The 144179-nt window shown below is 35.2% G+C and overlaps 2 protein-coding genes across 3 annotated transcripts; both read right to left on the minus strand.

Moving 5' to 3' along the window:
* Positions 1–17267: 17267 nt before the first annotated feature.
* On the minus strand, positions 17268–18179 carry LOC115442156. The gene has a single exon (XM_030167143.2). It carries the CDS (start codon positions 18177–18179, stop codon positions 17268–17270), a length of 912 nt encoding a protein of 303 aa, XP_030023003.1.
* A 5956-nt stretch (positions 18180–24135) lies between these two features.
* Positions 24136–76716, minus strand: LOC115442163 (protein sax-3). Of its 2 annotated transcripts, none has more exons than XM_030167150.2 (11): positions 59623–59786; positions 37287–37419; positions 30154–30483; positions 29670–29823; positions 28530–28660; positions 28069–28341; positions 26590–27906; positions 26180–26513; positions 25925–26097; positions 24997–25340; positions 24136–24870 (listed from the first exon to the last, which is right to left on the minus strand). In XM_030167150.2, the coding sequence occupies exons 2-11, from the start codon at positions 37342–37344 to the stop codon at positions 24283–24285; spliced, it is 3702 nt and encodes a 1233-aa protein (XP_030023010.1). In that variant the 5' UTR covers positions 37345–37419; positions 59623–59786; the 3' UTR covers positions 24136–24282. The 2 variants fall into 2 exon arrangements, with proteins under 2 accessions (XP_030023010.1, XP_030023011.1); XM_030167151.2 differs by lacking the exon at positions 59623–59786 and adding an exon at positions 76575–76716 and having other exon boundaries at positions 24283–24870.
* Between the last annotated feature and the right edge of the window lie 67463 nt (positions 76717–144179).

Genomic DNA, 144179 nt, shown 5'->3' on the forward strand with positions numbered 1-144179 from the left:
AATATACGTACAGGAGTGGATGAAAGGGAACACCGGCTACCGCGCTAATCGGCGTACTTCCGACCACTCGGACGTCGGTCACAATGCATTGGTACCGACTCAATCCTATATTGAAATTGGAGCTGAACTAACGTCGCTTTTACAAACTTGCTTTGGTTTAGCACAAATAAAGCCAACATCAAATAACCAGTGGTATTTCTTTTAGGATTTTATTACTACCAGAAGCGGCGATAGCCTAGTTGGGTATGAAACGGACTGCCGAGACGAATCCCAAGGGCACACACCTCTGACTTTTCTAAAAAATTATGTGTGTATTTTTGTGAATTATCGCCAGCTTTAACGGTGAAGGAAAACATCGTGAGGAAACCTGGACATCTCAGAAGTTCTCTATAGGAATTTCTAAGGTGTGCGAAGTCTACCAAATCGCAATAGGGCAGCGTGGTGGACTAAGGCCTAATCCCTCTCAGTAGTAGAGGAGGCCCGTGCTCAGTAGTGGGCAAGTATATAATACAGGGCTGATATTATTATTATTACTACCAAAGGAAATGAGTGTGTGTAGGAAAGGAGGATACACAAAACCGTAGCCAACTCTGGTAATATTTTAAGACTGATTCTTCAGAGTGTGTATGATTTCATAATATTAATGATATACATATTTAGCATCTGTTTAACTCAAATTAAATTTACAGAATTCTACTCATGTCTAATCAGAAGAAATCGATCAGGGACAAGTCAACAAAACATTGCCTATCAAAATCGCTGACACAAGGAGTTGTCAATGCATTCAGAGTCACGGAGGGTCGTTGCCGCCCCAATCATGACCCTCGCGTTGATCATTAATGATGCCATCCCTCATACGAAGCTGTAATGTAGGTTACTGTGCAAACATATCGGGGGTTGTTGGCCTTTGGGAGAATCCAAGACGTGCATGGATAAAGTTTTATGTCTATTTTAATTAGAGGCTTAAAGGTTTATGGTATCAAATGGGATGTGTGATTTGGAACGGTTTTGGGGTTTTGCATCTAATTTTATGTATATCTATAATAGTAGATGTAGCTATATATAGAGCATTTTTTTAAGATTTTAAAATTATCAAGTAATGTCTGTATATAGAGAACGTAAGAGTGTCTGTAAAATATCAATATGTCATTATCTTACCTTGACCTATTAGAGATTTTCACCATTTTGCAACCGTACTAGTCATTGTAATTTATAATTTTGTATAAATCGTATTATTCCATAATATAAATCGTTTAAAATATTTATCTCGTATTCATGTATAGAAAATATATATTCTTGATTCCGAGAACAAAAAATATGATAAAGGGTCTCCCTGCCCTTGCGACCTCAAACTCGGATATCGTAAAACTTGATATAATTTATTGCTTCCAAAATAAAAATTCTACTTAATTGAGCATAAAATATGTAAGATAATGTTGACAATAGATAATCCTGCACCCTTTCTTACGACCATAAATTAAGTACACTCATGTACTTAACAGACGCATGTCGCTACCATTAGAGGATTTCTCTTTGCAATGGGTGCAGCAAATATTTAGTCTTCCTTGATGCATTTTTCGTTTAATCCCACCAAAGGATTTTCGACTTTATATAACGTTGGATAAAGTCTTAAATTGATTGAAGTTCGAAATACTACATCTGAAGAGGTGGATTTTGAACTTTATGCCTGACGGGATAAAACTAAAAGTGGTAAATTGTCAAAATTGCATGGATAACTTACTGACCTACATCTCTAGAGAGAGAGTAAGTCGCATTAGGCACACGCGTCCATGGGGACCGATATTTATAGGGTGCATTATGCACATGACACTTTTATGTTTTTGGCATTGCGTTGATAGTAAACTGTTGCTTTGGCTCCATTTTATTACGAAATACTTTTTGCGTAAATTATGAATTATGCTCGGTTGTCCCGGAAGGCGCTCGATTGCTGCGAGGAAGATGTTATCGTTGTGTGCAAAATCGATTATAGTGCAGTATTACAGTATGAAAATTATGTGTTGATCATAGTCGGGATAACAGGCCAGTGAACTTGGATTCGAACTTAGATAACCAAGGTTTATTGGACTATTTTTAACATTGCAAAAACCAATTAGGAACGCCACTTTGCCCTTTATTTTGTCATTTCGTAAATTAATTTCAATCAAGAATGTTATATAGTGAAATTTAAGGTAACACCTTTATTTCCGAACGATTGGGAAATAACTACTGCAACCTATATTTTGCTCAGCTTATATCATGGCGTGATAACAAGCGAGGCTCCATATTAATACAGGTATTGGTTTTGTGACCAAATCCAACTTCTCAACTCACCCAATCCTTTCCTGCAGAGTTCGGTCATAGCTACTGTTGGAGATTGTAACCTTCGTCGTGACTTATTATTTTTTATATGTTCTATTTTTAGAACTAATTGTATTTTGTTTGCCATAGTTACTTCTCTTTAGTCCGAAATAAACACTCATGTCAATAACATCATTTTACTAACTTTATTTAATTACTAAGAACATATACCATATTTACAACACGTTATCAGCACGAACGCTTAGTTCTTAGTTTTTTCACGTTATTTAGTAAAATAAAGTTGTATATATTTTTTGTGTGACTAGGAAATAGTAATAGTCTGAAAATGTCACATGAATCTGGAGATGTTTCGAGTGTGAAAAATTCCCTGCGTCGATCACATCTTTTCCATTTCCTTGTTTGAGGATAAAAGATGGATATCCGACTTGGAAGTTCAAGATGCGAAATTACCTTATCCATGAGGATTTATGGGAAACAATTAGTGGATACCGAGATGGAGACACAACCCCTGCCTCTACAAAGGTACGCAAAGACGCAAAGGCATTAGCAAAGATATGCTTATCAGTAGAAGGTGCAGCGATAACCCATATAAGATGTGCGAAAACTGCATCTGAGGCATGGACTTGTTTGCAAAAAGCCTTTGAAGATAAGGGAATAGGACGAAGATTATTTTTGGAGCGTAGACTGTACAGGTTGAGTCTATCAGAGTTCAAAAATATTGAACTATATATTAACGCAGTTATGTCAACCGCACAGGATCTTGCGGATATTGATGTAGTCATAGAGGACAAGTCTATTGCTGCAATACTTTTGGGAGGTCTAACTCCAAGGTATGAACCTCTCATTATGGCTTTAGAAAATTGCAATGTAGACGTGACTACAGAGTTGGTGAAAACAAAACTGCTTAATGAAATGTCCAAAGATGTGGCTACGTCATTAGACTCTGTTTTTCATGCGAAGAAGAAGCCTAAGTCAATGAAGAAGAATATAGTTTGTTATGAGTGCAAGACACCTGGACATAAGAGACCAGACTGTCCACAGAGAAACAAGAAGGAGAAAGGCAATGCGGTAAATACCAATGATACGATATTTACAAGTCTTAATACTCCTGGAAACCCAAGAAAGGACATAATTTATGTAGATTCAGGTTGTACTAGACACATGACTTCTAGACGGGACTGGTTTCAGAATATCTCGATACAGAATCAAGGTACTGTTACTGTCGCAAATGGAGAACAGATTAAGTGCTGCGGAATTGGAAATATTTCAATAAACACGCCCGAGAACGTGGTCAACAATATTAGTGATGTTGCTTATATACCAGATTTGAAAGCTAGTTTGTTATCTGTATATAAAACTTGTTGAAAAGGGGTTTTTATTTGTGTTTTTGATAAAAATGGATGTAACTTTTATAAATCTGATACTTTTAATTTTACAGGTGAATCTGTTGCTCATGCCTCGCCCTGTGGTGGACTGTACGTTTTAGATGGTACTGTAAATGTTTCCGAGAATGTGGCGGATAATTTTTGACACAAGATGTGCACTCTGGGCTGTCAGGATAGTTATCAAATTTGGCATAAGAGGTTAGGACATTTGTGTCGTATAGGCATGAACCAACTGAAAAATCACAAGGTAGGTATAAAGTATACAGGAGTAGATAAAACTAGTTGTATCGCTTCTTGCGTGGAAGGTAAACAAGCAAGAAAACCTTTCAAAAGGTTAGCGTTTAATAGGGCTACTTCCCTTTGGAACTGATCCATATGGATTTGATGGGACCGGTGTCCACAACTTCTTTCAAGGAAATAGATATATGTTGACAATAGTAGACGATTATACGCGAAAAGTGTTTGCTTATTTTATTTCTTCTAAAACAGAAGTCAAAGATATATTTTGTGTGTTTCAATGTTTTGTTGAAAATCAGTTAGATAAAACAATTAAAGCAATTAGGACTGATGGAGGTAAGGAGTTCGTGAATAAAGAGTTTGTTGATTATCTTGCTTCAAAAGGTATAGAACATCAAACAACGACGCCTTATAGTCCTCAGCAAGTTGGAGTAGCGGAACGCACCCATCGTTCGGTTACAGAAAAGGCAAGAACGTTGCTAGCTGAAAGTTCACTACCGAAAGCATTCTGGGAAGATGCATTCCAAGTTGCCATTTACCTTAAGAATAGGTCTCCTCATCGAGCCTTAGGTGGACAAATTCCTTATGACAAATGATATGGACGAAAAAGGTGATCTTAGCCATCTAAAAGTATTTGGTTGTAGAGCTCTAGTCCATATACCTTCGTGTCACAGGAAGAAATTAGATGTCAAGGCACAGGAAGCAATTTTCGTCGGTTATTCTGAAAATCCAGGCACTTATATTTTTAGGGACCCTGCTAACCCACGAAAAGTTATTATATCCAGAGATGCAACCTTTTTTGAAAATTGCTTTACAGCGCTAAAGCAGAAGCAATCTGTCGCAGAGTCAGAATCTATATTGTTATTTGATGAGCAAAAAGAGATTGATTCTGAGTTTGATCATGACTGTCAATTCTATGACTGTGATGAGAATATCAGCCCGGCGGCTGAAGCAACTTTACCAGTAAATCTAGAAAGTACAAAAGAGTCAGTGACTCTGGAAGAGCGAGAGTCTCTCATTGACTTAAGGCTGCTTAGTGTGGAAGAAGAGACAGCGAATTTGGAACAGGAATCGCACCCTGAGCGCAGATACCCTTCCAGAGACAGAAAAGCAACAAATTTTTATAAAGCTTACAATACGTCAATGGTAGATTCTAATGAACCTACGACATATTACGAAGCTACTCATGCCGATGATGCTCATAAGTGGCAACATGCTATGGTTGATGAGTATAGTTCCTTAAGGAAACTCCATACATGGAATTTAGTAGATAGACCTAACAAAAGGTTATACCATGTAAATGGATTTACAAAATTAAAAGGGATGCTTATGGTAATATTATCAAGTATAAAGCGAGACTCGTCGTCAAAGGTTTTCATCAAGTTGAAAGTGTAGACTACAAGGAGACGTTCGCACCAGCGATTCGTCATTCTTCCCTCCGCACGTTGTTTGCGATAGCTGCAGATATGAAGTTGAGAATGAAGCACTTAGATGTCGATACAGCTTTCCTTAACGGAGATTTAGAAGAAGAAGTTTTCATGGAGCAACCTCTTGGTTTTATTGAAAAGGGTAAAGAAAACAAAGTTTGTTTATTGAAGAAATCTCTTTACGGTCTTAAACAGGCACCGCGAGCTTGGAATAAAAAGTTAAATGAAAAGCTTTCTAAAATAGGTTTCATAGGAACTCCTTCCGAACCTTGTGTGTATACTAAACTTTTGGTAAAGAACTTGTAATATTAGGAATCTTTGTTGATGACATAATAGTCTACTTTAATTCTGATTTGACATTTGACACTGTCAAGAATGATTTGTCGAAATATTTTTCATTAAAAGATCTCGGAATACTGAAATGTTATTTTGGGGACTACTAGTTGAAAGTGATTCCGAGAGTATAAGGTTGAACCAGCGAAATTATATTCTTTCTATATTAGAAAAATTTAATATGAAGGATTGTAAGGCCGTGGATACTCCATTAATTAAAAAGAATATGGAAAAAGAATGGATGGTCAAGTCGGTGAGTCTTATCCTTATCAAAACTTAATAGGATGCCTCATGTATCTAGCGGTAAACACACGACCAGACATCGCTTACGCCACGAGCTATTTAAGTCAATTTAATACGTGTTTTACTAAAGAACACTGGAATGCTGCTAAAAGGATTCTGCAATACCTAAAAGGTACCCTAAACTATTCATTGGTTTACAGGAAGAATAGAGAACCTTTAAAGGGTTTTTGTGACGCAGACTGGGCAAACTGTCCAATCGACAGAAGGTCATACACCGGTTATGTTTACAAGTTAAGTGGAGGTCCAGTATCATGGGAATCCAAGAAGCAACCTACTGTTGCGTTAAGTTCGGCCGAGTCAGAATATATGGCATTAGCGTCTGCCACGAAGGAAGCGTGTTACTTACGTCGGTTTATATACGAGATAACAGGTATACTTTGTTCAGTTAACTTAGCTTCTGACAGCCAAAGTGCCATTAATCTTGTTCGAAATCCTGTACACCACAGCAGGACGAAGCATATAGATACTAGGTTTCACTTTATTAGGGAAAAGGTATCTAATAATATTGTTAAGTTAGAATATATAAAAAGTAACGATATGCCTGCTGATGTACTAACGAAGGCCCTCGGACCTCTAGCACACAAACGATGTGTAGTTAACTTAGGTTTAGAAACTTAATTATTTTATTTGTTTTGTTTCTGTCACAACTGCGATTAAGGGCGGCTGTTGGAGATTGTAACCTTCGTCGTGACTTATTATTTTTATATGTTCGATTTTTAGAACTAATTGTATTTTGTTTGCCATAGTTACTTCTCTTTAGTCCGAAATAAACACTCATGTCAATAACATCATTTTACTAACTTTATTTAATTACTAAGAACATATACCATATTTACAACAGCTACAACTCCAAAAACAATTATGCATGAAATTTTAATAACCAACCGCTGTCTACACGACATGTCAAAACAAAACACACCCTTTCTGATATATTGCAGCAAAAACGACAAGAAATTATTGTTTAATTCTTGGACCCATCTTGAGTGGGGACAACAGCTGACTCTCAATTGTCTACTTAATTGCTGTTTTGATTTCACTACACCGTTATTTGCACATGCAAATCAGCATTTTGTTTTCATCGTGCGTTGAGTGAACACTCGTATTTAGAAGCAGTTTGACAAAGATTTGCATAAACTATTAAGTGTTAGCAGCTGAATTTGGGTATGGGAATTTAATTACAATTTCGCAATTGTAAATCTGCATTCCAGATGAGGTGTTAAGGTTTTTATATTGATTTTGAGGCTCAGTATTTCATTTTATTCTCATAGCTTATGTGGTGTATGTACTACCTACGTAGTGTAGTTATGTGTCTACGTCCCGCTCCTAATGTCATGGATTAAACAGTTTGTCAGAAACAAGAAATCGTTTCACTTGTCTCTCCGTTCGGCTACGCAAAACATTATACTGCTATTTGCTAGTGGTAGAATATATGTAATATCCACCCGGATAGCGACCACCGTACACACGGTGTTAAAACCCGCAGTAGTAACCCACGTAAGTGTATCGCATGCCAAGATCAACCTGTGCATATCCGACTCCAACAGGCCGGCATAATTGTGTCGACTATCGAGGGTTAATCATTTCCCGTCAATCAACATTCTATTGGCCCTATTAGGATATTTTATGTGGATATGGAGTAGGGACTCCACTTACCATCAGGTACAACGGGATTACTTTGTCGTGCTTGTATACAAAAAATCGAGGTTAGGTTAATCAGATAATATTTCTAATTTTTAAACAATACATTTATCTAGCTAACTATTGGGTTGAAGATATGTAATTTTGAAAGTCATATTTATAAAAAAAAATATAATAATGTACACAACTTTCTACAATATGACTAAAGTATACGATAAAATGATACACAAACGATTAAATATTTGATTTCTATTTTTCAAAATAATCTCCCTAAGCTTTGCAATATTTAGAACCCGGTAGAGTCGGATTTAATTTCGTGACGACACGTGCGGCCGAATCGTTTTATATTTCCCGTTAATGATATATGACGGCATTAATTAGGTGTTACGTGAATTCTTGTGAATCTCTATGATTTATGGTTGTAGACGTTGTGAAATCCAAGTTTTAATTCGATTTAATTTTGTTTTCAAAGATGTTCATAAGCCGTTCAGCGAAGGATAAAAATACTCTGATTAATTTTAAATGTATGGTAAAAACAATTACATCATTCAAAACATTATAAATCAGTATTTGTATTTGCATCTTAAATTCTTACCACACATGCTTATCGATATCATTATAACTAAAAATACAAAAGAATAAAAGTATTCTCATATTGATTTGGTGATTATATACTGAACTATTGCTATAAAAAGCAATAAAAATAAACACGACAAAACTTAAAAAGCTCAACCAAACTTGGCACTTAAATCAACTCACCGTGCACGGAATTGTAAAGAAAAAACCAACGCTAGCGGCGTTGCGTCGGGCCAGACGAACTGAAAATCGGTGAAAAATCAATATAAATATTACGTCCCTCTAATGCAATGATGGATCGTGCCACACTTATCTGCCGGCGACATCGCTGACCAGTGTAAACAGGGTACTTTTGTTGTGTTCTATAAAGTGTTTTATGAGCTTGACATGTGGATTAAATTGCATTGGGAAATGTACGAAAATATTAATGACTACAAGACCAGAAGTATTTAAGTATTTTTATACATCTATATATTTATTTATGCGAGTATGTCGTTATTACATTTGTTTATTAATATTCTTATAATATAATATCAGCCCTGTATTATATACTGTCCCAGTATTGGGCACGGGCCTCCTCTACTACTGAGAGGGATTAGGCCTTAGTCCACCACGCTGGCCCAGTCCGGACTGGTTGACTTCACACACCCTCGAAAATTCCTATAAATAATTTCTCAGGTATGCACGTTTCCTCACGATGTTTTCCTTCACCGTTAAAACAAGCGATAATTCACAAAAAATTATAATAAGAGTATATTTATTAATACTCTTATTATGCGTTTTTCACTTTCTTTTATTATAAACCTACCTCCATCCTCTCTACAGCACCCTAAGGTTGGCTGGGAGAGAGTGCCCATGGCATTAAGTCCGCCTGTATACAGAGTGTAAAATAAAAATAAATAATAAAAATATTAGTTCTTCAAGTAGCGTTAGTTTGTTTGATTGAAGTTAGAACCACCTGGATTCAAGTATCTCTGTTTAATTTACTTCAGTATTTCATTTAACACCGATAGGCTATCACTCTCAAGTAATACTACTAATCGTAGTTACTGAGCACGTGTACTGTCCAACTGCTGGGCACGGACCTCCTCTACTATCAAAAAGATTTAGGCTTTAGTCCACGCTGTCCTAGTACGGTGCGGATTGGCAGACTTCACATACTCTCAAAATTGTCATATATTATACAGTACTTCGCAGGTATACAGGTTTCCTCAGAATGTTTTCATTGACCGTTAAAGCAAGCAATAATTCACAAAGAATACACACAGAACTTCAGAAATTTGTCTCAACACCGTTTTACACCCATCAAGGATATAGCCGCTTTTATTCGTTCCGACTGTAGTGATTAAATCATCATTTTTATCTAAAGGCAGATGAAGCCAAAGTAAGTATATGAAACTTTTATTTAAAGATTCTATTACTGAGATTAAAGCTACTTCGTATATTTTTAAATGAGTTGTGAGTTGTAAGTCGAGACAGACCGCAGGTTTAAGTCAAATCTTATTTTCTAATTAGACAACAAAAAGGAAAATCAGGATATAAATTGAAATAAAAACTTAAGATCTAAATAGGTTATTTATTACGGAACGGTTGTTCTAATTCTTGTAAATATTCAAATCTTTTTGAAAACTATATAAAATTCCAGTAAATACAACGATTATATCTGCATGTAGAATTGCTGGTTAATGTTTAAAAAACGACAATAAACCCTCAAAATATTCTGCAACACAAAAATCCCACGTAATATCGTAGAGCCTTTATTGCCAGCTCAAAGAAGGAATAAATTCCCCCAACAAAATTATCACACAACTTATTACCGTAATTTCTGAAGAGCTTAGTTAGAAACTGTCACAATAACGGTTAGGTTTTGTTGTGGATCCGTCGCCAACAAGCCTCTATTACTCACAAACTTGATAGCATTAAAGTTTTGCGACGCTGCGAGTGAAATATTACGGTCTCTGTGATGAAATTTAACTTCGTTCTAGATCAATCTAGAGACAAATGAATAATGCTTGTTAGGTGGCTAAACTTATATTAACGGCTCGCAGATGGTAGTATGCTAGTTGAGGCAATGTGGTTTTGATTTTAATAACGTTTACTGTAGCTATTGTTATTATACTACAAACTGGGTTCAGTTTTGGGTTCCAGTGTGCAGGACATTGTAGCCAATGTGACTACTGGACATAATAAGACTTAACATCTCATGTTTAAGGATGGCGAGCGCATTGGAATACCAAACAATACTTTGTAATTCAAGGTGTTGGATGGTGTTTCTACTGTTTATGGGCGGTCGTATCGCTTACCATTAGGCGAACGGCAATCTCGTCTCGTCATTCAAAGCAATAAAAAACATCTGGAAATTAATAATCTTACTTGGTAAATTCAGTAGATCGAACAGGAAACATCACAATTCATAGAACATTCACAGTTGAATAAAGACGGTGATTTCATGAGTATATATCACTGACAAGTGCAATTTATCTATATTTCTAATAAAATTTTATTTTTCTTCCAATAAAGTATGCCTGACGATCTTCAAATTTATAACAGAAAAAAAAAATTAATTACTAGTCCAATACTATCACCTTTACCATACACCGATGTCGATTTTAACAATGGTTTCAACTTTTAAAATACAGTCGAATCCCCCGAAGTGATTCAAACACATTCCATAACTCCAAACTACACGATTAACATTTTTACGCTTTTCCAACAGAATGCGTGTGTGCATGCGATCTAAAACGAAGCTATACATTTTACGTGTAGAAGTTACGGGACAAGTTTGACGCTAGTCTCCCCTCCGACAGTTAAGTTATATGTTACTGCCCATAATTTCGAAGTAGTTTTCTTCAATATCTTCGCTGTTGTAAACGGTAAAGCGTAAACGATAAAGATATCGCGTTTTAAAAATATATATATATATATATATAAAAAATATGTATATATATATACACATAATATCAGCCCTGTATTATATACTGCCCCACTGTTGGGCACGGTCCTCTACTACTGAGAGGGATTAGGCCTTAGTCGACTACGTTGGGCTAGTGCGGATAAACTTCACACACCCTCGAAATTCCTATAGAGAACTTCTCAGGTAAGTAGGTTTCCTCACGATGTTTTCCTTCACCGTTAAAGCAAGCGATAATTCACAAAGAATACATACATAATTTTAGAAAAGTCAGAGGTGTGTGCCCTTGGGTTTTTAACCTCGGCAGTCCGTTCCACAACCAACCAGGCTATCGCCTAATTCACTCTATTGTTGGAAGCCATGTGTTATACTTAGTTTGCGTATTCTGAACCACTTCTGTAACTACAGTCTACACTAACTTTAAATGGTAGTGTCGGACTCGCCAGTAATATATTATATTACTAAAGTAGAGACTCCATTAATCTTAGATTCTAACAAGATCCGTTTTTTGTTTAGGATTACATTAAATAATGTACAACATAGTCAATGAATTTTCGCTATCCACAAGTATAGATGTACGCCTAGTTTTTTTTTTACAATTAGATGTCATGACAGGCAGTTTATTCGCCTGATTCAACTGTACTCATTACTTATTCTCTATAATTAATATACATATAACATTATAGCAAGCATTTTTCAACCTAAGTTACTTCATATATTTTATAATAATTTGTGCCTTGCCATATATTAACTACGGAATTATTTCTTATAATATTATGTTTTCCTATGCTTATGTATAAAAGTAAATAAATTAAAAATTAGTTTTACACATTTTTCGGAAAATTAAATATTTTTTCAAATTGTTAACACACGATACCAAAAATAATGTTACTGGCATGCCTGCATGTTCAATCACTATTTATTACTTTAAAGTATACCACCGTGTTTTAAAAAAACATGGGTTAGTATCGATATCTATACAACAATAATTTTTAGTTACCAAAAAAATAAAAATTGGGTGAGTAGAAGAGGCAAGATATTATATATGTGCATTGTGCAATCAGAATTGTTATTCATATATTACCTACAAAGCTATGACGAGATAAAATTTTCATAAATCCTGCATAAAATTATGGATACAACTCTAGTAACACATACCATGTAGATCATACGTCAGATTGACGTTTATCAATTAGTACCAAATGATGGTTATTTGATAAATCATAATTATAAGACCTTTAAGTTGTAATAATTGACTAATGGACGCTAGACACCCAGAATTATGAATCGATGTAACTTTAACCGAAAAAATAACTATTTTTAGGAATACTTTTATGACATCGTACTTTTGTTTTTTTTTTTATGTCAAATATAATATTATATTCAAAACAAAATTATACAGTCAAAATCACATATCTTTAAAATAATTACATGAAATAATTACTTTAGTAACGTCTGGAGCACGCGATAGCCCTTCGTTCCAACGTGTTTCTATTTAATTTACTTAATTCTCACATTCGGGGTCATTGTCATATACTAACGTAATAAAGTGACGATGACGATTGCCCAAATTAAATTACTGAATGCACCAACCCTTTGGGCTGGCGAAATGGGTTCTAAAATCGCCGGGCACATGGGGCCAGAGTTTTGTAATTTTATTAATGATGTAATAACAGCACTGTCAAACGCATGTGCGTATGAGCGATAGTGAACGGGTTACAGAGGAGGGTCGGTTTATCTGTTTCCATGGTGTTATGGTGTTAAGTTAGTTGGCAGATTGGCATGGTTGATTGGTTGTTACATCTGCCTTCGTTTTGGTTTTTTTGGCTGTTAATTTATTAGAATGATTATGTTTGGAAAAAAATAACCACAACATGTTAAGTTTATTAAATTTCACATAACAATTTAAACTCCGACGCAAGAGTGGTGTTAGTTCAGAATATAAATCTGTTCAGATTATTAATCTGGCATCCTAGTTCCCAAATGAACGAGGCAATTGTAAATTGTTTTTTATTAGTTTCTAATAAAATATGTTTACCACTAAATTTGTAGAAAAATCATCAAACCTAATGAATAATATAGCAACAATTAAAGCTAACTCGTGTTTTTAACAATAACAGCTCATTCGGGTACTTAAGGTTAAAACTTAAGCCACAAAAGGCGGTCTCTATCACACCGTTACAAACTGGCTAATCCTAGCTTAACGTTCTATGTAATTTCATAAAAAGCATTAAAAGTGGATATTTAACTGGAAATGCTATTTAAAAAGGTAACATTATAGCGATAAGAGCACGCGTCTACGAGGGCGCGATATTAAAAGGCTTAGAAGTGTTGGATCTGAAAAGCCTCTGAACGTTTCTGAACCCCGCTCACTTGAGCACTGTATTAAGGGCACTTTGGGCTGTGGGAGCCATCGTATATCGCTGCCTTTTCCTATACCAAATGAGATTTTTAAACTTGCATTTCAGATTAGACTATTTAAAATTTTACGTGTATAGGGTAATGTTCGGATGAAGTGTGGAAGGAATAACAGTATGGAGATAAGAAAGTTTATTCACTAAACACACAGAACAGTTCACACACAGTACAGTACTAAGAGATAGAAGGAGACAAGAAGAGCGACAGTAATAGCACAGTGAAAGTTTACGAACACAAAACTACTGATAATTGACGGCAAAACGTGAGCGGTAGCGGTAGCGGACAAACGGGCTTCGCGAGCGAGTGTGTGTACCGACTGAGCGAGGAATGCGGCCGGCGGCCGCTGCCCGCTGGCAGTTATCGCTAGGCGCGTGACGTAGTGCAGAGAACAATAGGGTCCGGTTTATGGATCGCGTTTCCATTGCACTAATTTGAAGTCACTTAATATTTTGAATAATATTATGTGTGAATGGAAGAATGTATGTAATGTGAATGTGTGTGTGTGTAATATATGTTTTTGTGTATGTGTAGGTGTGTGTATGCAATGTAGGGGTAGCCTACATCACTCCCCCCCTGAGACTGTGCCTACGGTCGATAAAAATCTGGGAACCTAACAGTACGCCCCGAACGTGTTTTCTTAATCCCTTGAGCCGGGGAATTTGGCGTAATAGTGGAAGTAGGATTAGGTGCTGGTTCGGGAATAAAGGGTGGGGTTGGTTTAGGATTAGGAACAAAAGTTTGAGCAGGGATAGGAGGATGTTTGGGGTCAGCGAGTATGTAGGCCGGCTTGAGGCGGTCAATTGATACCGTGACTTCCTTTCCCCTCACCAAAATTTTAAAAAATTTACTGTCCCTGTGCAATACTTTAAACGGGCCGGTATAGGGGCACTGTAATGCTCCTCGGACCGAATCATCCCGCAGGAATATATGATCGGAGGACTGAAGGTCTTTATGGATAAAAACTTTTTCGTTGTTATGCCTGGAAGTTGGTATGGGACGCAGCTTGGAAATTATTTTATGTAGGCGAGCACTGAAATCTAATACATCAGTAGTATCAGGAGTGGTAGGGTTGAAAAATTCTCCTGGCAAACGCAGTGGCTCACCATACACAAGTTCGGCTGATGAAGCCTGTAGTTCTTCTTTAAGTGAGCTCCGGATGCCCAGTAGTACTAGAGGCAGAGTGTCAACCCAGTTTGGGCTTGCATGACACATGATGGCAGCCTTTAACTGGCGGTGAAAGCGTTCCACCAAGCCGTTGCACGCTGGGTGATATGCGGTAGTTCGGCGATGTTTGAAACCAATCGCTTTCGCAAGATATTGGAAGAGCGATGATTCAAACTGTCGACCGCGATCTGTGACAATGTCTGTAGGACATCCGAACCTGGATATCCACGACAACAGGGTCTTCCCAACGCTTTCGGCTGTGATGTCTACCATCGGTGTCACTTCAGGCCATCGGGTAAATCTGTCAACGGCGGTAAGACAATACCGGTAGCCCATTGAAGGAGGAAGTGGACCTACTATGTCCACATGGACAAAGGCGAATCTCGCACGTGGCAAGTCGAAGGTACCGAGTGGAGATGAGACATGGCGATGTACCTTGGCACGTTGGCACGCAAGGCATTTTCGAGACCACTCACGACAGTCCTTGCGCACACCAGGCCAAACAAAACGCATAGCAATTAGCTTTGCGGTAGCATTGGCACCTGGGTGGCTGAGGCCATGGATGTTCTCGAAAACCTGCCTGCGGAATGCTTGCGTAACAAACGGCCTTGGTGATGGGGTGCTCATGTCACAGTACACCTCGACGTTAGTGCCCGGGACTTTAAGCTTCTCAAGGTGCAGAGAAGATTCCCCACGGAGGAGATGCCCGAGTTGTTGGTCATTTTCCTGCGACGAGGCAAGTAAGGCGAAATCAATAGGCATCTGCAGCTCATCAACACGCGAAAGTGTGTCGGCGACGACATTATTCTTGCCAGAAATATAGCGAATGTCGGTTGTGAACTGCGAGATGTAGTCTAGGTGGCGATATTGGCGAGGGCTGCAGTTGTTTTTCCGCTCATGGAAGGCGAAAGTCAATGGTTTATGGTCGGTGTATACCACGAAATGCCTTGCCTCGAGCATAAAACGGAAATGCTTAATTCCTTCATAAATGGCCAAGAGTTCGCGATCGTACGGTGAGTACTTCTGTTGTGAAGGACTAAATTTCCGCGAGAAGAAACCGAGAGGCTGCCAAGCAGAGTCCTTAAATTGTTGCAGAACTGCTCCCATGGCAACGTCGGACGCGTCGGTGACTAGGGCCAGCTTAGCATCCGAGTCCGGGTGGGCAAGCAGAGCGGCGTTGGACAAGTCCGCCTTGCAACTCTCAAATGCTTGCAGAGCTTCACCGGTGATATCCACTGGTTGAGAGGCTTTAAGGGAACCAGTGAGGAGGGAATTTAAGGGGGCTTGAGTTCGTGCGGCTTGGGGAAGGAATCGCCGGTAAAAATTGACCATCCCAAGAAATCGGCGGAGCTGCCTAACTGTTGTTGGGACGGGGAAGTCGTTGATGGCTTGGACTTTTTGACTCGAGGGGCTTTGTGCCAGTGTTCGAAATTTGGTATCCGAGGAAGGTGATTTCCTTAACACCAAAGACGCACTTGGAGGTGTTTATGAGCATGCCATAATCTTTCATCCGACTGAAAAGTTGGTCCAGATGCATCTCATGTTCCTCCTCGTCTCTGGAGAATACCAGGAAGTCGTCCAGATAGCAATAGCAGAAGTCAAGCCCTCGAGTCATTTCATCAACAAATCTTTGGAAGGTTTGGCCTGCGTTCCTTAACCCAAAGGTCATGTAAGGAAATTCGTACAAGCCAAACGGGGTGGTGATTGCGGTTTTAGGGATATCTGATTCGTTCACAGGGATCTGATTGTAAGCCTTCACCAAGTCTATAGTACTGAAGACGTTACAACCAGATATACTGTGAGCGAAGTCGTGGATGTGACGGATGGGGTAACGGTCGGGTATGGTACGGGAGTTGAGCAATCTGTAATCCCCACAGGGTCGCCAACCATTATCCTTTTTAGGGGCTAGGTGTAATGGGGATGCCCAAGGGCTCTCGGAAGGACGTGCTGTCCCATTCGCCAGCATGAGCTCAAACTCATGACGGGCGATTTTGAGCTTGTCAGGCGCTAGTCTGCGGGGGGTACATGATATAGGCGGCCCCGGTGTAGTTTTAATGTAATGCACTGTGTTGTGTTTCGGGAAAGTGTAAATGCCTGATGGGCGTGTAATTTCGGAGTACTTACTCAAGAGTGTGTGGTAACGCGATTCACCTGACGCTACTTTAACAGATGCCACATTATCATCCGCTGCGCGACCGCTAGAATATAAGGTTGTCACGTTGTCAATTAAGCGATGGTTTCGACAATCTACCATCAAATTAAAATGGCTTAAAAAATCTACGCCAATTATAGCCTTAGTGACGTTGGCAACAATGAAGCGCCACCGAAAATTACGCCTTAAACCCAGGTTAAGATCCAGATCAAGGTAACCGAAAGTCTCTATAACCGTGCCGTTGGCAGCACTCAGCTCGTAATTGGTTTTGCTGCGTCGTTCTCGAAGAGCAGAGTGAGGGTAGACACACAAATCACTGCCGGTGTCGACCAGAAACTGGATCTGGGAGTTGCGGTCGGTGACAAACAGGCGACCAGATGAGGCAAGGCATTCGTCTGCCGCCATTAGCGAATGCCCGCGGCGTTTCCCGTCTTCTCGTAGTCGCACGGTTCTTCGCAGTGTCGCGCCCTTGCACCAAATTTAAAATGGTACCAACAGACTGGGTGCCTCCTGTAACTGGAGTGGGATCTGGAGCGCTGTCTCTCACGGGAACGGGAACGGGAACGTTCACGCTGTTGTCGCGAACGAGGATAGCGTGTGTGCCCGTCCAGTTTCAAGGCCAGATGTTCAACCATCTTCCTAAGCTCCGCAATCTCACTGGATGTACTTGGGCTTGGTCCAATGTTCGGGCTGGCAGCTGCAACGCACGGTGAGGTGACTTCCTGAATCCGGTCAGCGAGCTCCGACAGTTGCTCTAGGGTCTGATGAGATTGCGACGCGACGATAGTCTGGATGCTCTGTGGAAGTCGGGTGCACCAAACGGACTTAATGAAGTCGTCGGGAACGGAAGGCCCGGCAAGATCTTGAAGGTGCCTCAGGAATTGTGAAGGTCTTCGATCCCCAAGTTCTTCATGTGTCAGGAGTTGCTTCACCTTTTTCTCTCGAGAAGCACAGAGTCGCCGGATCAGCTGCGCCTTTAACTTAGGGTACCGTTTTGTAGCCGGAGGGTTTACCACAATATCTTTCACTGCTTTGGCGTGCTGGATGTCTAGGTTACGAAGAACTTCGTCGAACATGGCGTAGTCGTCCGTAATCTCATAACTATTAAACTGGCTCTCCAAAAGCGCAAACCATATTTCGGGATCATCGGCAGAAAATGGAGGTACCTTTATTTTTCGCTTGCACGATGTCAACGGTTCGTATGACCTTTGTTTGACCGCGTCCGGTGAAGGTCGCATTTTCTTGCCACGACGACGTGTTACATTGTCTTCGCTTGCGGTACGGGTGGTCTTCACCGAGTCGTCACTGTCACTCATCTTCAAGTTCAATGTCGAGGGTCACCAGTTATAGGGTAATGTTCGGATGAAGTGTGGAAGGAATAACAGTATGGAGATAAGAAAGTTTATTCACTAAACACACAGAACAGTTCACACACAGTACAGTACTAAGAGATAGAAGGAGACAAGAAGAGCGACAGTAATAGCACAGTGAAAGTTTACGAACACAAAACTACTGATAATTGACGGCAAAACGTGAGCGGTAGCGGTAGCGGACAAACGGGCTTCGCGAGCGAGTGTGTGTACCGACTGAGCGAGGAATGCGGCCGGCGGCCGCTGCCCGCTGGCAGTTATCGCTAGGCGCGTGACGTAGTGCAGAGAACAATAGGGTCCGGTTTATGGATCGCGTTTCCATTGCACTAATTTGAAGTCACTTAATATTTTGAATAATATTATGTGTGAATGGAAGAATGTATGTAATGTGAATGTGTGTGTGTGTAATATATGTTTTTGTGTATGTGTAGGTGTGTGTATGCAATGTAGGGGTAGCCTACACGTGGATGTCTTGGTAAGCCTGAATTTAAATCAGTTAAAATTTCAATTAGTTGACATCATCAGATGCAGTTTTAAGTATCATAATTAGTTGAGATTACGTTTTAATTATGCTATGTGTTATTATAAAATATTTATGTTGCATCGTAAATTATGTTTCATAATACGGTCTTATCAAACACACGCTAGAGTTTGTTAGAATATTTTTATGGTTCTTATAAACAGTTAATGGTTATGGATACATAAATTGATATGAAATTCAATACTAATGAAGTAATAATGACGTTATTAATATTTATAATGACTTCTTAGGTTGCAGTAAAAGTAGGTACCGGGCCATTTGAACACGGCTGATCTGTAAAACTAAGCCCAAATCAAACTTTTAAAGTAAAATGTGTATTAGGTAAATCCATTTTATAAACGGCCATTACCGTAATTGGTGCTAAAAAAGCGGCACACCCAACTCATATTTCGGGCAGTAGAACAAAACCCCGACAGCCTCGCAACTTAATCAAGCAATTAATTTCTAATTGAATTACATCCGTCATCGGGCGAGTGGTGGCGACCCCGATTTGGGAATTGGCCCTTACCTGAAAACGATTTCCGATGATCAACCCTGTCATTTCAAGTGGAAATTATTTTAACATTCGATTTAAATTTAGAATTTCATTTTTATGGGCGGTCGATGTTAATTGATATTTTGACCATTGCGGACGATTTTTAGGATTCAATCGTTCTATGGATGCTGCCGCCTTGAAAAAATTAAATAAACGTTAATTATAATTAATGTTTATATTGTGAAAGTAAACTATAGTTGGCTTTAAGTAGGTATTTAGTTCAATGTTGTATTTGCACAATGCGCGTGCAAATACAGCATAATAAATAATATAATGAGTGCGAAAGGTGATAAGCACTACTTACTTTGTCTTTTTCGACAATTGTTTACAATATACAAAATATATATCGTTGGTGTAGCTTCGAATATTAGATGCCAAGATAAATCGAGGTTTACTGGTACCGGTGAAACGAAATCCATTTGTAATATGTACTGTAAATGATTTAATAAAAAAAAGTCACGCTGTTGCTTTAATGACTACATACTTGACTTGACTTTTAACCTTGATAAAGCACACTACTTACTTGTGGAACGTTCATCAACAAGTTTAGACGTCGCTAGACAATTGCGAGTGAGTACGATCAGCGTGCCAACGACTTTTGGTTCATCATCAGCCCTGTATTATATACTGTCCCACTGTTGGGCACGGGCCTCCTCTACTACTGAGAGAGATTAGGCCATAGTCCACTACGCTGGCCTAGTGCGGATTGGTAGACTTCACACACCTTCCTACAGAGAATTTCTCAGGTATGCCAGGTTTCCTCAGGATGTTTTCCTTCACCGTTAAAGCGAGCGATAAATCGCAAAGAATACACACATATTTTTTTAGAAACGTCATAGGTGTGTGTCCTTGGGATTTGAAATTTGGTTACCGTGATTTATTGTATCCTAAATTTTAAGAAGCTTGAGTCGTACCTAATATTTTTAATCATTAAAGGATTGATTTTTCATAATTTTAATTTAAATAAAGAATAATATTAATACTAACATCAGCACATTTTTTTTTTATTTGCGAACTTCGACGAAATTCCGAATTTCCGTGTAGTGACATAATTAAATAGCAGGAATATCTAAATGTAAACATATTTTAATGATTGCCACACAAATATTTGGGTCACGTCGGGTGGGGATTAACAAAATGCTCCTCGCAGACGATATTTTAGCGATTTTATTTCGACAGCAACGGATTGAACATAATAATTTATTGAAAATAAGATTAAGATCTTAATAATAATATATATGTATGTATAGGGTTATTAAGACATTGCGTTATTAAAATAAACCAAGCCGCATATTTGTATATATATATAAATACAGCTTCTGAGAATGGACGCTGTAGTGGAAATTTTATAAACCCATTTTATACACACATACCTATACTGCATTTAATATTGAAAGCATTTAAATTTTCTTGAAACATCTAAAGCCAATAAATATCTAAAAAACATTACCCTGAATTGAAGTTTATTATAGACTAGGACATAGTGATTAAAATTGCTTACCTGCATACTGTATATATTTTCATTTAAAAACCTCATACATTCTCAGCGAGGCTAGTTCCGGCGCGACCGTTGATCAGTTAACTTTTAAAGCTCATTAAAATAGATGGTTCATTCAGTCCGTGTACATTTCCAGGCTGGCGGAAAATTAAAACGATACCCGCGGCGGGTCGGCCCCCGCTCGTCCCCCACACGCGCCGTCCATTGTAAAAATATGCAGAAGTGGAGCGAAAGAGAAAAACTTCGCGTGTTTTCATATGTTTACTTCACTCTAAAAAGTTTATCGCGCGCGCGTATACGGGTTTTAACGAATTTTATTCGTTTTTCGAACGCCATTTTACCTCGCTGCCGAGTAAGCGAAATTTACTTCGGAAAAATTCAGTATTGGATTTTTTCTATTATTGGACTGCCTACAGATTTACGGTACGGAATGGAAGTGAATATATCGAAGCCATTACACCACTCTTAGGAACAATGCACGCTGCTATGTGTACCTTAATGTGTTGAATACACGTTTATCAGGCGCATACAGACGGGCGGCTGGACCGCAAGCCACCGCTAAATACCGACCGATAATATACTTATGGCGAGTGTAGAGTCGAGATTTGGTTTATGAATTGTCCATAAATTGAATACGCTGTGTCAACAATAGTAACGTGTACTTTTGTCTGATGCGATTAAAATTCCATTCATTACCAGTCGATTATTATGCTTTTGTCCAGTGGTGCTATTCAAACGTTGCATTTCAATTAAGCGAAATGTACAAAGCTAAAGTGTTCAGCTATTACATTCTCTATTTGTGAGACTGGCGATTTTTATATTAACGAGGACTTCACTCACATGAATGAAGAAATACATTAACGTTCTGCTATCATTGATTCTGAACCGTAATATTATTAATTTAATATGGGTAAGATTGAAAACAAAGCTATTCAAATGACATAATGTCGATATCTTATGTAAGATGTAGAAATATCGCAAATGTAAATCTATTTGTCGTTACGACAAATTGCTCGCCTTGGGGGGAATTACAAAAAAAGAAATGATTCCTTTTTTCGGTTAGGAATAATATAGTCCAAACAGCGACAGTATTGAAAGTTATTAATGTCTATAAAAATAATGCGTTGATTGTTAACTGCGACGTAATTAAGATGATTTAATTTATTTGTGACTCCGTCTAGTAAATAATATTACAAGTATGATTATGCTATGGGGTTTCATTATAATGTGAATTGTGATGAATAAAAGCATGATATCATTGGTAATTTAAATTATTTTATTAAAAAATAGGTATTCAAAGACTAATACAAAAATTAAAAATCCATTTAGTGATAATTATTGTTGTGACAATTATGGTTCCGTGAACTGGCATGCGGAGCGTTTACCGTTGCGTTTTATACGAGCGGTAAAACGCTACGTGTATACCTACCTTTATACGTCACACAAGTAGACCGTCATAAACATTTATTTTAAAATGTATACGAACATATTTCGACTTAAATGTAACATAAAATAGTGTTTTATACCGAGTCTTAATGGTAATATTGTTTCTTGCTTTGTGCGTGATACATTATACATATAAATATGGTTGTAGTACAGAAAAATAATGTAGCTATTTATAGTTACAGAAGCTTGTGATTGCAAATTTATGAAGTCGTCTTTTCGTTTTAGTCATGTTTGACTGATCGAGTGTTAATCTACTGGACAGGGATTTTACACAGATTATTTTCTATATTTTATACGTTTTATAACCTTAGAATTATAATATATACTCTCAAGACATCGAGAGTAATCTGTGTCAAGCCAGTGAAATTAAAAAAAAATGTCTTAATGTTAAACATTATTTTCAAGTGCAAAAATAGGAACTGGAACTGTAAGTTATTACTTGTCGTGTGAACAACTACTTAGCTACTTTACATTTTGCTGTACACGAAAAGCAAGGTAACAAAGGAACCAGTATAAAACCAAGTACACAAGTTTAGGACGAGAGGCATTACAAACTATTTACAAACTAAACGACGATATTCCAAATACAGTCCAATATGGAAGCGTCCTATAACATTATTTTAACTAAAGTTAGGAGGCCAATTCCGTCTACGGGGGCAATTCCGTCTTTTTGCAATTAGAGGCGTTTTAATCAATGGATAGCTTGAATAACCGTATAGGTTCATACGGAATATTCGACTCTTTGACATAAACGGCTATCAAAGCTGTCCATTGATTATAATATCAGCCCTGTATTATACATACTGTCCCACTGTTGGGCACGGGCCCCCTCTACTACTGAGAGGGATTAGACCTTACTCCACCACGCTGGCCTAGTGCGGATTGGTAGACTTCACATATATAGATTTCACATGTATAGAAATTCCTATAAGAACTTCTCAGGTGTAAGGTTTACTCGCGATGTTTTCCTTCACCGTTAAAGCGAGCGATAATTCTAAGAATACACACATAATTTTTTAGAAAAGTCGGAGGTGTGTGTCCTTGGGATTTGAACCTGCGGACATTCGTCTCTGCAGTCCGTTCCACAACCAACTAGGCTATCGTCCATTGATTAGAACGCCCGTAATTCCGAAAAGACGGTGTTGGGCCTGTAGACGGAATATGGCGCCCTGACCTTAATACATGCCTAATACAGTTGATATGCAATCATACAAGTCGTGCTAATCAGTTATCATAACAAGTGGCTATATTATAACTCATATCACATTATCTTACGTAGATTATAAGTTTGTTTGTTGAAGCTTCATTTGAATTTCATTTCACAACTCCAATGTTACTTTTATATTATCTATAATGCTACGTAATTATGGCACATGAAAACATAAACCAAACATTAATCTAATAACCTATATGTTTAAATAAATTACTATTTATCAGGAAATGCGAACAGCTAATTGTTGTCAAGTTTAATACTAATTATTTACACTACAATGAAATTCAATAAATTATTTTATCCAAATTATTGCCAAGCGTTAATTTGTTTCGGTTTTTATGAATTATTCATACTTAATCTAATGATATAAGGATTACAAATTCGCTCAACGATATACAGACGGACATATCAATTGAAACGCTATCAATTCCGATACCAACGTTACGAACATCAGATTTATAGTTAACATTTTAAACAAGTTTATATTCAGATCTTTCAATACTTTTAGTAACACTATATGTACAATATTTACAGATAGATCTATACAAGAGACTAGGAATACGTTTTTATAAAATAAAAAGACATATATTAAAATTCGCGGTGCGTATAGTTAGGCCAACATCAATCTCTTAGGCCTGAACAGTCCAGAAGTAAAATTGAATCACTCACTTCGTTACACGTCTTTATTGTTCTTTACACGAGTATACATCGATAACTGTACAACGTGAGGAAGAACTGCGATTAGTGACATCACTACACTATTACGGTCTATACGTCCGTTTGGCACAATTCGCCGAAAATCGGCAAGGCATGATACTACCGGGTCACTGAGTCCACCCTGGGGTGCGGCGCGGGGGGCGGCTGGGCGGGCGCGTGGGACGGCTTCGAGGCAGTGGTGATCACCCCCTGACCATGTCTGAAGGACGTGAGGCGAGCAAGCGTACGTGTCCCATCATTGTCGAAGTTCGGACGCTCGTATTGGTGCTGAGGTCTATGCCTTTGCGGCTGCATCGCTTGCAATTCGTCATAACCTCCATCCTCGGTATAGTTTTCGTCGTCTGATTCATCTTCGCCAAATGCTCTATACGTCGTCTCCGATTCAGAATTTTTACGCGAACTTATTCCGTATGTGCGACCTATTAATGACTGCGTTGCGTCAGCCTTTACGTTCTTGTCTACTTTCCTCTCTTCTAAACTCTGGTTGTATCTCAGTTGAGCCTTTTGCGTCTTGTCTAAAGACGGCAGGTCGTAAAATTTGAGCACGTTTGGATGGCCTTGGAAATATTTCTCACTATAAACGTTTCGATTGTAGTATCCGCCGTTACTAGCTGGATACATTTCCTCGTCTGGAGCGTACCGATTGTCAAAGGAATCAACGTTCTTTCCGCTCGGTGGGAACCATCCCTGTGAATAAAAATAAACTTGAACTTGGCTGTAGGTGCATACATTTTTACGTCATACACGTTCACTCAGCTAAAATGTATTGTTGACAGGTGATATATATCTTATCTTAATGTCTGTATTACTCACCAATGAACTCACACATTGCCTGGTATTAGCTACCAATGTGACCGACGCATACGCGGCTGGCGAACTTGCAGTTTTACTTGTATTCCAATCCACGGCATTAGCTCGCGCGGATGTCACTTCCGCGTACTCCGGTAATTGCTGAGCCACTTTGTCGTATTCGGAATTTGTTTTCTCTTTGCTTTGAGTTTGAGTTCCAGACATGCATACTCCAGGTTGATTTTCCATCCAAAGCAATGACTCAGTCTTTGTCACAGTATTTTTATTGTAACAACTGCTCAGTGGATGTGACAGCGACACCGCCGCTTTTATGTTCATTTGAGTTACTAAACTTGTACCATTGGAATCTAAAACAAAAGTAAAACCTTTCATGAAACACGACCAAGATGCAATTAGCTATCAGTTCCATAAAGAGAATGCAAACGATCTCGTTAACCGTCGCCTTTAAATATGTAAACGCAAAACAAAAAAGAAAGAGAAATTGGCTTAAAGGTAACTGGGTGAGTCAACAAACGAATCGCCCGAAGAAAACAAAATAGAAAACATTTACATTTACTGGGTCTTTATTTCTCGGATTTGTATCATTCCTTTGTGCCCCGAATGTGAATGCAAAGTGAAAGAGATCCACTGCGCTCACGAGAGAGGGCTCGTGCTACCTTTCAACTCGAAAGTAATCTAGCGGCCCTCCCTTCCCGACGCATGGCAAAGCCTCCATCAAACAAACGCCCCGTACCCTGCACCACCCCACGACACCCGTGGAATGTTTTTAATTTTGAAATTCTGATGCTGATTCCACGGAAAAATAAACGTTTTGAGATAAGCTGGATAAATGTTTATTTTTAACTTGTTATCTGCTTTAGAAAATAGACAAGGCTCAAGCTAAAAGCGCGTCTATTATTATGACATTCAAGTTGATTAAATTGGTACTTACCATAAATATTCGGTAGCGCCGACTTTTTAGCGAAAATATTATGCTTTCGCACATAAATAATGCCGCCAATCACAATTACTTTGAACAGAACAATCGCTCCAATCAAAAAGTAAAACCATGTTTCCATTACGAAGTCCCCCGCCACTATGGATACTTCCCCGTTTATAGGATATCTGAAATTAAATTATCAGATGATTTTTCACATAATATTAATTATGAGTGACGAACTTATTGAGATAATTTTAGGACACTTACCGCGATAATGGATCCAAACCCACAGAGCGAGAATCGATATTCAAGTAAACTTTTTGACTAAATGGACCCAAGCCAACAATCGTCTCGGCAGCTATCTGAACGGAGTAGCTGATGCCAGAAGTCAAATTAGTCATAATAAGGCTGGTCGCTTGGTGAACAGTTGTGTTTATTGCTATCATTGATTTATTTGCCGGTATATCCAACCAATTTACCACAACATTATAGCCAGTTATAATTCCATTTTGTAAATGCGTTTCTGGAGGGGACCATTTCAAATGCACAGTTGTGGTATTTAATATGAACATTTCAATGTTCATCGGCGGACCATCCGGTACTGAAAGAGAAATTGTTATGTAAATAACGTCTTTATATTTTTAGGATTAAAGAACAAAATATGAAAACACGCTTACCGTCGTCCAATGTTTGAGCGATTCTGGAATTCGATGGCTTTCCTTCGAACTTTTTGTAGAAGGGTATAAGGAAAAATTCGTACTTTGTATATTTTTTCAAAGACGTTATTTCATACCCGGAGACGTCGTTGGAATGCAAAATAGTTTTCATATCGTACTCCGTGGTGGTGTTGTCAAGCGGTCTGAAGTATATGAAAAGTCCTTCGAGGTAGTAAAAATTTACAATTTCCCACATAAGCTTTATAGTTTTAGAGTCGATAGGTGTGGCTTCTATAAGTTCTATAATATTGTCTGTGAGTATATTGTTTCTGAATTCTGTATTATTAGAGAACACGCCACTTTCCCAAAGGGAATTCGTATCGTCTCCAACCACCACAGCATCTGACACCAAACTAGGCCCCGACAATCCGTGAGAGTTTTCCGTCCTCACAATAAACATGTAAGCAATACCAGGAATAAGAGATTTCACTACGAAATAAGTTTGTGGTATTCGTTTAGCAAGAACCACCCATCCTCGAGAATTCCTCGGCGTATTATTTCCTGAAAGTGTTTCTCTAGAAAACACTTCAACCTGATATCCAATTACCGACGACGAGCCAATCTTATTGTTTTGATTCCACGTTATTGTCACACTTGTTTCTGTGATATTGTATATCAGCGGTTTTGTTGGAGGTCCGGGCAGAGCAGAGGTGTCTGCTGCTCGAAAAAAGTGTATGTTTGGATTTATCGGGCTATCTACAAGTAAGACTCCGCTCCACACGTATTTACCGTGGCGTGATGAAGCAACACATGTATAGGTGCCGCTGTCGTTTTTGTCTAAATCCTTTAATATTAAGGTGCCGTCGTTAGTGACGTTCCTTCTCTGGTTTTGTATTAACGCTTCCCCTTCGAAGTACCAAGCTATGATTGGTTCAGGTGTGCCGACGGCTGTACACGGAAAAACTGCCATCGATTTTATAGGTAACGTTTGGTTAGAGGGCCCGTTTGTTATGATTGGCGGTGGGCGGTCATCGTCCGATGTTACGGTTAGTTTCCCTCTGACAAACGAACTGCCAGCGTAGTTTACCGCTGAACAAACTATCGTATTTCCACTATCGTTTTTGTTGGTGTCGTTGATTGTTAGTACAGTGACTCCATCAAGTACTACAGAAGCGTAGTATTTGCCACGTGACGTCCCAGGGAAAATTATTGATCTATTTCCTTCTATACTCCAGAACATTGTCGGCTCTGGTCGACCGCTCGCTGTGCATGTTAATGTCGCTAAGTTCCCACTTTCTACGTTTACTGAAACTGGTCGTAGCGTTATCGACGGTGGATCTAAAAGTAATAAATATTATTAATTTTATAACATCATTAGCATTACTTTAAAGAAACAAACTATTATTGCTACGCAGTCCATAATTAATAATTCAATAACATATTCATAGTTCTTATTAAAAAAACTTTAGTTACTTTGGTCATATTAAAATAAATACAAACCGTAAACTGTTAAATATCCACTAGCACTGACAGCGCCTACAGAATTTTCGGCTTCGCACGAGTATTCGCCTTCATCTCCCAAAATGACGTTATCGAGTCTGAGGCTTCTGTCATCTAAGACTTTGACGCGGCCGAGTGGCATGTTTCCACCTCCAGCGGTCCTCCGCCACATCACGTCAGGGAGGGGGTCCCCACCCACCCGGCATTGGAACGTCACGCTCCCGCCCGTCTGCGCCACAACGTCCTCTGGTCCCATGATTAAGTACGGCTTAACTGTGCAGTGAGAAATATCTCTCTGAATTAAAGGACAAAAGAGGCGTTCACTAGGAACGGTTCACAAACGTCGAGCCACAATCAGAAATTACTGGAACTCGAGTTTAGATATGTCAAATCAAATCTTTGTCAAGTAATACGGGCAGATATTCGTGGTATAGATCGAGTCGTATAGGTTGAGTACTCACTGTGTATTTTGAGCGTTGCAACAGCCGATTCCCTGGTACCCGCCGCATTCCTCGCGATGCATTGGTATCTACCGGCGTCGGTTTGCCTGGCGTCTTGTATTACTAGATTGCCGCCGTCTACTAAATGCATTCTGTTGAAAGGGAAACTTTATTGTTTTCACAAAGCAACCAAATACCCAATCAAGTTATTATGAATGTGTTTCATTACTTCGAACAAAGTAATATAAAAAAGTAATTCTAATGTAGGGCGGAATAATTCAATAGAAATTAACATTTAATAAGGGGTCCGGTGAGTCAGAACTATTGAGATTTTTGCTTGATTGCTTGTCGAGCTCTTCAAAATATCCCCTTCTCTTATAACTTTGATGTACCCTCAGGCTGTTAATTATTTTTATGCTTCGCCATACGTAACATGTGCCCCTAAGATGTAACTAGAGACTCATAAAAATTCATAGAAGTAACAAATTGAAATTAAATTGGCAATAGATTTGCAAACATAGATTTTTAACTAGTTTTATACAATGATTGTAATCAATTGATATATTTACGTTTATATTTATTTCCATATACAGTTGTTGGACTTTAAGCAAATTGTAGTTAGTACGTATACCTATATAAATTATAAATAGATTTTCTTTCTTTCATATTTATTCATCCAAAATGGAATCAGTAACGACCGTCTTTAGAGTTCTGTAAATATTCACATCAGACGCACAGCGGCCACGGCAAAGTCGCAAGGACGTAAAAGATGCGGCACGGCCATTAAACTCAGCATAAATTAGTAGCTTTGATTGGTCGTGAAATCGCACCACGATTAAATTTAAATGTCGCATGGTATCCAATATCAAACGGGTCTATTTGGGTAGCTATTCACAAGAATATTAAGTTTCCACCATCCCACTTAGCTTCATGAGTGCACTCAAAGACTACCCTCGAATTTGCTTCAAACTACGCTTTATCATACGGTGCTCGTAACTTTCATTGGATATCGCAAACTTCTTCTTTTAATATCGTAACTACCAAGTTTTGGATTTCCCTTACCCAAAAGTTTTCGCGATTTGAATACCAGTTTTGTTCTATACAATTGATGCGTTTCACTCGGAAGTATTGATGTGGTTAAAACTTGAAGGGTTTACAAACCTGGAATCGCCATCGAAGTGTAAAATTTGTGCGTTCTTCTTCCAATAGACGTTTGGTTCTGGCGACCCTCTTGGCGGAGAACATTCTAGTATCACAGTGTCGCCTTGTGCTGATTGGGTTGATACTGGTTCTAATCGGAAATCTTCGCGTAGAACTGAAAATTTTGCTAGTTGTAGATATTTTTGTTACTGAAGAGATAGGACAAGGACACAGCACATATTGGTAGTCATAATTTGCTGAGTTTATTTCCATACTGTGATGTGATAAACAAGAATTCATCGACATAGTGAATGATCAATTCTGAACAATTCGAGTGCGTTATAGGCGCAAAAAATTCGCTCGAATTATTATTACCTGACATAAAAATCGAACCCAGAGCGACACGCAATCGTGTACTAGAAATGAATGTAGTTTATACATGACATTAAAGTAAAAAATACCTATATACAAGAGAGAAAAAGTAATAATTGAACATTATAATTACCAGCAACATGCAAAGTCGCGTTCCTACTCCTCGCAGTGCCGTAAGGATTGGTCGCTTCGCACCAATAGACACCGGCATCCGAGTGTGCTCTCCCATGAGTCGCTCTCAGGAAGAATAAGCCACCAGCCGGCAATATACTTCTATGAGTGTCAGACACTACTAACACTCCGCCTTTGTACCATCTGATGGTAGGAGTCGGCGACCCTCCGGCGCGACAGTTTAGCGTCGCTGGCTGGTGTCGAGCCACGGTGACATCTAAAGGCTGTTCCACAATGTAAGGTGCCTCTCCACTGCCCACATAGTCATCACTCATGCCACTCTCCACCGGACCTGTTGACAATCGATCCCATTTTAGCATTATTGTAACACCCTGTATTGTATCGGTTACCGTGTAAACACTCGACTTCAAGTACCGATTGCAGTGAGCGTGTTGGACCACCGGTCTAATGAAAGGCGACGGTCGGTCTTGCACAGTCCCACCCACTGCAATTTCTACTGGCACACGAGCTTTATTTTCAAATTTGCCTAACAAAAGCCCTTTCTGCGCCACGGTTTATTTTAATAATAGGTGGAGTATGTCATTTACAGCTACTCTAAAGCGGCGCACAATAATAATGAGCCGTAAACACAGGCTTGGCAAAGCCCGGAGTCCCCCAAGGATGCTGGGACGTTGGATGTTCGATCCCCTCCACTATGTTTACAACGGACGCGCAGATGTTAGTTTTTGACACTCGAATTGATGTGAGTCTATTGTTGTGCCGCACTATTATTGTAGCGACGTAAAAATCGATCAACAAAAAAAATATTCGATTCGGTGTCCGATTTTGGTACATAATGAACCTCCGGGGATGGTTTGCGACTCGGTTTTAGAGACAAGGTTGTATTTTGGGAACAAAATCAATAGGGATTACTCTTTGTGTAAAGTAATTGTGTTTATTTATTCACGTGTCCCAACGTTGTGAATGCGGTGCTGTATAAGGGCTAATCTATAATTGAATCTCCATTCGATTTGCTATCGTTCGATTTTTGCGCGCACCACCCTGTTTTTCGTACTGTTAATTTCAACGGCCATTTTTCTTTGCCCTCAACGTCATTAGAATAACATACTTTTTATGAACCTAATTCTGCTTATGTAAATTAATATGTTACAACGGTAAAGGACATTGACTAGTTGTATAGAAAATTGACTGTGGCACTCTGCTTTGACAAATAAAAATATTTAGCTAGTATAGGTCAGATGAAGCTGACAAAATCCTGCTATGGGCTGAACTAGTCACAGCATTCAACTTTGACATAATTTGACCCCCGATCGCCAAAGATATATTTGCACCAACTAAAAGCAATTATCACCAACTGCAGTATATTTATAACCGATGCTAGTGTACCAACATTCACAAAAACTTTTAACGCTATCAAAAGATTTACAACAAAAATCCAAAACGACATGACGAATCAAAACAATTTTTCTCCATACATACACAGCACCCACGAGACAACAAAGAAATGAAGCAAAAAAACACTGACCATATAACACTGCGACGACAATAAATTAACTGTCAAAGTTGTAAAGAGACGATACATATCATCCTTGAAGGATAAAAATAAGATTTAGCAGATTGCGTAGAACATAAAATATTGTTTATCTTGATACGTTAGTTTATCGCGCATAAAAGTTGAATTTACGGCATAGTTCAACGTTAGGACCCGATCGATCATCGGATATTAGATGAGGAATCCTTTCTGGAGATTATTTACTTTATGTACATACTTTTATTATTTTAGTACAATCTGCACGTTTTAGCGATAAAACATATATTATAGTTTGAACTGTACACAATATAAACGCTAATATTATAGACCGGGATTAAAGTGAGTAACCTTAAACTGTATTAAAGCCGAAACGAATAGACGATAAAGTCGGAAATAGAAATTCTGTAATAACGCACTTTTCGCCCATACAAACGTCTTATGTCATGGACGTATAACTTCAAGCATTGGTTTAAAATGTTCGAAATAGACTCTGTTTTTATCTATATTCTGACGCTGTTTTTTTATATATTTTGCGAGTACTTCATCGTGATCATCATCAGCCGCAGGATGTCCACTACTGACCATGGGCCGCCACCAAAGATTTCCAGATCCACCTAATGGAAGTGGCCCGCATCCAATGACCATTTACGACTTTGTAACTTCTCAAACACTGTTGCGCTATAGTATATTTTTAATGTTCAACATCGCCTATTTCGGAAAAAACTCAACTATATTTGCCCGTTAAGTGTATTATTTTTGCTACACATACAAACACATACGGCGAAGGGAGTGATTTTTTCAACGCACACGCGAGTTAATGCTCTATTGTTCAAAATATCTTTGTTAAAAAAATCGCGAGGGTTCTCTATCCCCTCGCTAATTTACACTACTGGCGCATGATGACACGCGGCGCAAGAAAAAAACCAGTTGGAGACATAACATTTGCCTTAGTTGAGCGCGGACGAATGTTACGTTTTAGTTTTTGTCGACGGATATTGATAGCTTTCCAATGAGTGTGAACTTGAACATTCTTTTGCACTCACCCTGTACATTTTTTCCTTTCGTAGAATTCGATAAAGTTAGTTGATAACATAGTTGTAAAGTTATTAATTTATTGTTATTTTTTTAGTATTCTAAATACTTTTTTAAATGTTCTATATTAGAGAAGGCATAACAATATCAAAACCGTGACAAAACTTGAAAATATATCTGAAATTCACTTTTAATATTCATTGATGCAAAAATATTCGTGACTTCACTTTCACTCATAAAAATGTCACTCCAAATTCCATTCCCAAATAATATTTCTTTGATCAAATACCATAAAATTGTCAGTGTAGAAAATCGCTCAATTTTACATCTAATCACACAAACTGAACGAGCACCAACTAATAACTGTCACCCCAAGTAACATGATCGTTGTTTGAATTCGAATATCTAATTCTAATGGTCGTGATTGGCTCCCTTAGGAGGTAATCATGATTTTTCGAATTTTGAACACGTGTTCCATTTTGGACCCCTTTGCAATATGATGCCGAAGGCGACGTGCGCTAACATCTTGTTGCTAAATAACACACTTCAATTGATATCAACATACTTGTTATTTATCGGCTTGAAAATAACGAATGGTATGTTAAACTAACAAAATGTTTTTTACTCTTATAAGGAAAGCTGATATTTATTATTTTGGTTAGCTATGTGAATATCCTGCTCAAAATTGCATACAAATTTGACCGTTAATAAACATAGGCAAATTTGCTATAGCATTAAACTATAATATAGAAAATAACATAATACATATTTTAATGTCAAATCGAAAACCATTATAAGTATCACAAGATGTTGCTTTATTAATGTTATTTTAGCTGTAAACGCCGACAGAATTTGGCGCGCATTTGCTGTTTTAGTGACAAATGATCCAAATTAGGCAGAAATAACAGCTGAACATGAAAAACGTTGAAATGTCACGCGTAATGAAATAGTATTTAACAGTGCAAAAAATGAGACACATGTGCCAAGAATTAGTTCAGTGAACGGACGGACGGATTATCTTAAATGTGATTTTCGTGAGTTACAATGTTTGTGTTGAGGCGTTCTTCTGTAGCAAGGGACAAATTGTTTACACAGTGTCATCTTTCATAGCGTCCGACTTACCTGCCTGATGGCGGCACAATTTACTATTAGTAAAATAAAATCAGCGCCATTTCAAACTCTATGGCGTTGGTTTAAAGTCGTCGCTGGTAGCAATGTACGGAAGTTTAAACCTGGTGAAAATTATGACCATTTGTGTGACAAAGTTTAAGGAAATGTGCCGGCGACAGTTGCAACGTTTCTCACTTTGGATTTGTTCGGCGCGTGGGCAGATGGAATAACAGATCGCGATATCTCCCCGGGAGACACATGACCCCGGCCAATTACTGTTACACGATATTAATCATATTTAGACAGTTGCAACGTCTGATATAACTAATGATTTTACGTATTGCAAATAAGAGAATTTTGTTGTAGTTAAGATTAAGTATACTATATTCTTAATTTTTTTTTTATATTTTACTTTTGTCATCTCATTAACACTTAATAATTATTCCGGAACACAAGTTTTTGGTTTATAGATATGTTTAAAAATGTTAAGCAATTTTGTATACTATAGCGTGCGTGTATGACCTGTTTTTGCGTAATAAATTAAATTTAGAACCCTGGCTGAAAATAATAATATTGTAATTTATATCTTCATCGAACAATATAAATATCGCAAAAATATACATAATAACAAAAAATAACCAGTTTCTAAAAAGATAAAAAGCCGTAATGTACATTTTTTGCTTCAAAATTCGGTACAAGACTACCAAGTATTATCCCTTTTAATGATCCAGATCAATAGCCAAGGAAGCGATGTCCAAACAAAAAAAAATAGTTTGCAAAGTGTCTTTATCAGATAGAGAGCTTTTGAGACCCACACAAAAGGCTTTGGCGATTATTCCTCGTGATACAGCTACTGATTAGCTTACTGACATCTTTATTTTAAGATCAGCCGAAGATAAGTGTCGGCGCACAACACAAAGAGTTGTTAACAACTGTTATTCGTCACAGAACATAAGGTATAGGGTCTCATTCACAAGTGGCTCTTTTGACAAAAGTATGTACTATATTTTTTTTCTTTTTAAAAGACTTCCGCTTCGTTATTCTTAACAGAATTCCAAATTACATATTTTATGTTTATTATAAAACTCCGTTTTATAGGGGTCACATGGACGTCAATATTCATAAAAGTCACATTTTTCTAGCGTAAGATTTTTAGATAGAAACCATTTTTCAATTCCCGCCAAACACAATGGTGGGCGCTTCCAACCGAGTATTGTAAGCTGTATTGATTGTGTTTATTTTATTGTATCGTTTTAACGTATTTTACGCATCCATCACATTACGTACAAAAGATAGGCGTCGTTTAACATTAGACTAACTTCTTTACGCTTTGATAGTTAGGGGTGCCCGACTTTTGTTATAGTTGAAGTGCGTAAAGCGTACAAAATCAAAATTACCCGGGTTTTGCAAATGTACTGTCTCTTAATAATAATTGTGAGACTTGTATGGATTTTAGTCCAAGATTGTAATATAAATACTGGGATCGTAGTCTTGAAATTAACATGCGATAGTTTACACTATTAATTTTGTCCATAGGAAGGAGGACTAAGACGGTTTGTGGAATTCGATAACTGAAGAAATCTTCTTAATCAATAAGCGTCAAAGGTTAATTTAGTATCACTCTGATAGTTGGGCTAATCTCTCTATCTAATGGTAGTGAAAAAAAAAACTACCGAAATGTTATTCATACAGATTTAGGAAATATTCAATTTAGAACTGTTTACAGTTTTAACAAAATATATTGCTAATAATCAAATTTGCATACATCAAAAATCAAATGATATTCCGCATGTATTAAAAAGCATGTCCTCAAAGAAAAAAACAAATAGAGATAGATAATATCTAATGATTATTGTTGTTATACTAGCCTTTTCTCCTTAAATAAAATTTCATCCCGAACAAACTTAGTTCATACGCTAAATAAATTAAATAACAGTGAAGCGTTAGTGGGGCGATGATGCGCGGTCCTGATTTTTGTCTGTTGATTGTAAAATATGCAATAGACAGATGGCTGTAACGCATGTGGGTCGTGTTAACCCAATAAGTCAATGAGATACGCTTTCTTTTAATGTATTAGTCTCTGGAGGATAATTATGTTCTGTTTGTTTTTGGGATATGGTTTTTATTGACAAAAACTTGTTTTCTTGGGGTCTGCTGTTTTATGTTAAAAAATGTGTGTGGATGTGTAAGAGCGTTTTATGGAGTCTCTGGGCGAGATTTTGTAATTTTTTTACCCAACAATAATGAAAGTAAATAAAATAATTTATAACTTTTAACTAGAATTGACAATGTCGGTTACAATATACACCTTTTATTAAATTAATAGTTCTATTACGTGTAAATATGCCATTTTCTTGGTATAACAAAGTGGCACAAACCCAAATATCCAGCAAGGAATTTTGAACGGTATTGGCCTAATTGCCGCATTGACGAGCGGGTTAATGATCGCAATCTGAGGCATTTTGAATCTGCTATTTGCTCGCTTGGATCCACTACAAATTGATGTTAAATTATTTGCTTTTGCTAACTTTTGCTTGCGGCTTCGCCCGCGTGAAGAAGTTTTTCGAGATAAAAGTCGGATAAAAAGTGGCTAATAACCTTCCCAAGGTCTTAAACTATCTCAATACAAAATTTCATAAAAATCCGTTCAGTAGATTTAACATACAGATAGACAGAGAAGGTGACTTTATTGTATAATATGACTAGCTAATATTAAACAGATTTTACATTGATTTTTTATGTATAAATAAAATAATAATTCAATTCAATAAAATCGGAAACAAAAGTATTTATTGTAATTCATAATTTCTCAATAAATTGAAAAAAAATTTAAGCAATATCTCCCACATTTCTTACTAATAAAAAGATAAAACCAAAACCAAGTTACGGCATTATCAAATTTATATTACAACAAAGTCCATTCAACAGTAATTATATCTGTGATACGATAAAATTAACCTCCTTTTCCAGCTGGTAATAAATAAAGCGAGCCCCGAGAATGACACAGTTATTTTCGTCGCTAAGTGTTGCCACAAATCTAAGATGGTACGGCAAGACACTAAATATCAAATGGCGAGGGGCCGACCCCACGGGAGAATAAGGCTATTAGCGACGCTTGAACCTTGGCTTCGACACTTCTTTTGGTAATTTTATCCCGCATTAATTCATAAACAAACGTCTTGTTTTTATTATTGGGGTATTAGATGTTCAAAAATGGGGATCGGTTGTAATTGCATGATGTTTCATCGCTACGAAAGTATCAATATGGAGTTAATTATAGATATTTGAGATATATATAATATATTTTTTTTTTTAAATTTAGAAGTTGATAAACACAGATTGAAATTCCGTTCAGAATAAACTATCTTAAAATTAATTGAGACCCTTCTCTTTTTAATGTCATAATGTTACTTGTATACTTACAGACTACGTCTTATATCAAACTAAGGAAAGTAACATACCTGGATACAAAAAAATGAGTCCGATCAATGACGTCACCACGGCGAGGGCATCCATCATGCAGATCACTGCCACATCTTCAGTTTAATTTCAAGTCTTTCGCAGTTCAAGATTACCGGAGATGATTCGTTTCATCTGGAACAAAAAGAAAAATTATAAGTCAATTAAATCTTCGAAATAAGGCGTACTATAATATGCATAATATAAATCTATTTTTTTTCGTAACTTGAGTCTTAAGGAATATGTTGTCTTATATATAAGTTACAACTTCAAAAGCGGAATTAAATTCGTCTATGTTATAGACAAATTTCACAAAACTGGTCCCTTATTCAATAACACATAACGAGTTAACAAGACCCGGAGAGCAACTGGTCCAGTAAATTTGGGAGCAGTGTGCTCTCATCTGCAAATCTATTTCTACAAAACTAATATATTTGAACGTAATCCGATTTACGGAATGCCCATCGAATTTGGAATGTTAGTTACTTTATAAGTTTAATGAAACTAGTCCTGTAAACAGAGAATTATTAGGTAATTTAATTGTTGGACTCTCTGTAATAGTGTATTTGACTATGTTTGATTTTGTGCATTTTTTAATATGTAACAGCAATTAGAACGAAAAAGAAATCCTTTTGTGAAAACTGTATTAAAATTCGATTAGAAACGAGGCAGTAATTCATATTTCAAATATGTGTACATACAAGAATGGACGCGAAATAGGGATATCGCTTCATCTTTTTCTTACGCATGCCTCCTAATTCCCGATGACGTCAAATGCAAATATTTTGTGCCCTTTTCTGTTTTTTGACACTCACCCCTACTACCTTATTTCAATGGCTTATAACTTGTATATTTTTCACCAGATTGCAATGATTGCTTCTGTTTAAGAATGTATACGATGTACATCTATATATATAAAAATGAATTGCTGTTCGTTAGTCTCGCTAAAACTCGAGAACGGCTGAACGGATTTATCTTATCTTGGTCTTGAATTATTCGTGGAGGTCTAGGGAAGATTTAAAAGGTGAGAAAAATTCGAATAATTGCCGGGAAAATCCTCAAAACAGCATTTTTCTATTTCCCATACAAACGTTTTCTAACTAATACGTAGAGTCAATTTGAGCTTTATTGCTATTGTATAAAGTTCACTGTTGTCTAAGCAATGTAGGTGTGTTCCTAACATCAAAGCAGTGTGCGTTGGAGCACAGAATATAATAATGTAATGTCGCGTTCTGAAACTCAACAAAAGTGATATCGCGGACCCGACTAAATTGAACAGTCACAAAATTTAATATATCATTAGTTATTTGGTTGGCTTCACGATATTATTTCTTTTGTTTTACTTTAAAATGCATGTTTTCGTTATGGACAATTTTTGGGCTACTTTTGCATATCTATACTTATAATAAATCTGTAGAGAGGTCAATTCTGTACATGAAATATATTTCCAAAATAACTATCAGGGGGGTGATTAGGGATCGATACTGATGCCAAAAATGCAATTAGTAAAATTTTTGTCTGTCTGTCTGTATAACCGTTATAGAAACAAAAACTACTCGACGGATTTTAACTTAACTTGGTACAATTATTTTTCATACTCCTGAGCTGGTTATAGTATACTTTTCATCACGCTACAATTAATAGGAGCATAGCAGTGATGGAAAATGTTGGGAAAACGGGAGAAGTTACTCCATTTTTAAGCTTCCGTCATTTCGTGTGCAACCTTAATGGTTAAAAGTTCCTTCGATTTCACCAGGATCCCATCATCAGACCCTGACCGGACAATCGGACCACCTGCATACCACCATAAATTAAAAAAACATCCCGACAAATTGAGCACCTTCTCCATTTTTGAAACCCGAAATCCACGCGGGCGAAGCTGCGGGCGGAAGCTAGTACTTTATAAAAATAAATAAAAATAAAATTAAAGATAATATTTATTTCATTAATAAAACCTCTTCAGTGTGAAGCAACTGTATTAACCCATATTGAAAGTATCGAATATCGATTTCTAACAAAAGGAAATGTTTGATTCCCTTACCAAAACAATCGCATTATAACCCTTCAAGTCTACAGAACTCAATTTACATGTTGATTGACGGGGATGTTTCAATTAAAATTGACAGTTCCTTCATTGATCCAATTATTGATACGCCTGATTGAAAATACATATTCATGATAACAGACAGGACTGCGTGACGAGCAATACTTTCAAATATATTTTTTGACCAAGAAAAATATTTCAAGCATTTATTTAATTTTCAAAAGATAATTTTAAGACAACGATTTTTTCATAATAAGGTAGGTTATATTGAGCTAATTAGCAAAATCAGTCTCAATACCACGTTAGCATCGACTGACGTTTGTTGACGAATATTCCATAAAATGTGCTATATAGTGCTCCTGAAAATACATTTTTTTAAATTTAATATCATTGCATTTAAATTTTAAAACGATCCCTTTGTGTGAAATATACCACAATTGATACGTTATAGAGGTGATCTCAAAATCAGAATTCCTTTGTTTACTATGAAAATATCATATTCATTGAATCTGTATAGAATATAATATTACAAAATATATTACGTATCAAAACAATGTCGCTCATAATGAAGTACCAAGTGTCTAAATCTGATTTAATGTTAACTACTTCAAAACAGTTTATTCCAATTGCCTGATGCTTGGCAACTTCCGCCTCTATGGAGTGGGTGATACTTATTGTAAATTCAAGATACTGCTACATGCTTAGATTTATTTATTTCGTTATTTAGTCACTGAGTAGTTAAGAGTACCTACACATAGAAAAAAATATATATTTGGCGGTTTTACAACTTCAGACATTTCCTTACAGACTATGGATACAAAGAAGATAAAATAGCCGTGATGGTACAATGTTTATTTCAGATTGGAACCTTTTATATAAGAAATTATAATGTTTTTTTCAGATTGCATAATTTAATATGAATATTACAAAAAAATATATTAAAATATTTTTTTATTACAAACAAATACAATACAAATTAATATCGGCAAGAAAGAAACTGTCTTTAATATTTTTCTATTTGTGCCAATTTTATTGTCATCGGGACTGTAATCCAGTCAACAGGCATAAATAAAAAAGGTTTGTTCATGTAGGATAATATTATGAAATGCATCCTTATTTTGAACTCTGTTTTAAGTATAAAGAAAGCATTCAGGGAGTTGGTCACTCTCACTGTTGGCGCAGGACAGTAGAGGACGTCCAAGATGGTTTAAAGCGAATTACTTAACAGCTTATATTTGAATAAGTAACATTATTTTAGAATACCTTTATGGTGGCGCAAAATTAAACAAAATATAGAAACTTAGTTGCTATTAAAATTAAATAATATTAACACTTCACATCAAGTTCAAATACAAAGAGTACACGTTTTCGCTTTTTTTTTGTAAATTGACACTTGCTTCAACTGTAAAGAGAAACATCGTTAGGAAACCAGCATACCAAAGAAGTTCTCTATAGGGATTTTGAAGGTGTGTGAAGTCTACTAATCCGCATTAGGCCAGCGTGGTAGACTAAAGCTTAAACCCTCTTAGTAGTAGAGAAGGCCTGTACCCAACAGTAGGACAGTATATAATACAGGGTAAATAAAACACTACTTCACAATGAAATTCACGTTAGCAAAAACACACTATCGGTATTTACGATTACAAATAAATATATTTCTTTCTTTCTTTCTTAATCCTTGGTGTGACATCGAACATTTATACCCTAATAATATTCAGGGAATCCGTTACATAACACCGTAAATAGGACGAGATTGTGACCGTAAGTCACCATTTCGAAAACTCCGAGGCAACTTTATTACAAAAACACTGGCTGTAAAGTTGTTTGACATAGATAAGATACGGTCGACACGCGTCATAAATACACGGATTAAGGAACAACCAATAAACTTTTAATATGATAACGGATGTGATTTAACTATACATAAACACGGGGAAATTGTTAATAACCAATAAATGTTTCGAAATAGAGCACGCTTTTGCATTCATTTACACTTTAATGTCCAATATTAGCTCATTATCGCCTTTGATAATCTCGTTCGGATCTAAAATCCAATCTAAAATCAGCTGTATCACTGATTATCGGATTGTTGGGTATTTCAATGGGGCTTAGCGTGCGCGTTTATGATGCCGTTTAGCACAAAAATGGAAACGCTACCCACACCGTACGCATATATCGTGATGATTTGGAATTATGAGAGTATTGTTTGGAGTATATTTGTTTCAATTTCATTGCGACGTAAATGAATACTAAAATTCTCACATTATAAAATATATTCTGAGGTTTCTTAGTATTTTTTTTATGCAGCAGTTCATCTCGAAGTAATTATATCTTGATTTAAATTCATTAACTACAAACTACAAACATATACATTTAATCATATACACCAATGTTTATCAATTTATTTTTTGTAGTTTAAGTACCTATGTGGGATGCTTAATGGGCCCCGCTTGTGTATATTTTCATTAAGTAGATAAGTAAAACTAACCTCTCCAACTATAAAGGGGTTCTCACGATGCACATATGCGCCTAGCCCAAACGGTTAACCAAAACAAACGCGGCCAAGGTTAACATTATAATTTATTGCCACTTGAACGCTGACAGGCCAACTCGAAAAATGTACCGACAGCATAAACAATAGACCCTTTCGATTGAGACCGTATGAGCACAAAATAAACAGCATGCAGTGAAGCGTAATTGAAATGGACGGCGAAAGTGTTACCAACTTTTTTAAAACGTTTTTCAGCGCGCTCGTGAAAGGAGATGGCGCCGTCGAAAAGGTAACCCAATAAACTGTGATGTTACCGGATTCCCATAAAAGTACGTCTACAAAAGCATCGTTTGTGTAACGACACTTGAACTCATAATGTGGCTGTTGACTTTTTTACTTTGAAGGCGCGGTTCGGAGATAAGTTTAGCAAACGCACTAAACCGTCGAGCACCGCTGTTTATTCTTCACATACTGCGTCTGCGCAGCTTATTAACGTTTCCACTTTGTACACAAGATCGTCTAATATTATTGCAACTAATGGCGGGCAGTTCGTTTACGTGTACTAGTTCTTTACGTTAAACATTTCCCGCCGAATTTTTTGTTACTAAGAATGTTTACAGACCTTAAAAGTAACATGTCATGTTACCAATAGCGACTCATACGAAAATATTCAGAATGCAGCCTCGTTTATAGGAAAGTCTCACGTAACTCGCGCTCCCGGTGCGATCACACGCGGCAGCATTTTTAAACGTGGGTGTATTACAAAAATAAATGAAAACACACTTTATGAATAATGTTTGTTTTGACGAGGGCTACCATATTTACGGCGCTACGAGAGCCGGGTGTCGACGCGTGTTAGACCCACACAAAGCGCGATTGATTGCTCGAAACATGTAAAATATTAAGAGCGATCCACTTTCGGAATTGATTAATTGTGAGTTGTGTGACTCTAAGATGTGCTCCAATTTGGGAACCGCCTCGGACGCTTATTTGTCGGCAAAGCTAGTTTATAATTGCTGGCATCATCAATCGTTCACTGCCGACGTTGATTTACAATTTAACGATACACTCGTAATGGAGAAACGAAATAGATAAAATAGACGTTACGTGTGAAAAGCTGTCTGAGGGATTAGGGCGGATTGTATTTTTTTTCTCGTCTGTGCGTGTATTGCCGAAATTGCACAAGTTTTTACGAAAGTTTTTGACAAAACGTAGCTCGTCGCTCACAATGGTATATTTTTGTCCGTGCGGTCTCCACTGACAGTTCGCGTGATGTATTGGAGTCGGGTAGGGGATTATTTTTACCCATTTCACGAAGTTTGCATGCACCTATTGTGTGTGGCGGAAGCGGCGCCACAAAGCGACAGACAGATTATTGTCTGAGAGTTTGGGCTTCAATTCGGGATTTGAAATATAATATTAGTGAATCATAAGCTTTGATTGAGGTCCAAACGTAGAGGACTAATTGCAGGAAACGCGATATGAAATGGACATGCGTTTCATTCTACAATTCTTTTAATAAGGCTCCTATTAACAAACAAGTAATAAAGAGTTTTATCATAAAGACTGTAAACTAATGTTAATAAAAGTATGAAAAAGCGCTACTTACCCGAGTTAATAACTGGTTTATTGCTATAATAAACGTTTCTCTATGTAATGTTCGCGTGAAATATATCGACGGAATAAAACCAACTGAATGTGTATTCGTAACACACCTGGCACAAGTTATTGTCATATTTAAAGGTTTAACAGTCCATTAAATATGTTACTGTGGACATTTCGCAGTGTCTCTCCTTTTTGTTCGGCTTTTATTAAGTCCTATAACGCGACGTGTAAGCCGTTCATTATTTAAACCAGTTTTGTTGGTAGTCGGGATGTGATTCATTTATATTTTGTTGACCGTATATGGCGTTTGGATGGCTCTTAATTTGTTAAAGAAAGAGTATAATAATTATATCAGCCCTGTATTATAATAGTGTCTCACTTCTGGGCGCGGGCCTTTTCTACTACTGCGAAGGATTAGGCCTTAGTCCACTACGCTGGCTTAGTGCGGATTGACAGCCTTCACATCCCCTCAAAATTCCTATAAAGAAATTCTCATGTATGCAAGTTTCTTCACAATATTTTCACCGTTAAAGCAAGCGATAATTTACAAAGAATACATGTGTAATTGTAGAAAAGTCAGAGGTGAGTGTTATTGGGTTTGGAATCTGCAAACAGTCGTCTCGGCAATCCGTTTCAAAAGGCTATCGCTACTTTTATTAATAGAATAAAAAATAAAGCAATATCTATACATACAACATCAAAATTTTACTGTCAAAAAACATCTAATCTAATCTAAAAATATAGTATTTCAACCAAGGGAAAACCGAAATAAGTAATAAAACCTATTGACACAATAACAAAAGGTTTTTAAAACAAAGGCCTTAAATTACTAAAATAACATTTTTTTTTTATTTTAGGTCTATTCATACCACTCCATTCATTTCTATAATTCACTCTTTACCCATAATCTTAACAGCATGCTGTTTCATTTACGCAGTGCCAGAGCATTAACATAACATTTTTTATAAACACTTCAAAAGTATCATTTAAACACTCGGAGTTCGAAACCGCACTTTTTATGTAACCAAAATGAAATTTGTTTAACATTCCGCCACGCTGCACTGATGCAGACCAAACAAAATTTTATTTCGTATATAATTCACACCACTTTGAAGTTCGAAATCGAGATGTCAAACGGTCGGAGCAACGGTAAGTTTGGTTTATGTATCGAATCAAAGTTTAGGAGTTGTGGCGCGTTGCCATTGATACTTCAAGCGCGTAAAAATATATTTACGATTTTGATTTGCATCGGTATCATATCGATTTATATTGCCGATATGGTTTGCTTGTTAGTGATGGGAGATTCTTTGTTTTATGTTTCAAATCGAACAATAAACCCCACTTTAGTTATAATTTTAAAAGATGAATTTCATAAAGTTACTCTGCTGAAGTTACCCGTAGATAATAATAAGTACTCTTACTTGTTATTCTCGACTTAATCTTTCTCTCGAACACATTGTAGTTCGCCAAATAACTAATAATAATTTATTTCGATTACAAATTAATAAATGTCACAATAACCTATCATAGAATTAATTAGTAATGAGTAATACAGAATATAATAAGTTATTTGAATACTACAAACACTTTACAAAGAGCCTTATGAACATAACACAAAAGGTATACTTTACAATGAATCATTTCAGAACATTATTATCGACTTATCGAGCTCTAACACATTTATTGACACAGAGGAAAATAACAGAAGCTTACAACGTCAAAGTTAAACCTAAATGTATCCTTTTATCCAGTGAGATAAATAAATAATATTAATGGTGTGATAACCTTTGGCAGATGTTATCTCGGGGCAAATTCTTGATCTGATGACGTGAAGACAATGTGGTGGTGTGGATACCAATGCTGATTGCTAACTGAGTAGTACATGGTTAAATAAATATTTTATTTCATGTATATATATATTTTGGGGTTTTATAAGGACTTACCAACCCCATCAGAAGTTATATTAACACAAGCACAATAAATGAAAATATATTATCTACATAATATATTCTAATGTACCTAAGTGAGATGGTTACACTGCTAAAATAAATATTTTGTATTATAATACAAGTGCAAAACTTAAGTCAATTTAGTATTTAATATTGATTGTAATAATTTGGCATTTTTGGCACTGGATTTGTTATAAAATGAAATGTCGCAACAACCAACAATTATTTAACAAGTAGAATTAGAGCAAAAAGAAATTGTTGTTTAAAACATAGTTCAAGGTGGATTAAATAAAACAGTAAGAAGAAAGCAGTTAATAGAGCTATAACTAAACAACATTTAATATAAGGTCGGTGACCTAAATATTCTACAATATTATTTAAAAAAAGAAGAAATAAAAACCCAAACTTATATTTCATTGCGTTTAAAAGCAGCACTTTACAATTGGAATTTCAACGTGTTTACGCTTCAAAGTAAATTTTTGCTCGCGAATGGTCAGTAAATATAACACAACTACAAATTCAAAACTTTAAGGCCTTTTGTCCGTTCAAAGTTGGCGCTTACGTGTTACTGTTTATGTTCAAAAATTGTTAACCGTTTAAAATTTATTTTTGAATATTTTCCGAGCAGCTGCAATTTTATGTTTACATTTTAATTTAAAAAAATAGAATAACAGTATTAAACAATAAGTTGGATAAATAGTAGATACATTGTAAGTTGTTGCAGAAAATTACTAGTCATTGTATTCATTTAGTGTTGCATAATGATTTCTTATGTTTACGCGAATATGAGATGTCGAAATAAAACTATTTTTCGGATTATATCAAGGTTTCATAGAATGATTTATACAGAGTGGTGACGACATAGCGACATTAAATGAAACCACATACCGAGTATCACGTTAGTAGTACGTATACCAAAAATTATCAAATTACAATCAATGGTTTAGCCGCAGGAATTATTTTTTACTTTAACGATTTTAGAACATGATGTACATGCATTACAATTTAGCCACGCAAGTTCATTAGGTCATTCACCTCAAAACAATTTCATTTACCTACATGTGTAATACAACTAAGTACAATGTGCTACTCGCTACTCAGAAATAATATTACAATATTTTATTGTATTGCTGGTTGTATTTAGGCCTAATCACCATAAAGATAACATTATTATTATTAGCAAAGAAAGATTGCCGAGGCGCACCACTTGTTTTGTAAACTGGTAAGATAGCTACGTTGTCAATTCGTCATTTTTGTCTAAACATGTAGGTAAGTGTAGGCAAAAATACCAGGTGTAAGGGAAGCGCTACCGAAAACGAAGACAGCGCGATCGAATGATTAGCTCTTCGAAAGAAGAGAACGTTCTTATACAGCGTTACGTAAGGATAGATAAACGAAACTATTAATGAGAAACAAAATTCAATATTATTAAAAAAATATCATAATGTAAGTTGTAAGACGCACATCAGCTGATGCTGCGCGGCGCGGCGGCCGACGATTTGTCGGCATTTCTTTTGTAGTTCGTACGCGTGTGTATTAGTTTTGATTAAATGTTCAAGTGTTTACATGAAATGTGAACCTAGTGACCATGACCACCATTTTTTAGATTACGTTCATGAATGAAACTTTACGCTCAAAAGGGACCGCCAAATAAGTAAGTACGTACGCCTCTTACTTGCAGTGCCTACAGGTCAGATGAGGTTATTAAACAATATTATAAAGGCTGTTATGTTTAATTGAGATTATTTTCGCATTTAGTTTGTTTGAAAAATTAGATTCTTGTAGTTTTGCGTAATAACTTTTTTGATAATTTTAGAGTGTTTTGATCAACTAGTGGGGTTCGTGTTTTCATTTAATGTCGTTATGTCGTCACCACTCTGTATATATATGATGTGATTATTGAGAATAACGGTAAATGTGCTGGCATTCACTGCACGCAATATCTACTTACATTTACAATTAAACTTTTAGTTTTGTTAGAAATCATCATTTCAATTTTTATGATATATTCATTGTAGTTTCATATACACTAGAAATATATCACTGCTGTATTAAAATACTAGCTTGTTAATAATAGCATTGCAGCATTGTGAGATCCCATTTCTAAAACTCCTGTTGAACATTTCGTGCCTCTATTGTATGTGACGACATGCACAGAACACCTCAGGCCAAATTTACCTCCATCGCCATGTTCACAAATATCCGCAAATATTTGTGCCCGTGCAGTTCCAATCGCCACGAGGCTCGATCCAGCTGCGTCGAATCCCGCCGCTGCCCTCTATAAAACCCTGAATAATTTGACTCGCCGCGCTGTGGGCGAAATGTTAAATTTTCCACGTCATTTAACGTTCTTTTAAATTTCAAATCGTTGCCCTTAAAATGTTACAACCGTTTTAGATCGCTGCCGCATGCCTCGATCCGGCTGAGCAATTATTATAATAACTCACGCTTTGCCATACTCTTGATTTATTTACTTCGAATGTAGTTATATAATTTGTAATAATTGTTTAGTCACTAAGAATTCAGTCCGTCCTACGGTGGCTTTATGCAAATCCAGGATGTTCTTAAGCTATATTTCAAGCGTTCAAACCTATTTAATAGTCCCTGCGTTTACTTCTATCAAACATCTAAAATCCTCGCAAAGTTTCACATATTACTTAGATTCGTCATAATCATATAGAATTAACTTTTCGTTATTTAATAACTGGTTTACGACAGACGTTGATAAAGAAATGGTTGGCAAGTCGATGTAAAGAATATATCGCCAAAAATAATCCAATCAGAATATCTGAGATTCCAGACGATTATGGGGTACGAAAAAATAAAATCGCGTTCCGCGAAAGACTCGTCTTTGATGTAGAGGAATGTCTCGAGTTAGCGGTTGATTCATTGGAGCCGACTATTTCGGACGTTTGTTCCTTGTGACGTGAACGGGCGTGCCGAAAGCTCGGTTACATTTGTTTTGGCCAAGCGAGCTGTTAACCATACTGCAAAGATTTAAACAACGACAGTTGCACAATGTTTGGCCACATGTATTCATGGCATGGCCGTACCACGCGCGCTATCATAATATTGACCCTCTTATCGACATCGAGGTTGCAATGTGGCATTTCAACGCGAGTGATTCTTTCGTTTGCTCATTCCATTAGCCTCCGTCGGCATCGATTATAATCGGCCAACTGGCGTCGGCCGGCACAAAAACTTTAAAAATTCGCCCTATCACACATTATGACCAATTACGGCTACCTACTAGTTTTTTTTTTTATGGCTGACCGTCTAAATCGTCTCGTTAGGGTCATTTATTTAGGCCCAGTTTTTTATATAAAAGGGACGTTTTGCCGTGAAGGGTGGGCTGTAACAATTAACCAACCCGTTAAGTTGAAAAAATGTCACCCTTTCAAAAGCTCTTCGCTTGTGCAGTATCCAAAAAAGGTCACTTTTTATCACCTGGTTTGGAAGTCACAATTTTGTTTATCGCCACTCTAGAACATGTTGATTTATGTTTCCACCCTAGTGAGGACGGGACCCACCGAAATGAATTAGATTGTTTAATTGGTCATTTATTTTGGAAGATAACGCCCAGTCACACCAAGTTGAGTTATTTTAGGTCACAGAAGTGGCACTCTGACGAAAAATCAACTAACATTTTATTCTCATTCACCTGGCCCTTCAAATAAAATACTTCGTGGCGGGTCACATTGAGCACTTAGACGACGAAATTAAACTCGTATCGAACTAAGCATTGCCACGCTGTGACGTGTTTTTAAAAAAATAATTTAGGCATCAGCTGTTGATCTAACTAAAGATTTATGATACATAATTGCCATGAGGAGCTCGGCAACTCATGTATTATGGATTACGTTCGAGAAATATGATGTGCATTAAGACAAAAGGTATAAAAGTTGTTTCAAAAAAGTGCTTAATGATCGGCTTACACTTTCCTTGAGCCCACCCGAGACGTAAAAATTAAAGGCTTATCTTAAATTATTCTTAATTGAAGGGTCTAAAAGTACAGATTGAATTTCAAAGAGTTGATTGATAGCTTTACGCTAACGCTGTGTTTCGATAATGGCTGATGTAAAAATTCCGATATTTATTAGCCTTATTACCATAAGCTAAGTTACGATAGCAGCGAATGGCCTTAATAAATATGTCCGTCTAGCTATAGGTGTCTAAATATTAAAACTATATTGCCGCGGCAATAAATGTTCTTTGAAAAATAAAGCGCTACAACGTCGATGCAATAAAGTAATAAGAAACTTGTACGTACATGAAATAAAAACCTTTCTTCAAGGATTAAGTCGAACACTTATCGATATTAAACAGCATTGATGTAGGATAACTGGAGTTTAATAATATGCGTTGAATTTTAAATGCTTCAAATAATTGCATAAAAGAGTCATAGAGTGCATTTATCAGGATCAAGTAAATCCAATCGTATGAAATATAAGTTTGTAGGGACTTGGGACCGGTATTAAATTCATAGCTGTATGTTAATTTTTGATAACCCTGCTGATATTAATCCTTGCATCGAGCATAATTCCAACATCTACTGGTTATATTTTTCGCATACAATTTCAAAATATGTATTAATTTTATATCTCTTGTTACATGTACAGATATTAAAATATCACTGTTTTATAAATTTATGTTTAGGTCCAAATAAAACAACAATTGCCGAATCTAAAACCCTAGTTAGTGTTCAAAACTAACACTAACCTAAACGTGAACGATACCGTTAAAAGTTATAGAAACTCAAAAACAAACACACATCACGCATTTATCCCCGAAGGGGTATGCAGAGGCGCAACCAGAGCACCTACTTTTCGCCAAATGTGTTCCGTCCCATAATGTGATAAGGGGCGAGTCTATCTCCATATCGGGCACAAATTCCAGATTTCGGGCTGATACTGCGCAGAAAAACCCTGGATTCGAACATGAACCTTAGAGCGCTGCCGTACCGCGCATGCACTACAACTACGCCACTAAAGTAGTCTTATAAAAACACAGTCAACTAAATAAATATTTCAGTACAATCATGACCGTTAACGTCTATCTCTAGAATTACATCGAATGCTTTATACGGTTTAGATTATGTTATTTATGTGCCCAAATCGACGGCGTTTTATTTATGACACAACTAATTACACACATTTGCATTTTACTGTTTGTTTTCCCACATTAATGTAATAATTCCGGTTTTGCCGATTGTAAATACTGTGCCATTAAAGTTTAACATTTTATATTATCGATGCTTACTCACCTGTCAATAGATAACATATCTTTCAATTAACTATCCCTTGACTATATTATTTCATTCAAAACTAGACAGACGAATGAGAAACATTGACTTTGTTGAGTTTCAAAGGTTAACTTCATATAATTTCAGTAAATCTTTTTCGTAACTACATTGAACTATAAACATATTAATCCTTATGGAGTGCGTAATAAAGTAATAGACATAAACAAACAAGAACAACAAATACTTATCAAAGTAATTACTCAATAAATCAGAAAAGTTACGACTATAATAACAATATTTACCAGATTTATGAATAGCTTCCATGAAAGAAATAACAAATAGCTAGATCCTGAAGCACAATACGCCATTGTTACCGAAATTTTAAACAGTGCGTCTACTATACTTGACGTTACTCTCTGTAGACACAAAACCTTTCGAATGAATGGTCCGTCTGAGAGTTTGTGAATTTCAATAACAAATGCTCTTGAGGTAACTGTATCGTCTTAATTGGCTTAACAAAAAGTTCTTACACGATTTCTAGAGTATAAAGGTATTCGTTCAGTTAAAACAACAGATGCTTCTAAAAACAACTCCAACAACTTTATGGCATTTTTTACTTGATTCGCTTTATTCTTAGGTCGGCGGAGTTAGTTTTTCTTCGGGTTTTGTTTTCTCTTTACTTTTTGTTGGTTCAACATTTTCTTTAGTGATAATAAATATTGCGTTTGAAAATGAGATCTAGCTGAAGTGAAAAGTTTAATGATAAAGTAGTCTAACATAAAATTGGTATCAAGCAGTATTGTAATAATAATTGCACGAATAAATTACTAAAATTAAATATTAGCGTTGATCATAAACCGACAATACGCAAAATTAACGCTATTCTAACAGGACAGTCTGGACTAAAGGTCAACAAAGGGAGTCATAAGACATTGGCGAAATGGCTTCCAGAGCTCTGGTCAACGTCAATGGGACGAAAAGGGCATAATATAGATAGCCATCGGATGTGGGTGGGAATGAGACAGTTAATTCTAATTATGGCCGTATTGTGAGGCGAAATTTTATTACTATCTCATTGGCGCGCTCATTACGCCAGACGAGCGTAATTGTGCCCTATTGTACTCTCCCGCAGACCTCTATCTTTCCATGGACCGTGTGAATCTGGAACGAGGGGACAACTAATTCGCGTGAAGTTCCGCTGACTTTTCGAAATTAACTCGCCCAGAATTGGAATGCGGTTCGGATTTAAAAATTTAATCCCCTCAATTGACGGCATAGTGAAACAATCGAAACGTCGGTAAGCTTGTGTAAACAGAGTGCAATGTTCATTAAAAGTAACGAGCTCCGGAGCGATTGCTAAAAGGATAACAAAATAAATAACTGGCGTTATTGTGTTTCTATTTTGGGAGACACACGTTGGCCTTTTAGACAACCACTGATAGACTCTAAAGTTTCATCGCGGCCTGTCGGAGCGATTAGCGGGCTGACAGCTAATTTATATACTCAACTTACCGTTCTATTCCCGGAGGGATGCCCGCAGACGTGTCTAACTTTAGACACGGCATGTGTAAATTTGTTTGTGAATGATTCGATCCTTGTTTCATTCATAAATTGATAATTTCGAAATAACGCTGTACAGTGACATATTAAGTATTTTGACATCGCTTTTGACTGTTAATTTTATTCATTTATTATTTTAATTTTTCACATATCCCTACAACTATCGGTACCAAAAGTAAGTAAGCTTCCTTATAAAAAAAACTCTAAGTAATCTAAGTAAATAATATGAACGCCCATACAATTAATACTCGAAAATATTAGAAAACCTCGGCAATAAATCCGAGAACAGTGCAACAAACAGCGTCATTACCGTCGGTGCCGGCAGATGCGCTGCATCACACTTCATTGCTTTTTCCGTGACATTACACCAGCCATAAAAGATATTGAGTTCTGTGATATTGCTAAAGTGTATGTTTGATTTATGTCATTTTTTGTCAACTGCAGCGATACAATGAGTATTTTATCGGAATTTATTCCAGTATATGAGACGCAGAGTTATAAATATGGGCCAGGATACAATGTGTCATTAACTATTAAGGGAGCTGCAAGCGTAATACCCTAGCCGAGCTTAATATTAATGTGATTAGAAGTAACTAATTAGTAATTGGACACTATAAAATACGAAATAGACAATTAAAAATTACTTTCATTAAAGTAATGGTATTAGATTGTCAAGGTATGTTAAAGAGGCTCATTAAAATATTTTATACTTGTCGAAGCACACTAGAAGAAATTAACACTAAAGTTAGCGTCTAAGCAGTCTACTTCTTATATAAAAGTCATCTACTTCTTTTATAACAGCGATATTTAAAAATAGTTACTTTGAAATATTATTCTATATTGTTACACATTTATCATATTCTATTCTGAAACATTATTAGCTCTATGTAGTTCGACATTGTCTCAAATGGGCGCGCCTCGGTACACCCCTTCGGCGCTAAATCTGGAAACGATTTTAAGAATGAACAATCTTGACAAATAATTCGAGTACAAATTGGTCCAACTGTAGAACAATTAAATCGGCTTGTTTTACTTATTAAGTGTTTATTGTCCCATGGGCATAATAGACATTTTGTTTTAAAGTTCCCTGTACTAATTAATAGAGCAACAAAATTAATGTAATTAAGTTATTGTACCAATGTTTAAAAAATATAAAAGTAATTTGGTTCCACAATGTCTATCTGCGTGATTAATAACAAAAATTTGATCGGCACCATTCAATATCAAAAGCATTAGTTCGTAGCCTGCGGGGAATTACCACCTTCCCATCAAAACACTGTAATTTGAATCAATATTTTGATCATTATCAACAAGTTTCACATAATTTATGTAATAGTATACCGCTCATTAGAATTTAAGAGATTTTCCGAGATCATAACCGAAGGTATAGTAATTATGAAAATTAATTACAAGTTTACTACCTCTTATTTTAATACCTATGGGAAATAGTTGTATGTAATAACATCTGCTTGTAACCAACGAAAGATAGTTTCTTATATCTAACGCGCATATGTTAAACAAACATTTATCTTCAAAACGAAGTAGATTCAGGAAAAATCGTTATTCTAAACCATCACCCTAAAAGCAGTGTGTGAGTTGCATGCTCGTAAATTACCCTATGACGACGCACTAAAATAGCGTAACACCCCAAACGGCATGGGAACGAAGGGCCGCGACCTCCCGCTAAATACTAACAAATCTGCAATGCCGAATCAAAAAGACATCGGGAGAAGTCCCTTTAGACACGCTCGTTCAATAAACAATTTATGGGGGCTAACGAAATTCTTCTATGATAAATGCATCAGTCACGCGATGAAAGAAACTGAGTAAACGGTAATTTGGAATGAGGTAGGCCCAACAATGAAGAAGCGGGGAAACCGGAAGCATTTCGGATTTTTCCTTGTTATTTCTATAACAATGGAAGTCGGCCTCAATACTCGCGCAGGCTGCATACTGTCTTTTGTTTAATTAATTATGCTTCGTAGAATATTAAACTCAAATTCCAGATTACTTTATAATGGATCTATTTAATTAGTAGTAAAATTTCAATAAGATCCTCGATCCTCTTTCATTAATAATACCTAAACTAAACTAACTGTCGAGATCTTTTCGTATTAAATCTCAAATATCGATTTCTGGTGTGGCAAATTTAATTACGCTTCCACTGATAGAGTTATGAATTGTATATCATGCAGTTGAAAGGTGATCGGTCACTATGACAGTGGTCCTCATGGAGTGAGAACCAATGGAGCGGGAATCAACCATAGTTTTATGGTACTGGGACCATCAATCAGAAACGTTCGCAATACGGCTGATAATGTATCGCCAACAACCCAGTATTTAATTGTTGATGGATCGGTACGTGCGCCGGCGGGCGTATTTCACGAACGAATATCATATTTCTGGTAAGGATTTTTTTCATTCCCTCCACCCGTGCATATTCGATACGGATTTATTATTTTCATCTTTACATCTTACCCTCTTTAGGGTTCGGAAGCGATACGTAAAATGACGGAAGATATGAAGGGCGGTAATGGGGAAAATTGTACTTTATTCGATTTTGATAGACTTGATGGCGGATTTAGGAGACGCTGTCATGAAGATGGTAAACTGGATAATAAATACTTTGTTAATATTTCGATATATACTTTTTAGTACAAGGGTAACCGAAAGACCGTTAACGATGAGCCAAAAGAATTAGGTACTAGAATTAATCACAGATCCTTATTAACTTTAGTAAATTACAAAGTATTTTTAAAAATACCAGACGAAACAATAGGTAGTAAAGTTTTAAGGATGCTAACCATAACTATAACAGAGTTTCGACTGTAGTCACAACACATAAAAAAACTATAAAACAGAAGGTAAGTAATAACCAAGGAAGAGAAAATAAAAGCAAGAGTTTCCCGAGTCGGTGTGCAAATTATGAACGGTGTACACACATTTGCGAGTTAACGCCTTCAACAAACAAGCTGGGTGTTCCGACGTTTTTAGGGTTCCATACCCCAAAAGGAATGCTTGTAGGATCACTTTGTTGTCTGTTTATCAAGAACCTTTTTCGCAGAAACGCGTAGGGTGATTAAGCTGAAATTTATACCAGATACTCTGATCTATGGTCTCTTTCGACTGTAATAATCAAACTTGTAACCCAAAGCTATCAAAAGATATGAACATCTGTCGCATATTTTTGCATCATTATATTAGGAAATCAACACTTATAGGGTCCTTTCCCTCAACCTACAATAATTAAATCTGACAAGAAGCAATGTCTCACAGCGCACGCAAAGAAAAAATCTGAAAACCGTAAATATGTACTAAAAGAAACAGTTCGTACTGAGCCCTCGCAGCACGAGTCCAACTCACGCTTCTCTGGTTTTATAGTATTATTTTAGCGTTATCTAACCTACACAAAAAATAACTACTGAGGTAGCTTTTTGATATATTTACCCTTATAGATAAAGTTTTATAACAAGCCCTTAACACATCATAAAAGTAGACTCGATTTTTTTTCGTGCGCTTTTGTTTGTTTAGCTTCACCGTGTTAACCATTGACATAAGAATAAAAAAGATGAATTAAATTAAATCCTGCGTCAAAAATTTTCTTATCTCTCCTTCTATGTGATGTTACCTTTTTTAGACATTTTGATGTCACTTAAGCTACAATCCAACTTGCTTTATAGCAAGCAGATGTTTTACGACGGTTCATTTTTTTTTCAGTAAACCATTACTCTCAGAAGTAACTGAGATTATCAGATAGTTGCTATTAAAAAACTAATATGGCCATAAAACACAGAAAGCACAATTTAATTTACAGTCACATATCTAAACGTCTTTCGTATGTTTGGAAACGGTCACCCACATCACCAATTACCTATTCGATAAGGGATTTATTTATGATACCCGGCGGCGATCACAAATTAAAATTCATTGTTTCTCTTATCCTGAAAAACCGAGGTCACGGGACATCGTCGCTTTATCTCTGGGACAAGAATAGGCTTTTAAAGAACGCAATACTGATACCAAAGAGGGAATAATTACGTCACCTCTTGTTCTGAAGGATCCGATCTTAAAGTTTTAAAGCGCCGTATCGGATTACTTAAACTTTGTATTCGTTTTGATTATCGGGTATTAGATGACGATGGTGATAAGGAATTTGTTTTATTGCTTTAAGTGTTTCGTAAAGGGGTGATAAAAGTAACATTTGAACAAGTAAAAGTCTATTACGTTTCTTTCATGTGTCGATTGCATTACAATTTATGTTAGAAGGTTCTTTAGAATAGTTAAAGAGGTAATTGATAATCGATGATCCGAAAACTAGTCATGGAAAAATACCTATTATGTTATTAACAACACATGGTCAAAATCAGACGTCGCAAATTAAATATTTTGTATCTTCATATTCTGCCGTTAATTGTTGTAAGATTTATAGATTCAATAACCCGTCAAAACCAGCGTGTGTGGTATTGGTGACCAATGACATGTACACACAGTAACATATTTAAAAAAGAAAGTCACTTCTTCTGACCGTTTTGCATATTGCAATATTCATGTAAAGCAGTACCGCTACTTTTTACCATTTTGCACACAGCACGAATCTTAAGCTTCTAAGTAGGGCGCTGTATTTATTTGGTAAATATGCGCATATTTGTATATTGTATGGTAAACGCTGCCACAAATAGCGTTGTATGAGATGCATCCGTTCGGTAACCGATGACCTCTGGTGACACGGCGCATAAACGACAGGATCTGAAGCATTATGTTGTATGTCGCAATGTTTAGTTTGTTTTGGTTTGTATAATGAGGTATATGTTTATATGGATTTGTGTAACGGGACGGGAGGTAACGATGTCAGACAAGGAGTTTAAATATATGCTTACCGAAGTATGGTATTGTATTGTCTATTTGGGATTGTAGATCAGATAAAGATGCGCAAGAGTTCTGCGTTCGAACGTAAAGGTACACATTTTAGATTATATTATTTCGCGTAATAAACTAAATTGGATGTAAAAGCGATTTCTAAAGAGGCCGTGTATAAGCTTATACGAGTAAAAGTATTTTCACTTTGCATCTAAATATAAGCCGGAAACGCAAGTTGGGCCTAAATAATTATGAGATTAAAAATACTAATTAGAGCTTTTCATAAATCTTGCACAAATTAATGTACTTTAATTCGACTTTTGCTTGAACGAAGCCTAGATTAATGTATAATTATTTTTTGATGTGAAACCGGAAATGAAATTAATAAACTTTATAAAACCTACAGTTAAGATTATTCTGTAATTAAGCCTTTGCTACTTTAATAGCAGAGGATCGGTCGAAGAAATGAAAGTTATCAAAACCGAATAGTTTACCGTCATAGTCGCCAAAATTCAAAATTGTTTTGAAAATTAAACTACATAGCATTCGTTATTATTTTATCAAAATCATAGAAACCTTACTATACAAAATATTTTATTTACTAGTATAAGATCGTTTGAAAAAGTTATAGTTATCAAAAAGGAATAGTTTACCCTCATAGTAGACAAAATTCAAAATTACTTGCAAAATTAAATTACATAACATTCGAAATTAATTAATCAAAATATTATACTACACGAGGAGAGAAGTTAGATGGCAATATAAAAAAACACCACCGAATTTGAAAGACAGGCGGCAAATGAAAACCCAGCTAGTGTCAGGTTATACAATTACAGGAATTAATGTATCTATTTGTAACTTACGGATGGCTTCCGGTTTTTTACTGCTTGCATTAGATTGGAGTTTCAGATTTATATTTATAGTTAGCAAAAAGATAAACCAATGTATCTTTGTACACTGTATTGCATTTCTATTCCATTAACCGTACAATTGTTACATTGTTCATATTTTTGTATGGGCACGATAATGCCCCACTTCACCTGAGGGTAAGTGGAGTGGGGTCCAATAGAAGGAATATGATTACCCATCGGCAGTCGTCAAATTTATGCCGGCTTGTTGGAACCGGATATACACAGGATGATCCGAGAACGCGAAACACTGACGTGAGTGACTATGGCGAGTTTTAACACCTTGTACGGTGGTCGCTATCCGGATGCATGTATATATCCTTCCACCAATATGAACTAGTCTGAACAATATCAGAAAAATTGCGAGTGTTTAGTGGAGTTTAAAAAGGAACGGCAACTTGGTGTTTGGGAGTTCATTCGGGCTTCAGGAAGTCTGATAAATTTTTAGCTTTGGAGAATATAAAAAAAATAAATTATTATAGTCTGAATAACACTAAACATAAAGTTAACATGTATATTGTTTATAATCTAAAAATAACTTATTGATAAGCGTCTAAGTTCTATATACACGTCAACTAGCCCAGAATATTAAAGTGTATCGAATGTGTGAAAGTGTATCGTACTATACATAAAAACTCACATAGCTTATTATTTTTTCATTTACACAAGTCCACGATTTTATGGCTTAAAGATTTTCTAGGGCACTTATAGTGCACACGTCTTTCGGAGAGTTTAAATTCATCCCATAATGTGATAGGAGACGGATTTACAGGCATGTACTATCCCAAACTCACACATTGATTTATCGGACACGGGAATCAAATTCCGAACTTCAAGATTGGTAGCGCAATATCATTGCACTAGGATATATTATGTAATATGTACTACAATTATACGTGTCTCTGTAGAGCTATAAAAGGTAGAGCTTTTTTAAAACAAAATTTATTTAACCCTATATATTATTATACATACCCATATATTCATTATATATCTTCAATATACATTTGTTAGGATGGATTGTATAATCTAACACTCTAATTACAGGGTGCAAAATGGAATAATTCCAACCCGCGGTTTATACAATACACCGGCTTAAATTAATGTATCGCAAATTTTGAATATTTTTAAGTGCATCTCGCTAATCTTGCGAGCGCACCACGGCGTCTCTAAGTGGGGTACCGTGGGTCCGGAAGTCGCTTTTTTCATCCCCCAAACTCTTGAGTGGTCCGCAAAATGTCTTCGAAATTACTTTTTCTCCTTTTTAAGGACATTTCGGAATTTTTTGTTCGAATTTAAACGACTACGTGGCACTTAGAATCGGTAACAGTGAAGTGTTGACAGACTTTGAAAAAAAGTTAAAAACTGGTTACAGTAATTTACTTATATTTGCTTTAATTTTGTTAGATGATTTATTAATTATATCCATTTTTAATACTTATACTTTTGTATTGCTAAATTATACGATCAAAAGTATAATTTCATTAAATCCTGTCAGAACTATAATTTTAAATAGTTTACTTACTTTGTTAAATATGTCGGATATCATTATATTTGATATTGAATAAAATCTAATTAATTAATTTTAGAGTTTATTGATCACTATATTTCAAAACATGATCATACAATTTATTACGTTAATATATCTCAAAAACAATTTACTATGTACAATATTCAATACTTACAACATGGAACTAACACTTCCCATATCAGCACAATAAAGTCACAACAACATAATCCACTCAATACAAAAATCCAAAATTAAATACGTTGACGAGATATTTAATTTAAAATTCGCGCCAAAGTGGGAAGAAGCGACACACCCTTCTCGCACGAGAGCTCACGGGCAACTAACTTGGTCTGGCCGGCAGTCTAGACGAGGGAGGAAGGCGCGGTAGCGGGAGAGGGGGCGTGTACGAGGGCGAATCAACCCCAGTCAACGTTTGCCCAGAAAAACGGTCAAGCTCAAACATCAATAGGGAAGTATGCGTTTAGCTGTTAGGGTTAGATTTTGCTGGTCACCTAAGAAGTGCGAATGGAGGCGCGCTGAGTGCTAAGTACACTCGGCTTCATAATTATACTCAGGTCTTTTGTCTTTGACTTTATTTTAGTTAACGACTACTAATTAGGTGCCTTACATAAATTAAGATTTTTTTGTCAGAAAAATGCGATTGACACTCCTACTGTGACAACCCTTATTAAAAATTCAAAACTACTAACACATTTACGTAGTTACATCTACACAACTTGCTTGCAATATTCTTCATCATTAGCTTCATATAAAAAAAAACCTAGAGATTAAATATATATCACAGATCAGCTTTAACATACAATCATTGCCGCGGGCCGATCATATAGCTACTGAATTAAAAACGAACCTAATTAGATGATGCGATACCAGAGACGCGGTCTTTGTCTCAGAGCCGGTTTAATGCCACATCAGCCGTAGGCACATAATTAAGATTGGAAATTCAAAAGTTTCAGCCGGGCGGAGTTGGCAACTTACTTTTGCAACTTTATTTATCTTCTACCTGGCGGTTGGAAAAATTTCTTTTGTCTTGTGAATTATGACTGCGTATCATTAAATTTACCGAGTTGACGTTTAAGTCGACATTACTGAGTTATATTTACTTTGTGAATATCTGGCAGGCCAATTGTTCGGTTCAGAACATACTTTTTATTATATAAAACGTAAGTTTTAGCCGTCCTCGCACCAATGTCATCACTGTACCTGCTAACTGACAATTGCCAAGCCAGCAAATAACTGACCGACCTTCTCAGACATCCAAAACTAAGCCTAAATATGGTAAAAAAAAGCTCTAAATACTGTATCGATTGATGAATCATCTTATTATATTAAACATAACCAGATTCTCAAAAGAAAGCGTACTCCAAATAATGTTTAGCCAGTAACAAGGTATCCATATAAAATTATTCGCCAGTTAATATTTAAAAATCCCACTTCAATCGGCTACAACGTAAACTATTGAACACAAATAAAACCCCAAAACTAAACATTCATAATCTCCACTTCGACTCATGCACCGAAAATAGCGACTTGCACAATATTTATCAAAACATTAAAAATAGGTCGTTATAAAACATCATTTCTATTTAATCTATTGAATAATGCTATGTAAGTACAATCCTAGATGAGAATAGCTAATAGAGATTTCTATTAATATAATGTCTACATCGCCGGTGCACTGAATAATCCGTATCGATCTGGTTTAAATTTAGTGCAGTTCCGCTGGATCTCCCAGCTATATGGACTGTGAAAACCGTTTCGTTTGAAGCGAATTCGGAAAATGGACTTTTGACTGTAAATTCTGGGTTTGATTTTGACGTATTTCCAGAGGTGCTTCTGCTTTTAGACGTATTTTGAGAGACGGTCCTGGTTTTAGTGTGCTGGTATTTTTGGAGCAAACTGTGACATATCTAAGCATATAAAATAATGTGAAGATCAAAGGTTTACGGTTTTTAGTTTCAGATATTTTTATGAAAGTTCTGTTTCTATTATGACTCGTGAAAATAATTAAATGAACATTTACAACAGAATATTAATAATTTTATCCAAATTAAAAATGTTCGATATTTAAAAAAAATTAAAGTGTTCGATATTTAAAATCTAGAGAATTTAATTGTACAACAGTTACTCGATATTTCAATCGAAGTCAATGCTAGGTTTCCTCTTTCAATTAATAATTTTCAAATGCCAGCAATAATGAAAAATGATTTTAATAAATCCAACCGGGAACGGTGCTGACGTCACTTTAAATATTCAAGTCTGTGCACTTTTCCGAAGCACGATAAAATTACATTTATTAGACTGTTTTTGTATTGTGTTTAATTTATAAGTTTGCACCCATATAAGATAGTTTATTTTTTATTATTCAAACATAATATTATGCAATGGGCAGGGCACATAGCTCGGAGAACTGATGGCCGATGGGGCAAGAAGGTTCTGCAGTGGAGGCCACAAACTGGCAAGCGCAGCATCGGACGTCCACCCACGAGGTGGACAGATGACCTCATAGAAGTTGCATGAGGTCGCTAGATGCGAACCACTTCCAATAGGTCGATCTGGAAACCATTGGGGGATGCATGGGCCTGCATCGCAGGAAGTCCTGCGGCTGATGATGATGATGATTATGCTTAAATGAAACTTGAAAAGAGTATCAAAACCAATATGCGAAATTGTAATTACCGATCTAAATGACAAAAAAACATATTAATTTATTTGAAACTGACAATTACTATCACAGATCCCGTTATTCCGTACAAGAGATGCGGGCGAAATGACAAATACATGATGTATGACGCACCATTTTAATACTCTGTTTAAAGTGGCACTGAATAATAGACTTGTGATGATTCGGCAAATATCATAGGCCGTTGTACCTTTGTAATAATATGATCATTGTTTGATACATTACTCTTATGTTACTTTGAATAACTTCATTAAACGTTTAGATTTACAATACGTTTACAGATGGTAAATTGCGTTTGTTTTTTGTATCTTATTACTTTTACATTCGGCTAATTACAGTGTAATTATGATGAGATAATTTATAGGAACAGTTGGACGTAGAAGAGTTTTAATTTTTAAATTTAGATTTTAGAAATAATGCATTCTGAGTCATAAAGATCTAGTGGCGAACGGTGAAATTTTCCGAAAGGGAACCGGCAAAACATAAAATAAAACAAATAAAATAAAATGCTTTATTCATCACGTAGGCGAACATAGTTGCACTTATGATAAGTCAAGGTACATTCGAATATTTAATTATTAATTCATTAAATTAGCTTATATAAACAAAGATAATTTACATTGAAAATAAAATAAATGAAAAATATACTTAGTAAACAAAGAAGCCAGCTCGGGCTGGCAGGGAAGAAGAAATAAAATTATGTATATATGTATTTTTAAATAAGCAATAAGGGAGAAACGCGTCGCGATCCTCACCGGTGAGGACAATAAAAGCCCTAACCTAGCTAACCTACCAGCCTTTCACTAACTAACTATATAACATATAGGTACTAATATACATGAATGCGGTCTTGAAATAGCTCTAATGATAATTAGAATTTACATAAGTTCTACATAAAGGGAAGTCAGCAATAATCGGGTTATATAGACCCTTCGTCATTGTAAGGATCAGATCTTTGATAGGAAATCTAAAGAAAAATATACAAAAAATTCGAAAACATGTGAGAGATACAATAAATTATCTTTAAGAGATGTAGGAGAGTTGTAATAATTTTAGAATTAATATTTATATAATGTACAAAACAATTTCAAAATTTACACACAATAATTAAAGTGAATAACATGTATTGCGAAGGACTTTAATACATGTTTTATGAATAAATTTGTAGTTAATTTTAATAAACACGACAAACTTTAGATTACTCGGTAAACATGAATTTTTCATATCGTGAATGAATGAATAAATGAACTACTCTAAACAACAATAAAAAAAATCATTTTTTTTTCTCTGCATCTTTATGCTCAAACTGATTTTGAAAATAGCAACATCAGAATTGCTTGGCCGTTGTTCTTTGGTGAGAACTACTTTCCGAACTAGTGGTAGAGAATATTGAGAAAATCCAAATAATGCATAACATTTTACAGGTTCAAATAAATTCTATCATTTAATAATGTATCAATGCTTTTAAATACAAACAAAATTAACACTTGTTTGCGAATGTAATGCGTTTGACTGGTTTAGCAATGACGGACACCATTGTTATGACAACGTGCTGCAGTTTATCACATCCTAAAGGGCTGCTAATGCTAAATTAACAACGTATGGATCATAAATTAAACAATTTATAAGCAATTCCTTCCAAACATGTCAAACAACTTCAAAATGAGACCAAAATATGTAATACTAAAACTTACTAGCAATAAACTCCAAAATTCATTGCACGTCTTGAATTTAATGGATTAAACTTTATTCAAAATCTTGTTCCGTTAGTGTGTTCAGTATTTCTGGGAACTGTCTGACTAGATCCACTGAGTCGTGTTTGTGTTAAATTTGAAATGTGACGTCAAAAAGACGCGTTAATCGTAAAGTTTTCATGTTGAACTAAGTTGTAGACGACTAGTTAATCCACAGCGTTGAGTTAAACACACAGCGCGTGGGATACAGAAGGTTTTATATTTTTGTAGGGCGCATTGGCTTTAGTTCTGTATGCGAAGTGACATGGTTATTGGTATTAGTGATACCTTTTTAATCAAAATAACAATAAGATTTCATCGAGTGACATTCAAAAACATATATTTTATCCAGATATATAGGTAAAATAAAATTCTATATCAATAATTTACCTATTGTGTCACTTAAAGCAAGTTTTGAAGCATAGCTAGATCGATCACATATTTATATGTAAGTATTAAGGCCTTTCCTTATTAATTCTCCTTGTGTGTCCCAGGTAAGCACATAAGCACGTGACGCGCCGAAAATCATGTAAGTAAACCTCCTTTACTCGGTTATTTTGTGTGTAAGCTCACAAAATCTTCCGTCGAGATAGAGCTTTCGGCTGTTTGCCGGCCGCTCGGCGCCTGTATGGCATTATTATCTGTGTGCATATATGAATTTTATATTTACACACATAAGTAAATATCCGTGGGTATATTATGTGAAATAGTACTCGCGAAAAGTATCACCTACGCGGCATGCGGATATGTAAACTTCGTTAAACGGTGGGTGTGAAAAATTATAAGTAAATAGATTTTTCTTTTATGATCCAACTTAGTGCTGCCCATTTCTTTTGAGTGCTAAATATATTGTATTTTTCAACGTGATAGTGCGAGATTTTTTCAGAGTGACTAGCGTCGGATACAGCCTCTGTTTACGTTACTAAATCTAACACTACAAACTATAGCATGATTGAAGCAAAAACGAAAAGCAGAGTAATTTATCTAGCAGTATATTTGAATTCTGCTACTCTGTTAATAAAGAACTACTTTATAGCATATTACATTAAAGTCTATAATACCTTAGCGCTAACATAATTGTTATTCGGGAACAATGACTTATGTTATAACGTGTGTGGTGAGTAATAAAAATACAAAACACTTGTTATATTTTACTGGTTCAATGGAGGTTGTTAAAATGGCTCGGATTTTTGTGGCATTGACCTCGACATTCGGATATAGCTTTTAATGACTTCGTACATGTAAGTTGGCATGATTTTCGTATAACGAGCAAACTTCAACTTTTCTTATAAGTAAGGAAATATAAAAATGTGGGAAAAAGGTACAGAGTAGTAATTTTAGAGCTAGCTAAGGTTTTGTAGACGGATATTGGTGACGATAGCAAACTAGAGGCCAGACTAAAAGTTTTGCAATTCTTGTAAGGCACCCTACGAAAAAAACCGTTTATATTAAACTGGCTGTTGTTCGCGTGACAAAGTTTTTCGGTTTTCCTCGTGAAACTTTTCATTTTTCTGGGATAAAAACTATTCCGTGAGTTGCTGCGATAAACAAACTATTAGCATACAAAGTTTGAAAGCAATTTTATTGATCAGTTGCAGCCTCAAATGGGACAAATAAATGAAAGTTTGAATCTGTTAAATTGCTGTTTCTGTTTGAATATTTTTGTAAAAGTTATTCGTATTCCTGTTATTTTTTACTGAAAGCAATTTAATCAACTACGAATATATTTGAACGGTTATCTAAAACAAAACGGAGTTAAGTAAAAATATAATAGTAAGGCTGTCAGCAATTCCGTGAAATAAGATTTAACAAAACCAAAATATTATTTTAAACTATCAAGTTGTTTATAAAGTCATTTCACATTCAAAGTCGGCTTTCGTTGATGTCTACCTCCGTATACAAAGACTTGAAATAATCATAATCCAAACAATAGATAAGATGCACGATAACTCCAGAGATAGAACCTCAGCTGTTAACTTAATGGATTACGGAAGGAAGTGTTTCCGATTCTGACAGGAATTCTAGATGTATTGTTTTATTGTGTCTGGCAGCCGACTGGTTCATGGGTTATCTCCTTTGATATTCTAATCTCGCCTTTATGCTTTTCCGGAGTGAGTTCAAATTCCAAACTCAGATATAGCGATTATTATACAATGTGTAATTAAAATAGAGATAGTGGACGCCGCCCAGTATTTGCCATTTGCATTTAAATTACAATGGAAGGAGAGAAAAACATTAGATTAACAACTGAGATTTTACTTACTAATGAGGTAAAGTTGTCTGGAGATATCTATGTCGTGGTCAGGAATACAGCTTGATAAACAAAATATGTTTGTACTAAAGAGTGATCGATCGTGTTATCCCAACCACATTTCGGTTCATAAGAGTCTTAATATTGAAGTATTCGGTTAAACAATACATAGTTAGAATTTTCATTGTAAAATTATTCTTAGTTTTAAAAGCAATAATTGAACATTCAGCGGATTTTAACTTAAGACATCTTACAATAAACATAATCAAAAACGAACTATAATCAAGATACTAATAACGCAAAACCGATGCATTTTGAGTTCAGAACTCGAAGCACCAAAGGAAAATTAAACCAAAATCCCACGGTTTAACGCTGAAATTAACAACGCGTGGTGTGAATGCTCGTACTGCTAGCTCGTGTTTTGCACGATTCTAGCTTAATAAGTTCAGACACGCTCGCGGATCGCAACTGGGAACATCGCTTCATGTACAATCGATGTGACTTTATTTGCGTAAAATTGCTCGCTCGTGAAGTAGTTTGTGTGAATGATTCCTTATGTTCTCTGATTATAGGCTTGTGAATAGGCATTGAAACATCAGAGAATTATTGTTTCTACTTTGTAACACTAGCTTATTTCTGCTTTATAGGATCGATCGAAAGTATGGGAAATAATATCGAAATCAAAATTAAAATACTCCTTTGAAACGTATAGCGTATATAATTTTGTAAAACTTAATTGGTATGAAATATAGATAACCTAACCAACACACAACAGCTTATCCTTTCTAAGAATCTAACCCTAAAATTTAAAGTAAAAGCCGACATAGCCTGTTATGAAACGCATTAAGAATAAAGCACACCGATGTATTAGCGGCGATATAAAACCACTAAGTGACCTACAGAATTGTTTACAGGATATTCTGGATTCGGTCCAAAGTTTTCACTAGACTCATTAACGTGTTAGTGTTAATGCCATGCCCGTGAAATCTTTTAGGGCCACTCGACTATAGTTTTAATTTTCTACATTGCGTGCTTCGTTAAATTTGAGTGGTTATTTGGCTGCCGTTTTTGGTAGAGTTGTTAAGGATGGTCATTATTTTAATTTGCCAGTTTGTACAAGTAGGTAATGCGTTGATGTTTATTTAACGCTGCTTTAAATTCCGTGGTAATTAAAATTTGCGGTTTCAGGGTTCCTTATATGAAATAGTCCCGTTATCATTTTGAGCTGTATTTAATAATCTGTGATAAAATATGTGACTTGAAATACAGTATAATAGAAAATAGTTATTTAGCAGGTTCATAATTGTTCGAATTACATTTTATAATAAATCACACTCCCACTATTAAAAATGTGACAGTGAATAATGGCGAAATCCTATTGAATTTTCGTAAATAAAATTCATTCATGTGAACTTGCTAATAAAACATATCTATAAAAACATTCTTAACAAATAAAAACGCGTATAACATCCCAAATCTCGATATTAACGATCAGAATTGAATACACTATTGACTCTATAAAACTCATATCTCATACACATCCTCTATAAAAATATACAGCTGCCCGACAATGACCATACATTTCTGACCACTTATTGTTCAACTCTTCATACAATACGACATCACAGATCACCCAACCTTCGGTAACAATACATTTTTGTAAGCTTTAGGAACGATACTTCAAACAAATGTATTGTTATATACTAGACATGGCGTGTGGTTTCGTTCGTGCTGCTTTAGATTTCTCGCTAGGGCGCGGGTAATGAGTTTAGAGAATAGTAGTTTTTTTTTCACTTTATAAAGCCTAATTATAGGTTTATAATTTAAATAGTATTTTTTATAAAATATATTTTTATTAGAATACCTACATCCTATATTTAATGACTTGTCAAATAACCTAAACGTTAAACTTAATTTCATAATGATCGAGCATTAATGATATTAATACCTGTAGCTCTTTTATGCGTAAAAAACTCTACAAATCTACTCAAATTTTATTATTATACCTATTATATATAGTTCCGTACCTAAAATCCTCCAACGAAACCGTATATGTATGTAATCTATTGGCCCAACTTAGGTTTGTCATGTTATTTTTGAAATTTTCACTAAATGTACCTATGATACGAAGTTAGATATGTTATAGTATGAGCCCTATATTATATAGTCTTCCACTGCTGGGCACGGGCCTTATCTACTTTTAGTCCTCAACGCTAGCCAAGTGCGAATTAGCAGACTTTACATACCCTCACGATGTTTTTCTTCCGATTAAAGCAAATGTACAAAGACATAACTTTAAAAAGGTCAAAGGTGTGCGGGTTTTGAACTTACGCACATTCATCTCGGTAGACCGCTTCGCTCCCAACTAAGCCATGGTTACACAGACAGATATGTTTTTAAATAAGAAAAGCTATTGGCATGCAGAACCTTCGATTTACAACTGATTCTCGCGCTTACCTTGTTTTTACATTACTTATCTGATCGCATTCAGATTTACCTGCTACTGAATTGATATATGCGCTACAATAGTCATATTCCGTGTTACGCAGGCAATCGTTTTATTTTGACAAACGGACGTGAAGCCCTTTGTTGTCTTTAGCCCGATATATCAACGGGTGACATGTGATTCTCTGACCGAAAAAATATTTTTCAATGGACATTTTAACTGCGAACAATAAAAAACTGTGGAGTCAACGTGTTATAAATTTTGGACAGTTGTTATCCTGGTGAGTTTTCAATTCAATAGAGTAAGTTTGGGTTTTTTACTTTTCAACTTTATAGATTATCTTGTTGCATTCAAAGGTTTTTAGATATGTTATCATAATGTAATTTTAGAGGCAATGTACTCGTATGGGGTCACTCTGTTTAAATAGATACCACCACTGACTTCTGCTGTTTATATTAGGGTGAAAACATCATGATCTTCGAGTATTAAACAATGAAGTCTGTGAAATTACATCTAAAGAGTCCATACGACGAATGCATTAGAAACATGTTTTGCTCCATATTGGATTTATTAACTACCTATTGCGATAGATACTGACCAATTATTATTCTTCTTCAATTTCTATGAATTTTAAATAATTCATAATATAAATTATGTGAAAAACAAGCGCGTAACCAGTAGAGTAGCTGTATTAGTGTAAAACTGCAGTGCTGCGGTCTCGGGTTCAATTCTTAGATCGGTCAACGAGATATTAAGTTTTTCTACTCAGTATCAGCCCAAAATCTAGAATTTGTCCCCGATATGATGATAGGCTTACCCCCTATCACATCATGGGGCAAAATATACACAGCACGGAAAGTGGGAACTCCAGTTCCTCCTTTGACTACCCTTTCGGGGATAAAACGCGTGTATGTCAATGTCAAAAACCAGAAAAAACAAAAAATCTATGAAAAAGTCAGAAACTTAAACAATCAAATTAACATAAAAATACTTGTAATAAAGACAATTACCCGAATCGTAATGCATGATTTATGACGTCACCAATTGAATTTCAATGCTCGACCACCCGCTAACTTACTAACGACGTCATTTTGTACACAATACTAGTGGCACAATGCGGGAATAGCGACCTTCCAGCCAGCACCATTGACACCACCGCTGGACTAAACAGCCAAAAACAAAAGACGGATATAAATCACTACTGAGCCCCACGCGTCCAAATTCAAATTAATACTTTATCAATACTCAGAATTGTCAAACTATATTAAACCTTAACACAATAGTGTAGAGTCGTTGGTGTAATATATAATTCTGGAATAACCAGAGAAGTAAACAATGGGTTTTAGTGATGTTAGTCTTACTTAAATGACCGCAGTAACATAATCATTGCTTCATTGTTGTTCACAAAAATGCATAGTGTTGAGTCCTTTGGTACGGGATGTTTGACGTGAAAGGACAAATATTTTTACCGCCAAGCGAGACGAATCGATTTTTAAATATCCAAATTTATTGTAGCAAAAGTATTCTGAGAACTTGGAAATCTATTTTTGGAGTGGACAATCAGCGGTTCGTTATTTATAACTATATTGTGGTAAAAGTACAATCAACGGATTCATTGGAAACGAAACCAATAAATTAATAAATCTCACCTTTCCTTTGTTCCAAGGTTTGGTATTGTTGTCGTGTGCCATCTTGTTTTATCAAACTGTAGTTCTTTGTTAGTCTATGCCATCTATGATCCTCTAGACCAAGCTTCTCAAGATAACAAATCTTATTAATTATTAATTTTAAAACAAAGTATGTAGCTAATATAATTTTGTCCCTAGTTACCTGTTTTGCTCGATAAAACAGAGCGTAAATTTAAGGTAAAATTTTAAGTTACAGCAATGCATCGATGCAAGCTACATTCGAATATATGCAAATTTTTTTCATGTTACATGTACAACATACATGCAGTTAGACAGACAAAAATTCTATTTTGATTTCTATTGCCCTATTGAAGAACCCGCATGTTCGTTTTTATTCAATATCTATACATCGGGCTGTTCCAATTTTATTATATGCAAAGGTAGCTGCTAAATAACAGGATCATATTAACGAGTAGTGGTGATTTTTTTTTATATTAGTGTAATTATATCTATGTACAAAAACAATCCCCCACCACGTGGTAGTTTGCTTAAGTTGTTTGTCGGCTATTATAGTAGCATAATGATTTCTTATGTTTACGCGAATGTTAGACATTGAAATTAAACTAATTTTCGGATTCTATCGCGGTTAGTATTTTATTTTCTCCCGACGTTTCGAAGACTTTGCAGCCTTCATGGTCAGGGGGGGAGGGCTGTCCCCAGTTTAATTTCAATATTATAGTAGCAGTATAGAGGGCAACTGGTGGGTATCTCATTACGCAGACCACTAAGTAGTAATATATGGCGACAAAAAACAATGCAATATATTATTATTTAAATACCTTTTAATTTTGTCACTTCCAGTTTACGCAAGCGCGCTATCGCCTAAATTCAGAAAGAGCGGGCAGTAGGCTGTTTAACACAATTATGACGTCAAATGTTACAGTACAAAAATAAAAAAAACTTCAATCATATGCAAATAAGATTTAAAACAGATTACTTCCAAGTACAAATTGCTGTAACTATTAGGGTTGTCACACAATCATAATTAACACATTTAAGTTAAGTCATTAAACGCAATTACGATGAATTAATTCACACAGGCATCAATTTGAGCCGATAGGACATAAAGTAAACTCGTAAACTTGACCACGGCCCTAGTCTAATTACCCTATATCTCCCCTCTCGCTCGTTAGGCAGACAACACGGCGAAGTTAGATAGACACCCCTTCTGGACAATTTACGACGAGGACGGTTCCTGTTAATCTAATTGGCGCTTTCACGTTCGCTTCCCTGTTGCCTTGACCTTTGTAATGCATTTTGTATGTTGGTTTTTGATGTGACAGCTCTTTCTGAGTTAAATTAGAGTAGTAATGGCGTCGTAGGGATACGAGTTTCGATTCCTAAGCCTGCGTTTTGATTGGGATCGTGATTGATGTTTGTGATTGGATTTCTGTCTGTTATGAAGTTTCGTTCTGAAACTCGTTGCGCGACTGTCTACGTGGATGCAGAGGTCTGTCGGGTGATGCTTTTTTGTGATCAAAGTATCACGCTCTAGTCTAGAATCTTATTTCTAAGCAAACAAGCCAACTGGCCAGTGGCGAAGGTCTATATAACCCGATTTCTGCCAGCTTTCCTTGACGCGGAATGTATGAAGAATCTAATTATCATTAGAACGATTTGCAGGCCGTATTTATGCATATAAGTACATGTTGTGTTACGTTCGTTTTTGGCAAATTTTACCTTTCACTGCTATCGACTAGTAAAATATTTTCTAAAGCAAGCCTACCACATGTTATTAATTAAAATATTTAGATCATGCCAAAATTACATACCATTGACATTGTACTACTTACAAAAAAAATCAAAGCAATCTTGGAAGAAAGTAGTAAATACAAACAAAATATCATCTAGCAGCTCTTCCTTGAGATGAGATTATTACATTAAAAGTAATTTCGTGTAGGAGAGAATGTTCTGTCCCCTCTCCTGAACACTCATCGCATGACAGGACAAATTAACACGTCGTCCAATCCGTGTTCCCTAACATTACACACGTAGGTAATTACTTAGAAAACTTTACCAAACATAAACAATTTGCGGTACCGCTACCAAAATATTGTAGCGAGGAATATTTTGGGAATTAATTTTTTTTATTGGAAAAAATATTTTCAGAAAAATATTATATATTTTTTTATTTGGTATTTAAAATTAATCTTACGGCACTATATAACTGGCCAGTTTAACTTAGAATTGAGAATCTAATTGTGCTCAGAATCTAAAACTTCGTAGAAAGCAAAGTTGGACTCGAGACCCGAAATAATAAAGGTTTACCCTAAATCCTGCTGGCATTACGGTTGATTTTCATCTCAAATTATTGTGAATATTTTTCACTGGTATCGCTAAACAAAACACTTTTATTTACAAATCGACAATCACAAAATCTTAATCAATCAATGAGATAATAAATAGCTCATTACATAAAAAAATAAAGTGCGTCACATCCATTGTCAGTTGTAAGCTGTGATGGCGAGATTTCGTGATAAACTGAGAGCAATTGTATTTTGCGAGGGTAGTTGGAAATTTTGGTATCGCGTGCAAAGGGTCGGCTCAAATAGACACGGTCTTCCTCACGCGATCATATTTTCTTAGCGGAAACCTTGGTTATAATTTATTGGCACGCTTTGCAATACCAAATAGCTAACACAATACCTACATAAAAGACTGAAACAGACGGTCTCACGGTTGGCTTTTTGAATATAAATATCTACCTATATATGTTTTTGTCATATATTGACGACTGTGTAAAGTTACGGCAAAAAAATATTTGAATTGAAATGAAATTAAGTACTGCACTATAGACTATTACTAACTTCACTTATACTTAACATATACCTTTGTTAAGAGAAATCAATGAATCACAATTGTAAAAAGTTTTAAACTTTCCAACGAAACGAACGCTGGAGGTTATAATATAGAAATGTCACTCGCCGATTCTTTGCTTTTCCTGTATAAACTTATAAATATCCACTGTATTAAACTTATAAATATCACGACAAAAGTAAATGTATATAATAATCAAATATACTAGGTATATTATATCCAAATTGAAGTAGTGTACAATGTAAATTGGAGCCATGAACCCGAACATATTAATCATATTCAGCCTTTACTCAATTTCCTGAAAGATTCACTTTCATCAAAATATTCGTAACATTACGTTTTCTCCTAACGTCCATGATATTTATTTTACGCATTCGTACATTTTATTGAATATAAACTTTACGTCATACGCCATAAAGCTCATTGTTGCGCGAAATAATGGCGGATTAAATGTCGTTTCGAGTCGAGCGCGTCCATTTCTTTCGCCGCCCATAATAATGTTTGACGATTTATCAAATCGCAATTTCGTAATAGATACCCGCTTGATGCGACTTATGATAACAATTTATAAATTGTGCTATTTATAGCATTCATATTTTTGATTCGATAGAATGTTATAACCACTCGCCATAATACGGAGAATTTTAGAAGCCGCCATTTTTAAATTCCAACTATAATCTGCTTTTATAGACTTTTAAACCTTTATAATAAGAGGTATTTACCACCAGCCTGCGTGACGTCACTTCTCTCTCGGAAACCAAACACATAACGTTAAATAAAGTTTTGCACAGTCTGGCGTTTATATCCAGTACTTCTTAGTCCAAACCTTTATATGCCGTAACTAGGCAAAAGAGGCGACTTTTATTGATTTTTCTAGGGCCCAAATTGAGTATTGCACGAAATTCACTAACCTAGCCAAGATCAGCAATTTTAAAAGAAGTTAAGTTTAGCGTCTTTATGCACACACATCACACCTTTATTTTCGAAAGGGTAAACAGAGGTCCCATGACGTCATGGAAGCCTATCGCCATATCAGGCATAAATTTCAGACTCCGGGCTGATATTGAGCAGAAAACCCAATAACACTTTGCTCGCATTCAAACGCGGATTCGAGAGGTGTTGCCGCACACGCATTACAACTGCGCCACCAAGTCAATTATTAAGTATTTTTTTTTATGACTACACAATTCTGGTGACTGATAGTAAACGAGGACTATCCCTAAAGATTCAAAGTAGTGCATGTCCCACAGCACTGTGCTTACTTTGCTGTTATTAAAGGAATGTGTCGCCAGTTTAATGGCTTAGTATAATGTGACTAAACACCTCATAGGTTGGAGGAGATCAATACGGTGTCATGTCGATTTTATAATACAAAGTTATTTATTATGTTGCACTATATAAAATAATGAGTAGAAATAATTTATTTGAACCTGGAAAATGTTGTTATCGCGGTTTTTTATATTGTGATTTTGTGTCGACGTTTCGAATACTTTGCAGCTTTCATGGACATGTTATACATTATTTGGATTCCGTCAATATTCCCACCACTAGTTAGAAAAGTAGTTCTCACCAGAGAAGAATGGAAAGAAACTGTAGTCTTGCTTATAAATTAATGTTGCCTATAAATGAGTTGCAGCTTAGCAACTACCATAATACGAACTTTCTTGTCTCATCATATTATAATGTGATTATAAGACTAGAATTACGTATATTCCTTAGATTTACGTATCATACATGATGTATCAATTATTTTTTTATAACTGATAATTGAACTCATAGTCGGAATATTTACTGCCGCTGGCCTTTAACCATGTCCTTTAGGAAGAAGTGATTGGAAAATTTGATTGCGGTTCTGACTGTTTGTCCACATTAAATATAATAAAATCACCCTGTTTTATTGAGTGTCCTAATGCTGAGCACGGGCCTCATCTACTACTGAGAGGGTTTAGACCTCAGTCTACCACGCTGGCCTAGTATGGATTGGCAAACTTCGCATATTCTTATAGAGAACTTATCAGGTATGCAGGTTCTCCGTTTTCCTTCACTAAAAGCAATTGATAATTTCAAAGAATACACACGTAACTTTAGAAAACTCAGAGGTCTGCCTTTAGTTTTGAATCTACGAACATTCGTCACGGCAGTCCGTTCCACTCTCAACTAGGCTAACGCCACTTCATTAAATATACTACATATAAAATATTTCCTAGCATTATTCTATCTGACTCAGGACAACCCTCCCCATTCTTGTTACAATTTACACAATGTGGTTCTACCGCTTATTAAAAGAAACGTTTACAAAGCAAATATAAAATAGGTATTTCAGATATAATACAATAAAAACGCCAGACAAGAATCCCAATAAAAACAGGAATTTATCTTGTAAACCATACCAGGAGAAAACAAACAACAAGGACATATCTAGATGCGGCACTTGATTATTATTCAAATATTATTCTTATCCCTATCTCCGACACTTGTATCAACAGAGTAAACACGACGTTTAAAAAGACCAACATAAATTATTCCCAAATAAACGTGACAATGCGATGTAAAGGATAGTCATTTGAATCTATTGTCATCTACGGTCTACATAGAGAAAACAATCAGTTACACGTCACGGGAATCACGACCTTATAGGAAGTGAAAATATTGGAGTTTGTTAAAAAATGTGATATCAGATTTATTGGTGCATTGTGTTTGTGATAAAGCAGATTGTACAAAAGTTGGAACAAATATGAATCGAATCGTCCCACGCTTGTTTTAAAGTTAAATATTTTTGTGTAACATTGATCTATCCAAATTTTATTATTTTGTATTCAATCGCATCTAGAGTTCCAAGTTTCTAAAAACCACGTGGTACTGATTTCAGTCATCAATACAATAAAAATTAGTCAAAATTTGATTACAAAAATGCATGTAGATTTGCGCCGAATTGGATTTTGTGTGTTGAATAACAATAGGTTCTCCCATATCCCCCTATCGCACTATTGTCCGGAACTATAATATATGCAGTAGTTACACCTCTGTCACCCTTCCGTGATGCTGGTGTGAATTTATGGTAAGTACATAATATATTAAAAGTATTAATCCAGGTACAGTATTCGTAATTAATTGCGTTAATTACTTGACTTCAATTAAAGAAAAGATATATAAAAATACAGTTACTCTACAAAGTTATTCAAAAAGTATATTTAATTATTTTTTTCTTAGATATTCCAAGTATTATAATATTTTCATTAAGATAATTTTTTAAGAATATAATTGCATCATTCGAAGTGTAGTATTTCTAAATAAGTCTGAGTATTATAATATTACCATCATATTATTTATTTTAAAATAATCCCTTTAAAGTTAAAAAAAAATCTAAAAAAAACCTAAAGTAATAAAACTTTAAAGTCTAATAAGAAACTATTTTCAACTTTATTCCCTTTCGCACATCACCAATTAATCCAACAAGATTCCCACGCAAAATAAATCTTATTAATTCTTACCTTACGCATCCATAATAAAACGCACCAAGTCCGTACACCGTTGAAGCACAACACTCAAAGACACTGAATATCTACTTCAAAACGGCACCGCTTGCAAGTTCGTTTACGTGATTTTGACCGGCCGAAACGCGTGTACCCTCCTGACAGCCGACACGATACTGAGGGGAGGGCTCGAGCCTCCCAGAGGCTTCCCTGCAGACGCGCGCATCTTGTACCTTAAGCACTTTATACATATCTATATGCAGGGTTGCAATATTGGTATCAGGTAAGGAATCCACCGCTGTTGCTTGATATGGTTTCAGTTACTCTTGACAATTGTCTAATGAAACTAATGTAGGATTACCCGTATCGCAATGGAATTCCGATTTAAGAGTCATGAAATAGAAGGTGCATTTTGAGTGTACAATGAAGGTGTTATGATCTGATACAGTCAAATTAATGAGACCATAAAGTTTGTTCCTCCCAAGTTCAAGATTTTTGTATTTAATCGACACGTGTAACGTCGGATCCTAAATGTGGGTCCTGATTGACGATTCACACTAACTATTATATTTAGTAACTAGGCTCCGGGCTGCCCTGTATCCCGCATTTAATAGAAATAGTGGTTCATGATTTAAGGGCATCATGAAAAAACGTGACGTAACAGCTTGTTTGTCTGGTGAGTGAGTTTTCCAGGGACCCAACCCCGTTCCTTTTTTAATCCCTATTTCTTATCTTTAGTGTTAGATCACCTAACCTACTTATATAGGTTTCTTGTTGTGCTGTAAGAATTCTAATCAGAATATAATAGGAAAGATAAAAGTATTATGATTAATGCTAGATATTAAATCATTTTATGCAAGAGTCCGTTGAGGTAAAAACCAGCTTTGTTCAGCAAGAACTGTTGCATTTTGGCTTGATGAAAATTATAAGCAATATAAGTAATCATGAAACATAAACATCTAATCTGTCGTCTCATGCAATAAATACTTTATAATATGGACATATATGTAGTGCTACTAACTGTGACCAGGCGAACAACTTGTTCGTCTTCACCCGATTGGTTAAAAATCGAATCTATAACTCAAAATCATAAGCATTGAACTCCATTTTTTCAATTTCTCGATCGTTGAATCTACTAAACGTGCTATTTCTGTTGACATAACAATGCGCGTTGACACATAGCAAGCAAGCAACGTACGTTTAACGTCTTCTATTTCGCGCTTCCATTTTCTTCCAGGAAAGCTTGTTTTATTTCGTTCACCTTGGATATTACCGTCAGCTCGATGTTCCATTTCACTTTATGTTTTCGTAGCATCCCAAGTACTTACTGCCTGACCTTCGCTGTCTAATGGCGACCTCCTACGCAAACGCCTTGTTGTACCGAAAATTTCGATCCACACAATCATTTTATATTCTTCTTGTGATATTTTTTTCTTGCTTTAGCATTGTGTTGTCTTAGATCTAAATTTATTGTCAAGCAAAGAGGTGTTTGTTGAACTTCTTAGTTTATGTTTAGACGGGAAAAAATCTATGGCGACCGTACACTAATTGATTGACGTATTTTAGTACTTCTTCAGGTACAATATTATAATCTAATTACGTTCCTGACCGCAACTCCTTTGGACCTGATGCAATTGATTACTGAAGATTGTTATCACACAGTCATTTGTTGCGGAGAGTAATGAAAACAAAACAGAAGATAGTAGAAGACATCGCAGCCCTAAGTTTACCAAACCACATTAGATTAATCGTGAACAGAGCCGACGAAGCATTCTTTTTATTGTCTCCACAAGACAAATGCATTCATTGTGGCACATGTCGACCGCGGCAACCATATATTTCCCTGGGTAACAGAAAAAATTACGCACAATAAAAATTGAGTTCCCGTTGAAATTAACGATGTATGAGTTGACGGCACTTGCGAAGCTTATCTACGGTTTTAATGGGGATGGAAAATTATATCTGTACCTTTTTTACGGTCGAGCATTAACTGTGTTTTCTTTTTTCGTTACGAAATGTTTTTCAGCGTTTAATTCTCTCCTTTTTTACTTTAATGTTCTGTTTAAGCCATTAGCTAAGAATGTTTTTGTAGATAGGCTAAGCGGATTGTTTACATTCAAATAATGCGGTGCGTTGAATTAATCATTTCATTTATTACTTCACTATGTTTTGTATTCCACTTTGTGATAAACGAAGCTGGATTATCAAGAGTCCATTGTTTGTTCGTATTGCAATTCTTGGTGTTTTTATTTGTACTTACAACTACGTACTTAGCTGTACGAAGAGAAGAAGAAGCTTATAAAAAGAACCCTACCTACGCTTGTTTTTTTTATAATTTTAAACTATTCATAAAACCAAAATTAAAATTAAAATTGTATACATATTATTCCCTATCCACAAATTGATCAAACGTGGTGAATCTATACAACCACTTTCATTTCCACAGCTTTCATGTTTCCCGTAAAGCTAAACACCACAAAAGATTCATTCCGTCGGTACATAAGCAGGTACATACCGCGGGCTATTAATCAATGTCCTCTAAAAGGCTCTCACGCAAAAAATTACCCCGAACCCACTGACTAGAGTGCTGTCATTCGTAATTCTACGAAACGTTGACACCAAAGGCCTTTATACGTTTTATTAAAGCTTGTAGAAGTTTTGCTTTTACATACTTTGAGTCAAAAGGACTAAACATTTTAGGTCCCTCTGTGGCTAAAAGTTTTTAGTGCGTGACAGATGTTAGACTGTTTTTGGTAAAGAGTTGGTGAAGGGACTGCAAGGTTTTTATTAAACGGTCATAAGGCATGATAGGGTGACTCCACTGCACCTGGTAAATAGAATGGCTTCCAGATAGATGTCGATTGACCAGAAATGATAATACCGCCCCTCATTAATTAGTATACCTACCTACCTACCTAATACCTACAGTAACATACGACTCTGGGTGATTTATTGGCGAAAAGATAAAGGTAAGAAAATATTTTATTAGAAACCAAACACTTTCTCTTAAGTTTCTTCTTGAAATTGAGTCATTATTCATCACAGACATTAGGTTTATTATGGTGCTGCTTCATTAATTCTTTCTTTAAATATTTGTTCCTTAGTTATTTATTATAATAACAATTTCATTTAGTTCACGTGTCGACATTTAGGACGGCAATCTAGTATAAACGAAATAATATAATGCTTGTCTCAATGTTATGTCATATATCTAAGTCTCGTGTAATTATTAGTAATATTATCGGTTTTATGACACTTAAAAAGACATTCTGAAAATAATTACCCCCTTATTCATAGACGTTATTTATTTAAGGACGGAGCATTGCTGTGATAATAAGTCTGTTTCTCAGTGCTGACGGCATGGCAGCCTTTACAGTGCGTAGATATAGGGCCGTTGTGATTGGCTAATATTGAGATACAACTTGAATCTAGTTGGCTGTCAGATAAACAAAGCTGAACAAGCAATAAGCTGTCAGATAAACAACGCTGAGAAACAAACTTGTCATCACAGCAATGCTCCGTCCTTAGATAAATAACGTCTATGAATAAGGGGGTATGGCGATAAAAAAAATTTACAAATTACTAATATACTAAATATATATAATAATAAGATCTGCAGACATCAATTTTAATCACGATGTATACAACGAATGGCTTAAATTCAGTTGGCATGAACTAGAATGCAGATTAAATTAATTCCGCAGCGATAAATAAGGTTAGCACGAATCTGCAAGTTAGCTAAGCGAGCTATTTTACTATGTGGAATTTAAATTAGACAGGCGATTGTATTTCTCCGAATTAAATGGCGATTTTGGTGGGAGAGGATCGGATATATTTTGCGCCGACTGGATACCGACCACAATACGTTGTGAAAAGCCATAGTGTGTTCCGAGTCGAGTTCTGGTTTTAATCGGTGTACAATAAGACAGTTCAGGATTATTTTAGCGCTGATCAGAAAATACAACTTCTGTTATTGACAATGTATATTACGTACAGAAATGGCATACACGGGGAAAAGTCGCGAATAAAGGCTAGTTTAAACATAAAATAAATAAATATGACCACTTTGGCAACGTTTATTTTCACAGTAATAATAATAATATCAGCCCTGTATTATTACCGTCCTACTGCTGGTCTGGGACCTCCTCGACTACTGAGAGGGATTAGGCTTTAGTCCACCACGCTAGCCTAGTGCAGTGCACTTTACACTCCCTCAAAATTCCTATAGACAATTTCTCAGGTATGCAGGTTTCTTCATGATGTGTTCCTTCACCATTAAAGCAAGCTTTAATTCACAAAGTATACACATATAATTTAAAAAAAGTCAAAGGTGTGTGCTCTTGATTTGAACCAGCGGACATTCGTCTCGGCAGTTTGTTCCACATCCAACTAGGGTATAGCGGCTTTGCTTATTTCCACAATACACAGTATATTAAGACATAGTTCAATTCACAGTTATATTTCAGCGAGGCCATCCCTAGCTCGGACGGGCCGCACGGCCAAACCACACAATAGCTAAAATTCTTACAACTATCACCTTTATTTTCCGTGACTCCGTATTGTGTGGTTCGATGGATTTTCTTTCATTTGTTGTAGACATAATAGTCGAGTGCTCTCGCTGCAGTTTATTGTAAAATATTACAGGTACAAAGGAAATTTAAGAGCTTGTTTTGCTTTTGTTTCTATTGTTGAAATATTTTTATCTATTGTTATCTGTTGTGGAAAGTTGGGATTATTTTTATTTATAACACTGGTATTGCTAAAGAAATAGGGTTTTGCAAATAAATGTATACTATCTTCAATTAAATTATTGCCAATATACTAAAGCAATTTTAGCTTAATATACTGTTGATAGAATAACATACCCCCGACAACTAGTCAAAATATGCTACCGACCTTAGGGAGCAGCATAATAACCGTCAAATAAAGAAGGCTAGTCTTTCAACATTCTTACTAACCAGACATATACTTTATATCCGCCTGGATAGAGACCACCGTACACAAGGTGTTAAAACCCGCCATATTGGCCCACTTGTGTTACATTCCGAGATCAGTCTAGTGTATCCGGACCTACTGACCTGCAATATTGTGTCTTTGGCCGAGGGGTAATCATCTCTCAGTAGTTAGCATTCTACTGGACCCCACCCCACTTACCATCAGGTGCAGTGGGGCTACAACCATGCTCGTATCAAAAATACGTTATAATGCTTAACATGTACTTAACATTAAAATGAAAAAGTCACTAGTCTACGTTAATTTGTAAGTTTTAAGTTGTTTTGCTACATGTTTAATTGAGTTTATAATACTTAAAATTTACATAATGTTCATTTCATGGTTTAGTAGAATAAAAAAGATGTGTTTTTTTTTTAAGCTTATTTGACTTTTCCTGTATGCAAGGGCATGGGTGTGCTTCTGGCATTGATTTAGTCCAAAGGCGGCGGATGCTGCTTACTATCAAGCGGACTGCTCGCTCGATTGCCTACTAAGGCAATAAAAAAATATATTGACCCACTTGAATCAAAGATTATAATCTACCAGCACGTAAAAATGTACAAAATATACAGTTAATATTATATAATGAATAAAGTTAGTATCGAGGTAAACTAATTATCTTATCGCTCTAGTTCCGAACTATAAGAATCTATTGTATAAATAGGAAAGTTTATCAACCGTTATAAATTATTTTCTTGTCTGGTATTAAATTGCTTGCGTAATGTAGTAGTTATGTTTATATATTTTATTCTTGTAATCCCTAAACTACAACATATTACATTTTATAGAATATTATGTCATGTTATTGTTGTGTGTCATAAATGATCTTGTCCTAGTATGATAAAAGAAATATTGGCACAGATTCTATGTAAAGAGTCAGTTTTAATAACATGAGCGTCAACACCGCGAATTACCGATAAGTGGTGGATGATATACAAATTATAACATGTAAGAACTATTGGCGTCATTTCAATCCATCACGTCCAATCTGGTCCTCAAATCTTGCCCAAGATATCTCAGATGTTTATTATTAAAGATCTTACACTTTTTAAGAGAGCTTATATAGAAATAGGACAAGAATATAAATATTCCAATTACTTCAGACTGATACACTGTTGAAAAAAAAAATCATTCCATTTCCACCAACCTTGACTACAATCAACACGAAACAAAGTAAAGGCTCTCAATACAATTAAGATAAGACACAAAGGAAGTACCTAATAAACCTGAAATAAGTTATACAGAACATAATCAAATTCACTAAATCTACATAATAACGGGCGGTAAGCAAAGGAGAGCGTAAAAAATTCCGACTAGGAAACGCTAATGGAAAACCGTGAAAAGATAACACAAGATTTATGGAAGGCAAACAGGCAAAATAAGAGTGACGCTCGGCGGATTGAACATGTTCTGTTTTTAGAGAGAATATAATTTCGTATGTGTTTTTATATTATTTTCTCGATTCGGTATAGGATATTTTACTAAACGGTTTCCTGTATTTGGATACGTATGGCGCAACCCGACTCTTATCCACGGAAGGCTTCTATCTGACAGGTTTTATTGAAAAATATATTTGAAATTATCTTTATATCTCAATCCGGCTTAAATAAAACCCGTTAATATAATGTTTTGCTGTAGGTACATAAAAAAATAAGTAATCGTCAAAAAAAAAATATTTTCGAAGCAAACTAATTACACGAATCAAACAAATTAAACGTAGCGATATAATTAAATTAAATAGCTTACGAAAAGCCCTTTTAATTACGGAGCGGGCTCTTAAAACTTTGATTATAAACTCTAGGATTAATTAATTAATAAGGTGTGCACTTAAAAAGAGAATGTCGAAAAAGGCTTAAGTGGGAAGTTTCTCGTACCGAACGGCCATTCACGCTCCCTTAATCCTATCGTTGGCTGTCGAAGCCTGAAAAAGTGTACCGCTGAAAATTCGGATTACAGCTGTAATCTGCAAATAATGCTATCGAATATACGCTGCACTGTCCGTGAAACAATATTGAGAGTCTCAATTCATTTTATTTTTAAAATTTTATAATGGACCGTTGAGTTTCACTGTTGACTTTTAAACTGTTAAACCGTTAAGTCAATGATGAAATGTTTTTGGTAGCTTTTATTACTGAGTAAATATATTCACCTTAATATTTATATTATTTTTACGTACAACTAAAATGTTATGTTTTTCTTTACAGAGAAAAAAATATTTGTGTTCAATGAAATAAAATTATTAGCTGCATTAGTAGAAGTCTAAAAATGCTACGCTCTGTTAATTATGATTTATGAATCTAGCAACATTGCTGATGCTCTTTATTAATTTAATATATCTTCGTTCACAAAACGGTGAAGGAATTAAAAATATATTAATTATAAATCTCGTGAGAGTAGAGCGCAAGTCGCGGCCGACGCAGCAACATTCCACTAACTGAACAATTTCATAAGTACAGTAAAATAAATTGAAACATTATGAGCGTGCAAAATCTCATTTTGCTCATCCTCACGTCTACAATTAAAATTTTGAAATTCCTCCCCAGTTTACAAGTTGAAGCACCTCGAACACAACGAAGGAAGGTGCAAAACTCGAAACAAATTGTGTTAAAACGTAATAGAAACTCGTTTCCCGTAAAACTTTCTATCAGATTACGAAGCAAATTCAATATTTAAGATTGATTTGGGCAGATGCTTGAAGGGCCTAGCCGACGTCTTGCGAAAAGGGCAACCCTATTTTCATGTTCGTGTATCGAGGGATCTGTACTATGTGTAGAATTTAACTTGAAGCCAAGGACAAACTCGGTTGCTAGTCCAATGCCGGATGGTATTGATATATAAAGATAGTTTAGTTTAGTTTAGACTGGAGAATGGGGTTCTGTGTTCTGAATGGGAAACTAAAATCCTAGAATTCTATGATTTTAAAAATATACCTTAATTATTCTGTTATTGAAATTGTATTTTTTTTCATTGCTTTGAATGATGAGAAGAGCTTTCCGATCGCCTGATGGTAAGCGATACGACCGCCTATAAAAATTAAAAACACCATCCAACACCTTGAATTACAAATTATTCTTTGGTATTATACTGTGCTCGCCATCCTGAGACATGAGATGTTTAGTCTCATTATATCCAGTAGTTACACTGGCTACAATGTCCTTCAAAACGGAATAAAACAGTGATTACACGCTGCTGTTTGGCAGCAGAAAAAGATATTACGGTGGCACCTATTCAGGCGTACTCTCACATATGCGTAACCTACCTACCACAAGTAAATAAGTATTTACAGAAAATTTGACTAAGAAATAAAAAATAACACATTTTGTTTTTCTACGCGCACGCCTGTATACTAGGTGTTTTGAAGATAGCTCTTTTTACTTTGCACCTGTCTAAATGTCTGCAACAGAAAGAAATAGTTTTATACTAAAGTAAATAATGATGCTTTGTTAGTTCTTAAGGTGTTCTACTTTCTATTAAATTGGTTCAAAGGAATGTCGTCCTGGTGAACACAAAACACGATGGTATTTGCTTCACCATTACATTAAGTACACTGTTCATACGGTTTCCATCAATTAAGTATTCTTCGTGGAAAACAGCCTGGCCTTTGTTAACATTGTAAGCGAGACTAAAGAAAAAGCTTTTGCTCAGCCTGACCCAAAACCCGAAGAAAATAAGAGCTAAAAATAAAAAGAAATTCATACCTACACCGATAAAATTTGCATGATATTACACCTCATCTGAATTTCGTGAGGTTTTGTATACAACTGTAATCGATAACCGAGGGAAATTGAATTTTTCACCTAAATCACCGTCTGGAATTAATTAAGGATGTTTTGATAAAAACAACTTTGGCTTTGTACCGTCTTCGTCGGATTTCGGTGCGTTTTTCACGTTCCCCTTGTAAATGAAGCATGAAATCGTTGTATTACATGTTGAAATATACAATACCAGTCCGATTCCCTTCGTGTTGTGCCTAAACGCCCCGAAGCGTCCAATTTACAAAAAAGAATCCCACAAACACAGAGTTACTCGCTCGAGATCACACCATGCACTATTTGAATTTTCTCCCAAGGGAGGGTGGAATCAATTTAAATTTTAACTCACACTTAATACACCCTTGTTTGGTGTCTAAGTGGTGTGTTCGAGTCACCCTCTGTTTGAAACGAATAATAAGTTTGGAAGACAAGTGCGCTGCACTTTGAAAGATATTTTCTTCGTTTATTTGAAATGCTTATCTTTGCGGACATTAACATATATCCTGTGGTGAGCTTTGAACAAACACTAATATACGATGATTGCATTGCACAAACAAGCGCTGTATGTAAAACATCTCTCCGTTTCATTTTCCAGTAAACACGCGAGTCATATCCGTATATTTTGATTTTCACATTTGAAATTCACATAACCGTCACCGAACGTTTGCGTTTAAAGATCTCCAGAATATCAAGTGAGCGTCGGAATGAATTCGCTAAATTGTTATGCATCGCTGAATTCGCAGACCATATGAGATCTTGGCATCGTCCAAATAAGTAGAAATTGTAAATTTCACAAACATGCCTCTGGCTTGGCTCACGCCCATTCTCATTTTCTTAGATGACCCCCGTGTTAATAAATCTGGAACCGCTGTAATGAAAATGCCAGACTAAATGGCATTAAAGTGCATTTAACTCTGAAATGTGGTTCCATACACAGAACACCGCCTCAATCAGTTGTGGAAAAGCAATAACAGTTACTCAGCGAGTAACTGGCATTCCCAATTTGGACACAAACAAAAATACAGTTGAGATATTTTTCTTGTTGCATTCAAGAGTTTATCTTATCTGAATTAGTTTATGCGCCCACGCGTCGTTACTCAGTAATTGGTTGACTAATTGAAATGACATAAAACTTCATTTGTACCCTTAATTGCGATAAGTGAAATATCTTTATGGTTATTTTTGGATGTATATATACGGTTTATTAATAAAAGTGAGTAAAACACACAAAAATAAGCCTAAAATTAAAAACAAGGGTTACTTGTATAATAGAAACTAAACAAAGCTGTTAAGTACCGACATATTTTTTTTACACTATCAATTATATTATGTTATACATAAAGTGATGAGCCTTTCAATGAATAATATTCCAGTGAGGTATAAAATTTGGGTCTTAATTTTACCATACATAAACTACTGTGATGGTGTGAGCAAAGAAAGCCCGTTTCCTAACAAGGCCCACCATCCATGTTTTTGATATTTTTATTATTTTGTAGTGCAAAAATTTACTACGATTTTTTCTTAGTTCTTTTATTATAAAATTTTATAAATATAATATATGTAGTTATGTTGCAATTCAATCAAAGGTTTTTCTTTATAGATATTCATAAAAAGAAATTACGAAAATGATGTGGGCCTTCAATGTGTCTATTATCTTATTATTATTTTGTGGCAACTACAGTTTCAAATACCAGATTTATTATTTATGAAACCAGACCGTCTGTACATCTTATTCACAGCTACTTTTTGGTATACAACAAATCAGGTTTCAATTCATTTCAATTCAATTTTTAAATTGTGGCTCCATCGTTGGCAGACGATGATTTTGCTAATGTCAAAGTTGAAAGTAGGAAAAGTTACGGTACATTTTTATGGGTCTAATATTATCAAAATTAAATTATCTGATTTTTAATGAACAATTTTGACACAAAATACCATAAACACACTTCCATCTTTCAATTCAACGTCTGTAATTTACTGTTAAAGTGAAAATAGTATGAATGCAGGAACGAACGGCGCGCTGGAATTGCCGCGAGTTGCTTAGCATAATACGCTGATGGCATTAAAGGACAAAAGACATCCGCCACGAGCCAACAGCCAGTAAATAGGTTCCAGAATGCTTCTGAATGGTAAAATATAATACCAATAGACGGTTTTAATCAGTGGTTAGCCTAATCTATTCTTTGACTTTTTAAGGATGTAAAATAGTTATTTGATAAACTATTATTACAGCTATTACTGCCTTGGTGGCGTGGTTGTACTGCATGCGCGGTACGGCAGCGGTCTGAGGTCCTGGGTTCGAATCCTGGGTCGGGCAAAGTGATGTTTGGGTTTTTGTCCTCAGTATCAACCCAGAGTCTGGAATTGGTGCCCGATATGGTGATAGGCCCTATCACATAATGGGACGGAACACACTTCGCGAAAAGGGGATGCCCTAGTTACACCTCTGCATACCCCTTCGGGGATAAATGCGTGATATTGTGTGTATATTATTACAGCTATCGTATCACTGAGGTAGGCGATGATCTATAAAAGCACTGATCCGATTCTGAATACCCCTTAATTAAGAAAAAAAATATCTCATTAATTTTATCTTGTGACGAACTTTAATACAGGCGAATCCAAGAGCAAACAACTTATGTTTCGGAGAAAATTCAGAATTGTGGACTCACAAAACTTAATATACGTGGGATCTACCCATTCCTCACACAGACACAATTTTAAAAACTTCACTTTAGTTGATTTATGAATATTCGAGATTCGTAAACTGAATATATAACATTTTCAAGCTTTTGTTTCACTTCGGGAAACGTTGCATTTTTATCGTTCCATGTTGAAATAGTTAAATATTCCTGTCGTTTCCTGCATTATTATTATAAAAGTTCAGTTTAAACAAAAACAGTATCTTATTAGTCGAATGGTTTCAAACTTGTAAGATCGTATCGCTTTTGTAATATTTACAAAATAAATAACAATGATTTAGAGGAAACCCTTTTTTTGAAACTAACTAAGATGCAATAGGTGAATTTTAATTCCCGTTGTAGTGTGCAGTTTATGCATTCGCGTCTCCACCTATACGAATCATAATTCAAATCCGTAACCTCACATGCTTTTTAAATTATATATCTTTACTAGACTTACGTTGTTGAGCCAGTTTAGCCAGATCCCCTTAAAATTTAGTTTACGGTAATCCTATAAATATATATAGGACTAAGTCTTAACCAGGATAATTCTGGGTGTCACTACAATTCTGGATTGTGTTAGTAATTTTTGGACAGACCTGCCGAACCTGACCTGACCTAAGCCGCGAATTAAGCGTTTTTTTAGTGCTTTGAATGACGAGACAAGCTTGCTATTCGCCCAATGATAAGCGATACGACCGCCCTTAAACGGTAGAAACACCATCCAACACTTTGAATTACAAAGTATTGTTTGGTATTCCCCTGAGCTCGCCATCCTGAGACATGAAATGTTAAGTCTTATTATCTCTAGTAGTTACACTGGCTGCAATGTTTTTATTCAGGTATAAAAAATAAAAGACATACCATTTTCGCTTTACCATACAATCCAGTTCCTTTCTATCACCACATTTGAAAGGAAACGTTGCGTTTGGTTTCGCGTTGTGATTTTATATGCGACCATCCCAGTCAGTTTGAAAGGAGTTTGTATGTAAAATATCCCCATTCAGCTTCCTCTACTATTTTTACATACCGAGACTGAACGGCAACAAAGAGCGTTTTAAAATTGATATATTTGGAAAGTAAAACTTTTGTTCCGACAAGTCTCTATTATGTTAGGCGTAGGGATTATGTAACAAAAATAAGGTTGAATATTTTGCAATATATGTTTAGATTTTGACTCAATCATTATTTTGAGAATAATGTAATGCTGTTCAGTGTTCATATTTATATTAAAACCGTTTCAACGTTATTTTTTTGCATTTATTTTGCCATGATTACAATGTTTGAAATCTGTGTTTTACAAAGTGGTTATTTTGATTTCTTCTGGTTTAAGTATACAGATAAAATGTAGGAAAGAAATAAATATACAACAACTTGAAATAAAACTATTTTATTTATATTCACGGAGAGAACTCCATGATTGGGACCATGAAGGCTGTAAAGTTTTTGGAACGCCGGGAGAAAATTATAATATAAAAAACCGTGATAAAATCCAATAAAATAATTTATCTTCAATGTCTAACATTTTGTTTAAACATTATAAATCATTATACAACTTCTTAAAAACATTTTTAGAAGTTAATCTAAAAATATAACTTGATGCAGACTAAATAAAAACAACTCTTACCTAAGCTTCAATTCACAAAAATCGTTTTGTATATTTTGCATTCAAGCACAAAAGAAACGTTTAATACCGAAAACATTATACAAATAATATGATACTCAAAAGGTATTTCTTGGAAGCTAATGGGCACTTAAATGCCATAGCCAGGTGCTTGAGTATTTATTCAGATTTTAACCCGTCTTATAAGTGTGTGCACAGTTGCAAGTAATGTAGGAAGTTGTTATCATTACAGTTAAGTCTCTTCAATTTTCTTTTGTTATTAAAATGCAAGTGCACTCGACCGTGGTAAGAAGGGATTAATTGGGTATTCCTTGAATGAGCATTGGAATTTTATTCTCCGATTATGCAATCGTTGGTTTGACAGTTCGAGAGTTGTGAAACCAGACCGTGTGTTCGATCACCCACGAAGGTAAATGTTTGTGATTCGCGGACTTGCGCCACTTCGTATTGCAGAAAAAAAACACATTAATTGAAAACCTCTTTTTTTGAAGTCGGTTAAGAATATGATCTAGTTGGGTATGTATTCGCGACATAAGTTAACGTTCGTGAAGTTCTAGCCATGCGATTTAACTGTCTATTGGGTTTAAAATTGGACCGTCAATTTCGATATATCGTCTCTGGGACTTTACAATGTTAACTCATGTCAAGACTACCGCATTTTTTAATATGAGCAACAAGTCGGTATAATAGTGACGACTGCCGAGGGGTCTCTCGTCAGCCGACATTCTACTGAACCCCACTCCACTTACCATCAGGTTCGCCGTCACTTCGCCGTGCACGAAAATAAAATTATAAATAAGTGTATTTATTATCAATCAACAAGATGATTGAAAATTTCGTTACAAACAAGAAAAGTGCAGCGACAAGCCTTTGGTAGCATAAATTAAGGGTAACCGCCATATTAATCAGTACACGCAGGACATCCATCATGCACTCATCCGTAAAACGCTGCCTCAGCTTGTGTCACCGAACAAGATATGACATATTCATATATATGACATATGTGACGCTCACTAGAAGCATATTGCACGGAATATTGACGGGTCAGTAGGTCAATTCCAAGATGTTCCAGATTTCGCTAAATCTGGGGTTTGTGACTACTGCCCTAAATAAAATAGTCTTATAGAATGGAATAAATAAAACCCATTCATTAACATTAACGAGATGAAGGAAGATAAGATAAGCCGATGAAGAGGTATATCATTATTAGTACAGATTTATTTAAGTTAGGTTTCTAGTGTACCAATATTACAAAATAGACGTTAAGAGAACAGTAATAAAGTGTCACATTACATACAACAGACCTCCGCTAACTTAAACAAAGCTCAATCAGATGTTTTGTGAATAATATAAGTCCACAATTTTACAAACTCTTCACGTAGCAACCAACATAGGTGGTACTATAATAATAATAATAATAATAATAAAATCTTTATTTCACCAAAAATATTAATTGAACAAACACAACTAAAGCAATACAATACAGATTACAGATATGTACTATATGCATGTAAATAACAAAACAAATACATCGTAACGCCCAGAGCTGAATCGACACGAGCTCGCTTGTTCATCTGATCATTCCATTTATTTGCGAGATTCTACGACATGAAACATTACTTTACAGGTAAGTGTGAATGCTCCTAGAAATAATAGGCATTTCTGTTTTTTTGTTGTCTTAATTATTAATGGATATACGTGTTTCAATAGTACATGGTGGAATTAAAATCAAACCTTCATAGTTATCTATGGTTGGATATATTTTTATCTAACCCTGGAATCAATTTCATCTACAAATTCTTGAAATTAAAGAATCTAAATGTAGTCTCCTTTGAAAAATATATCAGAATTTATACGTAGGTTTATTTTGCCTTATAAAGAATGTTTGTCTTACATTATTGTAATTTAAAATGTATTAAAAATAGGCTAAAGACCTAATACATACATAAATGTTATCCCCTGTTGGATCTACAATATATTCCATTAAAATATAAATAAATTCAGTGTATCAACGCTCGACTGTGTCTTTAATGATATGTTATAAATGTCTACAAATGGCACTTTTATTTGGGTTATTTCAAATTATTATATTGAGTATCTTCGTAGGTATTTAGTAATATCTATAAGAGTTGAAAAAAAAATATTATTTTACTTGGCATAAGATACTGTCAAATATGACGTCCGAACAAGCAGACTACGATCTCATATTATAAGTACAGATTTATAACTACACACTTAGGTCCATGATTGGTCTACGACTGATGTATATCTGTGCGATTTGATATCAAGTTACTGTAGCTAAGTACTAACTGATGTATATTTATTGGACTATAAGGGCGCTTTCAAAGTAGCCGGGTGACTACAGCGTGACAAAAGCATCGCGGTCATGCGGCAAAGATAATACATAAGAATTGCACAATGTCGCTAAAATAAGAAGAGCGAAGAGTGCCTTCAATTTGCCGTTAAATTCCGATTGCAGTGCAACCGCAACGCGGCATTCTCACGTATCTTTGTTTATATGTATGTAAATTGCCGCGCGATGGCCGCGCTGCAGCCACGCGGCTAATTTGAAGACGTCCTTAGAGCTAGTCTGCTGAACGTGCAATTTACTTCTGTGACCTTTATTAAGTTAATTTGACTCAAAATCTCTTACTTCGAGAGTGGGAGACTAGTTGACTAGGACTGGTTAGGACAACCTAAATAAGAAATGAAAAATCGCATTGGGTTTTTCTGCTTAGTATAAACTCGAAGTCTGGAATTTGTACCCAATATGGCGATAGGCTCGACCCCTACCACATCACAAACTGGGAGCACTAGTTACGCTGCCTATCACTTGAAAAACAAACCTTATGTAGTATAAATAAGGATGAAAGCTGTTTAAACTCCAGTGATTACAGTGTGAGTATTATAGCTTAATCTTCCAAACTCAGCAATTAATATTAAAAAGTCATTCGTTACCTGTAATCGAAAATATGACCAAAATTACCATATAAATAGCCATCTTTACGCCAAAACGTTTAAATGGGTTCATAAGTAACTCAAGCCTGAGCCTCGGATCATAGAGTCGATTCATTATTCTTACAAAGATTTATGATCAGCGAAAACTCCTTTATTGCAAATTTCGCGAAACGGCAATTCCCAATACATACCTTTTAATCGATGGCTTATAAACGTGATTTAGGAATGTTGGTTTAGGGAATTGTATATTTGATGTTGTGCTCTGCTGTGGACTTTTGCTTTACTATACATGTTAAGTAATTTGATTAGGAATATTAATGTTGGCTTTATGTTTTATAGCTGTTTCTAAACGTAAGTCTAATCAAAAAAATCATTCATACACTCATCACGTATTTATCCCCAAAGGGGTATGGAGAGGTGCAACCAGAGCACCCACTTTTCGCCAAGTGTGTTCCGTTCAACAATGCGATAAGGGGCAAGCCTGTCGCTATATCAGGCATTAATTTCAGACTCCGGGCTGATACTGAGCAGAAAAACCCAAATATCACTTTGCACAACCCGGGATTCCAACCCTGGACCTCAGACCGCTGCCGTACCACGCATGCAGTATAACTACGCCACCGAGGCAGTCAGTAAAAACATCATTAATATCATAATTTATTTCAGAATAAAATTTCAAAGGAGAGTTATTAACGAAGTAAATTAGTCGAATGTTAGACATCGACATAAAATTAGTTTTCCGTTTTTATCACGTTTTTTTAAATTTTCGAATGACCAACACCTCAGTCCGCCCTGTGACTATAAAAGCTACAAAGTCTTCGAAACAACGGGAGCGTATTAAAATATAAAAAAAAATCGAGAAAATCCGATTTTTTTTTTATTTCTACAACCATACAATTTGTTCACTAGTCAATAAAAAGGACCGCGGTCACACACTTACTCTAGAAGTGATCATTTATTTAGTGAACCAGCGTCCCAATACTTATCAGTGACATCTTTATGAATTAATGAAAACAAATCAGGACCCTTCGGATTTTGTTAAATTTACTAGCACGGCCGCCATTAAAAATTCATAATGAAACGTTTCTTTTATCGGAGTCCATTCGGTACAGGCGTAAAATAAATCCGAATTGTATGAAGTGGGACAAAAAGGCTCTTTCGTGATCGGGAGAGAAATCTGCTTTTTTATTTCAAATGGAAAAGTTTTCGCGAGTCCTTTGAGTTTCGTCTATAAATCACTTTAATTTATAGAGACGAAACGACAAAACTCTGGAAGTTTGGAAATTACGAGCCGTTCGCCTAATGCTTTACAAGATGTTAGAGTTGTTACATGTTCTATTGTACTTTTTAATTTATTTTGCAATTAGTAGCCGGTTACTGTCATTTGTAAACTTTAAGGTCTGAAACTCGCCTTATCGAACTGCAAAGAGTTCTCGAAGATTCGAAACAAGGTATGAATAATGTCACTAATAAGGCTCTAGACCGTAAATCCTAATCTAACATGACCGTGTACCTTTTAGATACAAAAATCTGATTACTAATTGGAGTTATTTCAAAATGTACCAACTACTTTTAAACATTTATGGATTTTTATTGAATTGTACGTATTAAAAGAAGTGTGGATTGTTTCACATACTATTTTGTGCCAGATATAAATATAGCTCTTAGCGTGTTTTGCTGGACAGTAAAGAATCACATTTAATAATTGCGTGTTAAATATTAATAACTTATTTTTGCATAATTTTTGGGTTGGTAGATTTGGGCATAACTGGTTCCCAATATTTTATTGTAATATCGAATAAATTGTTTTTCCTAGAATATGATTCTTTGTGTAATTTTTCCTGTGTATTATTGTCATACAGAGAGTATGACTCGAAAGTCTTATAAATTGTAGGACTAATTATGTGCACTAGCGCGATTATGGCATGAATTTGAAATCCTTTGGGGACAATTTAGAGTAATGACAAGGGGTGATTAAAAATTATAAAAAAATATCTGGTATCGTGTAATCGAGATGCGAATTGGTCAATTTTATATATTTCCCAACTTGACTTCTTGAAACTGTCTTAAATAGACGAAATAATTCGAAGTGGCGACCACTTTGACGTGCACAGCGCTATATATTACTTTGTATTGGATGGTGTTGGATCTATTTTTGGCCAGGCATATGTCGGGCAAGCGAGACGCTTGTTTTTTATTCAGTTGTCAAAAAAAACTGGATTTAATACATTAATTAACTTAATTCATTTCCTTATTACTAGCATTATATGATGTTCCGAAAACATCAATGATAGGGGAAAATGATAAATATAAAATAAATGGCCAGATGCAGAAGACAGTATTGTTGGACACGGCACGCATTTTGAGGAGATCCCTAACTTTGCATGTAACCATCGGTGATTTGGTTTTTGAGCCTTGCCATCGGAGGGTAGTCTAATTTTATATGCATTGATATTTTAAAAATTTATACAATAAATAAATTTCTAAGTAAATGAAATAAAATAATATTATGCAGGTAATATAAATGACAAAAGTTAAGTTTTACGTCGCAGTAGGTAAATTATAATTACACAAAAAAAATATTCTTTCAAAATCCAGAGCTGACGTATTCTCAAAAAGTCAAACAAATCAAACGAAGCACTTAGGAGAGTAGCTCTTTGTTTCGCTCCCTCAAGACGACAAACTTTAATTGTTTCCCAACCTCGTTACATTTTAACCTGATTGGAAGTTTCGAGACTTTTTAACATTTCTTGAAGAGTATTGATCCTTACAATACTCTTACGTAATTTATAAAGATTTGTAAAATAGAGTTTGTCAAATTACATAATTTCTAACACATTACCAGCATTTAATATGCCTGGAGATGCTTAAATTTTGATGTAATATTATCACTAGAAATTATTGAATAAGCGGCGATGATATAGGTGGGTGTGAAACGGATTGCCTAGATGAAAGTGCGCTGGTTCAAATCCCAAGGGCACACAACTCTGATTTTTCTAAAATTATATGTGTATTCTGCTTGGTTTAATGGTGACGGAAAACACCATGAGAAAATCTGTAGACCTGAGAAGATGTCTATTGGATTTTTTAGTGTGTTTAAAATTCTACCAATCCGCACTATGACCGGCAACTACCCTCTCAGTAGTCGAGGAGGCCCGTGCCCAGCTGTAGGAAAGTATATAATACAGGGCTGATATTATTACTGTACTTTATATCATAAAGCCTTTAAAGATAAATAGCCTCAAATTACAATGGTTCGCTCAGTCATGGCCGACTTGAAGTTAAGTATAAAATCCGCCTCAAAGTCCGTCGTCACTCGCTAGTCCCCATAAATTCCTTTGTCACTACTCGTTACTCCTGACAAGCTCTAAGCCGGTCAAGACTGATTCCTTATTATTCATTCATAATTTAATTTTGTTCAATATTGCCGTTTTCTATGCAGCATCAGCTCGGAAACTAGAACTTGGGTCAAATATGGCGATAGGCTTGCCTCCTATCACATCATGTAACGGAATACAGACGCTAGATGAGTGGATGTACTTGTTGCGCCCCTGCCTGTAGAGTGAGGATCTGCGAAACCTCGCTGGTAAGAACTGTATGCGACAGGCGAAATGGCGCATATTGGAGGATACCTACGTCCAGCAGTGGACAAATATATATGCTGATGATGATAATAATAATGCTAAATAGAAAACCCCTTTTTTATTCTAAACAATCGATACAATAAAGTGTATTCAATTTCACTTATCTACGTACAAACATAAAACAAAAAGTTCAAAGTATTTGATACATTACAATATATAAGTTTCAATGAGTAAGTAGAACCAGCGCGTGGGATGTTTCAATTTAACTTTTTGCCAATACCAACGTCCGTACCACGAAGTCGAGAGGCTTTTTGCAGCAACACTAACTTGACGTACTTTTTGCTATCACGATATGAAATTTCTGCCACTGATAATAAAGTTGAGTGTATATTTTCATTTCCCAAGTAGGTCGAGAAATTAATATGGGCCTTAAACGACAAGAATTATGGACGTGCGTTTGTTTTCATTATGGATCTAATTACACGGGACACTAAGGTTTCGGTGTCATAATTTTATTAAAAATAATATTGAGATATGATTTTTATGAATAATATGTATACGTAATAAAGCTACGTAAAATGAAGACTGAAATGCTTTTATCTTAAATAAATTTGCATATAAATAATTTGAGAATGTATTTACAGAAAAAAATACCAAATAATACATCTGTTTAAAATTAAAACGTTTACCATTAAAATAAAAGACTTCATTTAACTTTTGTTTACGCGAAGGCATATATTCTTCAAATGGCCGTGTACGTAATTCCTATGCAAATGAAGGCAGTTAATGGAAAATTTACTTCTAGTAAACACTAAGCAGAACTTGATAAAATCTACATCCATTTTATGCAAACGAGCCGAATGCGACACAGCTACGATCACTAGTCGTTAAGAACGAAACAAAACAGATCTTCCAAACCGAAAGAAAACAGACACGAAAAAGTCTTAGCGATACTTAAATGTTATTTTAAAGTATCATCACTTTTAATTGCTATCTATATTAGGTTCGTTAGACGTGAACATAAAAGCAAATTAATATCGTTATCGACTGCTTCAGTATCTACGATGTCTACGAAGTCTACGATCGCTACGTCGTAGAGCGTTAGTAGACGATGAAAAAGTGAAGTGCAAAGATGTGCTACAAATGTTTCAGTACCAAGGACCTCGCTTGTGATATTTGGTTTCAGTTAATTGGTTGATAACTTACGAGAAGGTGAATTTAGCCTTTTTGGGTTTGAAGAAGCTTCTGGTAATTGTATGAATATTTTCAATTTGAAGGAAAAAGTAAAAGTATTTTTTAAATACTTTTGATGCTCGTGAGAGTATACTGGACGTATTATTTGTTACCAGAATTTAAAGCCACAACAGGACACATTAAAAAACCAAGGCTTACTACCTCATTTTCACCAGTCACGTCTTGGGGTCAGTTGATATTTAGCAGGAATAACTGTTATATCTTAGTACGTGACCCAAATATGCATTTTTTTAAGTTATTCAAAAGTTTTTGTTTTTAACTTTTTGTAAAACTTCCTCATTAGTAACCTTCTGAATCCAAGATATCGACATAAGACGTATATTAGTCCATATCTCGAATGCTTTTCGTAATCAAAAAAAGCGCTTGATAAAAATTATCACTAAATCAAACTTTCTTTATTAAAACGTATGTACAATGGTAGGGGCGGGAAGTGTTCACAGCTGATACAAGTCAGAGGTACGTAGAGTAATGAAGTTAATTAATTCTCACATAATGTTTAGTAGTAACACATCTTAATGTGTACTTACTGCTTGCCTTGTTTCCACTTATGTATTGTAGTCATTTGTTAACGTTTTCTTAGAAATGTATAATCGTCAGTATTATTTATATCGTGTAAAAAGGTTTAAGTCTCCATTAAATCTTTACAATTAAATAACATAAACATAGACTTTTCAGTATTTATAAAAATGCACTGTACTTACCGACAGGTGTTATCCATTTAGTTTACCTCGCTACAAAAATAATATTTCTATTAATTTCATCATAGTGTTTGAGTGCCTCTATTTTCTACCTATATCTTTTACTCGCGGCACTATGTAAAATTCTTCTTTGGATCGAGAATTCGAGCGAGCTTTTCAGAAACAAGAATGTCTATCCGTGGGAAAATGTTTATTTTTCCTTTCACCGGTTTTTCTTTTGCCTATTACTTTTCCTATCATTATTAGTTAAACTGGTATCTGTATAGGCTTTTACTTAAAAACATAATTAATAGTATTATAACCAACACTTTCACGTAGAAAATGTCACAAATATGCAGCTCAAACCAATAGATTTAAATTGTAATATAAAATATTTGTCAATGTATCGATTTCTACTCACTTGACCCAATCAAAATTTTGCGTTGTTTCGTCAATTAATCTCGAACGATATTTGTGCCCGTGCCAAGTGGCATCGAACTCAACTAGTGCAATATTGTCGAGTATCAAATTAATATTTATATTGCCATTTCCAGTATAATAGTCAGATATATCTTTCTAAAAGGCTTGGTTTCCTGTCTTAATTTGTGAATAAAAAAATAATTGGCAAATACATATTTTGTATAAATAAGAATCAATATTCTTGGTTAATAATATTTTAGCTTTAGTAAACAGGAACGTAGATTACTAAGATTATGAGATCTTAATTGGTATCTGTAGAGTACTGGCTGGTATGTTTTTCTTTATATGATGTTTTGTTTTAATGAAATGTCAGTTTGTAAATAAATGGTTTTCAAGGTAAAAAACTCAGAATATTATTTCCACGTTTCTTCGATTCTACAGTATCTGCTCTATAAAAAAGTGTAACTTAACTATAAAATATTGTAATAACAACGTAATTTCAAGAAGTTTCGAAACAACCTAATATTTGTTAGTTAATTAATTATGTTCTTTATAACATTTTATTAATAGTAAAGGACAATTTTATGTTATTTAAAAGGTATTTAAGAACTGATTTAACTATTCCACACATATTTCATGACGTCTCTACTACCATTAAATATGGCCTAATATCTACCTAACACTCTTAAAAATAGGTGTTGATTCATCAATACAAATTATATTTTCACCTAGCAGTCTCGTTTCAAACATAATTATGATTAGATTAGAACATGTTCACGGGCTACATTAAATTGCATTAGTTACAAGCAGCCGGAATCTCTCAACGCGTAAAGAGAAACACACTAATGCAATGTACAGAACAAACATAAGCCACTTGATGAACATGGGACTGAGGTGGAACACATGTTATAAGTTGTGTAACTGAAGATATTTTATTTTTAAAATAAGATTATGTTGGATTTTGCATCTGAATAATTATAACAATTATTAAAACACTATTGGTGTTTAGCTAAACGAATGTTTTTGATTCTAAGGGATCATAATTACCCTCAGCCACATACTGTCCACTGCAGAAGATACGCCTCTTCTAAAGGTTTTCAGACAGATTTGTCGAAAGCGCCCTGGATCCTGTTCCTGCGACTTTTATCAAATCGTTTGTGCGCCTTATAAGTGGACGTCTAAACAACGTTCTAAGGGTTAATAAATCTAATTTTGTATGTAAGTGTGGAAAAATAATGCCCAATAATGTTTTAGGTACAGTATAATTATTATGTCAATGAATAAATTAAATATTCCTTGTCTTTGTTCGTTGCATTAAACTTGCACAGAACATATTCTCACTCATTCTATATCAGTAGTCAAGTAAATAATAAGTTGTCTCAGATCGGTAGAATCAAAAAATCGAAAAACATACTTACCACGTTCGTCATCCCGGGTCCTTAAGCGCATCTTTGGTTTGGGGTGACTTAAAACGACGCAAGCCCCTCTCCCTAATGAAATGAAGACGTAGCCAGTTTACATGCCGTTTTCCTTGCACCAGACAAGGCTCACGAGTGGTTGAGCGGTAATTTAAGTGCTTGCGACGTCGGGAATTATTTCCGGGAATTTCGGTACATTACCTGTGAGACAGGTTTTTTAATGAATTATCGTCTGGTATCAGCGTTATTTTTATACCCTTAAATAATATAATCTTCTAGTCGGACGATCAAAATAATTATGTAAAACTAGCCATTGTCTGCAACTCCGCTTGAAAAATTTTTCTGGAATTAATATTTTCCCGCAGAAAAGTAGCCTATATTACTCAAGAGTAACGTAACTTGCAATTGGTGACAAAAATAGTTTACTAATCCCTAGATTAGCGTATTCAAACAAACTAACGAACCATCGGCTTCATAATATTAGTATAGGTTTCAGAAAGAAGTTGCTTAAAAAAATAGCTTTTTATCAAATATATAAATATCAAATAATACAACTAGTATTGAAATGTACAATTTTTTTAAAACATCATAGATACAAGTTATTTAAACAAAGCCCATTGCTTTTTTTATTGCTTTTAATGACGAACCCAGCTTGCCGTTTGCCTTAATAAAACGAAAATAAAACACGTATAATTATGACAATCACTTACCATCATGACGAACACGTCCGTCGAATATTCCCTCAATATGCGCCTACGTAACACGGTTAGCCGGGAAATTGTCTTTCAGTATTAGGAAATAATGTCATTAAAACAGTGCTTACAAGAGTCGTGATTAATGCGAGTTCGTTTATTGTTCGTTAACGAGTCAATGGTAATGTGTTTAATGTCTCGAAGTCATTTAAGATTTCGTTTTGAAGATTTTTTATTTTTTTATTACTTTGAATGACATGACGAGTATGCTGTTAGCTTGATGGTAAGCGATACGACCGCCCATAAATAGTAGAAACACCATCCAAGACCTTGAATTATAAACTTTTGTTTGGTACTACACTGCGCTCGTCATCCTGAAACATGAGGTGATAAGTCTTATTATGTCCAGTAATTACACTGGCTACAATGCCCTTCAAACCGGAACACAACAGTGACTACACACTGCTGCTTGGTGGCAAAAATAGACATGGTGGTGGTACTTACCCAGTCGGACTCTCACCTATGAGAGACCTACCAATAGTAGATGAAGGTCTCGTGGCATCATTTTATGAATATTTGACACCCTTATGGTCCATTGATTAGTGCAGTTGAACTATGCTACATGCATTATTTCATAAAACATATTTATAAATGTTTACTTTTTCGTCCATTGTGCATTTAAAATATCATTCTTGCGTGAAATTTTTACGTCAATAAAAAATTTTAAATTGTGAAAATTGTTATAAACCTAATAAAAATAGTATATAATTTTAAAAAATACCTCAATATACTTTAACTTCAATCACATCTCAAATAAAATAAAATGTTTGAAGTCATAGAAAATATTTTAATTTTAAAACTTTCAATAATAAGCAGCCATGTGACGTCGACTTCCTTCGCACCTGTAACGCGCAAATAATTCAACGTTTGACGGTGAATAAAGGCAAGTTTTTCCGACCAACCATTACATTATGCAAAGAAAACACATCAGTCACCCGGCCCACACTGTACCCTTTCAACAATATTAAATAGAAGAAAAAGAACTCCCCAAATGTATTAGTATTAGTTTACCTTATGAAAAAAGTTCATAAAGCATTTTACACTTATGAATATTCGTAACTTGTATCGAATATTTTCGGAATGTTGTACAAACATTTTATTACTCTTTAGTTTTGGTTTCGTGAATGAATGTTTTATTTTTGTAGTTTTTGTTTAATTTGTTTGTTACTATCTTTTGCCTGCGATTTCGTTTCCGTAAATAACCAAAATAAATATTTATAATGAATTTAATTAGCCCCCTGTTAGTGTTATTCTATCATTGGATTTCTTTTGGCTAATGAAATGAGGTATTCTTTCTACAAGATTTTCTTGTTGAAAAAAAAAATATCTCAATTAATTTAAGCAAATCATTTTGACACATAATTGTTTCTTATGTTAGTTCCTTATTCATATTTCTAAGGTCTACCTTCCATCGTGTCTTAGCCTTTCAATCATTTTGAATTCTCACGAAGTTAGGCCGTCAAATAAATAGAGATTTAAAGAATATTCAACTATCAAAAAATATACTGTATTACTAATGGTTTCTATTCTCAAACTCCCTTCACATAAACTTAAAACCGCATTAAATTCTACTTGTTTACGTTCGCATTTTAATGCTAAAACGTTTGCATAATTTATCCAAAATATACACGATGACACTGATTTGGTGTTTAAACATTTATAAAGTTACTCTGCTATACTGGGGTAATTAGAAAAGTTTTTAAACATAATTACAAATCATGGCGCCCGGAAAATTATGAATTTCGTAATAGCGTTAATGCTCAAGTTTGACTTTTTAAATGCTGTTTACTGGCTTCAACCCCAAAGTTTTGTCACGAACTGCCATTTTGTTTTCATTGGTTAAGAAAAAAATGTAATTTAATTTGTTGTGTAGATAACATACATATCCTTATTACCATCGATATAGATGTACTGCGTACTAGATCTGGCGTTCCAAACACTGTATTCAACTGAAGTGTACTGCAATCTGGTATTGGTTACCATTTTACTTTTACTCTATTTAAGAGCTTTAGCATGTTTTAAAAGTTTGGTTAATCCATGATTGATGTTTTAACGCTGCAGCCAACTTTAATTCTAACTCCAGATTTTGAACAAATAGTTTATGTGGACGTTCGTGTCTATAGAATATACGTCAATGGTACTTACAATGTGGTGCGTAAAACGGTCTTAATTTCAACTCGATGAATAATCACACTAATTAATTGTGAAAGCTAAGTTTTATCACATCTCAAATATCGTTTAGATATATGTACATTATATAAGTATACTAAAGCAAATATGAAATTCTTAAACAAGAATCCAATTATATGATAATATCAGCCCTGTATTATATACTATCCCACGGCTGAGCACGGGCTTCCTCTACTACAAAGAGGGATTAGGCCTTAGTCCACTACGCTGGCCTAGTGCGAAGTGGTAGACTTCACGCACCCTCACCATTCCTATAGAGAACTTCTCAAGTATGCAGGTTTTCTCACGATGTTCTCCCATTAGTGTCGAGTAATAAAAGAAATAAAATCTAGATGGAACATAACCGTCAATATTTAAATTTCGAATTATCTACCAAGACATATATAAAATAGCCAACAAACCAAATTTATTATCTTTCATTGCGATTTAATTGGTTCCTATATTATAGAAAGCAGAGGAAGAGGTACACGAAATTAATTGCTCGCGTTTACGTTCTACATAAACGCACCAATTTATATTTATAATTCGCGATGTTGCCAGCTATTAATACACCCTTCTAGGGGATACCAGAAGACGCAATAGGTAATATGATAAAATTCCCCCAACCCTCACCGCTTACTCCGATTTCCCCCAAAAAATTGAATTATGTTCAAACAATCAATACAGCAATACCGTAATGAGAACATGTAACTTATGCATTTTCCCTTAATTGTTCAAAAAGAACATACGAAAATGGATTCATATTTTTTCATGGTATTTTTTAATAATATTGTGTGATTTCTTTGTTTGTCATTCATAATAGAATATTTAGAGCAGGGTTTGGATTAGCTAGAAACTTGCCTTGCTTGAAACCGACTTACACAAGCGATTTTTACCGTGAAAACTCATGGCAAACTGACTTTACCAAATGAAACTTGCGGGTTTTGCAGCAAATCGTATGTGTATATAACTATTGTAATATTACCGCTAGTGTAAACTTAGCTTAATATTCGCGCTATATCTCCAAAGTTATAGGCAAAGATAGAACTACTAACTAGTAAAGTAGTTCATATACTAACGAAGTACGAACTTATTATATCGGATACAAATATAAATCCCAGGCAAATGTCTCTGCGAAAAATAAGTGTCTCACACTGAAATAACGAGAAAATTTCTTTATTTTCCCAAAGCAAACTCGGCAAAACAACTAATTCACGACGAACGTTAAACATTCATATCTTTCTCGACGTCAATTACTATAAATAATGTCATACATGTACCCTTATAGACAAGAGACGGTCAATATGACAGACACCCTACTATTTCCACCCCAATGGAATCAAATAAAAGCATTATGCCGACGTTTATCCGTACATCCTAAATATTTAGCGATACCGTATCTGTGACATGGCTTGGTAATGTAATGTTGAACGGTCTACAAACCACGTTAACTGAGGTTTAAATGCAATATTTGGTACTAAAATTAATCTTAAATATGATGACTAAGTTTCATAGTCGGGTCTTTATGTTAATAATATCTTGAAATTTGCTTATTAACAGAGGACAGAAGAGGCCCGACCCAGCAGTAAAGCATAATATATTTAATAGGGTTGATAATATAGTATAATGTGTTATGGGTTTACGACAAAATAACTATAATAATAATAATAATTGCTGGCAAATAAGAAGGCATGCGCACACAATTCTATTCCACCTCTGAGGCCGTAGCCAAGATGGCTTTCAATCAACTATCGCTAACGCTAGCGTAATGTATGTTCATTTTTCGATTTTACACTAGCATTAAAGATTGTAGTAATGGCCACACACACCCAAAGCCTCTAATAACAAAGATTTCTTATCGTCTTTATCTTTACAGTAAAAATATCACAACAAACAAAACATTGTTAAATCTCTCAAGAAAAAAATAAAAGAAAAATCACAAACACCATTAACGCCATCTATGAATTGAAACACAACTGCTATTAAATTCGTTGCTTGTAGTACGCACCAATGTTTTTATGCGCTGTAATGAAATTTACAACGACACCGTGTAAACTAAAAAAAAACGCGCTATTGTGTTAACCATCAAAGAGTTGGGTTGATGGATTACACGGCACGTGTCTAGATAAAAGATACAATGTATTGATGCCCCGGGGAGCGTTCGACGCGTGTCCACAGCAATTGCAATCTGATTGCGTACTACCACTAAATGAGGGCGATAACAAATATATAAACTTTAGTTTTAGTGGGGGTTCTAGACTTCATTCTAGAGGCCAGTAAAGGAAACAGCTATGAGAACTAAATTTCAATACTAATTGAATCAGATAGTACCAAAAATGTATGTCATCCAAATCTAACGGAAAATAGAATTTTCAAAATCCACATAATAATAATAAGTTATAAAGCTTCGTAATTCGGTGGAAAGCGTAGCGGTCATTTGACCGCTACACAGTTTGCTATAAAGCGTCACAGAGTGTCACCCGCCATTATGCTTAGTGCGTGAGAAAGCGATAGCGCGGTAATGCCACTACGCCTTTACTTTTGCTCACAACAATAATTCAAATACGAATAACTGCTTCATTTTTCAATCAACTTTGTTGCTGATATTACAAAATAATTAAAATGCGTATTATTTTCAGTTACACATAAAATAATACACCAAATCAAACATACGAAACTACTCCATTAAAGAATTTGATTGCCAAGTTTAAATTCAATAAAGTCACCACTTCTGTTTTGATATAATAACATTATAAATACAACGTAAATTTACAAAAAAATAATGCTAACAGGAACGTGTTTCAAGACGTTACAAAACCCATCTGTTATTTCGTCCAAGTCTGATAGTTATCATTTAATGTTCAAGCCGAGGGCAATTTTCCTTTCAAAAATGGGCATCGCTTAGTGACCGAACGAACACCACAGCGACTTGTTCTGAACTAATGTAGGTCCCAGAGCGTCTCAGACATTTATATCTGGTTTCTAGCTGACATTAGGGACAGAATATACAATTTCAGGGTCGTTGGATATTACGCTCCGGGGTCGATGTAAAAATAAATTGAATGTTACCAGAATATTGTAAAATATAGACATACTATAAACATTATTTAGTGAAGTTGGTTAACATAAAAAATGACAACATAAAAACGAAATTCATTACACTTTTACTCCCATTTTAACTTATCACATTAATACATATCAATAAATTATAATATCATTTTATTATAAAAAAATACGTCTTACAATTTTCTTGATTGCCCATATCTTAATGTGTATGTTCGGATTTATATTCTATTTATTTCATACTAGTTGGTAGATGACACTAATAACGCTCCAATATTACCTACATGAAGGTTGTATTTACAATAGCAAAACCATTTCAATACCCAGTATGCGCCGTTCCTGACTGTCAAACCGAAGTCCGAGACTGGCATAACTGAATGGTACAGCGTGAGCGGCTTACAAACCATCACTAGAAAGGAAAAGGTCAGTGTTTTCAAAGACAAATGGAATAACAGTGATGTTTCTGACGTGTTAAGAAATCGTATACGAATTTCTTGATGTTTACCAATATTTTACACATAGAAGTCTTTCTTTTTTTAGTTCAAGCAAATGTTTATCGTGCCTCCAGCCAGCCGCTTTTTAAATTACAAACCTGTGATTAAAATTGTATATTATAATTACTAATTTTTTTAACACGTATTGCGTTGTTATTAATAACCTTCTTAGACCGTTTTGGCTTACATGGAAGCAAGTTAGATAATCATAAAACAAGAGAATAATATTTTGTTTCATATGTCAAACATTTCTGTTTTTCTCTTTTTGTTTTGTTACTTTAAGTATTCCTCATTTCATTGCAACTAATTAGAGACTGTACTTATACATTCATCTGAAACTTAATCATAATACACCTACACCCATTTTATCCCCGAGGGGATAGACAACTGATCACCCACTTTTCACCGTGCGTATTCCATCCCATAATGATACGAAGGCGAGCCTATCACCACATCAGGTACAAATTCCAGCCTCCTGGCTGATACTAAGTAGAAAACCCAATATCACTACCCGACCCGGGGATCGAATCCGAGACCTCAGCAAAACAGTCATAGCGTAATACAGCTACGCCACCGAGACAATCATAATATTTTTTTAATATGAACGAACACTACAAATCCACTGTAATTAAGAAACAATATAAATAAACCGTAAAATTTTCAAACAATACACCTGTAACTTAAAAACGGTTCCGTATTGAGTAATAATTTTTAACTAAACTTGGCACGGTCGAAGGTATAAGCTTAAGTAAGATTAACAGCGGGCGGCGGTGGCAGTAATTACAGGCATTATTGGCAATCGATGGGGATCCACAGATTTACTATGCCTCCACAGTTAGGGGGGAGATTTCGTGAATTAACCAGTGCAAGGTCTTAATAGGAGGCTATCGGGGACTGTTTAATTATTTATACGTTTGATTATTTAGTTAAATCAATGGGAGACGCGGATGTTTGGGTATAATGTACCCTTAATTAATATTATTATTCTGTTTACAAGTTTAGCTCTATAGTAACGGATTAAATTTGATATGGTCTATTATACCTTTAGTTATTGTTCTGATGTCCGTATCTTGTGATATTTAGCGCACGTCACATTGTATTTCTATTCTATTTTAATCTGTACATAAGCGGCAATAGCCTAATTGGGAGTGGAACGGGTTGCCGGGACGAATGTCCGCAGGTTCAAAACTCAAGGGCACACATCTCTGCCTTTTCTAAAATGATGCGTGCATTCTTTATGAATTTTTGCTTCATTTAATGGTGAAATAAAACGTCGTGAAGATACCTGAGAAATTCTACAACAATTTTGAAGGTATGTGAAGTCTGTCAATCCGCGCTAAGCTAGCGTGGTGGACTAAGGCCTAATCTCTCTTGATTGTAGAGGATGCCCACGCCCGGAAGTGGGACTATATATAATACAAGGCTGATATTATTATTATATTATAATATAAATATGTAATCGAGATAGTCCAGGGCTAGTGCCCCACTACCTGTGACATTTCTCAGGTCCTTTATCATGCATGTAGACGATAAACACTGTTCTAATACAAACATTGTCTCCAATTAAGAACTTTTCTCCCTCATCGTATTAATGCATTACGTAGTACTATTATGTATCCGAAAGGAGAATGCCCATTTTTGTATGAGAGTTGGGCTACGCTTGCGTCTGTACAAAACCTTCACAAAACTATGGGGAATATATCCTAATTTTTATACAAATTGAAAACAATTGGATATTCGATGGGAGTTCGGAGTATTCAGAATTTTGATAGCGCGGTTATTTTGAGGTTAAGTATGGACTGCAATAATGTAAGGTAGAAAGTACCTATGTGCTTGATTAAGTTCAATATTGCAGTACCTACTGGTTATTGCTATAAGCGATTGGTGGACGGTCTTTTCACCTAGCTTTAATCGCCCTCATAAGCAACTGATAGGTACTAAAATATCTGATAAGACGAAACTCCAATAAAACTTCTAACATAGTATGGCGGAATATTAGTTTTTCACGGAGCATACATATGTTACCTGACCTTTTGTGTATATGTTTTTCTGACTTACGACTTATTCTATTACATGGATTACCTAATCTTTATTTCCACCTACCATTAATCACTCCAATATGGCGTCAACACATATTGTAGAATAGATCCAACTTAGTTTTTATGGCCGGCCTTATGCCTGACGCCAACCCTATTTGGAGGATTCCGATCCCAGGCAACTCATGTTAAAAATACCGAGATAAAATGTTGCTTGGCCTGGAAATCGAACCCAGGAACTCACTTCACAGCCTTATTAGGCTAATAGTTAATTATCATAGGGAAAGAAAAATAAAACCAGAAATATGAAATCTGATGCATATTTTTATATAGATGTATATTTTTAATAGAGGTATATATTCTTGGCATCCCAAATAAAAAGAAGAATTTGATATAGCTGCAGCACGTTTATATATAGTCCTGAAGTGAGTGAATGGCTTCTTGCAACGCTGGTCGGGTCATGTCGTGTTGTTGTCTGTGAACCTCTCTATTAGCTGATCTCCAGCAGGCAGCACAAACTCATTCCAGCCTTGAAACCTAAAATATAACGTAGAAGTTGAGTAAACATGTTCAGATTATTATTATTGTTAAACTGTTTATTTAACTTTAGCAAAATATTTCCCACATTGTGGGTATGTTAATAATAATCTACATAACTTAGAAACTGGACAGCTCGTCCAAGGAATATACTTGTCTTTGCTGTGGCGCTGCAAAGGTGCAGTCAATACACCGCCGGGATATGCCGTCTCGATTAACAGTCCTGGGTCTAGGCTCTAGACGACATTGTATTGCTTACTAAAAGCCTTCCGTCTCAAAGTTCGAAACGCACACTATACACGTTGTTTTTTAAAAGAGGATTTTTTGACTCAACATTAAAATACATAAGAAAAACACTCCGATCTTTAGTAAGATAAAATATATTAAAATATTTTAATGATTTAACATTCAAACAAATCTGAAGCGTCAAAATGTCATTAATTTCAGTTGCCAGTGTAATAAAAATCTGTACCCATACATTAATTAATTAAAAATAAAGTCCAAACATGTTTTAGCCGACTATTGTATTTCTGTCAATGCAAGTATAAGTCGCTATTTGTTTTATAACAATATATTTGAGATGAATAATATATTTAATACATATGTTATAGATTCAAGTGACTGCCTAGTTGTATTGCACGTTCGGTACAATAGCGCTCTGAGGTCCTGGGTTCGAATCCCGGGTCGGGTAAAGTGATATTTGGGTTTTTCTGCTCACTATCAGCCCGGAGTCTGGAATTTGTGCCCGATATGGCGATAGGCTCGCCCCCTATCACATCATGGGACGGAACATACTTGGCGAAAAGTGGGTGCCCTAGTTGCGCCTCTGCATACCCCCTTCGGGGGATAAAATGCGTGATGTTATGTATGTATGTAAGTACGGGCACATTTATTGTACATAATATTTACTTTTTTATTCCATTTAAAAAGGGAATGTGTTATGAATTGGTATCAATTCGCCATATTGGCAGTATATTATCCGGTGTTTCATTTGCAACAATTAAACAACTTTTTTTTCATATCTTTTAAACCCCCATTCGCTTATGACTGAAATAAATACAAATGAAGTAAAAATTTAAATGATGATTTTTCGTGAATATTTGGTTAAGACGCATGACTGACGCAAACATAGCCTGGTTTTGGGCATTGTCCTTTATTTCCACAAAGCTTACAACATGAAATTATATACTACTAATCCCTGCCCCAATATAAACTATCCATAATATCGTAAAACATAATACCTAATCCAGTATTAGATCACTGGAGACAGGCGCTTTATCTCCTCACAAAGGTATATAGAAATTATTCCGCCCGCATCGCGACGTCACGGATAAGTTGGCTTGGTCCGACACTGAGAGATTAGCCGGCATCCACGTCACTACCCCTGCCGGGCTTATGACCTACTTATCTGTTTTAACAATTAATTATAACGGAATCGTGAACATTTCTTGCATTTGCTACTTAGACGACAGCGAATTGTAGATATTTTAATCCGGTTGGACTAATTGTTTGTTTCCTTTTTAAATGTTTACTGGTGGTAGGTCTCTCATGTGTGAGAGTCTGTCGGGGTGGGTACTACCACAATGTCTAATTCTACTACCAAGCAGTATAGTGTACAGTCACTGTTGTGTTCCGTTTTGAAGGATATTGTAGCCAGTGTAACTACTGGACATAATAAAACTTAATATCTCATGTCTTACAATGGCGAAAGTAGTGGGATACCAAACAATACTATGTTATTCAAGGTATTGGATAGTGTTTTTATTGTTCTTGGACGGTCGTACTGCTTACCATCAGGTGAACGGTAAGCTCATCTCGTCAAAGCAATAAAAAAAATGTGCTATAATATGGAAATCATAAATCTTGTTCAAAATAAACAGCACTCTTAATACAAACTTACATCCAAAGGACTCATCCCAACTCAATACCTTATCATCGTACTCTCGATACTCGTTAAAACCGCAGCTATTTATAAACAAAGGCAAAATCCATAACGTTAAACCTCAACGCTTGTTATGTGTCAAAAAAATATGAACCGTAATAACAGACGAGTCGGTGCCAACAGAGGCGCTATCTGGCGGCTTTTCCGACCCATTGACGACGACAAGGGCCGACGCAAAAAGAACGATGACGTGTGAAAAGTACCCCTTTCCTCAACCAGTTTGGCTTTATTAGCTCTAAGATGCTTCGCCGGGTTTGAAAGGTATTTTCAAAACATACGAAAGCCCTTTTAGGAAAATTCTTTGTGAGGTCAATAGATTGTGTAACAATATTGTAGTGAATATGATGATTTTTTTTAAATTAAATAACCTAATTTTAAATTAAATGACTTCTAGCAAATTTTTTTATTGCTTTGAATGACGAGACGATCTTGCCGTTTGCCTGATAGTAAGTAATACGACCGCCCATAAACAGTATAAAACACCATTCAACTCCTTGAATTACAAAGTATTGTTTGGTATTTTACTGCGTTCGCCATACCGAGACATGAGATGTAAGTATATCCAGTAGTTACACTGGCTACATTGTCCTTCAGTCCAGAACACAACAGTGACTGCACGCTGCTGTGGCGGCAGAAATAAACATTACGATGGTATCTACCTAGACGGACTCTCACATATAAGAAACCTACCACTAATAAAATATTTATGCCAATCTAATATATTTATAAGTATTTTATGTCTCCATAACAAACATTTAAAAACATAAAATAGAAGGTAAGTTACACTGGTTTGAATTAGTACCTAAAATTATGAATAACATAAATTATTGGCGTTACATTTTAAGGAGAGAATTGATTATTCCAAGCATCAGTATTTAATTATAAACAATCACATGCTTATACTTACAGTTAAAGGAACAAGCATTAAATTCGAACTGAACATTAGTTCATTCCGAATAAGTTCTCCATTTCATTTGTCATACTACGTTTAACATGGGATTACCTCAAAAACTCTTGATAAATTCAATTCTCAGTCAGCGGGGACGTACGACGAAAAGTTTCTTAGACGACTTGATACTTGCGACGACGCACGGGTATAATTCATTTTGCTAATGTGATGAATCAGAGATATTCGTATGTAGAAAGACAGGATTTCTGGGTGCCGAATTTAATGCTTGTTCCTTTAAATGTAAGTATAAGAATGTGATTGTTTGTAATTAAATATTGAACCTTGGAATAATTCTCTCTGTTATTAATAATTTAATTTTAGATACTAACTCAAAATCAGTTTAACATAACTTCTATTTTATTTTAAATGCATGTAGTGTTAAATTATAAAAAAAATCATGCAAACAGTGTTATCGATGCTTACTTGTCATCTTAATTTATTTAAGTCTGTATGTAGTGTAATCGACTAGCTTAGTAGACCTATAACATCATCCGAGCGAACATTAGGTACCCTAATAATAAAATGCTCAACAATAAAAGACATATACTTTGCAAAATTTTGAGGCATATAAAACACAATGAAATCTTAAAAGAATTATTTAAATAAGATAATAATAATTTAAGCCTATGAAATTATACTCACCATCCATCGGTGATGAAAGATTTTATTATAATGCATTTTGTTCATTACAAAAATGTTCTGTTTCCGATCTGCGGTTTGTATGCGCGAAAACTGTTTTATATTTGATGCCTTTATAAATATTGTTTAACATTTACGAACTATATGTATTAAGAAATAAATACTTTATAATAATGACTAGAATAAACAAAATTCCTCGTAACTTGGTCAGGATGAAAGTTCCCCAAATCCCGCAATCTATACGGAAGCGGGAAATAATTCTAGACAATCCTGAAATATGTATTAAAGTAACATCGGAAAGCCATTTTACGGAATTTATTCTGGAAACTGTTGAAAAATCCTTCCCGAGACTCCGTATCACTTCTAATAAATCAGTTATCGTAAAAGAGGAACCCCATTAGTACGACATCTAAATATTCCCTAGAGCAACGGATGTTAGACTTTTAAGGCCATGGAACACTCAACAACGTCCTTTTAATTTATGAAATCACGCATCAAATTAATGAAATTATAAACACTAACCCCTTATTCATAAACGTTATTTATCTAAAGATGGAGCATTGCTGTGATAACAAGTCTGTTTCTCAGCTTTATTTATCTGACAGCCAACTAGATTCAAGTTGTATCGCAATATTAGCCAATCACAACGACCCTATGTCTACGCACTGCGAAGGCTGCCATGCCGTCAACACTGAGAAACAGACTTATTATCACAGCATTGCTCCGTCGTTAGATAAATAACGTTTATGAATACGGTCGTAAAATTTTTAATTAGAACAAAAATATTTATTAGAAATTATATTCTTTTATGTGATATAGTTCTATTCTTTGCTAACTTTTCATCGAATTAATGATAAAATTAAATCCAGATGACTATTTCACCAAATCCTCAGTTTCTGCTGGACCCTCTTTAGAAATCGCTGCCTTAGAAACCTCGTTGCTAAGAACAGTAGTTTTTACAATCTAAAACGGTTGGACTGGAGCCAGTAACTGACAGCCTTTCCAAACCTTATTTATTACTAGTTAACAATTTGTTTCAATTTATAAAAGTTATATTACTTGCTCTTTGGAAGTGCCTTTAGTCTCAGATTTATGAAACTGATTTAAAACCTTGCCAGGATAAAAAAGACTGAGATAAAAACGAACGCTATATCAAGAATAACTCTGGAATAAAAAAAAACTATAGCAATGCGGGACAATATAACCTTCTATAAGAAGGACTTTTAGTATCAGATTAGTAGTTTCGGAGTATGACCATTATATCATATAACTATACCTTTATATATCTATATGTTTACCTATACACACACAAACACAATGCACACACTACAACTATATTTTTAGTAATTATATAAAATTGAGATGGAAGGACATAATCTTCCAGCACAGGTATTATATATTTTTAAAATTACATACAAATACGTGTATTTATATACATAGTATCACGCCTCTATCCCATAGGGGTAGGCAGAGACTATGGCTAGCCACTTTGCACAATTCTGGCATAATTCTCTCGTTTCCTCCACCTTCACCAATCGTTTCATGCATTCGCTACCGTTCAGGGTACTTTTGCTTTTTTAAAATTAGGTTACTACAATTCACTAATAAATAAAAATATGTACCTAAAAGTCAATAAACGAAAAAGAAGTATCAATAGATAAGACTTCAGCCGCTAAAGTCGTTGGGTGGAAAAGGCTATTTACTCTAATTAGTCTTGTATCAGATCGAAAATAATACACTACACAAAGCTTTCCATTTAAACAGAACATAATAAACACAATTGGCTCAACTAAAGCATAATAAAACTCTAAATAAACACTATTATCCAGTCAAATAAACAGCTTCACAGACTCGACCGGAATAAATCAAATTCTTATAATGAAACGTCGGAATGAAACCGCTTTGCAACGCGTTTCCCTCATACGTAACAAGTTTCCTAGTAAATTTCGTTTCGCGATGTGTATTGTGCTTCGGATTAATTCGCTGGCTAATGGCGAATGAACAATGTGGTTCTGCTAGCGTTTTTGCTTTAATGCGGTACCTGCTTTAATATTGCTGTCTAATTTTAATGAAATTCGTGAAATATTTGGAAACTAACAGGAATAAAAAGGTCCTGTCGTTGTTTAGTTAATTAGAGAGCAAAGCATAAATTTCACGAAACAATTCCTTTAATTAAATTTATAATTTTCAGATTTAGACTAAGCCATTGTCTAGACAATAACAAAATACAGTTTAATAAAGCATCACCTATAAATAAAGGATGATAACCTTCATTAGTATAGTATATTATGAATAAATATATGATTAAAAAAACTACATTAATGATTCGTTAACAATATTTAATTAACGTGGTACTATATCGGAATATAATTCGGGAAAACAAACTGGACAAATTAAAAACAGACATACATACGTTACAATAGTAATATTTTAACCAAAACCACCGTTAATAACTCGCTGTTGCTAAAATTATTATAAAGTACGTCTATCAGTCGCTAGCGGCAAATTATGTATGACATGTTCCGGATTGTTGCGCTAATGGAAAACAGTTGTGAACCGATCACCTGTTTTGTGGATATCATGTCTATTTCTGTCTCATTAAAGTAAAGAGGCATTGGCTTTTAGTGAAATAAAACTAGATGAATCTGTTTGTAGTCAATCTAGTTATTGTTTGGCTAATAGCTTGATCTATTTCTGAAGTTATTTTGCAACTTTTGAAATAGGCATGATGAGGTTTATCATTTTCTATGAGGTGATGAGGAAGTGTTGTTCAATATGATACTTCGTAACTTAGTTCGGAATAGAGTTACTACTTGCATAGACCATTCTATAATAACAATGTATTCTGGGTAGAAAATTGTGCAGACAATGTTATCAAATATTAGCTTCTGCCGACGGCTACTCCCGCTTGGATAAGTTTTTCCGGGATATTTTCCCGGGATAAAATGTAATGTAATGCCTATAGCACTTAGGAGTAATGTAGCTTTCTATTAGTACAAAAAAAAAAAACAAATCAGTTTATTAGTTTCTAAGATTAGCGGGTTCAAACATACAAAGTCTTCAGCTTTATATATTATAGATTAAACTTAGCAGGAAGTAACTAAAATAATTTTATCGATGGTGGGATACAGTGGCGAAGGGTGACATTTTCCGAAAGTAAAAACATACAATTACTAATAATATTATGAATAAACGCGGTCTGCAAATAGTTCTAATGATAATTAGATTTTACACAAATTTAGCAAGAAAAGCCGACAGGAATCGGTTTATACGGACGCTTTACTTTACTAGTACAAAAGACAATGGATTCATTCAGAACCCTAGTACATTCAAAACGTATCAAGCTATAGGATGTGATCCGCCGGTGTTGTGCCGGTCCTTTTGTTTTCGTATTCATAAAAGGCAGCGATATGTCAACCGAGCCAAACTGAGGTTTGGCTAGTCAAACATAGGGAGCCGTTTAGTTAAAAGCCGAAACGTTTTTCGTACGGTTGATTTTTTTATTAAGCTCACAGGTGGACAGTGGTTTATAAAAAAATCGCTCTATTCATTCTATCGTGATAAATAATAGTTTTAAAGCCAAGTTGAATAAAATTATACTACTGGATGGATATGTAAATAAAACTTTTTTTATGACATCAGAACATTTTTATATGCTCTACTTAAATATCAATATTTCTGAAATCCATCCCATCACTATTATTAAATTAATAACAGACTTTTCACGGGCAGCAGCTAATGTCTTGTCTTAATTTGTATTTTCGAGCCTCGACAGTCAATCTAAAGTAATACATATAAAAATTATAAAAAATTATCGAAATCTATTTTTGGTACCACCTTATTTATAAGGGATATGTTTACTTGACACAAAAAATATACGCGATTTAAAATTTATTTAATTTAAAATCTATGATTTATTATAGTAAATGATTTTTGTATACCAATAGCCTTAGTATCTTCACAAAGATACGCCTCATTAATTATCCTGTAACATAACCGCGGTCGATCGAGTCACGGCCATAAGTTCACATACTGACCACCGACCGTGTCTAATGTTTATTAGCCATATTAGAAACACTGGCTCCTCGCCAGCAACTTAGTTGTGATGCGATAAACGGGCTAAGTATTTGTAGCAAAAACTTGCTAGAGAACTTACGACTACGAAACTAGACAAAAAGCAGATTAAACCAACCTATTTCTTAGTACTACTGATTTCTTCTATTCCGTATTGTAGTATTTAACATACTGAACATTCAGCGTACAATAATTCAAATATGTTATCTTTTTACCGCACGTTGCCTAATATGAAAATAGCGACATCTTACGGAATACGTCCAAGCTACTGTCCTATTTCTTCAAAGTAAATGAAATATAAATAATAATTTATCAATAATAATTATAATGTGCAACGTGGTAGATAGAAGACATTGTATTATTAAGTACAAGTCTGTTAACAATATTCTCTGAAACAATAGCTACCTAAGCACTCATTACACCATAATGTTTCCTCCATATTTCTCGGATAGCCTAACAATATCCTTAAAAATGTGCTAAATACTAATGTTTCCTATGAAAAAGCAAACATTATCGTTGTAAGCATAATGTGGCGTCTTCACGACGGAAGTTCTGGCGTCGTTTTTATTACCACCCGTCCGTGCAAGTTGTAAGAACCGTTATGGCGTGTATGTAAGCACCTTTACAAATAACAATGAATACGTACTTTAGACTTTATAGTATAATATATTAAGTCGCGTTTGGAATTCGAATTCATGTCTAAAATTTATACTTGGTGAAAAAAACTTTTGTCATCAAAAACTGCAAAATATCTCTAAAAGGCTATTTGAAATTCCATTGTCAATTATTTAATGAATAGGTTCGCTTAAGTCGAATCCTTAATGAAGATGTTTGAAATAGATTTCATTCATGCTAAAATATTGCTTGAAAATGAAATTATAATAAAATTATCTCTTATATTGTATATTAAGTTAACATTCTTTAAATTGACAAGTTTTCATTACTTCAAATGCCCTAAATTCTTTAAATAAATACCATTACTGTCTTATATAGACTCTTCATTTCATAAATTCTCACTACTTGATATTATACTTTGAATAAAATATTGCTTATTTAAAAAAAAATTGGGACAGCATTTTCACTTTAATTAATTATATAGAAAGCACGTGACTTGAAAACCAACTTGACCATCCAAACCCTTTCAAATATGTAACATAACTCAGTCCCATTCGTTGATAAACACAGTTGCAATTTATAAAGCGATTTTAACCGTATCCTCTATAAATCAATGTTCGGCCGAAACTAGCCGAACATTTATTATGGCTAAAGGATGAAAAACAGCAACAACGTCCAGTTTAGCGAGACACCCGATCCGATCACTAATATAGTCCTTTCAATGTTTTTGCTAAAGAATTTCTATGTAGGACAAACTAAAATAATTTTTTGTACACTACGAAATATTAGCAAAGTAAAACAGCGTACATCTCAGTAAAGTATGAAGTGTTTTTAATATTAATTATTATGAACAAATCGATAAGTAATTATGACGAATTATTTGGAAACCTCTTCCAGATTAAAATTCCTGTTGCCTAAATACAACTACGCGCTTCTGTAAGAATAGATTAATGAAAACATTAACCTAAAACAAAACAAAGGTTCCTGCAACTAATAAACGTCTCAAAGTAGAACTCAATTTAGAGTAATGTGTACTTTAATTGAGAGTGAATCGGTAAGCAACTACACAAGTAAAAGACGGAACTAAATGCTTAATCAGTTCTAATTCAGAGCGAGGCAAAGTTTAGCTGCATCAAGTTCCTTTACCTGAATACATCCAGTGAATACCATCATGCATTTGGAATCGATCGGTACTGCTAACAACACGTAGTACAGCCTCGGCAGCTCGTTAAAACTACGTGACCGCCATCGGGATTGCCTATTTATACATACATTGTCAGCTCCGACAGTACTCTCGACTTTACATCATAACCAATCAAAAAAGAACCGAATCAACTCGCAACTTTTCCTTTCCATCTACGTACGCGACGCGAGAAAGGAACCCGACAGGGGTCATCGCAAACTGGACCTGCTTTCGTAAAAAATAAAGGGAAATGAAGCAGTTTTAGCAAATTCGTTCGGACACTGAAAAGAGTCGACGAAACTTACTTGGCCGGCAGTGGGATGAATGGAAAATTTTTCAAATAGACTGATAGTGATTACTCGTTAGTTTTTAATGGTCGATCGAATGAATCTCATGGCATTCATCGCCGATGGGAGCTATTAGTTAATGGTGGGTGCCCGAGTGTTTTGGGTCTGAACATTTAATATTGAATGCCGGCTGTATTTCCATTGGTTGCTGTAATTTTGAATATCATTTCAATGACAGGCAATATAGAGATTAGAATGTGCGGATACGGATTAATAACAAGACTATTTTGCTATTTATATTGACACGTTTGTTTCACTATCATATTTAAAATCTTCATTTTAATTTGGTCCAAACGCATGGTTAAAATCATCGGCTCAGAGATCGAAATTTAACCGTCATGCAAAATTCTCAGCGGAATACCTCGATTTCGTGAGGCTATCGTGATAGGAAAGCTCCCGTATTCATCGCAGCTGTCACTCCGCCCCGTAAGAAATAGGCATGATATGACCCGGATGATTTTACAACAAATATTTCAAATATCACAACAGCTCAAAAACCTGATAATCGGGCATATAACCTTCTGTTAATCGGTCATATAATGACATAATATGTATATCCGAAATATACGTGGTACCTAAATATATTAATTCGAAAGCCAAAATGCACCATTAGACCATTAGGAAAGGCTACTAAAAAAAGATAAAAAATAAAAATACATCCACCATGTAATTTCCACAGCAACCATAACAGCAAATAAATTCAAACAAATAAAAACCGAATTAAAATTTTTAATATTTTCTTTCCAATTAAGGAACATGCACTCAAAGCCAACCAATCATGTTAAAACACGGGGTATTCAAATGAACTGCGGTCCGCCAGAGCGATTTCAGTATGTACCGTTACAAAACGCACGTACGATTAATATAATCGGACGCTCAGACACTGCCGGGACCCGCATTGAATACCAAATCACAAAATTCATGTACAACGAGCATGTTAAAAACTCGCATGAAAACAGATCACCGGTTAGTGGTTTTAATTGTAAAAATGGATGTACGGTTATAAATAATTACACAATAATATTTCCATGAATAAATAACTTTAATACTAAACAAAACTATTTATTACACACACGTGATATTAAATACAACAAAAGAAAAACAGAAACTAAAGACAGCTATAGAAGAACATAACACACAATGGATATAACATGCATATAAAATTACAAAATAAAATTTGATTGTATTGCAGGAATTGGACACACTACTCCACTCCCAACCTACGTGCATAACATTATACTGTAACTTATATTAATTGTCCTTTCTAATTACAGTAAACAAACACTTATGCCACAGAAAATAACTCATATTTCCGCGAGGCAGCTGCATGTAATGGCACATCGAAGCGAAGACGTCAGCGACGTATAAACGCGCTCATTCTAAATACGAATGCAGCCCATTGTTCGCATGTCTTCGAAGCATTATCCCGAGTGTACCTCCAGGAAGTGACCTACTTCCTCGGCCATATCCCTAAGTGCTTACGCATCTAGGTTATTGTGCTATAACAGTATTGAAATCGATAGCTTGATGTACGATATTGGATATCACTTGCTTTTACCGCAGATTGCGTAAATGCGATTCTGGCTTTCGGAAAAAACAAAGTGCCTAGTGTTTTATCTTAGAATGTAAATATTGTCTATCGTTAATGGCGGTGGCTGTAATTTGAACGTTATTGCTGTTTGAATAGTGCCTGTGTTATGAAGCTATGATAGATGGAAGGCAATTTACATATCGATATCGCATCCAATAGCCAAAGAAATATAATATGAATATAGATAATATATATTTTTTCACAATGCCGAGACGCTTTTTTACAATGCACTCGATCAAAGCTGATTTTGAACACATTCCAAAAACAGTAATCAAAGTAGTCATTCGTACGTTATCGCACACAATTATTATTACACCAACACGATGGCTATATACAATGACTCTCTAAAACGTGTGTACAAAGTAAATCTCCCAGATTGCAGTAGCCTTATATCGTACGGCTTTGCGGGCCTTATCTCTTTTAAACGCTAGATACCCTATTACACGGCAAATCCCATGGTAGTTGAGACTAGTTGCATTGTCAACTCTCACTTTTAGCAAACTTAACTTTGCCGTCTGATAATTCCAACAATTCCTAACTCGTAGTGCAAATGTTTGAAAGGGAAATTTTGATGATGGTAAAATAAAATTGGTAATACAAAGCACTCTAATACAGACACGTGGCGCAGACGCAGTCCTGTTTAATCTTCATCCCTCGCGTTTGAAGTGAAGGTCCCCATGTTTGTCTAAACATGCCGGTTTAATTACAGGATCATTAATTTTGGATTATTTACCGGGAACAGCGGAACCGTGTCTGGCTTGGTCGAGTTGTCGAAACGGAATTCAGATGTTTATTATTAATGGAAAAGTTTACATTATTTTGCTGCTATCTCACTTTTTTGCAGTAGATCGCTTTATTTGTTTAATGGGTGTTTAATTAATTAGTAAAATCTAGAGTGCGGTTCGCAGGATAGGCAATTGATTTTTTTCAAATGAAAAACATAAATTAATAAGTATTGTGATTTATATAGGGATAGGTTTAACTACTATTATGTCATTCCACTTCTAAGCAAAGGCTTCTCTTGTTTTAGAAGAATGGGAGATGGATAAATATTTATTATGCAACAACGTGCCGACTCTATCTAGTTTAATAAATATCCTTGATGGTTTGTCTTTTAAAAAACATCGTGAATCAATGGCCATCGAGTGGACTATATACATTTTGAAATTCAATATACAAATCCCCCTTTGTAATACTGTTGTAATGCAAAAGTCCTAAAAACAAACAATTATAACCAACATTATCAAACGCGACAAATCGGTGCAATTATTATAAATTTGTTTCTCGAAGTGGCTTAACAATGCTAATTTGGTAACATCTGCGTCTACTCTGTATGCAGGAGGCAGGCACGCAATTACAGGGATTATTGCGAAGGCAGTCGACTCAGGGCCTCATTAAATAGGCGTTAGGAGTCTCCTTCCGCTTTTTGTGATGCGATGACGCCTCGATGGACAGATGCAAATATGCGAGTTTCTTCGTCTATGCAGACGATTTCTAATGGATAAGTGATTTGTTTTCGTCTGAGTATTGCTTATGTTTAATATTTTACTGAAGGCTGATTTTTCTGGCTAAATTTATTCGTAGAATTAACAACACAAACTTATTAGATATGGATATAGTGTGTATAAAGTTGTCAATTTGTCGTCGGGAGAACGTCGGGAGAAAAGTAAAATATTAAAACCACGATAAAATTCGTAAAATTGTTTAATTTAAATGTCTAACACTCGCGTAAACTTAAAAAATCATTGTCTCTTTTATACTCAGTTAGGTTATAATTTATTAGATTATTTTTTTTCTGTCAAATGTAAAATCTTCCCTAAAGTGTATATTCGTTCCTTTTGTAAATGCATAAATAAAATTTATCTAACATCACATATTTTATTGTATTATACATTAACTAAATAGCCATAAAATATGAACTTGACTAAAGACAGAAAATCATTTTTTTTATTCGATTTAAAAACAATTTCGTTAATGTTTGTTACAACTATATAACTTTTTATAATAAAATACAAAGATCAATGAAAGAGCGAGGAGTGGAATGTAAATTGCTACAGTGTTGCAACACTACAAAACTTCGTTGAACACTTTAATCTAGTTACAGTCCCTGGTACATAGTCCGACCCAGTCGCGATGTCGACTTTGCACAAAATATTTGGCTTTCTAAAATTCTTAGCGCTGTACATACATCTACAATGTAGCATTACGAAGATTAGGTTGCAGGAAATTGAGTACTAAAGATTTTTATTATAGGGTAAAAGCCATGCATATAGTGGCGTAAGCTAATACATGTAAGCTGTGGTTGTCTACTTGAAGAGTACAAAATTTAGCTAATGTTGTATGCGTCTTTTTTGCCAGTATTGTTACTGTGAATCATCTACTGGTAAAATGAAACAATAAATAAATAAATAAATAATAAAAATAGTGTTTTATGAAGCTTTTTTTCACTATTGTACTGTTGAATACAGTCTTGAATATGCCGATTCAATATTCTAGTAGTATCAAAAAAGAAGATATCTTATACCCCTTAATGATCGAAATAAAGCAGGTTAGAGTGCGGAGACGTTTCTAAAATGCCACGTTATCGAAGTCCTATTTGTGATAATTGTCTTCAAGCGTTTTAACTATAATTCAACATTTACAGATTAAACTACAAAGGATTAAAAAGTATTTTTTTAAAATGTGTAGGGCAAAGTGACCCCACTCTACCTGATGGTAAGTAGAGTGGGTTCCAAGTGAATGTCGACTGACGAGAGATGATTACCGCTCGACAGTCGGTACTATTATGCCGGCCTGTTGGAACTGGATATACACAGGCTTACCCGGAATATGACATACACATACGCGAGCCACTATGGCGAGTTTTAACACCTTGTGTACGGTGGTTGCTATCCGGGCGGATATAAAATATATCCTACCACCAGCAAAAAGCACTTACGTCTTTAAACTTCACATGATGAACGACTCCACCATAATTTCTACAAATTTACTGTCATTACCGGCTCGTATTAATCTCAATGAATCAAAATGTCCCAAATGGCTCACGGAAGCCCCCGGCGAATTGTACAAGAAAATGCCTTAGCATTTTCTCCAAGCGGGTGTTATCTCGCGAAAGCAGGTGACAAAGTAAGAAAATAAAGTTGCCACAGTAGTCTTGGACATCGGACGACATTATTCATGTTTATCGGCCGACACCCCCCGCTCCCAATCCCCTCCCCCCGCCTCCACTTCTCGACTAGGATACCGCAATTAGAGAATTTCTGCTTTGTTTAATTTTAATACGGACAGCTTTTTAAAGCGGCCTGTATTTCATGCTGTGGTTTTTGCTTGATTGTGTGCTGTTTGGTTTGGGGTGGTAGGTATATAAGCAAGTAAAAATTAACAGTGTATAATAAAAACATTTAATTTATTATAAGTTCCACTCAGAGCAAATTCAGAAAACAAAATAATATTTCAACGTTTTAAACACCTATCTAAATCGTGGTACAAATAATATCATACAACAAAAATAACAATTAAAATGTAAACAACAAAAATATTTACAAATAAAACACAGAAATATATTCATAACGAACACTATTTCAAACGTTGGCCAAATAAAACAACTATAAACTAATTAAAACAAAAACAAAATCGGGACCGCAACTGAAAACAAAACACGTCCGACAAAGTTAGAATATTAATGTGTCTGAAAACAGGTCCAGTGCTACTCTCACAGTTCCCTACATGGTAGGAGATAAACCTTCAAAACGTGTATCGACGTGTAGAGAATACCATATAATCTATACTTTTATAGTAATTACGCTCGTGTGAATATTCTATTTTGGTTGATTTTTCAATACACCGCGACGTAAATTGCATTTCACAAAATCATTGCATCGTCATTTTTTTTTTCTATAGAATATTTTAACTATGACTTGTTCAATTAGATAAAGATATTTACAGTGTTGTGTTGAATATTGACTTAGATTTTTCCTATAACAAGTATAATATCGTCTGAACTAATATTTCAGCTGAGAAATATCTAGAACAAATGCCTGCAACCACCAAAGTTTTAACCACCAAAAATTTTTCCTAGCCAAGTTTCGAACCTTCACGGGGTCAAAACTGTCAATAATGGTCGCCCAATTGTCAACCGATCGCACCCCGAAGTTAATTTAAAACAATTTTCCCTGTTTCACCCACATCACACCCAAAAAGTCAAGCTTTCAAATGAAAATGCACAGGCGTTGGCGATGGCACCCCAACTTCAACATGGATTAACCGGCAGGTACTTGGGGTTGGATAATATGATTATAGACAATCGATGTTTTCTCCCTTAAGGTACCGGGAAGGTTTCACGCTGTGATATTTATAGGTGGATTTTTTATTTCAAAGTTTATTGTGAGGTCGTGATGTATAGCAGACAGTGGTGGTAAAAGGGCGTATTTATTCTATAACATTGAATAACATTTTCATCTCTGTTTTCTCGATGAGAAAATAAAATAGCCAGATGTTATGGTAACGTAATTAATGCGAAACATGATAAAGCAGAATATGGATATTGAAGAATTAAATAATTTTTAATTAAAAAGGTAGAATTAACGAGGGAATAAAAATAGAATAAATAAATAAAAAATTGTTCTCGAAATTGCCATATATTTTATGTCACTCCAATAAAATCTATTACTTACAAGAAGGAACGAATTATCGTTCATTACAGTAAATACTAGCGACAACATAAAATGATCAAGTTTAAAGTTTGGAGCAATATATAACAGTGGCGAAGGGTGTAATTTTTCAAAAGGTAACCCGGTGTAAAAAAGTTGGCGTCACTTAAGATATTGGGGACAATTTATCGAAAAACAAAAACTAAGACAACGATAGTCTTGATTCCAAATCGACAAACGTTGACATACCTACTAAATTACCTATTATGCGTAAATAATTGAAACATTCATAAAATCGAAAAATAAATGTAAATATTTGACCTTCCATTAATCACAAATATAAGTACTTACCCATTAATTTGTTATAACAGCAACAAAAGTAAGCATTAAAATTATAAGCACACTACCTTCCTATAAGTATCTGTTTATTTTCTAAATAAAATTTCCCCTTATAGAAATAGGTATCACCATCGCCAAACAGACCAACAGCTTAAGTGTACCTACATGATAAACTTATATAATTATAATCAATTTAAATAATCAAGAAAGGTTATTCGTTAACTTTTGCTTGTATCGTGGTGTTATTTTAAATTCAGTAAAATATAATATTTATTTTCTTCTAACAAACATTTTGTGTCTGAAATCAAAAACTTTCAGATCTATTTCAAATATTTAACCATCTAAATACTAATATGTGAAATCACAGACTAATAATATACTTACATACGACAGCGGGTTACCTTATGCCTGTGGCGTCACAATTTCACTTTGGTAACGGAATTTCTGGGGAACTAAATACAAGGTGCGCCATCTAACGTTATTTAAAATAACTAATCGATATCGATTACATTAATAAATACAACGGGCTAATGGCCGATAGATGTCATTATTAAGTGATCATTAATTAATAAGTTAAGCTATTATAATTATTGTCCATTGTCTGATATGTTGTTAATTAAATTTGCCTATTAAATATATTGTTTAGTATCACCGAAAACCTAAAAGGGAAGCCGGTGGGAATCGGCTTGTATGGACGATTCACCACTGATATATAACATTTTCTTAGCACTGGCGAAGGGTCCATATAACCCGATTTCTGTCGGCTTTTCATAATTTATGTAAAATATATCATTAGATTTTGCCTAAACATCAAATGATCAAGTTTAAAGTTTGGACCAATATATTACATTTTTTTAGCAGTGGCGAAGGGTCCATATAACCCTATTTCTGTCGGCTTTTCATAATTTATGTAAAATATATAATTAGATTTTGCCTAAACATAAAATGATCAAGTTTAAAGTTTGGAACACGATATAACATCTGCTTAGCAGTAGCGAAGAGTCCATAACGTAGCCTGATTCCTGCCGGCTTCTTTTTCGTAATCTATGTAAAATATATTATTAGAACGATTTCAAAATCGCATTTATGCATTAATACCTATGAACTGTATCCGGATTCCTTTCACAAAATATCACACTTCGCCACTGTAACTTAGGTCATTTCAAGAAACATATTTACTCGAATATAAATGAGTTCCTGAAAACATTTCTACAAAACATAACATTCAGCGACAATCTCCAAATCCAAAACTCGCAATAACATTCATAGAGCAACTGAGACATCCACAAGAGATCAGTTCCATAAATGTGACTGAAGAATAACATCATTCATCATGCGAAGGCTCAAGGGATCTCCGCTCTATTCCATTCATGACGGAACCAAATCTTTTTGCGCCTCCGGTGTGGTGCCCTTCGATATAACGCTCGCCCGAAATGACGAATGTGCGACTAGTATGAATATGTCACTGACTTGAGGAGGGAAAAGGCTTTTTGCGTGTAAAAATGACGATTTAGCTTATCACTCTTGTGATATTTTTGTTTTTCCATTTTTGTTGAAGACAGCGGTAGAATATTTATAAAGGATTCGGAATTTATTGTGTTAGCGACCAGTGAAGACTTCATATAAGCCGATTACTACCGGCTTCTCTTTTGTAACTAAAGTAAGATCTACTCGTCATTAGAACGATTTGGAGACAGCATTCATGCATATTAGTACCTAAGGATATGTTGTTGTATGTGTAGGGTTCCTAAGACTGACTAAGACTGAAGTGGCTATATCATTAAAGATGTCAGAGTAATGTTAGTATTTCATAGATATATAAGTAATAACTTACGGGACGGAATACATAAGGTGGAAAGTGGGTGCACTAGTTGCGCCTCTGCCTACCTCTTCGGGGATAAAAAACGATAGATTGTGTGTATAAAATCTTAAATATAAATATCATTCCTTGGAGATCTAGACTATATACAGGGTCATTTTGACATCACGTTACTAAATGAAACCACATACTTCTACTTGGAAATAACATTTTACAATAAGTTACTTAAGCCGAAGACGTAAAATATTATAAAAAAGCATAAGTTTCAAACAAACTAAATATTAATAAAAAGTCATTTTAATTTTACACGTCCTAAAGCCTCTACTACTACTCTAAGAGAATTTGTTGCAGCGACAAGATCTTACTTTCAGTTTGGAATACAGCCACGCACACGCATATTTGCATTAAACTACAAAATGATCAAAAAATCAGAAAATTAAACCAATATTTTTTGGGAAAATATTAATTATTTATGGATAATTTTTGGTACAATGTCAGCAAAGGTGAAGACGAGTATGTGGTTTCATTTAGGAACACAATGTCAAATTGACCCTGTATATTGTAACAAACATCACGATATATATGAGCCCGATAATCTTGTATGTTTTTACATGAATCTTTTCAACTATGTAATCCAAGCAGCCAGGGCCATTGGGCATTAATAAACCCATATTATTGCTTCGAAACAGAAATTAACGATTCTGTTGGTAACATAAAACTCAATCTGTTTAATATAGGTCCATAAAAACAGTAGTAAAAGTGTTTGTTTGCTATCATTGGAAAAACGATCTTAATTAATTGCAATAGATTACATTAATTATGAGCTTTCAATCTAGAAACCGTATAACATTTTCCGACGTACAATTCAATATTTTAAATTGTTCTATATTATCTATTTTATAACAAGATCATTGTACTTATATCCCAACTACAGTCTGTCGATTAAATGTGCTTATATGTACTAACCTAAATTTTTTTGGTAAATTTTTAAAATCGGCTACTGGCAACACTCTTATCTGTAGATGTAGAACGTGAAAGAACATGTAGCGGCTATGACTGGGTTGTACATAAACTAAAGTGGCGCAACTAGTACCTCCACATTTTGGCGAATCAGAATACATACGGAAAACATGAATTATTTATAATTTTATTTTTGCTCTGACATATAATATATCGTTGCAGAATATGGAATAACTACTGTCGTATCACTGTTTTCGTTAGAAAATTAGGTGAAATTTAAATAAATTATTAGTCTTAAGGCTAGATTATTCTCAAAGTGAAGTAATACGTACAGTCGGTACGTCATAGAAAAGAAAAATGTTTTCATGACATTACTTGATTAACTTCATACATATTCTTATCGTAAAGTTTAATGAAGTGTACAGTCATGGTCAAATTATTCATAAAGTAAATATTATTTGATTGGATAATCGATTACGATCCACCATAATATCCGGTAAGGCAATAGCAGTTACCATAACGCCGCGTCACTTCCCTTTTACGACCCTTCGGAGGTCACTGACCTTGACATTTCGGGTACGACGCAACCAATAAACAAATTTGTAGTAACTTGTAGTTAATCGGGTGATATAGTAACTTATAATTAATGCATTGTTTATAATAATACATGCCATTATAACCCTAATTATTTAAGCTTAAAACGTGAAATAAAATGTGATTTTAATTTCTAGGTACCTCGGTGGCATAGTTGTATTACGTGCGAGACATGACTATGGCGCTAAGGTCTCGTTTTTAATGCACGGGTCAGGCAAAAATGGCTCGACTGAAGCTGTGCGCATTAATAATAGGCTACCCTCTATGACATAGGGTTTAACATAAATAACGAATCGTGGATGTGATACAATCCTGCATACCCCTGAGAAGGGAAAAGGCATGATGTTATGTACTTACTTATATATTTTTATTATCTTTAGCAATCTCAATAAACTCTAGCTGTTTCCGGTCGAGTCCTTCCATTCTTGTTGTAGCCTGACTGGCTGCGGCGTAGCTGCTGCATACAAACTAACTAAGCTTATATCATCATCATCAGCCCTGTCAGTCCACTGCAGGAAATAGGCTTTTCCTAAGGTACGCCACATAGTCCGGTCTTTAAACTATCTACGTTTAAGGTATATTTGATGAACAAAATTTAGTCCTGTTAAGTAATTTTACATGTTGTGATTCTACGTGAAACAGTATGGCGTTGGTAAAATTTGAGGTCAAATCCAATAATCTTTCCTATCAGTTGACACTGAATTACAAAATATTTTATACATAATTTTCGTAGACTAATAATTTAACATTTACTCGCGTAGAAATATAACTATATTACGAATTATTTCGCTATTTTTATTATTGAAAAATATCATAATAAAAATTCCGAGGAAAGAAAAATAGTTCCATTTCAATGTAACATTCGCGTAAACATAAGAAATTACTCGCGTATAAAATAAGGGCCAAACATTAACAAACCACAATCAAATCCACAATTAAACAAGGAGGTTTTAATGCAAAAATATGCGTGCCCCAGACGTCTGCACGTTCAAATAAAAGGGTTGTTTTACGCATTCGGTACTCGCCAAATCCTAAATATACGAACGTTTAGCGCTTTCATTTAATCCTTTATTTACGGTGTACGGCAGGCTAAATAATATTCGTGTACCGGACACGCCGCAGGATTAATTTGAGCACGAATCAAAATGGCCGACAGGTAGACAAAGTTTGCCGGCTCCGCCTGTTGCAGTTTGCGGGAAGCGTGGATTATGAACTATATAAAAAGATTCGTATAATGAACATATATATATATATTTGAAAATGTCCACGGATTTAATTTAAGATGTCCCATCTGCAGCGGTGTCTTACAATCCTAAGACCCAAAGCATTAAAGTAAGATCAACTCAAAATCAGAAGACAAATCTAAGAATACATTTTCACTTTCTTAAATTGAATATTACTTGCCTCAATTTAATACCTAATCAACCATATCAATATGACGTAGCATACCCAAATACCATGAAAACCCAAGAGAATATCTACCATAACATCATCGGACTAAATAAATCACGACAATCCAATGAAAGCCAACTACCACGTCACACACAAAGCGAACATCCAAAGCCTAGTCTAATGTGAAATGCCGCAAGTGCACTTGCCATTAAATTAAACATCGTGTTCAGACTATGCGAAACTGAAGCAAATAAACTTTGCAATAGAGGCTTTATGATGGGCATTCTTTGAATGCGTTTGATTTCGTTATTTGCACCTTATGATGTTGACGTGTGTTGGAGTTCTGTTATATCGAATTTTAGACATGAAAGTGAAGCTAATATACTTTCTACTGTGGCAATAAAAGCTGTATTATAAAATTCTTTTTAAAAAAATAAAACAATAAACAAAGATCGTTAATTCGTTCAGTCATGATTAAATTACACGTAAACTTTGGGATTATTGTATGACAAAATATTATACCTAATAATCTTGTGTTTGGTAAGAATTAATGTTTACTACTATAATTTATATAAACAATGTAACAATGTAAATCGACGAAAACGGAACGACACCAAGAACAATTCGAACACGACTTTTAAATTTCGAACCGAAACTCACATTCAAAAATCGAACCGAATCAAAATTAGAACGTAGAATCAAAATAAAATCCAGAATCACAGTGTTCCGTTAAACTCGCCCCCGTCACGTGCCAGCCCGGCTCGAATGAGACAAGCCCAAACGGGTCCGCTTGATTTATTCGCAGTACGCTTCGCACGCTGAAGGTAGCGTGTCGTAATTTGAACGTGAGCGTAAATCTTGTTATTCATGGAAATAGTTTGCTACTGGAAAAAGGAATTTATAGTTCAGATTAAGGTGGCGGATGATTGATTTAGAGGTTAGGGTTAAGTGTTGAAGGCATTGCGTAGTTGTTAGTTTTGAACCAACATTGTTGTAATAGTTGTAACTTACTTCTTAGTTATGGAGTCCCTGATGGTATCTACTTTAATAATTATGTTCTAACCTATAGTGGAATGTATGGCATATACACATCACTATTTACAGTGAATAAATTATAAAATAATTCTTATACTTTACTACGATACAGATTTTCATCGTGGATATCATAAACTATGACGGATTTTCGGACATTGGATTAACATAAGAAGGATAACCCTTTCTGTTCTATTTAACTTCCTACATGCCTCTCGCAAGAGGTTGCAATATTCATTAATAATAATGACCAGACCTAGTGCCATCTAAAAATACAACATCTATGTTCTCGTTTTGAGAAACCCGTAAAATTTAAGAAATATAGGTGAACCTTGAAAAAATAGCAGGCATATAATGCACCTTATTGTCTACAATAAAAGTCTCAAAATAACAACAACCAGTGTCATCTAGACCCCTGACGTTGTTCACTGTTTACAGTGAAGCTCGTAATTTTTATGCAACGACACAATCTTAAAATTATAAATTAAAAGTAAAATCAACGTTATTGCCTTCATGTAAAGCAACAAAAAACAACGACCAGTGTCATCTAAACGCGTAATGTTGTTCACTATTCTTAATGACGACCGAAATTTTTAAACAACACAATCTTAAAAATTAAAAGTGAAAGCAACCTTATTTCCTATATCAGAAGCATCAAATAACAACAAGCATTATTGAGATCCATGATATAGGTAGTTGTTCACTATTCTCAATGACGCTCGAAATTTAAAACCAGAACAATCTTAAAAATAAAGAATTGGAAAGTATAATGAACCTTATTTCCTGCATTAGAAACCTCAAATAACAAGAGCCAGTGCCATCTAGTCGTGCGACATCAACGTTCTCCCTTCTCAGTGACGCCGGATATTTGTAGGAAACGACAATACACTCTGATAAACTGTTTGCCCCGCAGACACAAGCGAGAATTTGAACAACTAATTTGCGTTTCACTCGATAAATTATGTTCCTGATTGCGTATATTTACGTTTGTCTAAACTGTTGTGTTTTGGGTTCGACGCGCGGGGAGTTTATGTATTGTGGTTAGTCTGGATCCTTTTGCGTATCGGAAAGGATATTTATTCGGATATTTGTACGGTTAGTGTCAAAGGGAATGCCTATATGTTTCAAGGAATAACAACAACAACAATATCAGCCCTGTATTATATACTTGCCCACTGCTGAGCACAGGCCTTCTCTACTACTGAGAGGGATTAGACCTTAGTCTACCACGCTGGCCTAGTGCGGATTGGTAGACTTCACACACGTTCGAAATTCCTATAGATAACTTCTCAGATGTGCAGGTTTCCTCACGATGTTTTCCTTCACCGTTAAAGCGAACGATAAATTCACAAAGAATACACACATGATTTTTTAGAAAAGTCAGGGGTGTGTGCCCTTGGGATTTGAACCTGCGGACATTCGTCTCGGCAGTCCGTTCCACACCCAACTAGGCTATCGCCGCTTCAGGGAATATAAAATATAAACTAGTATCTTGTATAATTATGATTGTAGCGGTCATAAAATCTTGCGTAGCAGCAAGCAAGCAGTAGGTCTACGCCGTAGCACTATTAGAAGGAATATGCACGCGTAGGCAAAATTCATAAGAATGAATATAACGGATGTTACATACACGAATCTATAAAAGTTTTTTACGAAGTTAAAATATGAGATTTGTAACGATTGTGTCACCTTATATTTTTCTCAAACTGAAAAGATAATTGTATAAAAAAATAGAACATTCTGAAAACAAATACCCTTTACGTCACCGAAGCTCTAAAAACGTCAGAAGAAAAACAAACACGCTCATAACTTCAGAACATTTACGAGTATAAATATAACACTGGCCGTAACTCTTAAGCGGTGTTTATGTCTAAATCGACAAAAAATCCTTACGCAAGTGTCGACTTCCCCTTATTTAGAGGTCCCCTAAGTTTCCCCGGCGCGACACCTGCGGCCTACAAGATGTGGCCTGATGTACTAAGACGTTATATTTTTTTTGTTCCATATTTAAATTTCTTGACAAATGAGTTTCGACTTTTTTGTTCCATTATCATTTGTCATTAATGATATTTATTTTATAATGTTGAACAAACATAAGGTGCCAGTAACTAATAAATATTTCAAATCAGATTGTATTATACTTAGTCTGGCCATAAATACTGTTACACTTAATTATAAAAAAATATTACATTTGAATTTCGAATCTGTCATTTTTATACGATTGTTCATTGTGTTTTCTCATTTTGGCGCCAATACATTGTAAAATATTTTGCGATATTAAAATGGTGTGGGGTGATAAAGAGAACCGAATCGCTGTGATAGCATTACACAAAGTAGGTATGGAGCCAAATGCAATTTTTAAAACTCTCCATACACTTGGTATTAGTAAAATGTTTGTGTACCGGGCTATTAATAGGTACAATGAGACCTCCTCTGTTTGTGACAGAAAAGATCTGGCCGTCCACGTAGTGTTCGTACGAAAAAGGTGGTCAAAGCAGTAAGGGAAAGAATTCGAAGAAATCCTGTCCGAAAGCAAAAGATTTTATCTCGGGAAATGAAGATAGCACCTAGAACCATGTCGCGTATTTTAAAAGATGACTTAGGACTTGCAGCCTATAAGAGACGCACTGGCCATTTCTTAACTGATAATTTAAAGAAGAATAGGGTGGTAAAATCGAAACAACTACTGAAGCGGTACGCAAAGGGAGGTCACAGAAAAATTTTGTTTACGGATGAGAAAATTTTTACAATTGAGCAACATTTTAACAAACAAAATGACCGTATTTATGCTCAAAGCTCTAAGGAAGCTTCCCAATTAGTCGACAGAGTGCAACGTGGACATTATCCGACTTCAGTGATGGTTTGGTGGGGTGTTAGCTATGAAGGAGTGACTGAGCCATATTTTTGTGAAAAAGGTATCAAAACATCGGCACAAGTGTATCAAGATACCATTCTTGAGAAGGTAGTTAAGCCCCTTAACATCACCATGTTCAATAACCAAGTATGGTCCTTCCAGCAAGACTCGGCGCCGGGTCATAAAGCTCGGTCCACGCAGTCTTGGTTGGAATCGAACGTTTCGGACTTCATCAGAGCTGAAGACTGGCCGTCGTCTAGTCCCGATCTTAATCCGCTGGATTATGATTTGTGGTCAGTTTTAGAGAGTACAGCTTGCTCTAAACGCCATGATAATTTGAGTCCCTAATACAATCTATACGATTGGCAGTGAAGAATTTTCCCATGGAAAGAGTGCGTGCTTCTATTGATAACTGGCCTCATCGTTTAAAGGACTGTATTGCAGCCAATGGAGACCACTTCGAATAAGCTTTTTATATTTTTAATTGTTTTATATTTATGTATTAAACTGACACACTGTAAAAGTAATAAATGTTATTTGCAGTTAACAATTTTCTTTTTTCTTTATTACAATATTTATGGCAAGACTAGGTATTCTCGCAAGGAATATGATATTCGTTATTTAATATTAAATTAATGAAGTACGTAACATTATGAGTTAATAACGTTTAAGAGTTTCATGTCATTATTACGACGCGTAAATATTATTGAAATCTTTTTTTAGTTCCTTTAAATTTATTTTTAATATTTGCGGTACATCGACGTTTCGTTTCACCTTCTAACCTCATTTAATTACTTACAATCAATCAGTTGTAGTCTTTCAGACTTCGGCTCTAACGTGAATCGATGTAATATTTATTTTATTTATTTAATATTTCCCTTACCAAAAGAAATATTAAAACATATATTTTTTATATTACATATAACTCGTTTCAATCAACATTTTAAAATGTGCCGTCTTTACTACTCCAACCTTTATTGCTTCATGTAGCCACGTCGCGGGTACGGCCGAATGCAATTTTCCATCCCTCTTTTCACGTGATGATGTGGCAGACTGTGATATTTCACGCTTTGAAAAATGACTTCGCATATTAAGGCTTTACATTACACTCTTCAATACGTATGGCAAAAGGTTTACACAAGATATTACGGTTAAGTATTAGTGGCATCTAGAAATAAGTACTTAAATATATGATGACTATTTAACATAAAGGCTATAAATCTACACGTAAGAATTAATCGTTAATAATTTGATTCTAAAAATTCTTTAGATATGAGGATCAATATTCCAATAGACTACTTAGTAAATATTCCGAGTCTACATTTTACATAGAGCGCACATATATTTTAAATGGGGCGGTGAGATACAGATTCAGGTACAAGATAGATAAGTCAAAAACGGCCGTTGGGCGAATAAACTCTGGAGTGGTGACCACGAACCGGAAGACGCAGTGTAAGCGCCCCACTAGATAGACCGACGACCTGGTGAGGGTCACCGGAGTCCGATGGATGAGGGCGGCCCAGAACCGGTCCCTGTGGCGCTTAATAGGGGAGGCCTATGTCCAGCAGTGGACGATTCCCGGCTGAAATGATGAAGTCGAAAACTCTTCACATATACCTTTAACTTAGACTAAGTACTTATCTATCATCAAGTCATCTCACACGAAAACACCTTCACTTGAATACACATCCCTGTATATTCCTGATTCGTTGGCAGGACGTATATGATGTCCCACGTCTTAAGCTCATTGTTAGATTCCAATTAATTGAAGTTAACGGTAACCTAATAACTATTTATTACGTTAATCAACGCGCGTCACGTTGACAGATCTCATTAGTAACCTAGATTAAATAAATTATACTATACCCTCGGTTTACACCAATATACTCCAAATTGCTAGATCGGGAAGCAAGCATAAAACAAGAAACGCGATAATCATTCTTACAGTAGTTACTATATTCTTCCAGTGCTTGAACGAAATGCTTGGCGCAACAAGGGACAATTCAGATGGCATATGAAAAGCCATAAAAAGCCCAACACTGACTTTGGATCCCAGTGGTCTACATTTGACCGCGTTTCCTAAAAAAAATATTTTGAACGATATTGAATTTCTTCTGACCTCTTTGTTTATATGAGAAATGACAAATTTTAGTCGTGTCGTTTCGTGAACGTAATGTCTTTAAAAGGGATATTTTTTTTTACCTATTAATATATAGGTACTTATACATCTGCCTCGGTGGCATAGGTCAACTGCATGCGCGGTGCGGCAGCGCTCAGGTCCTGGTTTCGAATCCAGAGTCGGGCAAAGTGATACTTGGGTTTTTCTGCTCAGTATCAGCCCGGAGTCTGAAATTTGCGCCCGACACGGCGATAGGCTCGCATCTCATCATGGAATGAAACACACTTGACCAAAAGTGGGTGCCCTGGTTGTGCCTCTGCACACCCCTTTGCGGATAAATGTGTGATGCGTGTTTAGTTTACTTGTACATAAAAATAGCAATTAAAACCAAAATGACAATGAGCTATATATACAAATACTCTAAAGCCCAACATCGTCTATTTATAATTAACTATACTCAATACCCATATCTATAAGCTACGCAGAAACCAATTAAACTAAATACCTAATGCTCATGAACACGGATTTATATCAAATCGGAATATATTGGTCGGACAAATTAATAAAACGATTATCTATTTCGATTAGGAGTAATTAATGAACATTTTCGATTTATTGCGTGCTTCTAAATCACTAAATGTCACCTGTAACATTGGACCAGTTTGGCAAGAGCCGCAGCAGTGGAGAAAACAGCTAGTTAAAATCGAATTTAGTATATAAGAAGGGTACGGGAGAGGTCTTTTTACACTGGCAACCTCAACACCTCTGCTCCGGTATTAATAAAATTAATTAGTTCGAGATAACGCCTTCAACGTACACGAGCTTTCGCGTAGGCATGCTAAATAGGTGAAATGTGTTCGCATATTTCAGTGCTTTAAATTTTATAGCAGCATAGATCTATAATATTTATTTTCTAACGTTCTTATAAGGTAGATGTTTTAAAGTTGAGGATGTAAAACCGTATCTAAAATAAACTAAATAGAACTTTATAACAATTCACGAATAAGAAAAGTAAGTTTAGTTAAGGTCTGTTTCACAAGTTTCATGTATTTTTTATTTGACAATTATCATATTAAACTGCTAATGTAGGTAGTATTCTTTTTATTACCATTTATTTGGGAGCATAAATTAGAGGGTGACTCTTGTATTTGATCGGCTTATACATCTATGTGACGAGTATTTACTCTGAATTTATGAAGCAGACCCTTAGATTAAGATGTCGTTGTTAGTACATGATATAATTTTGTGATCCTTTTATCATCAAAAAATGTCAAGTATGATACTGTAAACATTTTGAAGTTATAGAGCCATGCTATCAACATACTTGAAAGCCTGATACTGATGGCGGAGACGTAATTTTTTATTTATTTTGTTAGCTGTATTTTATTTATTAAATACCTACTCCACGGAAAGACGACGAAAATCCGGAGAGACTTGTCGTCGTTGGCAATACCGAAGGCAAACGTTCTTGAGGTCGAGCACCAACCCGATAGACACACCAGATTAAAGACTCGTCTGCCACCAAGTTCCATAAACTAGTTGAAGATGCAATGAACAGAAACCGATGGAGACAAATAATCCTCTCTAAATGCGATACATTCAGTGATGACCACGATCCTCAGTCATGAGGGACCGACTACAGAGAGAGAGAGACTCCACTGACATCTGGTGTTTGAATAATAGGTTAAGTTTTTTTTTTGTTAATAAGCTTATTATAACTTGAATATTTAATGATTTCCAAAATTTATGCGAATGTGGACTATGCCGTCCGCCACGTGACCATGAAGGCTGCGAGGTCTTCGAAACTTCGGAAAATTATAATTTAAAAAACCACGATAAAATCCATAAAAATAGTTTTATTTTAATTTAGTGGCTTGATAGAACTTTTCACGGAAACTACATTTTATTCCTACTATTTATTAGACGCGTTTAAAACTTGGCAGGTTTAAACTCGTCTAAATTGAAACTTCATTGCATGTGAAACCTTTCACTACCAAAATTTCAATCCGTAACTGCAAATCTAACGTTTCTATTTCCGATAAACTGCCGTCGCGGTGCACAGTGGCGCTTGAGGGATTGTGGGTAGGCAAAAATATATATTTTATATTTATCATAAATAGGTAAAATGAAATCCAGAACTACTAAATATCACTGAATAATTACAAGTAATAATTTAATGCAACTGCCACGGTGGCGTAGTTGTATTGCATGACCGGTACAGTCAGCAACAGAAGTCGTTGAACATAATTTGTTTCCAATATTTCCTAATCATTATCATTCACCATAAGTTACTGATTAATTTAAATACAAAAGAACTTGACATAATTAAACTACAACAGTAGCTGAACGCCGTCAAACCATTCACTGCTAAACATTACTAGCCATTTTTTATGATCTGTAATATATACAAATGTGGATGAAATTAGCAAATTCTTTGTTTTATATACAAACTTTTTTTCCAACAGTCCAGAATATCAATTAAATTGTTATTTTATAACATACTAGCTTTGGCTGTCTACTCCGCCTGCGTGAAAAAGTTTTTCAAGGACTAAAGTCTTGATTTATATTTACCCGGGATAGAAAGTAGCGTATAGCGCTTAAGAGTAATGTAGCTTCCTATTAGTGAAATATTTTCAAAATCGATTAAGCAGTTCCTGAGTTTAGCGCATTCGAACAAACAAACTCTTCAGGTTTATATAATAGTATATATTGAAGTTAATAACCAGAATTATACATTTTTAAGTATGGACAAAACATCATAATACTTTAGTAAGTAATATTATAACATTAATAGGAATAGGTTAGTTACATTTTAAACATCCTATTTTATAGAGCACTGGCCGGTTTAAAAAACAAATGTGTAAATTCAAAATTATTCTGACAGGAGATTCTTTTCGAAGGATTCAACGTAAACGTCAGTTTCTTTTTCAATTTTTTTTCAGCCAATGCTTTACTTTGGTATCCATATTGAAATGATAACCTTAATCTGTACTCTTCTTTGGTAAGTGATTTATGGTCCGTTTCAATGTTCAGGTGTTTTGTAAATTAGTATCTGTTCATCGACTTTTGTTGCTGATCGTACAATAGCGCTCTGAGGTCCTGGGTTCGAATCCCGGGTCGGGCAAAGTGATATTTGGGTTTTTCTGCTCAGTAACAGCCCGGAGTCTGGAATTTGTGCCCGATATGGCGATAGGCTCGCCCCCTATCACATCATGGGACGGAATATTCTTGGCGAAAAGTGGGTGCCCTAGTTGCGCCTCTGCATACCGTGCGTTATGTGCGTCTGCGTGATGTTATGTATGTATGTAATAATTTAATAATTATCTTATTTGATTACTTAATTAATATTTTACTAATAACTGGGAAAGTTTGTGTAAACATAGAAACAGCTAAACGGATTTGGATGAAATTTGGCACACCAATAGTCCATATCCTGGATAATACATAGGTTGTTTTTTATTCCGGTAATGTACTCCAAAGGGAAATATTAGACTTTTTCCTTTATTTTATGATTAATTAATCCGATATCCTACAGATGGCGCTATGATTTGCTAGCATTGAAGGAACTTTTCGAGCAGAAAAGGCTTTTCAGGTGAAGCAGCGAGCATAACCTATTCATACATAGTTAAGAAGCTAAAATTACTACAATATCAGACTTTGAATAAGTATCTACAAGTTGCCAGAACTAGCGATATTTGAATTATTTTTACCAATTTAATTGTTATAATCCCTTAAACTAATAAAAAAGAAAAATAAAATTATTCAGAATATAACAATAGCCTTACTTGCGGAATCAATTTCTACAAAACTCATAACTCCACATAAAGCAACTCAGAATTTGCTTTCACTATCACTGATCATTTTAACACGAAGTACTACCAACACTTCCTTTTTATGCGCACACTTACATTTTAAACTCAATATTTGCCCGTCGATTTCGCGCAGTGTGCATCGATTGCACTGTCAATCACCGCATCGCGGGAAGCCGTGGGGACTATCACACTTCGTCATCAGCCTTCAATACTTAATATTTTCTCCCTTTCACACGCATTCAACAAGATGAGACAGGTAAGCATGTAGGCTGAACTACCGGATATTCGTTCCGGATCTTATTTACTGCATCAGCAAGCTGACGTGAATACGTTTTCATGTACATATTACGCGCTCTTAAGCTTGGCTTTGACACGTTTACAACAAGGTTTTTATGCTGTAATAGACTTTAGTTTGCATAATATTCTGTGAAATATTCCACGTATACATTTTAATTACTTTATTAAAAATATACACGGATATCTTATTAATAAAAGCTTTATTGCTTTTATAGATGTAAGATATAATTAATTTTGAACTCTATTTTCTTGTTGATTTTTTCTATTGTTGTATTGTATTACCTATAATGTCCCAATGTTGGACAAAGGCCTCTTCAATCTTCCATGAATCGCGAGCCTGCATTATAATGAACCAGTTACTTTTAAATAAATCTAGTTCGTTCCTGTATCTCTTCTTTGATCTACCTTGGTGATGCTAACAGTTTTAGGTTTGCATAAAACGGCAATGGTTCGAAGCTCTTCAGGCATATGACTGACGTGATCAGGACAGTTTTATTTCAACTTGGCGACTTTCTAAGCTTTAACGTCAATTTGAGTTTTGAAGTACAATTCGATGTTTCGAACACGATTATTTTAACACCTACATTGCTGCGCTCCATTGCTCGTTGGCAAACTTGAGCCTGGACTTTTACTGTTAGATGATAGACCAGGTTGAGCACCACTGGAACGTCACTACGTCATCACTGGAAAAATGCAAATATGTAGTAGCCTGTTGGCTTACATAGTATACGCTCTCACAGTGGCGATGGATGAAATTTTCAAAAGGAACCAAACTCTAATTATCGGTAATAATTATATGCATAAATGTAGTCTGAAAAAAGTTCTAATGATAAATTACGAAAGGGAAACCGGCAGAAATCGGGTTATATGGACCCTATGCTACTGCACTCTTATGTTATAAATATAAATACTTTGCTACATAATACTAATAATAATAATTTCTTTATTTCAGACCAACAGTTACAGTCCATAATGTTAGTAACCTTAAATAACTATGTTAGTATGATATTATAATTAATACATTGTTGTGTGAAGTTTAATCAACTGCCTAATGTATTCGCTATCTGTTAGCTGTTAGCTATCAATGCTAAGAGCCTTTTGTCACTGGCCCGAACCCTGCTTAACATTGACGGGCATTGCTTGCGCAGAATTGCGAAAAAGCAATCGATGCGCGTCACAGCAAACCACTCTCTCTTTATCTCGGGCCATCATTCTTACTTCCTGTCCTAGCTACCTTTCATACCCATATTGATATGAGTTAGGCAATATTCCAAATAGGTAAATATTTTCCTCTTTCCTTGAACTAAAAACAAATACAAAACAAACAAGTACAAACTCGTAACTGGCTCTAACAAGCCAGTGAAATGACGGCCTGTGATTACGCAATAAGCAAGAAAATAAAGTTTAGTTACCCAATGCAAGTTTCCTTTTTCTTCGCAAGTTTGTAGACGCAAGCGTACGCCGCGGGAAATATGGAATGCGTTCATATTTAATGCTTGATGTAAGTTGAATCCGTGTCCTTCTTTATAATATTCTGTAGTCTTTCATATAATAGAAGATGATGTATAAAGTTGTTTTAGTGACAAACACGTACAATGATGTACCTACTTGATACTTAATTGGAGGTGAGGTTTCGTTTTCAAGTTTACAATAATTATGATCGATTTTCATTATTTTTAAACAACAAATATATTTAATAGCATAATAACATCAGCAGACAATGAATATTGACCCACTATTGACCGCGTGTCTGAGTCATTTGTAGTGTAGTAAGGATCTTAATGTAACTGCGACGTGGATTTCTTGGCAAATCAATTGTAAGATTCATCGGTAACTATACTCCAAATTCATAACAAAATAAAAATCATGTAAAAATATTATGAACTAAATTAATAAAAAAACAACACCAATGACTTTTCAAAACTCACATAACCATGATGTTGCAAAGCAAACTCCTATTGGAGTCCAAATCCGCGGCATCGTCAAAGGTTGCTTTTAGTGAAACACAAAAAGGAAAAATTGCCCTCCCTCGCTGTGGGCAGTCCTCTGAAACGCGGGCCGCATTCAGACGTAATGAATGCACCTTAGTGCCGTTTGACAGATACTAATTTGTACACGAGGACCCGACGTAAAAAGATGGCAACGATAACACTCAAAGAACTATGGTCAAAGAGATAAGTCTAGGACACGGTCGGAATAATATTAATCAATTTTTTTTGTGGGCAAACGACAAAATTACTTGAAGAATTTATAGAAAAGTATAAACCTGCAGCTAATAACAAACTGGTACTATGATGAAGAAACTTTGAATTGTTTAAATCAGACTTGATAAGTAAAATGTACTATTGTTTTAAACCAGTGAATCTAAATCGTAAATAACAATAAGATACGTTTCGTGCCACCTAAGCGGTCTAGATCTAATCTTTGCCAAATCTGATACTGGCTATAATACTAAAATCCTTCGCCAACTTAACTCACTACGCTTAAGAGAAAGGAGGAAATAAAATGGAACAAATTCGGACTGCGTAAAACAAAATGAAACACAGGAAAATTAATAATACCTTGTCGAACCCTTCAAATTCTACTTAGGTACGAGATATTAAATTCAGTCGGATTCTTTAATCATGAACTATTTATATACATTACCAGGTTTCACTCGATATTATACTTCGACTGGGTTGCACTTAACATCAAATCCTATCTATACACTTCGCTGTATATAAAAAGATGTCCCAGCTCTTTGTCCCGTAAAGTCAACATTTTCGCCGTGTTACCACACTTTTAATAATAAAATATACGCAAAGTAGAGATGAAAATGAAACATCATGTCGTTACACTGACCCTTGTAATGCTACTTAACTAACCTCATTTGATATTCTGTACACATACAGAACACCTGTTTATTTTTTGCAGTCCCAGAGCCAATTTTAAATAAACATAGCAATGGTACCGTTTATTTAAAATGTTTTATTTGGTTTCCTTATTTGCACGCACTGGTTTACTGTCACAAAATACTTTTATGGCACATACTTTTACATTTAAAGATGAAATATAAATAAAGAAATATAATTTGTACACATAGAAAAAATACATTTGCAATTAATAAAATCTTCAAATAAGGGACTGTTACCCTAGTTTTAATAGTTAGTGGTCTAATAGTAATCGCGTAATATATAATGTAGAAATTTACTTGATTTTAGAAATCATATAGAAAATACAATCTAATAGTACGATACGCTCTAGAGTTAGAAGAGCGACATCTTTTGGAACATCTCCGACTGTTCTAATCCAAGCTAGAAGCATTTTCTTCCCACAGCCATTATATTTCACTCTTTTATAACTAAGCACAACTCTTATATTTGGTTTATTTTTATTCAACACGAATACTAACAAACGGCCCCACAGCAACACATTATTTAAAAGCCAAGAGCGGTTTCGTTACGAAATTATGACAGATGAAATCCGAACAGCGTAAGATTTTGCGGTTTCGGCTTTACGTGATGCAAGCTTGAATCCCTTGAGCCTTGAAGGCGGGCAAGATACCCTCCCCGGCGCGTAGCCGTGAAAACTTTCACTTTTGTGAAATGTTACAACAAAAATGGTTCGCGGTTCTGCACCGAGTTGGTTTCCATTTCTGCTACACCATTAGTCCATTTAAAGCTATTGTGAAAATTGGCATCGAATTGTTATACAATAATTTTATATAATGTTTAATTAAATACGATTCATTAAGATTATTTCTTGTAAACTGAATTAATATTTTGAGTTGGAAATTCGGCGGTATACTTATTTAAAACAAATAAGATAAGATTTGTATATGAATATTTACAAGTGAAGATATAAGAGATAATTACATTTTATATTAATGCTACTACATCACTAGTTATTATCATAGTCACAGATAACAACGAAAGACTCAAAACTACATATAATACAAACACCATACAACAACTTCAATACGAACGATTAGAATAAAAACCCAATGAATTTTTAAAAATGCTAGAA

This window comes from Manduca sexta, chromosome 22, assembly GCF_014839805.1.
Source record: "Manduca sexta isolate Smith_Timp_Sample1 chromosome 22, JHU_Msex_v1.0, whole genome shotgun sequence".
Taxonomy (NCBI): domain Eukaryota; kingdom Metazoa; phylum Arthropoda; class Insecta; order Lepidoptera; family Sphingidae; genus Manduca; species Manduca sexta.

Bases quoted from the DNA above. Each gene is read 5' to 3' on its own strand.
- LOC115442163 (XM_030167150.2), bottom strand. From the start codon at position 37,344: ATGATGGATGCCCTCGCCGTGGTGACGTCATTGATCGGACTCATTTTT. The intron at 29,824-30,153 runs GTAATTATAATG...CAAAATTTTCAG, and splicing joins CGCGACTTTGCATGTTGCTG to TTCTACGCGAAGATTTCCGA. The intron at 28,661-29,669 runs GTTTGTAAACCC...CCCTTTCAACAG, and splicing joins CACTTCGATGGCGATTCCAG to AATGCATTTAGTAGACGGCG.
- LOC115442156 (XM_030167143.2), bottom strand. From the start codon at position 18,179: ATGAGTGACAGTGACGACTCGGTGAAGACCACCCGTACCGCAAGCGAA.